Genomic DNA, 123,556 nt, shown 5'->3' on the forward strand with positions numbered 1-123,556 from the left:
AGGGGAAGAAGATAAAGTCCTTCTGTCATGAAGCTTAGGTGGAGATATTCAATAAATACATAGACAAGCAAAGCATAGTCTATCAGATTATGATAAGTGCTCTGGAGAACAACAGAGTAGGGGGGGAAAGAAAGGTTTGAGATAAGGGAAAGGATGTTACTAATTTTTACATGGTGGCTAGGGAAGGCCTCACCAATACAGCAGCATTTGAGCAGAGGACTGAAGACAGTGAAGGAGGCCTGCAGAAAGAAGGGGAGGCCAAGGGAACAGAAAGAAAAGTTCTTGAGATGGGAAAGTGCCATATGCATTAGAAGGACAATGTGGTTGGAGCAGGAGGGAGGGGAAGAGCTCCCATCATTCAGGGCATTTGAGGCTGTGGTAAGGATGTCAGCATATACACTGTGAGATGGAAATCACTAGAGGGCTTTGATTAGAGGAATGACATGACTTGACCTGGGTCTTAAAGGGATCATTTTATCTTCTATTGAGAAGACAAGAAGGGGCAAAGGTAGAAATGCTGTCTCCAAGTAAGAGACTACTTATTCAGGAGAAAGTGATGGTAGCTTGGATTAGGATGGCAGCCGCTGAAGTCATATTCTAGATATATGTTGAAGGTGGAATCAACAAGACTGTCTGATAGACTGGCCATCAGTTGTGGAAGAAAGTAAAATAGTCATGAATGACATCCAAACTGCTGGCCTGAGTAACCAGAAGCATCAAGCTGCATTGACTAGGATGGAGCACTTGTAGGAAGAGCAGGTTTGGGTTAGGTGCTGACACTGGAGCCACTGAATGAATGTGGGGAGAAGTGAAGTTGGAATATGGCCATGGGACTATTAACACAACTATATTCCTTAACTGATTCTAGGAAAATCAGAGACATTGATGAGAGCCTAAGAGATTCATCTTGGTTAGTATCTTGGTTACAGGTACCAGATAAAGCTTTAAAATCTACTGGTTGGCAAAGCCTACACTAGATGACCGCTATCTTAGCGGCCGTCAAGCTCTGTTGCCACATCTTTGTTTCTGGGATTTTGGAAAGCTGAATTTGTTTTCAATAAATTTCACAAGCACTTATTAAGTGTACAAGTGTAACAGGAAAGGCTCATAGTATACTGGTTCCTACTGATGCCATCCGTTGATGGGCAGAGTTAACTGGCTTTTGCTCTGGCACAGGCTTTGGTTATATCTGTCTGATTTTGTAAGGTGGAAATTGGTAAACTGAAGAACTTTTATAATATATCATCTTTGACAGCTGGTGATGGCACCTCTTACTCATCTTCCATGAAAATTACAGTGACCTATCACTATAGGTCACTATATCACCATGTCCAATCATGGACATTTGTAAGATTGCTGGCTACAGTTAGAGTTTCAAGCAGAGAACTTCTGCCATGTGAAATTAAGTGATTTCAGGGCCTACAGTCTAATGTCCTTCTTAACCAGGCAAGATTTTAATAAACACTCAGTAAAAACTCTTTGGAAGAATGTAATTAGAACTCTCTCTGACACTCTATGAAACTATAGATTATTTTCATAATGGTGAAGATTCAGGAGTGCTTTCCCAAGCATAAAAGATCCAAACAGGCAGTGGGTTCTGAGCTGCTAACTACAACCCCGGTCCCTGGCGTGGGCCCTGTACAGGATTCAGAATAACTGTGAGGATGATTGCATTTTCTTTTTTTTTAAGATTTTATTTATATATTCATGAGAGGCACAGAGAGAGAGGCAGAGACACAGGCAAGAGAGAAGCAGGACTCAATCCCTGAACTGGGATCACACCCCGAGCGGAAAGGAGATGCTCAACCATTGAGCCACCCAGGCATCCCAGATGACTGCGCTTTCAATTTTTTTTTAAATTTTTTTAATTATTATTTATTTATGATAGTCACACAGAGAGAGAGAGAGAGAGGCAGAGACACAGGCAGAGGGAGAAGCAGGCTCCATGCACCGGGAGCCCGATGTGGGATTCGATCCCCGGTCTCCAAGATCACGCCCTGGGCCAAAGGCACGCGCCGAACCGCTGCGCCACTCAGGGATCCCTCAGATGACTGCGCTTTCAATGAGAAGACAGAACAGAACTCGCATTGACCAGGCAAACATCTAAGTGTTCAGCTGTGTGCTCATGCCTCCCCCCTGGGCCAGGGCTGGCCCATTCTGCTACAGACCCTGTTACATCTCTATCACAATGTTTTTCACACTTATGCTTACTTCCTCAGACTGTGAAAATGATCTGTCCAGTTCACTGCTGTATTCTCAGAACCATGGCCAGTGCCTGGGACAGAGCAGTCCCCAGTAGATGTTGAATAAATGAACAGAAGTTATAAAAAGACATTAAATAAAACAGTTTGAAAATGCAAGTTATGTCAGGTGAGGTTTTTCAAGGTCTTTCCTTTACAAAGCAAGTATGGCATTTTCTGAAAGGCTTCCTTGATCCCTGACAGCAACCTCTTCTCCACAGAGGCTGGTTCCACTCCTGTGCTTTGACCCTATTACATCTTGAGCATCTGTTATGCTATTTATTACTCTCTACTATATGATTTCTTGAGTTTTCTTGCTTATATTACTCCCCACTAGACATAGTGTACCTTGAGGGCAAGATCCCTGCATCTCTGCATCCTAGAATCAAGAGATAGTGTTTGAATAAATAAGCTTCCATTTGCTGAAGTTACTAAAGCTGAATCCATTTATTAAATATGTGGCAGACAGGATTAACCAGAAGCAAGAGTTTGTAGTATTTGATAAGATTTCCCTCAATGAATATTTGTTGAAAACTATTAAAGATAAATTATTAACCCATTGCAATTAGTGTTCCCAAAGGCATCTAAGAGCTCATTTCCTGTTCTGAGTAAACCTACCATCTTCTAAGATCTAAGCCTTATTTCACAGAAAAATGAGGCAGATTCTCTCTGACAGTGTGTCAGACAGTGGTGGTGAGTCTCACGAAGAGGATCATATTCCTTCTCTTTGGTAGACAAAATGATCAAGATTATAGGATCTCTGAGGTTGACATATACAGCTAACAATCTTTTTTTTTTTTAAGATTTTTATTTATTCATGAAAGACACACAGAGAGAGACAGACACAGGAACAGAGGAGGAACAGACATAGGCAGAGGGAGAAGCAGGCTCCATGCAGGGAGCCTGACATGGGACTCCGATCCAGGGTCTCCAGGATCACACCCTGGGCTGAAGGCGGCACTAAACTGCTGAGCCACCAGGGCTGCCCCACAGCTAACAATCTAGAACTAAAATTAGAAACTGGTAATTACTATGGGGGTAATTATTTAACTAGAAAAATATATGTTTAAGTTACTAAAGAACATACTAAAAAAGGTTGTACCAATGCAGATACAATTTAATGTTAGTGAAATTCAGGGAATAAACACCTAATAATTTTATTCTTTTTTTTTTAAATGAAGACCCCCCCAAATCTGCAGTTATGTTGAATAATCTAACAACAAAATTATAATCTGGGATTAAAACAGAAATCTGAGATTCTGATTGGAATCTGTCTGATTCCACAGTCTATGCTTTCCCCTTCTATAAAAAGAACTCTCAGATATGATAAACATGCTGAAGTGTTGAGATGAAATATACTGATGTCTCTCAATGTATCAAAAATATCAGATGGATTGATAGGTGGACAGAGGGATAGATAGATGGATCATTATGTGAGAAGGCAAATATGGAAAAATGTTAATTGTAGAATCTAGACAGTCATATGGATGTTCACTGCATAAGCCAATTTTTCTGAATAATTTTCATAGCAAATTTAAATAATTTATAATTATTTAATAATGTATAATAAAAATAGCAAAATAAATAAATAGAAATTTAAAGCTAGTAACTAAAACATTTGAAATTTTTCATAATAAAACATTGATGGGGAAAACGTGGCCTTATAGTCCTTCCTAGGCCAATCTGGTCTAGGAAGCTAATGCTCAGAGAGTGTGTCTAATCCTATTATTCCATTGTTTAAGATCCCTGAAGCCTCTCCATTCCCTGTACAATAAAATTCAAGCTCTTTGGGTTGGCACACAAGGCCCTTCATAACCCGTCCTCTGACCCGCTCTCTGATCACATCTTCAATCCTTCAAGCATAAGAGCAGAGCTGAATTGCCACATGTGGGCAACTGAGCTATCTAGTAATTTGATGCCCCTTGACATTTTTAAACTAATTTTTACTTATCAAAGCACTATATGTACATAATTTAAAAGGTCAGTAGTGCCCAAAAGCCTTTAACAAAAAAACAACAGCATTTTCACACAGCTCTGTCACACCGTTACCATCCTATTTTACAGACTCAATCACTTCCAGCTCTTACAGTTGTTTCTTATTTGCCTCCAAGTTTCTTGGCATATGATCCTTTTTGGTGGAGTTAGATATTATCCGTTGATTTTCTTTCATTGCAGGCAAGGCAATTAGCACTCTTCCTCTTCTCTGCCCCATCCCTCTTCCCCCAGCATCACACTTTTTGGCTAAATCCATATTCAGTGTTAATTAATAGGACTGTAAGTACTGTTTGCTGAGGACTCAAGAATGGTGATTGCATTTTCTTTCTTGGCTATCTTTTAGTTTGTCCTGAAGTTGATATCTGCCTCTGTTTTGTCATTTGTCCAGATTTCATTGAACAAACTGTGGTTCCACACCCACTAACAGTTCTATAAAATGCTTCTCACTAAAAATTCTCATATGACCAGCCTGTTGGATAATCAAGTAGCTCCATTTTGTTTCCCCTGACAGCATCTTTCCTGGAACCTTCCATCCCACTTAAATTAACATGGTTACTTCTGGGCCTACCACATCACCTACTCTGAGTTCTTCTGGGACTTCATTTTGGCATCATCCTGGAGCGGCTCTATGCCTTACTCCTGTGTTGGATCCCCTCTTCCCTGAATCCACTGTGTTCTTTCTTGGTTTATTTCTTCATTTGGTGGAACATATCATCTAGTGACTTTTTGAGAAAGGATATGTGACAGGAATATCTTTTTGAGATTTTGTATGTATGAAAATGTGTCTACCCTATCCTCTTACATAATCAATGGTTGGTTTGGGTGGGTGGGTATAGAATTCTAAGTTGAAAATAACTATCACTCAGGCTTTTTTTTTTTTTAAGAGTTTATTTTTAAGTAACCTCTATACCTAACATGGGGCTTGAACTCACAACCCCAAGATCAAGAGTCACAAACACCACCTACTGAGCCAGCCAAGTGCCCCACAACTTTTACTTAGACTTTTAATGGCATTAATCTCTGAGCTTCTAGTTGTAAATGCTGTTGAGAAGGCTGGTGTTAGGCCTTTTTCCCAATCCAACTGAATAATTTTTTTTTCTCTCTGGAAGGTTTTTTCCCCTCTGAATTGTTGCTGTTGTTATTGTTCTGGTTTCTAACTTCCATACTGGAAGTTTTCCTCAGATCTCCAGTGATCTTTGTCTTTCCATTTATATCTTAAAATAAATTACCTAATAGTTGTTTGGAAGCTGTTTATTTGAGGGTGTTTATCTTCTACTGAAATGTAATATATGCAGGTGGCTAGCTGAGTTTTTCATTTGGTATCCCTAAATTTTAGCATAGGTAGATCTGTTCCCTAGCAGTGTGGGTTTCTCCTATGGGAGGAGCCGGGAGGAAGTGCCATTAGAACTTGTCACTGAAGTCTTTACTTCCTCGTTTCACACTCTAGTACCTCACTGCCAGCTTTCCTCAGTGCCTGATTTTCTGAGACTTTCTAGTTTGGCTTCTCCAGAGGCTCTACTCTCATCTCTGAGGGTGGGGGAAAGTTAGCCCTTTGTAGAGTAGATGGGAACCTACAGGTCTAGCTGTTCCTTACACACTCTTAAGCAGTCCCCAATTCACTCCCTTGCCTCACCTCTGTCTTTCAGGTAGGTGGTGCCACTAATTCCTGAGCCTTTCTGCAGTTGGGCGGAATGAATCAGCTCCTCCTCATTAACATGGCCCCATACAGGGACTTTGCTTTGATCTTCTTCCACTTTGGTCCAGAGTCACAATTGTCTCCTAGTTTTACTAAAGATAAACTCTGTGTTCCTTATTTTTGTTTTTCTTGTTGTTTAAAGGCAACTTTTCAGAGAAAAGGGAGTTGGGGGGAGGGCAGGACCATTTTTATTTGGTCATCTGAAAACTAGAAGTCTTCCAAATGATATTGTATTAAGAAAAAAACCCAAACCCAGTCTTTCCTCCTGTGTTTCTCCTTTACTCTCACACCACGATCACACTCACAACACTTATTTTTTTAAAGATTTTATTTGTAAATAATCTCTACACCCAATGTTGGGCTCAAAACTACAACCCTGAAATCAAGAGATACACACTTTACTGACTGAGCCAGTGAGGCACCCCCGTACTTCTGATGCCAGATGTGTAGGGTTTGTTTTCCCTCACCAAGCAATTCTGTGACACAAGCTGGGTGCCCTACAATTTAACTTAGTTCTCACACTATCTGCCAGGAGATAGCCTCACATCCCACAGGTGAAGGGATGAGTCCCACAAGACTGTCCTCCCCTTCAGGTGCCAATCACAAGTCCATAGCCTGGCCACAACTTCTGTCTGACTTGGCTACAAATTGGAGAATCCCATGGCCTCCTCTCTTTGGATTCAATTATTTGCTAGAGTGGCTCACAGAACTCAGGAAAACACTTACTTAGGTTTACCTGTTTATTAAAAGATATAATAAAGAATACAGATGAATAGCCAGATGACAAGACACATAGGGCAAGGTTTAGGAGATTCCTCAGAGCAGGAGCTGCCATCCCCATGGAATCAGGCCGTGTCACCCTCCCAATACGTGGATGTGTCCACTGACCTGGAAGCTTTCAGAATCTCATACTTCTGGGATTTTTACAGAGGCTTTATCACGTAGGCATTATCAATTATTAACTCCTTTCCAGGGCCTCTCCCTTCTCTAGAGAATGGGAGGTGGGGCTGAAGACTCCAAGCTTCTAATCACAGCTTGGTCTTTCTGGTGGCCAGCCCCTATCCAGAAGCCCACCAAGAGTTACTGCTGTCACCCAGGAAATTTCAAGGGATTTAGGAACTCTTTGTCAAGAATGGGGGTCAAAGATCAAATATTAGAACAAACAGTGCTCCTGCTATTCTTATCACTTAGTAAATTACAAAGGTTTTAGGAATTCTGTGCTGGGAACTGGGGGCAGTGAGCAATATATATTTTTTCTATTATCTCCCAGACATTCATTATTTGTTCAATAAGTTTTTAGAGGAGAGGCTGGGGGAAGAATGGGAAAAGAAGACCAACAGTGGTGGAGAGCTGAGCTCTGCCTACTAATAAGTCTTTATTTTTATTTTATTTTTTACTAGTAAGTCTTTACAACTTTACTGGTCTAGTCCAAAAGGGAATGTATTTGCTTACAAAACCAAATACCGGAAAGGCAGGTATGGCTGGATCTTACTAGAACTAGACACTTGATCCTCTTAGGACTCTCTAGAGATGGCTACATTCTCCAGTAATAAGGAATAACTTGTACTCATACCTTGACATTAGTAACAGCAGAGAGAAAAGAACTGCTTCCTATTGCTCAGCTATCGGAGAAAAAAAAACATAGAATTTTTTTAAGGATTTTATATATTTAAATATTTTTTTAAAAATTTATTTGAGAGAGACAGAGAGAAGGCGAATGTGAAAAAGAGAGCACAAGCAGGGGGGTGGGGTAGAGGGAGAAGCAGACTCTCCCCTGAGTAGGGAGTCTGATGTGGAGCTCCACCCCAGGACCTCAGGATCATGACCCAAGCTGAAGGCAGACACTTAATCAACTGAGCCACCCAGGCACCCTGGATTTTATTTATTTATCTTAGAGAGAGATAGAGAGTTAGAAAGAGGGGAGGGGCAGGGAGAGGGAGAGAGAGAGAATCCCAAGCAGACTCTGAGTGTGAAGCCCAACACAGGGTTCTGTTCCAGAACCTTGAGATCATGATCTGAGCCAAAATCCAGTCAGATGCTTAACTGACTAAGCCATTCAGGCACCTCCCTAGAAAGATTCTTTGTCTTGAGCTACATCATAGACAGTGGTCTGGGAAGCTCCATTTAGGCCATGAGAATGAGGGAGAAAAGTAGTGGGTTTCTAAAGTACAGGGAAACAACACCTATGTTACCTGGGGGCATCACTGATGTTCTGCACCTTCACTGAACTGTGAACCTACAGTTCACCACTGCCCTTCAAAAGATTTCTCCTTTGTTGAGGTGGCCAGAAAACATAGGCTTCACTTATTACCTCAGTTCCCAAATATCTATAAGCATCTACTAATGCCACTGGATACTGAAAATAAAAATAATAATAAAGCCCAGTCACTGGACTTAAGGATCTCACAGTCTGATTGCCAAGAGAGTTATATAAACAAATAATTACAGAACAGTATTGTGAGTAGAGCAATCCAGATGTCTAGAAGATGTACAGAGAAAGGAGGCCATAATTTCCTTTAAAGGAGCAGTATTTTATAGTGGTGATATAAGCTGGGTTTTGGAAAATATAAATATGAGATCATTGGCGAATTGGAACTGGGAAGACATTCCAAGCAGAAAAAAAAAGAAAAAAAAATATGCTAAGGCTTATTGGTTCAAAAATATTTACTGATTGCTACTAAGATACCTTGTACTAGGTAAGCATTGAGATACAATTCTAAAAAAATATAGTCATAGTCCCGGTTCTTGAAATTTGCAGTATGATGAAGTCAGACAATCAAATTTTCAAAAAAATAAATTAATTACAAACTGTGTTAACTGCCACAGAAGCAAAGTATACAATACTATGAGAAACCAATAGGGCTGATAACAGTGGATGGTGATGTGGGTGGGTGGGGCAGTCCACAACATGGAGTATCCAGGGAACCACAACCATTTCCATGTTGCTGGATAAGAACAGGAGGTCCAGGGATCCCTGGGTGGCACAGCGGTTTGGCGCCTGCCTTTGGCCCAGGGCGCGATCCTGGAGACCCGGGATCGAGTCCCACATCGGGCTACCGGTGCATGGAGCCTGCTTCTCCCTCTGCCTATGTCTCTGCCTCTCTCTCTCTCTCTGTGTGTGTGACTATCATAAAAAAAAAAAAAAAAAAGAACAGGAGGTCCAGCTGTCTTGGACAGGGCAACAAACTTGTTGCCCCCATTTTAACCTTAGGGCTGTTCCACTCTTGTAAACAGTTCTTCAAAACCCATGGGCAGAGAATCATAAATTCTAGAGTCTTTTCCTTTTTTTCAGCAAATTTAGCTTAGCTGAGAATTTCAAAATTCCTCTTGAAAATTATGGATATTCAAGTCAGACCTGATCGGTCATATTACTTCCTGCCTCCATCAATAAGTCCAAATCTATCTGGAGTTTCTCAAAATTCTTCAGTGGGGTTTTTTCAAGATCTTATTTTTAAGTAATCTCTCAAACAAAACAGGGCTTGAACCCACAGCCCCAAGATCAACAATTGCACGCTCTACCAAGCCAGCCAGGCACCTCTGGGTTTTCTTTTCTTGACCTGTTTTTCTTTTTTTCCAACTTCTCCAAACCATTGTGTCATTAGCTGCCTTCACCAATATAGAATTTTTTTATTTCTCAAATTTAAGATCAATTTTTAAGCATACATAGATATAGAAATTTTATTCATAAAATAAAATTTTAAGGATACATAATTACTTATGTATAATGCTTCCAATTAGTTTATCTATTATTATAGATAATAGCCTGCCTTTGTTTCCTCTCCTTAGGCTGGATGTAGAATGTAACTGCCCCCATGGAGAGGGGCAAGAAATCAAGGAAAGTAAGGAGACCAGCCTCAGTTATCATTGATGATGCCAAGAGACACTCAGCACTAGGACCATGTTATTTAAACATAAGTGAGAAATTAAGCTATGGAGTGACCTTTAAGAGGTTTGTCACATAAAGTGTACTTCGTATCACTAAAGACTTAACTACTAACAAGCTATACCTAAGTGAGTTACCTAACTACTTCTGAGTGCTTTGAAATGACATCAATATTCAGCTTCCAATTTCTAATCTTTGTTGAACTTTTCGTTGTTGAATGCATTAAGTACACCAAGAGTTGGGGACATTTTTAAATGTTGACTTTGGATGTACTCTCCCTTCCACTATAAAAAAATGACTAGTATTTTTGATGCCCATTTAGTAAACTAAGGCTACCAAGTTTTGTTCTTGTGTGTGATATTATCAAGCTGTGGTGGGTAACTGTTTTATCCCATAAACCGGTTATGCCAGGTTGGGTTCCTCTGATTCATACGGTTTAAAATTTGCAGTGTCTACATTCAGTTATAGAGAACATCCATCTAGAGCAGTCTATTAAATGCTTTACCTAGAGATGATGGCCAGAAGCACTCGGACCAGCTATCAAGGGCCTCAGCAAAATGACAAAGTATGATGAATCTTCAGTGCCTTCCCAAAATCTATAGCTTTGCCACTCCCCGTGTCTTTTCTTTTCAACTGCAATTTTTATGCTTTTAGCTCCTGAGGTAGTATGAGGAAGGCATTGAGAGAAATGTCTTGGAGGGACTCTGACAGTAAATTATTCTCTGGGTCTGGGAGTACATGTCTACACCTAAACTGTACTTACACATCTTGAAAGAGAGGCCACCAGGGAAGGAGGAAGGGCTCTGTGGGAACAAGATAAGGGAGGGAAGAGGTGCAGAAAGGAGGAGCTCTGATGAGAGTTCCACCCTCAGGGGCAGAAAAAGAGCCATCTACCCATCTGGGTACCAGATAAGGATAAAGTTAAATGTTGTGTAGGGTGTTTGGAGACTTCATAACTTCTTCATGTTTTAATTTTTTTTAATCCCCTTCTGTTTTCCCATGGTGCTCCCAACAAAGCTCTTAAAATTGAAAGGGCCTATGTACTGATTCTGGTGCACAGTAAGACAGGGATACATCCCAATCCATAACTTCTCTTAGAGGAAAAGGAGAACCAAGAAGTATAGTTGGTACTAACAGGTCAAAAAGGAAAAGAAAGAAAGCTAAATTTTTCAGAACTGTGGAAAGGAGAAAAGAGGTTCAAGGAGTCAGGTCACAGAGAATCTAACTGGGAAGAGTTCCCTAACAATCCCTAGGGCAATACAACCTTCCTTCGCCTTGTATCTGTCCTCCCCAGTGTTCCATGTTTTCAAATGACTAACTCTTCCTTCTTCGCACTTAATCCAAACTCTCATATGGGCAAGAGAGGTATAGGGAATACCAGGACCCCCATGGCAAAACTAAAGAAGGCTTCACAGAAGAAGAAGACACATATGAACTTCTTAATTTGGTATCACCTCTAACAGAATTCTTGTATGACTGTACTCTTCTGAGTCAGCACCCCAGAGATCTCTAGGGCAAAAACCATTTTTCAAGAGGAATAGCTACTTTCTATTTAGTTTTTTGGAAGGAGAGGGTAGTAGGGCAGAGCCAATCCCATGAGAAATATTCATTAAAGGAATTTCTCAGAGTCTCCTACCTATACTTCAGAGCCCTTGATTTCCTTGCATTTATTTCTGAATGTGATTATATTAGCCAGGCAAAAATGGCCAACAGTTCATATTAATGGCTGTAATTTGTGTTCCTTTTACCTTGCCAAGGCAAGTGTTTCTATCCTTTCCTTTTATTGGGTTAATTTTTGAGCATTAATGAAAAACTTCCTTGAATACTTTGTACCAATATCAGATTTCTTTTCTTTTTTTAAAAAAATTATTTATTTATTTATTCATGACACACACACACACACACACACACCTATCTGGTGTCCTGGTGTTCTTCTGATCTAACCATTTATTTACCTCCCAGTTTTCTAAGATGCCCTACCATATATATCCTCAAGGGAATCTTGAGTAACACTCAGGCTATATCCCATTTCCTGCCCTAGTACCCCTCCCCTTTTTTCTTGGTTTTGGACTGGTGGCTGGAAGGAACTATGAGAGCATGGCCAGCCCTTTGAGTGTAGGGCCCTATAGAGTTCTGGTTGTGAGAATGATCTCTGCAATCTGACAGCATGCATCAGAATCCTCTCTCCTCTACTAAGAGCAAATGTCTAAGTTCCCAACACCTATAAAATGAGAATCAAAAAACCTTGACATGGCCAGGCTGAGGCAGCCATGTGAGGAGACTGATGATGCAAGGAATTGAGGTCTTCTGCCAACAGTCAGTAAGGAACTGAGGCCTCTGTCAAGAGCCACGTATGTCAGCCGTCTTGGAAGCAGATCCAATAGTCCCAGTCAGGCCTTCAGATGACTACATCCCTGGCTGACACCTGGACTGCAAACTCATGAGACCCTGAGCCAGAACCATTCAGCTAAGTTGTTCCCAGGTTCCTGGCCCTCAGAAACTATGAGATAGTAGCAGTTTGTTGTTTTAAGCTGTTAAATTTGGGGTAACTTTTGGGAGTACATAGCAATACATAACCAATATAAAATGTTTTCTCTCTCTTGAATCTCAGCCCCCAGAACCAAAACTCTGTGTTGCGTTCCTGTCCAGCACTAAAAGAAGTGTTCATTCAGAGCTTACTGTGTGGTAATAACAGTGCCTATCTCATTGGGTTGAGAAGATTGAGCATGATAATGTATGTAAAGTACTTAACGTGAGTCTAGCTCACAGTAAGCACTCAACCAATGCTAGTTACCACAATCATACAGAAACATAGGTCTGTGGGTAGTTGCTCTAGATCTTGGAACCTGGGAGTCAGGCTTAGGGCATAGCATAGTGAATGAAGATTCAGAGTTGAGGGGGTAGGGAAGGAAATCCTAAGGTACTTCCTTCCACTCCTAGTAGTTCTTAGGGATCAGGCCTCTAGGTGCTGCAGCCAGCACTCCCTTCACGAGAGTAGGAGGGATAGGTCAGAGGAGAGACATACCTTTTTAGTGGCCTCTAAAATGACTAAAGCCATATGTAAAAAGGTAGAAAACATTTACTAAATGCAAAGAGGGAAAGAAAACAAGAGATTAGAGTGGCAGAAGTCATCTTGAACTGCTTCTTACTTTTGCTTTGTTTATTTTTAACTTCCACTGGGCCAAGCAGAAGCTATCCTCAAAATACTCCTTATGGTACACAATCATACACTCTGCAGCTTATAACAAAGCACGGGTCTATTGTTTGTTATCTGTTCCCGATCCAGGCCATCTCTGATATGAGTTATATAGAAATGTGGTAGGTTCTGGGAGCTGCAAGTCAACAGGCTAGTCCTCAAGTCGTTTTTTTTTTCTCAGGGGAGACACACACTAAGGGAAAGAAGGGAAAGAAGGTTTTGGAATACTAAGAACAAAGTGAAGAATGTGAAGAATAAAGTGAAATTTTGTCCAGCAATGTGCCAAACTAAAGTGTTCTTCAGAAAAGAAAGTGAAGAACATTTAAGAGCCAAGAGTAGACAGGCTAAAATAAAATGGGTCAGTTAGAGCAATCTTGGAATTAATTTGGTGAATGTGGCTCATACACTGAATCATTATTCTTAAATACACTGGGGTGTAAGCCTCACAATTTTTTATCTGTTTCAATCACTATCATGTCTCCATTGCCTCTCAGAGCCTAGCACATAGTAGGAACTTCATAAATATTTGTTAAATGAATGAAGATGTGGCTCAACATAGATCAAGAAGTAGGGGTAAATAGAGATCTATTATTTAAAGATACATATAGACTTATTTCTTAAGTTATACACTTTTGATTCACGCTGGTGTTTTTTTTACTGATCTCCAATATATTTCAGTAGTCAATGTGTAGTATGTATCCCATCTGGAGACTTGGTCAGGTTTCAAATTCCCCCTGTCCTCTACTCACTTGTTAGACAAGTTAGAAAGAAGACTATAGCTTTGCTTTGTGGATAGTGGAAATAGGCAAGCTAGCTGTTTCAAATATGTTATATGAGAAAATTATAGCTTGAATTCACGGGTCAGTAGTAACACATTAGCAAAGAATTAATTTTCCTATACTTACTTTGAGGGTTGTAACTATCATATCTTTAAGGGTTAGAAATACTCAACTGCTTGTCTAACATATGCCCTAAGTCCCCAGTCCTCCCACCCAAATGATCCACTCTTAGAGAAACTGCTTTGGTAAGTAAGACCAGCTGCTTAATTCAATGTAGACTCTACAAGGGTACTGCATTACTGTTGTTCTCTTTGTATGAATAAAGAGGAAATCTAAGGAATTTCAGTATTTTCTCTGTCATTTCTGGTATGGAAAAGAGACATGAACTGTATTTGTTTGACTAGAACCCTTTAGTCCTATAGGACTACGTATCATTTCAAAAGTCTCCTGTAAGGTAAACAAATCTATATAAGGAGATCCTATAGCATAAAGTTCAGGTCAGAGTACACACAGGAAACACTCCAGAGTTACCTACGAGTTTCACCAATAGTCTGTCTACAGACAGCTTACTGTGAGCTTCCTCAGAGCTTAACTTGGGAACAGTACAATCATCTGGAGCCATTCTGTGCCAAATGACGGCCATCTGCTTTCCACGTGCCCTTTCTACTTGGACAAATAAAAACGATCACCCCACATGAAAACCCATAAATTTATATTACCTCAAAGACACTCACACTCAGCCCCACCTCAGAGCAGTAATATCTCAACAGCAACTCTTTGGATATTAAGAATGGATCATCTAGAATAAACCTTGGAAGTACTTGGAATGTGTATTTCCACAAGAAAAAAGATTCCTATTCCTTTCTGGGAAACATTTATCTTCCTACCTTGTCTATAATCAGATTAGTCAAATGATGTACAAAAAGCAGGTGAACAATTTTTTACAAACCCTCACTTAAAGCACTAAATTCTGACCATGGTGATACTATTTTTAAATGATGCATGATTTATTATAATCCTTTATTTATATTAATCATACATTTCCTTATCTTCATAGATAATCCACTCTTTAGGTATTAGGAATCTGGGAGCAGTGGATAAAAGAAGAATTTAATTTATTCATTCAGCAAGTATTGTGCTTACTAGATGTTATTGGCCTGGTAGCAGCAGTGGGATGCAAGAGTGATACTGTTTACTGAGAGCAAACCCTGTGGCTTTTTCACTCTTTTCCTCATTCAGAAGATCACTATAGCTATATATATATATATATATATATATGTATATATATAAATAAATTAATTGATTTTTTTAAAGATTCTATTTTTAAATAATCTCTACACCCAACATAGAGCTCGATCCACAACCCTAAAATCAAGAGTCACATACTCTACTGGCATCTCTAATTGATTTTTAATATTATCTGCAGCATTGCACCAAATTGCACTGTAATTTTTTAAGAACAGAGTTTTTTCATTTTTATACTATATGTATTATAAATCTGGGGCAGTTTGACAGGGGACAAAAGTATTTAGTTTACCTAAATTAGAAAGATTATTTTGTCAAAACAAACAAAATCAGGAAAACAGTTACTTTGAGAGTCAATGTTGTCATGGTACCATAAAATTTGCCACTTTGACACTATTGATGAAATAAATAACAGTGATTAAGAAGTAGCCAAATTCTCAGGCTTGTGGAAGCTTGGGAATTGCTTAGATAAAAAGAGCAGGTGGTGAGAGAGCTCCAACATCAAAAAGAGAAACACAAAGGCAGAGGTTTACAGCTTTGGCACCACCCTGCCTTTGAGAAATCTCTTTAGAAGGCAAAGGGCACTAAGGTGACTACTGATTTAAAAATAAAAATCTCCCCTAAAGACACTTTATATAAAGGGGTGAAGAGAGTCAAACATTATTTATACACACATGTGCAAATATAGACATAGGTCAATTTATGTACACATACATATACATGTGTATGTCTACATATAGACAGATACAGATATACACATATACAATAGTATATGTCTGAGGGGAAGTAATGGAGAGAAGTACAAGAGTCAAAGGGAAACTGTATGGATCCCCCGCCCCCAGGATTTTGAAAGGTTTTGCTTGACTTTTTGAAGAATGCACCCCACTGAAAGGGAGAGCAATCAGAAAGAATTCATACCTGCTGAACCCGTTTTGTTTTTTCTTTTCTTTTAATTTGCCTGCAACTAAGCAGCAGAACCGGTTGGGAATTCTTTTTGGACAGAGGGTGGTTTAGGACCTGATACTATGGGGAACTTAGTCATTTTAGAGTCCATAGTTTTAGGGGAAAAGATGGCTGGAGTTTTTCCCTTATTCCAACTTATTCCAACAATTAAAATGGAAGTTTCACAAGAGCACACACTCGCTTATAGCTATATAACCCCAGCATATAATTCGCCCTCAGTAAATATTGTTGATTGAATATATGGACAGATTAAAGGATTTTTTAAAAAATATTTATTTATTTATTTATTTATGATAGACATAGAGAGAGAGAGAGGCAGAGACACAGGAGGAGGGAGAAGCAGGCTCCATGCCGGGAGCCCAACATGGGACTTGATCCCGGGACTCCAGGATCGTGCCCTGGGCCAAAGGCAGGCGCTAAACCGCTGCGCCACAGGGGCTGCCCCAGATTAAAGGATTAATCAATGAGATCAGTGAGTATGGATTGTTTGCTATATGCAATGGAGAATGCAAGGAAGTCTAAGACATAACTGCTACCTTCCGGAAGCTTTGTAGCCAGATAAGAACAGAAAGTTAATAATCATAAAGTAGTTGGAGAATAATAGACACATAATAGCAATAATAAAAGCTACGTTATGTGGTTCACTCTACAAAGCTTTCAAAAGGGCTTGGAGAACAAAAAAAGATGATACTGAGCTTGCCTTAAATAACTGACCAGATTTAAATAACTGCCTGCTTACTAATCCACTTCTCCAAGTGGCATCTTGGTGGTTCTGGCCATATCCTTATAACCTCCTGGGCCAGTTCTAATAATTTAAAATTTTAAGAATAAGTTAAATCCATCTGTCATCTACCCACAAGTGCAGCACTGTTTTCATTAAGAGAGGAAGAAACAGAGAAGGAATTATTTTATTTTTGTTTTTTAAAGATTTTATTTATTCATGAAAGACACAGAGAGAGGCAGAGACATAGGCAGAGGGAGAAGCAGGCTCCATGCAGGAAGCCCAATGTGGCACTAGATCCCAGGACTCCCGGGATCATGCCCCAAGCCAAAGGCAGACACTCAACCACTGAGCCACCCAGGCATCCCTATTTTATTTAAGATTTTATTTATTTATTTGAGAGACAGAGAGAGAGAGAGAGAGCATGAGCAGAGGAAGAGGCAGAGTGAGAGAAGAAGAAGGGAGAAGTAGACTCTCCGCTGAGCAGGGAGCCTGATACAGGGCTTGATCCCAGAACCCTGGGATCATGACATAAGCCAAAGGCAGACACTTAATGGACTAAGCCATCCAGGCACCCCATGAATGATTTTATAAAATAGGTATGGTGACCATATATTTGGGGATCCAACTACATATTTGAAATTGAGACTTTATAGAAAATCCATCCTCAGGCAGCCTGGGTGGCTCAGCGGTTGGTTTAGTGCCGCCTTCAGTCCAGGGCGTGATCCTGGAGACCTGGGATCAAGTCCCATGTCGGGATCCCTGCATGGAGCCTGCTTCTCCCTCTGCCTGTGTCTCTGCCTCTCTCTCTCTCTCTGTGTGTGACTATCATAAATAAAATAAATAAATAAATAAATAAATAAATAAATAAATAAATAAATATCTTAAAAAAAAAAAAAAAAAAGGAAAGAAAAATCCATGCTCAATAAATACTTGCAGATTGTCTGATCCAGATCTCCCGGCCCTCTCTCCACTCATTGCAGAGAATGTGTTATTGCTCATACAGTGGACTCTATAGTTCTTTCCTTTAATGAATACTTCAGGAAAGTCAGCTTTCAGAGAAAGCTTGCTGATAACCTAAAGATTGATTTGGGTTGAAAACTGATCTCCAGGTAGCCCTTTGCAGCTTAAAAAAAAAAGATGAATGGATAAAATGGATGAAAGCCACTTTATCTAATTTGAATGAAGTGAAAGCTATAAACCTCAACAGACAGGGAGGGATTCTGCAGGCTTCTCAGAGAGATTTTACAATACTACTGTACTAATGCTGCTGCACCTATACCTATGGTTTCCCAGTTTTGCCTAATATTTTTTTTTTTTGCAGCATTATGCTTGGATGACAAAATGTTTTTCTTTTCTACTATGCTGGTCTCTCACTTGCTCTCTACCTACCCTCTCCTTTAGTCAGTTTGTAGAGAGAAATGAGTTTGCCTATTATCCTAAGAACAAGCTTTGCTGAATTTAATGGTAAATGGGGTCCCAGTAGCACTTTTGGAAGACACTGACAAGTATCCTGGAATGCAAGCAGCATATGGCATGAATCTCTTCTAAAGTTCTTTGTTTTGCATAGCTCTTGAAACAAAACAAACAAAAGACAAACTTTTTACGGAGAAACAAAACAGGTAGAGAAAAACATACAAAACAAACATAGAGCTTAATGAGTCATTATAAGGCCAACACCTTTATAACCACAATCCAGGCCAGGAAACAGAACTCTACCACCCCAGGCCCCATCCAGGAGCCCCTCCATATCCCCAGTCCAACCATAGCTTCTTATCTTGATAAAAGTAACCACTACGCTGAGGATTAAAGCAAACCTTGCTTTATGTTTGTATTACCCATGTGTGGTAAGACATCAAGTGTGCAACTCTAGACTACTGCTTAGTGTTGTCTACAGTAAGTCTCTTAATGTATAGGTTTCTTCTTCAATGTCTCACTAGTCATTTTGGTTATCTAAAGCCTGACCTCTAGTTGACTCCACAGAGAGAAAAATGACAGTGCTATTCCCTGAGTTCTTGCATGTTGATAAACATTTTTTTGTGCTTTTGACACCTGATGGGTCAGTTTTGCTAATATACCTCTGCTTCACATTTGGTTTGAGTACTTAACTATGTTACTCCGTTTATGTCTGGCATTAAAGTGTTGACAAGACTGATGATAATATAATTGTTTCTGTCATATAAAGCACACATTCCTTTTCCCTAGATGCCTAAAAGACTTATCCCTTTTTCTCTAAAGTCTAACGATTTGGGGCACCTAGGTGGCTCAGTCAGTTAAGCATCCGACTCTTGGTTTTAGTTTAGGTCACCATCTCGGGGTCATGAGAATGAGCCCTGCATCAGGCTCCACACTCAGCAGGGAGTCTTTTTGGGATTCTCTCTCTCCTTTTCCCTGTCCCTCTCCCTGTTCCTCACTCTCAAATAAAACCTGGCTTGCAGTTGCATTAATTCATTGGGAACAAACTGTTTTAGTGCCTTCCATCCTTACTGAAGACCTCTTGCACTCATCTGCCATTTAAGTGGGGTACCTACCTCCCAATTTCAGCTGCTATTCTCAAATAAGTCTTCTGCCTTTCCAGTAGGTATCTGTTGGCCATTTTTCTCTGCTCTGTTTTCAGGTTTACTTAGAGGCCGTATTATTTTCCTCTGCTTTCTACCATACAAATGACAGGACTTGCGGATTTTGGTACCTTGTTTTCATTTGCTTGTGTTTTGGGTTTTCTAGAGTTACTCCTTCACCTAATTTTTTTTTTTTTCCTTCACCTAATTTTATCGTAAATGTTTTTGGTCTTGCTATCTAGTGGTTCCATGTTTTGTTATGCAGGGATGTTGAGAGATTAAAAAACTATGTGGCTGCGGCCATCATTCCAGAATCTTTTCAATCCTAAAACATTTTTTTTAAAATGTATATTGTCAACACAACAATACTGCCCAGCACACAGCCCACAGAAAGATGGCTTCCTGACCAGGCAGGTTGCATCAGGGATCTTAAAGCTAGATAGAGCTTCAAGAAATCATCTGGACCAGTTCATGTTTTCAGGCAAGAAAAGCATCATCCTAAATTCAGAAGAGATAGCAGTGGCACTTCAGAATTAAGTAGGATGTGGAACCTATTGTTTAGTCATTTTACATTTTGTGGTTTTCTTATAGTGTTCATACAATAGAACCTAAATACATAAATACATACCACAAAATATTGCTCACTCAAGTTAAAATAAACTTGAATATTCAAACAGTTCAGAAGTACAAACGGCAGGTTATGTAACATCTGCGTATGGGTAAGAGTTAAAATTTCTGTATTAGTTACAGTCATGAAAGAAATATTAACTGAAAGTAGCTACTTTTTAAGACAAATCTGAAAATCAGCTAAGAGTAACATCCAATTCAATCAGTTGTGAATAGCTTTTTGAGTGAGCCAGAATATTTTAATGCAAATTCTTATGAATTAACTAGGGAATAAAATTTCTGGTGATGATAAAATATTGAATTAACAAATGATAGAAGGATTTTTTTTAAAGGAAAGACAGCTATCTATAATAACAAAAAGAAATAACTATAATACAAGATGAAAATAACCTAAAAGCAAACAGAACATGTCATTAATAGAGTCCTTCATTATCTAGCATGGGCTGTAATGGAGAACACGGCAAGTGTAATTCTGTTATCTCACCCTAGGCAGTACGCACACACTGTAAAATCCATCTCTTCATTTTCTGGTTGAAAAGATCATTGTAAAAAAGGACTGCCAGGGAGTGGAGGTCATGCTGATTTATTGGCAATTAAACCTGCAGGATTTCTGCACTCCCTTCAAAACAAAGTATCCAAGGCTATTCAGCCAGGATGATTACATAGTGGGCTATCTACTAAAGCCCAGGAGTCTTTCTGTTAGTGCACAACGGATACAATTGACTTGGCTGTATTTAGAAGATTACTGCTATTTTCTGTGCAAATTCTTGTTGTATCTTCTGCAACCGCCTAGGCCCAAAGAATTACCTTGTTAGTCAATTTAATAAGTAGAATCTTACCAAATGATATATAATTCTGCTTCGGTGTATAAAAACTGTGGTATAAATACAAATATGGACTCATATAAAGCAAGTGAATGTATTACTGAATCTATTTAATTGGTCTATGATGCCTGATGCCTGAGCCCTAGCTTTCTGAAATGGTTGAGATATTTTTAGGTTTGATACTTATTATGAACTGAATGCTTGTATCTCCCCAAATTCATATGTTGAAATATTAACCCCTAGTGTGATGGTATTAGGAGGTGGGGCCCTCAGGAGATAATTAGGTCATAAGGGTAGTGCCCTTACGAATGGGTTTAGTGCCCCTATAAAAGGAACTCCAGAGAGATCTTCCACCCTCTCTTTGCAATATGAGGACACAAGGAGAAGTCAGCAGTCTGCAACCCAGAAGTGGGCTCTCACCAGAATCCAACCATGCAGAAACCCTGATCTTGAGAGTTCCTGCTTCCAGAATTGTGAGAAATAAATTTCTTTTGTTTATAAGCCATCTGGTCTATGGTACTTTGTTATAACAGCCTGAACTAACACAATACCAGAGCATATAAGTAGCTTTTATCTATTCCATGTCTAGATACAACCCAGGTTACTTAGGCTAGCTCTTTAGGTCAGAGTGCTATATACATTTCTGATGCCCTACAGATGGTGATGGGTAGGTAGGCTTAGGTGGTAAGAATGATAGAATCTTAGCAACACATGTAGGTGGAAAAGAGAAGGAAGGGAATACATTAGCTGAGGGTGGAGAATAGTAATCAGGTTAACATTTCTGCCTCTGCCCAACCCTACCTGCCAAAATGAATCTGATTATACTTGAGTTGTCCTACTCCTTAGAAATAGGAATGTGGTCACTGTATACTGTACCATATTGGATTATCTGCCTCAGGCACTAGCCTGTCTGTACCAATCCTAGCTTTCTTCTCTTGGGTTTGTATGCCCAAGGTCTCATTTATTCATCCATCTATCCATCCATTCAGTAAACATTTATTGAGATTTTAATATATGCCAGTTACTGTTCTAGGCCCTCATAATATAGCATGTCTCTGTACTCTGCTTTATAATTTTTAAAAAAGATTAATTTATTTTTTTGAGAGAGAGCGAGCGCACACACATGGCAGAGAGGAACAGAGGGAGAGGGACAAGCAGACTCTGTGCCCAGTGTAGAGCCCGACAGAGTGCTTCATCCCACAACCCCAAGACCACAACCTGAGCCAAAAACCAAGAGTCAGAGGCTTAACAGACAGTGCCACCCAGGCACCCTTGGGGTTTCTTTTATAAAATCATTAATCCCATGAACCCTTGTGACCCAAACCCTTCCCAAGGCTCCACCTATAAAATACTATCCCGTTGGGGATTAGGTTTCAGCATATGAATTTGGAGGGAACACAAACGGTCTACAGCACATTCAGAAAACAATGGCGTTATTGTAACAGAAACATCCTGCCTCTCTACAGTGAGTGTGCTTTTTACTACAGGCCTTCTCAAATATTTTCAGAATATTTTAGAATAACATGTTAGTATTTAAAATATTTGGTTGCATTTTTTAATAATAAAAATCTCAATTACCAGTAAGATTTCCATCAATACAGCCTCGTATTAATTTCTTTCCCATGGGTACCCACATCAAAAAGTTTTGCATTGGTGGCTAGCAAAGAGCTGTGTCATTCTGAACTAGTTATCTGAAAAAGCTATTAGAAAGTCTCAGCCACACTTTCTCTTTTCAAAATAGAGCTACTCTAGATCACCACAGGACCTAGGTAACTCGAGATGAAGAAAAAAAAAGAATCATTCATTAGGAAGTGTGAGAAATGTCTTAGGGTTGATTTTGTTTAAATGCCAATGTGAATTGATCATTAGCATTTGCGAGAGCTGTGCAAATAACACCACCTAAGGGGCTGAACCAACATGGGATTGTTTCAAAGCAATTAATTCACTTCCAAGTTTCTTGTATTAACACCACCTTATTTCCCTAGTGTAGATATACAATTTGTCTTAAAAATCAACCCAAAACTGTGATATTCCACCAACAAGATTACAGGGGTGAAAGCACAACCCCCTAGTCAAAGGCAAATTGTAGTCATATTAGTATGCTAATGAGCTAAGTGATAAACTGTGGGTCAAATTTCCCCTTCTTCAGCCTAAAGAGCACTTGAAAAGGCTTATTTCTAAATGTTTGGGAAACCTAGAAGCAGCAACCATTAAGATTTATAACATGAACGTTATTTGTTCAGCAATATGAAAATTTAGTTAGACTAAACTAAAATAAAACAGGATTCTTCCTAATGATTTTCAAGTTAATGGGAAACACGGCTTCAAGGAAACATAATGAATTATTCAAAATCTGGAGTGAAGTCTTTTCAAAAATCCTTATTTTACAATTTTTAAAAATTAGGTCTGTTTTGTCTAGTCAAGGAAATTTAAGGGAAGCCAAGGAAGAAAATAGTGGAGAAAGAAAAGTTGAAAGGAGATAATGTTTTCATGAGAAATAAAGTTTACAGATGTCAATTTCTCTTTCCTGACCACCTATCAAAGACGACTTTCTTGATTGAAACTACTCTCAGGACCTGATTTCACCAGGTCACAAAACACGTATGTGCTTTTATACAGTTTTTCTACAAATATCCATTATCCTTTATATGTACGTGTTCATTTTATTCATTCCTTAAAACCCAAAGCAAGTCTGACTGTATTTTGCAGCATCCAGCTCAGCTTCTTGCCTGTGGAGCAGGCTGGGGAAGGCAGAGCAGAGGCAGGACCCCAGATGGCCAGGAAATGTGGTAGAGAGAACCTGAAAATGGATGTGGATCCATTTTCTGTGCATCCACATTCAGCTCTATCCTCTGCCACTTCCACAGGCTGTGAAGCCACAGGCAAGTTATCCCATTTCCCTAGGCCTCAACTTTGACAATTATAAAAGGGACATAATAAAGCTTTAGGTCCAAGGCAGTGGTCCCAACCTTGGCTGCACAGTCGAATCACCTGAAGAACTTTAGATACACTGCTGACTGGGTCCCACTCCCAGAGTTTCTAAATTTATCTGTGTGGCTGTTGCAACGGCATAGGGAATTTTAAAACTCCCTAAGGGATTGTAATGGGCAGATGAAGTGAAGAACCAGTGCTCTAAGGGTGTTCCGAAAATTAGTTGAAACAAAGCTAAACAGTACGTACCTGACAAGTAGTAGGTCAAAAATTATTTATTTCGTTTTTTCTACAGTTGGTTTTTCTCTTTGTGTTCATAGTCATGTGTGATCTTAGCTGGAAGCTATGAGAGAGAATTCATTCAAAGATTTGTTTTATTTTTTTATACTTTTTTTATTTTGAAATAATTTTATTTTTTTATTTTTTATAATAAATTTATTTTTTATTTGTGTTTATTGAAATAATTTTAAACTTAAGAGTTGTGAGAGCAATACAAAGAATGCCTATACACCCTTCACCCAGATTCATCAATTAACAATGAACTACACTTACTCTATCACTCCTCCATATTCTCTATACACATATAATTTTTTTTTAAAGATTTTTTATTTATTTATTCATGATAGTCACAGAGAGAGAGAGAGGCAGCGACACAGGCAGAGGGAGAAGCAGGCTCCATGCACCGGGAGCCCGACGTGGGATTTGATTCCGGGTCTCCAGGATTGCACCCTGGGCCAAAGGCAGGCACCAAACCGCTGCGCCACCCAGGAATCCCTATACACATATAATTAATATAATTTTTTTCCTGAACTACTTGAAAGGTAGTTGCAGAAAACATGCAACTTAATCATTAAAGAGCATGTATTTATAAAGAACAAAGACTTTCTCCTACATACCTACAGGACAATTATTTGGGAAATTTAATATTGTACAATACTATTATCTAAACTACAGTCCATATGTAATTTCTCCAATTTCCCAATAATATCCTTAAGGCATCCCACCATGCCCTCGTCCCAACATTCAGGTTCCAGTGCAGGATGGTGCACTGCAGTTGGTGTCATGCCTTTTTCATTTCTTTTAATCTGACATAATTCTGCTGTCTTTCATGACACTGACAGTTTTTGAAAAATACAAGCCAGTTGTTTTGTATCCCATGCCATCTTTTTTGTAAGTGTACAGTTTAATGATTTCTAGTAAATATATAGAGTTGTGCGGCTATCACTATAATCCAGTTTTAGAACATGTTCATCATCCTCCCCAAATTCTGCTTTCCCACTCAAACCCCTAGCCCTAGTAACAACTGATTTTCTTGATAGTTTGGCATCTCCAGAATGTCAAGCAATAGAATTATACAGTATTGTATCTGGTCTTTTGTATCTGACTTCTTTGACTTAGTCTAATGTTATTGAGATTCACCCATTTGCAGCATATCTCAGTAGTTTTTTTCCAGTTTTTTTCTTTTCCGGTTTTAATGCTGAATAGTACTGTTGTATGGATATACCACATTGGTGGGCAGCTTCTAAAATAGCCTTCAACGACCCCTGCCTTCTGGTATTCATGGCCTTGTGTGGTTGCTTCCTATTGAGAATGGGGTGGACTTAGCGACTTGCTTCTAAGAGATACCCCACTAAGCAAGGTCCAGATTCCTGACCCATAGGAACAGTGAGAAAATAAACACTTATTGTTTTAAGTTACTACATTTTGGAGGGGTGATCTGGGCATAACAACAGATAACTAATATACTATATTTTGTTTATTCATTTACTAGCTGATGAACATTTGGGTTGTTTCTGGGTTTGGACTCTTATATATAATATTGCTATAAATATTCACATTCATGTTTAAAGGACTTTTCTTATGGCACCAAGCTCACTTGGCTTGTACTATTCCTATAGTTCCAATTGCCACCTTGGTTTTTTAACTGTTTCCCTGCTTAAAGTACTTTCTTATCTTATCAAATAAAATTGTGCACTCTACCACCTAGGCCCTACAGTAATATTTTAAATCAGGACACAATATGTTAAAGAAGTAAATAGACTTAATTTAAAAAATCAATAGGTTCCAAACTATACAGAGCATCAACTACTTCTTGATAGAATATTAATATTTCAGGATATTAAAAGCCAATTTGGGGACAGCAGTGATTATTTGTTTAATTTTTGCTAGATATGTGTATAGTGTAAAGGGTAGTTTTGTGCCCTGGGAGAATTAAGGCCATATTTTCTTTTTCCACTTCCCTGCTTAGAAAAACAAAAACAAAAACAAAATTTAAATCTACTATGCCTGCACAGTGGTTACTGCATTCCTTTAATCTGAACTAAGAATACAGTCACCATGACCATGTTTTCAAGATTTTCTTTGCATAGCCAATATATGGATCAATTTCTAATAGTTAGTGTCTAATGAACCCTTAGTATGTGCCAGGTATTATTCTATACTCTTCATATGCATTACACTTAATTTAATTCTTACAATGATCTTAACTGTCACAAATCCCTCAGGTAGGTACTCATAACAGGATGGTCTCTTCACACAATTCTAGGAGATGCCATTCATGTTGTAGTTTATATGAATGCCTGCAATTATATAGTGCTAGGCTGCTTGTTGGTATTGTCTATTAAATTTTCTACTCAACAGATGAAGATGCACAGAAATGTTAAGAATCTTGTTCAAGCTCACCTACTTTGTAAGTGGCTGAGCTAGGATCTGTAACTAGGCTATCTAGCTTCAACCAGGGCATGAACTCTTAGACACTGTATTCTTCTGAAGAATCCTAATTTGAAGTTTAAAAAAAAGTCATGTTAGATATGGCCATTTTACTTTTATTTTTTATTTTTTGATATGGTCATCGTAGATAATTATTTCTAGGGCATTGTTTCTCAAGGAATGATCCCACACCAGAAAGATCAGCATTCACCAGCAAGCTTGTTAGAAATGTGAAATGTAATGTCCTAGTCCCATCCCAGATATACTGAATCAGAAAGTCTGGGATGGGACCCAGCAATCTGCACTTTACAAGACTCTAGTTGATTCTGATGCACGCTCAATTTTGAGAACTACTAAGTTTAAGGAAATATAAGTTTCAAAAAAAAAAAGGAAAAAATACTTAATGGTAATTTAGATTTCTTTTGCTATTTGCTTTAGGGTAAGTTTTATTTCAAGTAATCTACCCACGTTAGCCCTGTATTTATTGTACTCTTGATCTATATTATAAGAATGAATGATCTTACAGAATTCAAGGAACAGACAAGGGTGAGAATAGGACAATCACTCTTTCTGGCTCCCCTATAAAAGTGATGTAGCTACTCCCTTGTTTTCTGTGTCTCCCCTTTCAAATGTTCGAAAAGGAAAATCTGATTGATTTAGCTGTGTGATGGGGGGCATCCTCTTGAGCCAGCCAAGTACCACGGCTTACTTGCCTGAGTCTAGGAGAAGGATGAGGTCACATAGTACAAATAGGCCAGAAGGGCTCTGTTGTAATGGCAGCAAGTCAGAGTCTTTTAGAGGTGAGGATGGATGGAATCGATGATCTGCATCTCTGATACACACTTTATGTTTAAAATAATGTGGTAAACATACGTTAGGCTCCCTGCATGGAGCCTGCTTCTCCCTCTGCCTGTGTCTCTGCCTCTCTCTCTCTCTCTCCTGTGTATTCTCATGAATAAATCAATAAAATCTTAAAAAAAATGTGATAAGCATAAAAAGAATGCATTTGTTCTATCATATTTGATATTGAACATGTGGCATTTGAGCTCTTTAACTGGTTTGGGAAAAGATTCTATGGACCTGGCCAGTGGAGAAGCCCAGTGCAGAGCTGCAACCAGTGAGGTTCAATACACTTCTCTCTCAAGTAGCAACACAGACACTGAAGTAAATAAAAGGGGAAAATTCATTTGCTAGATTAACTGAAGGCTGGCATTTTTTTCCTCATAAAGATCTGAAGATATTTTTCAAAAGAATATGAAATGCAGTATCTGCTTATGAGAAATTAAATCCAATGGTAGTTCAGACTTGTTCAAAATGACACTACCATTAGGTGAATTATACATTGTATCTAGCTATTACCTGAACAGCCTGTAACCTTTGAACAAATTCTGATGGGGTAGTCTGGCTACCTTGTTTCTATCATATAAGTATCCTCCTGAGGCGCAGTTGATTGGATCAAAGGTAGACATCTGACCAAGGAAAAACAAGCCATTTTAGCGAAATAGGTTTTCTATCTCTCTCTCTCTCTCTTTTTTTTTTTATTTATGATAGTCACACAGAGAGAGAGAGAGGCAGAGACATAGGCAGAGGGAGAAGCAGGCTCCATGTACCGAGAGCCCAACGTGGGATTCGATGCCGGGTCTCCAGGATCGCGCCCTGGGCCAAAGGCAGGCGCTAAACCACTGCGCCACCCAGGGATCCCTAGGTTTTCTATCTCAACACTCGTGATAGCTGAGGCACATTAATGGTGGAGCAGCAGAGCAAAGATCAATAAAATCTTGATACTGAGAGTCCTGAAATGTATTGATTTCCTGTTTTTCCTTAGTCATTTCTCTGTTCTTTTGTGGACTACAAAAGTATTTTTATAATGCAACTCCTTTTAAAATAATATATTAGGGGCACCAGGGTGGCTCAGTCAGTAAAGCATCCTACTCTTGATTTCAGCTCAAGTCACAAATTCAGGGTGGTGAGATCAAGCCTTGCATCCAGCTCCATGATCAGCTTGGTATCTGATTGAGATTCTTTCTCTCCCTCTACCCTTCCCCCTCCTCACATATGTGTGCTCTCTCCCTTTCAATAAATAAACAAGTAAATAAAATCTTCTTAAAAAATAAAACTATTTAATGATACCCATATATATGGCAAAATCTATAAAGAATAACAAGAAAATGATATTTCTTTTTTTTAAGATTTTATTTATTTATTCATGACAGACATAGAGAGAGAGAGAGAGAGGCAGAGACACAGGCAGAGGGAGAAGCAGGCTCCATGCGGGGAGCCTGATGTGGGACTCGATTCCAGGTCTCCAGGATCACACTCCAGGCTGAAGGCGGCGCTAAATCGCTGGGCCACTGGGGCTGCCTAAGAAAATGATATTTCAAAAAAGCGGTGTAATAGTTACCTCTGAAGGTGAATGAGGGACATATTTTCAGAGAAGGGAAAACAATGGTCTTCTACTGCATGGCAGTAATCTCTTTCTTACACTGGCTGGTGGTTACTTTATAGTTCATATTCACATATATGTATTTTATATATTCTTGCTCGACATGATACAATTTCTCAAAAGGAAAAAGAATTTTTACCCGAGCAAATTCAGTAGGTTTCTACTACTTCCATGCAAACATGTCCTAAGACCCATAGTTATTAAAGACAGTTTAAGAGTAGTAGTATTCATTTAAAAAACAGAATATGGGTATATGTGTTTAAAGCATGATTCAAATATCACTAAACTCCAGGGTTGGAAGAAACAGAGATTTTCTACTTATTTGAAGGTCTTTATTTAATAAAGATAAAATTGGGAGCTAGAAAGATTAAATAATTTGCACATTTTCTTCTTTTGATCCAGAATTCTGGGTCTTTCTACCAAGCAATACCACTTTCCTAATATGAGAAGAGATAGCAATCGTATCAGTAAGAAATGCATATTTCAAAGTTTCAATTATTTTTAATGCTTATTTTATTCTTAGAAGACTTGACTGCCTCAGAGCTGAAAATAAATTCTCCTATGTAATATAATATCTATACATAAGCAACGTTTTATATCATGATTGCTGGATATCAAGAACATTCAGAAAAGAAATTACTGCAATTTAAAATGGAATTTTACTGACAAGTACTAAATTTTCTTCCCTGCTTATTCATTTTAAATCATATAATAAAGTGAATTTAATGATAGAGTGATTCTTATGGGTACAGGAAAAAATTGCTTCCCCTTTGCTAAGCCCATCAAAGGTAATCGAAGATTAATAATACTATGTGTTGTAAAAATTGGCTTATTTTCACTAATGGAAGACACATCACCACTCAGATGTTATAGTGTTACTTGGAAAGGAAAAAGAAGTAGAATGCCTAGGTAGGACTGACCACATTATTTGTAGGACCCAGTGAAATAAATATGAAAACATGGCACCTTGTTCAAAAAGCAGAAAAAGTGCCAATACACTGCAATGCTAAAGATACTAAAATACAAAACACTTTTCTTTCTTCTCTCTTATTTCATCTTGGTGTTTTAATTTGTTTACTTGCACAGGGATACTTTCAGGATGATGGCAGCTGCTCATAGGTCCCATTCCATGACTATCACCATCCACCAGCTGCCAGGTTCACATCTCTCTAGCTGCAGGACATACATGCTGTGCCCTGGTAGGGGCAGCAAATCAACCTCCCTTTGCATGGCCCATCACCCTAACCCATGGCAGACAGGCAACTCCCAGAAGGCTGCAATCTCCATACCTAAAATTTTTCTTGTGTAGCCCTCCCATGGAAAGCTTCCACTTTTTGTCCTGTGTCAATCTTGAAGTAGGAACCAGAACATATTCAGGAATCCCTTCAAAAGAAAATCCATCCATCAAATATTTAGAGGCAATGCAGATTCTGCTGAAGATTTTGTAAAGGAGCCACGGGAGGGTTTCATAAACCAGAGTGAATAGCATACAACTTTATCAATGCCCTCTTTCAATTTGTCTTCTTTTTCTAGTCTCATGAAGATGTGTGTGTGTGTGTGTGTGTGTGTGTGTGTAATAAAAGATTCATCATTTTCCCCTAAATGAACCAACTTCTAAATCTTCCTCTGTGCACCACTACTATTCTCTCCCTTTATTACTGCATTAGAACCAATCTGAACTATCGTCCTGAGAATGAGTGCCTCTTAGCCAATATGTAAGACCAGGCAGTCCCAGAAATAATGGCTATTTAGACATGAAAATTGTGTTCTGTGAACAGATGGAGTATGGCTGAGGTCTAGAAGGAGAACAGGGGAGGGCAACATGGGCACGACTGGTTCTTAGGTGAGGAAACACGGACATCAGCTTAGAGCTGTATTTAGGACACTTGAGGGTTTCAGTGTAGCACGAAGGAGAAACTGAAAACAAAGAGAAGTTGAAAGAAAATGGAAAACTCCAACTCATGTAATCATTGGCTTTGTTAAATTATTGTCCATTTGCTTCATCTTTGTCCAAATAAGACAGTACAACAAACACACACACACCAACTAGTAACCACAAAATTTATCAGTTAATTCAACAAATATTTTTTGAGCATGTACTACTTGCCAAGCAGTGTTCTACATAACTAGGATATGTCAGAGAGGCACCTGGGTGGCTCAGTCGGTTGAGTGTCTGCCTTCAGCTTGGGTCATGATCTCAGGGTCCTGGGATCGAATTCCATGTTGGGCTCCCTGCTCGGTGGGGAGGCTGCTTCTTTCTCTCCCCCCCTTGTTGTTGTTGTTGTTGTTTTTTAAAGATTTATTTTATTTATTTATGATAGTCACAGAGAGAGAGAGAGAGAGAGGCAGAGACACAGGCAGAGGGAGAAGCAGGCTCCATGCACCGGGAGCCTGACGTGGGATTCGATCCCGGGTCTCCAGGATCGCGCCCCAGGCCAAAGGCAGGCGCCAAACTGCTGTGCCACCCAGGGATCCCTCTCCCCCCTTGTTGTGTTTCTCTCTCTCTCTCTCTCTCTCTCTCTCTCTCACACAAATAAATAAAGTCTTTAAAAAAAAAAAGTAAAAAAAAAAAAAAAGTATATGTCAGAGATCAAAAGAAAGACTGCTGTCCCTGTGAAACCTACATTGTTGTCAGGGCGCCAGACTTAACCAAAACATAATAAATAGGCTATCTAAGTGTGTGAGAAAATAATGTTGCTCTGGGAAAGATAAAGTATAATAGGGAGGGAAAGGGTATTAAGATTCTTGAGACATGGTTGGGGGTAATTGCAGTATCAAATTCGGAGGTCAAGGCAAGCCTCATTGTGAAAGTAAAATTTCAGCACGGACTTAAAGGAAGTGAGAGAGTTAGCTAAGCAGATATCTGGAAGAATCCAGGCAGAAAGCAAAGGTCACAGGGCTGGGTGTGCCTGGCACAGTCAAGAAAGAGCAGGGAGGCCAATGGTGGCAGTGCTACACAGGGTTAGATCATGTAAAACGTGGTGGGATATTATAAGGACTTTGGCATTATTTTGAGTGAAATGAGGAAGCCACAGTAGTTTTGATATGAGGTTACCCAAACGGGCAGATTTTGAATGGACAGATTTTAAGAGGATCATTCTGGCTGCTGTGGTAAGGAAATACTGCTTAGGGGCAAGAAGAGAAGTGTGTGTGTGTGTGTGGAATATTAGGAAGAATTAAAGCCATTCAGGTGAGAGAGGACTGTAGCTTTGAGCAGGGTGGTAGTGGTAAAGGTGAGGAGAAGAGATCAGATTCTCTCTCTCTTTTTTTTTTTTTAAGATTTATTTATTTATTTATTCATGAGAGACACACACACAGAGAGAGGCAGAGACATAGGCAGAGGCAGAAGCAGGCTCCTGCGGGGAGCCTGATGTGGGACTCGATCCCCAGACCTGGGATCACACCCTGAGCCACCCAGGCATCTGATGAGGTCAGATTCTAGACACATTTTAAAGGTATAAGAGAAAGAAAGGAGTCAAAGGTGACTTCAACGTTTGGGGTTGCACAATCAAAGAGACAGAGTGAAGCAGCAACTGACCATAGTTAACTAAAAATGCCTAAGTCTACATGCAAACTACTGTGGAACAAAAATTTATATTTGCTATAATATAACTTGGAATCTCTTTAATGCTGCTTTCCCTGAGCAATTACCTAATTTATCAAAAGTCAGTTTTACAACTGCAGTATTTAATTTTAAATAAACTCTATTTACTGGATACCCAACTGCTATAGATATAATTTGTTTTATTCTTCTAGCAGCGGAGAAGGAAACACACTTCTCTAGCTTCTCTTGCACAATCCTTTTGGGCAATTCCTAAAAGTGAACTAGGTTGACTTTTTAGTTGTTGTTCATTTAAAAATAACAATAGAAGCTAGCATTTACTGAGCACTTATTATTCACCAGGCCATGTGTTCAATTGTTTCACATACATTGGCCTCATAGCACCCTTCTGAGGCTGGAATTGTACCATTCCACATGTCTTCATTTTAGACATGAAGACGCTGAGAAAATGTGGAAAAATTTTGCCTGGGCTAGTAAGTAGCAGAGCCAGAATTCTAACCCAAGTCTAAGCTTATAGCTTTTAAAAACTGTACAAACTGTCTCTCTACTCGACTGCTAAGGAGGGAAGGACTAGAAGGGATATGGAATTTATTCTATCCCTAAGAATTATTGAAGCTTTAGGCTTCCCTCTGTGTTGGTATATTCGGGCTGACGTAACACCATACCAAAGACTGGGTGGCTTACAAAAAACAAGTATCTCATTCTAACAATTCTAGATGCTGGGAAGTCCCACCATTTGGTGTCTGGTGAGAACCCAATTCCCAGTTCATGGCTGGTCATCTTCTCACTGTAACCTCCCATGATGGAAGGGGCATATAAGTTCTGTGGGGTCTCTTCCATGAAGACACTCATCCCATTCTGTACAACTCCCCTCTCATCACCTAATCACATATGAACTTGGGTGGCGGTGGTTGTGGGGGCAGACACAACATTCAATCTATAGCAGCCTCTTTGGTGTGTTTTTTTTTTAGTCTTTTTAAAAAAATTTTTATTTATTTATTCATGAGAGACACACAGATTGAGAGAGGCAGAGACACAGACAGACTCCATGCAGGGAGCCCGACATGGGACTCAATCCCGGGTCTCCAGGATCACGCCCTGGGCTGAAGGTGGCACTAAACTGCTGAGCCACCCGGGCTGCCCGAGAAGCCTCTTTTGTGAGTGATTAGTATAATTTTAAATATACATATGTGGGGTTTTAAAATTTTTTTTAAAAAAATCTATTTACATTTTCATGAGAGATACAGAGAGAGAGGAAGAGACATAGGCAGAGGGAGAAGCAGGCTCCCTGCAGGGAGCCCAATTTCGGACTCAATCCCAGGACTCTGGGATCACGACCTGAGCCAAAGGCAGATAGATGCTCAACCACTGAGACACCCAGGTGTTCCTGTACCTATGTTTTTACTGAGTTTCATTGGTCACATTCTATAGCCTTAGTTTCCCCATCTTTGAGAAAAGGCACCTAGATCAGTGATTTCTAGGTCTTTAAAAATTTCAACTCTCACAAGGCAGAACAAATCCTATCACTATTAGGGATTCATTGTAGAAGTTCTCAGTGAGGTAGAAGTAAAAAAGAGCCTGGGAGGGGTGCCTGGGTGGCTTGGTTGGTTAAGTGTCTGACTGTTGGTTCCAGCTCAGGTCATGATCTCAAGGCCATGAAATGGAGCCCAGCGATGAGCTCTGCACCTAGCCAGGAGTCTGCCTGAGATTCTCAAGATTCTATTTCCCTCCTCTCACCTCCTACACTCACTCACTCTCTCTCAAATAAATAAATAAATCTTTAAAAAAGAGAGAGAGAGCTTAGGAATTTGACAGAGCCTGGCCCTAAAGATTCTGATAGTACTTCTGCTCAAGCCATTAGATCAGTGGTTTTCAAACTGTGTTCCTGGAGGAACACTGTATGAAAATGCCTGGGTGTTCCCAGCCTTTAGCTGCCTTATAGCATCAGCCCATTTTCAACCACAGCAGGTCCACTGTGATCTGTTTTATAGAGTTGGGTTTCATATAAGATTTCATGGAAATCTTTCATGGATTTCTATTTTGAGTAGTCTGAAAACTGCCATTCCAATTAAGTGCTCCTTATACTTTAATGTGTGTATGAATCACTTGTGAGAGTTAAAAATGCAGATGCTTATTTAGTGAGTTTGGAGTAGGGCCTGGGCTTCTGCATTTCTAATAAACTCCTGCTGATACTAATGCTGCTGAGTGTTTGACTATACTTTGAATATAGCAAGGATTAGAATGATCTCTAGAGGGGCACCTGTGTGGCTCAGTGGTTGAGTGTGTACCTTCGGCTCAAGTCGTGATCCGGGAGTCCTGAGATCAAGTCTCACACCAGGATCCCCACAGGGAGCCTGCTTCTCCCTCTGCCTATGTTTCTGCCTCTCTCTCTCTTTGTGTCTCTCATGAATAAGTAAATAAAATCTTTAAAAACAAAAAAGAATGATCTCTAGAGCTTTAAAAACTCTAATGTTAGTTTTTCTACTCAACCAAAAAGATTGTGTATTTTCCTAAGAATGATCTTAAGTTTACCAAAATGATAAGTTCTAGATTTCATCTCCATCTATTCCCCAGGTCTTAGTCTGTCTGCCTTTGTCTTTTCAAGTTCAACTGTGTTTCATTCTCTCAATGCCTCTCTTCTTTGTCTTTTGAAAGGTAAACACTGAACCTTTCGGACATGCATTTAACAATCTACACACAGTAAATATTGTGCCTCAGCCAGTTCATCTCAGCAAGAGCTAACTATGGAGGGTCTGGGAAATTTGCCACAAGTGAGTTATTTAAAGGTAGTTACGGTGACACTCTCTTCTAAATTTAGCATCTTAATGAACTTCTCCAGATTAAGGAGTAACTGTCTTGGACTCTTCCACCCTTTGTGTGAAAAACTTAGCACATACTTGAGACTGATTATTTTCTTTCCTGTGTTAGAGCCTTCAAACATTTCCTTTCTCAAAATACTTCCTCAGCTGCTTTTTCTCCACATTATCCTTTTTCTGCAAAGAGGAGGAAGGGGTTATCAACTTTTCAAAGCTTCAATTACTGGAGCTGTCTCTCTCTGAGCCTCTACACAGCCCTATGTCTCCACATCCAACTACCCAACACATGATCAGCAGTCCTTTTCTGTGAAGGTCTAGAGAGTAAATATTTTCAGCTCTGTGGTCCATAGGTTCTCTGTTGCAACTACTCAACTCTTGCTTGTGACATCAAAGCAGCCAAAGACAACATGTAAATGAATGTGTGTGGCTGTGTTCCATTAAAACTTTATTTACAAAAGCAGAAGGCAGGCCAGATTTGCCAACCCCCGTCCGACTCCCAAGGCCATAAGTTTGCTGACCCCTGATCTACATGCATGTTGAAACTGGACCAGTCAGATTATGGCTCCTGGGAATTTGGAGGTGGGACTGGGAAACTGAGTTAAGTAATAACTGTGGGTTGCTAAGCAAGAAAGTTGGGCAAACTGGGTGGAGGCCAGAGGCGCAGTGTGGGGGCCACTATGTGGGACTGCCATAGTATCACGCAGGCAGACAAGTAAGCAGAGAAGCCCGTTTGCAGAGGAAAGGAAGCAGACATACAAAGAAAAGCTCAGATCAGAGATCAGAAGATGAGGGAGGGAAAGCGGGGAAGGAGGGCTCTTGTAATGCTGGCTATGCTTCCCACAGTTCTGTCTCACATAATCCTTGCCTATTTTTATATTCGTTCCTCCTTTACTTTAGCCAGCTGGCATGAGTTTCTGTTTCTTGCAACCAGATAACCCCTAACTCGAGCAACCTTTTATACTCCAGACATTCCAAATGACTGATAGTACTCTGACTTGAACAGTCATGCTCTCACCTAGCTGAGGCTTTGCTAGGTATGGTTCCATTCCCCACCCCCACATTGCCACTTCTACTCCATATTCTTTTCTTTCTGCAAACTTTGCTCAGACATTACCTCCTGTGGCTGAATTAGGACTTGGTTCCCACTACGGCTTATGTAAAGCTCTATCATTGCACTTATAATGCCACATTATACTTTCTGATTTGCTTGTCTGTAGTTATAACTGTAACTTTTTTCTCGGTGCTATGTACAGGGTTTGGTATATGGTAAGAACTTAACATAGAGGTAAAGTTACACAGTGGTAAATATATCTGTAACATAGGATAGGTTCTAACCACCTTGAAGGCTCAGGATCCTCAGATGTCCCTTCCAGCTTCATGAGCCAAAACAGAAATAATCCAAATTGATAAATTTATTCATATGTAAAAGACTATAGAAATGTATTCAATATGCCTTTATAATCAACTTTGCTAATAGTGTTGTTCAAACCTATGTTCTCACTGAATATTTTGTCTGCCTATTTTATCAGTAGCAGAATATGTAACATCTCCCGCTAAAATTGTTGATCTTTCTATTCCTCCTCACATTTCTGTAATTTTTGCTCTATGTGCTATGAGGTTATGTTATTAGGGGAATACAACTTAGATTTTTTTTTTAATCTGGCAAACTAGGGACACCTGGGTGGCTCAGTGGTTGAGCATCTGCCCTTGGCTCAGGTTGTGATCCCGGGGTCCTGGAATCAAGTTCCACATTGGGTTCCCCGCGAGAAGCCTGCTTCTCCCTCTGCCTGTGTCTCTGCCTCTCTCTCTGGGTCTCTCATGAATAAATAAATAAAATCTTTAAAAAAAAATCTGGCAAACTAAACCTTTATCATTATGAAGAGTTTCTCTTCGTCTCTAGCAGTGCTTTTTGTGTTAGAATTTACTTACTCCAATATTAATATATTGCATGGTTTAGTTTTTTCCATCTCTTTTATTTCAACCTTCCTGCATTTTAATGTTCTAGATATATCCCTTGTAAACAGCATGTAGTTGGGTTTGGATTTTTTGTCCAGTATGACAATCTATGCTAGCTGGTTATATGAATTGGTGGTCCCAGATTTATCATACCTACTAATATTTACAACCTTCTGTATTTCCCTCTCCTTGACTCCGGAATGGGCCTGTAATTTGTTTTATCCAACAGAATGTAGCAGAAGTAACCATATGCTAGTTTCAGTCCTAATCCTTCTGAAAGCCTTGAACTTGTGTGTAAGACGTCTGCCTATTCCCCTAGAGATTATGTGGAGGGGTCAAGTGGCGAGGAAGAAGTCATGGAACTATTTACAAAAAAACCAAAGAACTCAATCAACAGTGAGAACCAAGGCCACATACATATGATCTCAGTGAAGCTGGTCCAGCTAACCTCTAGCCATTAGAGCTATCCTATAGCTGAGGTGCCAGACATGAAAAGTGAAGCAGCCATCTGGGATGTTTCAGCCCTAGCAGACATCACCCAGAGATGAGATGAATGGTTCATCTATCCAATTTTGTGTCCTATCCAAATTCCTGACCCATAGAATCATGAAATACAATAAAATGGTTGTAGTTTAAAGTTACTAATGAGGGTAGACTGTTAAATAGCAATAGATAACCAAAACAATCTTTTTCATTAAATTAGGATCTGTTTTCACTTAATGTAATTAGTGATATATTTGGGTTTAAATCTATCATTTGATGAAGTAATTTCTATTTGTCTTACCTGTTGTATGTCCTCATATTTTTCCTACTTTGCATTTAGACTGATTACTTTTTTTTTAAAAGATTTTATTATTTGAGGGAGAGCGAGAGGAAGAGTGAGCTCATGTGGGGAGAAGGGCAAGGGGAGAGAATCTCAAGCAAATTCTGTGCGGAGCATGGAAACTGACACAGGGTTCCATCTCAGGAATCTGAGATCAGGATCTGAGCCAAAATCAAGTTGGATACTTAACCAACTGAGCCACCCAGGCACCTCTAGATTGATTACTTTTGATTACTCCATTCCTTTTTTCCCCCCTTATAGATTGGAAATTGCATAGTGTGATGGTTAATTTTATGTGTCCACCTGGCTATACCACAGTGTCCAGATATTTGTTAAAACATTATTCTAGACATTTCTGTGGAGGTGCTTTTGGATGAAATCTATAGTTTAATTGGTGGACTTTGTGTAAAGCAGATGACCCTCCACAATGTGAGTGGACCTAATTCAATCAGTTGAAGGTCTTAATAGAAGAAAGACTTCCTGAGCAAGAAATAATTCTACCAGCAGACGGCCTTTGATCTTGAATTACAACTCTTCCCTGGGTAAACCTGCCAGCCTATCCTACAGATTTTGAACTTACCACACCTTCACAATCACTTGAGCCAATTCCTTAAAAAAAATCTGTGTGTGTGTGTGTGTGTGTGTGTGTGTGTATCCCTGTTAATTCTGTTCCTCTGGAAAACCTTAACTAATAACCATAGCCTTGGGGCAACTGGGTGGCTCAGTCAGTTAAGCATCTGACTAGCAGTTTCAGCTTAGGTCATGATCTCAGGGTTGTGAGAACAAGCCCTGTGTCTGGCTCCCTGCTCAGCTCAGAATCTGCTTGAGATTCTCTCCCTCTCCTGCTGCCTCTTCCTCCACTTGCTCTCTATCTCTCTCTCTCAGAAAAAAAACCAAAAAACAAAAACCAAAAAACAAAACCATAGTCTTTTACTATTCTCATAGTGATTTTTTTTTTAAAAGATTTTATTTATCTGAGAGAGTGAATGAGAGAAAGCATGAGCAGGAGGAGAGGCAGAGGCAGAGGGAGAGGGAGAAGCAGACTCCCCACTGACTTCCCAGCAGGGAACTGGATGCTGGGCTGGATCCCAGGACCACAGGATCATGACCTGAGCTGAAGGCAGATGCTAAACTGACTGAGCCACCCAGGCACACCTCTCTTAGTGATTATTTTAGAGATTATAAGATGCATTCTTGACTTATCAGAGTGTACTATTAATTGTAACTTTTTTTCCACTCTCTTAGACAATAAATAGATTTTAGAACACTTGATTCCATTTACTTTCTCCTAACTTATATACCATTGTTGTATATTTTTAAATATGAAAGACATTGCTATTATTGGGTTATATACTCACTACCAATATTCATTTATATTTACCCACAATTTTATCATTTTAACTGATCTTAATTGCCTCAAGTTTCTTTGACATTATTACAACTGGGATCATTTTCCTTCTGCCTAAAGAATGCTAGTGTGAATCTGCTGGTGACAAACACTGCATTTAATTTTTTTGAAAATTTCTTAATTTCTCTTTCATTCTTAAACATTTGCTTTCAGTCTTTTAAAGTTATTATGCCATCATTTTCTGGCTTCAGACTATTCTATTAAAAAGTCAGTTCTAAGTCGAACTATTGTTTCTTTAAAGATCAAATTCTATTTTTTTCTAACTCTTCTACTACTATTTTTCTCTTTGTCTTTGGGTTTTAGCATTTTTTTCATGATCTAGCTATGTGTCAACTGTATGAATTAAAAAAATATGTATGTATATATCCTGCTGGGGATTTGTTAATTCAAATATTATTTCTGTCCAATGTGTCCAGAATTCCAACTATGTGCATATTAAACTTTATCACTATATCTTTATGTGCTTTCCCTGTGCTCTGTATTTTCCACCCTTTTTCCTATGCTTCATTCTGGACAGTTTCTTCTCACTTATCCTCTAGTTCACAAATTCTATCTTCATCTGTGTCTAATATGCTGTTACACCCAACACTGAGTCATTTTCATTACTGAATTCTTTGGTCCTAAAATTTTCATCTGATTTTTTTCAAATTTCTAGTTATCTGCCTAAATTTTTAACCTCATGTTTTCTTTATTTACACATAGAAAGCATTGTTATTTTCAAATCTGTGTCTGATAATTTCACAATCTGAATCCCTTTTGCTGTTTTTGTTCTTTGTAGTTTTGGTTGGTTCTTTTGCTTGTTTCTTTGGGTGACTGATTATTTTTCACTGCGTACTATGTCTTAGTTTTTGCAAAACTGTACAAATGATTTGAGGCCTAGAATATTACTTTACTTCAGAGAAAACTTCCCTTTGCTTCTGCCAAGGGCTTGGGGGCATTAGGCTAAAGGAATTCCCCTAATCCAATCTCAGAGTTGAGATGATATGAAACTGAGATGTCACTCCTTTACTTCTAGGATATAACCATTCGGATTTCTTGTCCAAAGCAAGGGGGCTTCAACCAAGTCATCCTCCTTCTCCCTTTGCACATCCTGCGCTCTAATCACTAGCCCCTATTCCTGTTCAGCAACCTTCTATGGAATGGATAAGTGGATTCCCTGGGTTTCCATCAACCCTCAGATTATGGACTGTAATTTCTTATCTTGTTAGCTCTCTAATACCTGATTTTTTTTTAATACCTGATATTTAAAATATTTTGTTAAGGTTTTTTAGTATCCTTAGTAGGAGAATTGGTCTAAATTACTGCCAATAACAGGGCCTATGGAAATACAGGTATTATGAAGTATAGGTAGTTACTCTTAGGAAAGACACTGAAAAAGATCCTCAAAGGCAAAAAAATTTAGACTCTCATTCACAATTCTAACTTATTAGCCCAACTGGCATACCAGTACTTTGGATCGTTATATCTTAGTCTTGGTATCTTGTAATTTGAGAAAAGTTACTTCTTTTATCAACATATATTATTCACCATCACCTTTGTCCTGAAAACTGTTCCAAGAAATTAAACTGTAAGAATGAAAAAGATATGGTCATTGACCTCAAGGGGCTTGAAGCCTACATTTCCGTATTGGCAAACTGGTTGTTTTTAGAATCACCAAGCTATGATCAAAGAGTCTTTGTTAAATATATGCAATAGAGTGATAAATACATTGGACTGAAAACATGTATTCCTATCACTTTGCAGCCTAAATACAAAGGCATTTCAAACAATATATTTTCTAATGTATTTGTCTTCCAGTAAAGTTTATTAGTGAATATGTTCCTTTAAAGTATTTTGGAGAATGAAGAATACAAACTTCACAAGAGATCTTAAATGCCAGGATCCTCTTTTTCCTAAAGAGTTTAGCTCTGTTTTCATAGCCTTTTTACTCTTATAAACTCCTGGGGAAAGCTACTCACTCTGAATCATCATTAGTTTTAATCAGAGCTTTTCCTTGATAGGTGTTCAAAGTCCTCTAAAATAGCCTTTAAGTATACAAGTGTCCCTGGACTCTAAACTAAGTGTGACAGATTTCCTAAGAGACGTCAGCCTTATCCACAGAGATTATTTAAATGTTCCCAGCCTCTCTACTCAGTAGAGAGGCCCAGCAGAGAGATCTTAGTGGATGCTAATGCAGTACATTCATTATTTGACCTTGGACAAGTTACATGACTGTTCTGGATTTGCTTTTGCATCCATGATATACTGGGCTCCTAGATGACCTATCTTTAAAGCATATATTCATTCCAGATTTCAAATTCTGGGATTCTTCTAGAGTTGAGGAGGACTGTTTGGTCACCTGAGTTTAAAACTGATTAGAAGGAAAAATAGAAACTAAAGTTCAATATATCAAATAAGATACTATTACAATAACCTGTAGGGAGAGGAAGACCTATATTATACTAGTGATCACCATGGCCACTAGAGATAAAGCAAGACTAAGGTAGGAAGAGGCTGTGGCTCTTCACGAGCCACCTCCTGTCAGTCTTCCTTTCTCTCTAGCGTGTTTGTGGTAAAAAAAAAAAAAAAAAAAAATTAACTACTATATTCTAGTAGTTCTGAAAACTAGTAATTCTACTATATTCTTCCTTTAGGAACGTCCTTCAACTTGTCCACATGAGGGGGTAACAGTGATTGCTCTGAAGGGAGAAAATGAAGCAACTCTTGCTTTAATCGAAGCTTACTGTATCTTTGCCTGGTGGCCTCTTACTCCAAATGCAGTCATGAGGACTTTCAGGACGGTGTAATGAGAAATAAATGGAACTAGTAGCTGATTTTGGACAAATCATATAGACACAACATTTTCCTCCGTGGAATGAGGGTTGAACACTTCCATTTTTGTTTTTATACATTCTGATGCCTAGAATTCTTCTATGTCTCTGTCATCCCCACAGCTTGACTTGTTTTATTGTCAGTAGGCAGCTCGTTTCATAATCAGCTCACTTTATACTCATGGCCTGGCACACAGTAAATATTCAGTTAACATTCATTGTTCGGGAAGAAAGTGAGCCTCCTATGACACCAGCCACTATGCATGTCTCTTTCACATACCTTTTCTCTCCATCCATTCAGCACATTAGTGACAGGGATCATTACTCTAGTTTTTGAAGATGTGGATAATATAGATACTCAGAAATTTAGTGAGCAGAATCATAATTTTTGTAAAATAGAGCCTTAATTCTGCCACTTACCTTGTATTTGTCAGGTTAATTTCCTAAGCCTCGGTTTCCTTATCTGTAAAGTGGGAATTTGTAAGAGTTAGGGTAGGGTTTGCAGATTTAGCAAAAAAAGAAAAAAAAAAACAGGAAGCGTATCTCCAAATGGAACATTCTTATATTAAAAAAAAATTCTACGTTTACCTGAAAAAAAATTTTTTTTTACCTGAAATTCTGATATAATTGGACACTCCTGTGTTTTATCTGGCAACGCTATCTTAGCATCATGGTTATTACAATGCACGTAAAGAATTTAGCTCGGTCCCTAGCACTTAGTGAGGCCTCAGGAAATGCGATGCTTATTAAATTTTGGGTCTGATTCCAAAGTCTTTTTTTTTTTTTTTTTTACCACAAACACGCTAAGCTCAGTTTCCACTTAAAATTCCAGTCAAGCGAGTGCAATATGAAGTTCACATTCACGCTTTACCGTGTCGACAGCGCTTTCAAAGCCTGGGCGATGGCGGAAAGCTCCCGGGGAGCCCCACAGGAGCTCGGGCTGTCGAGGGGCCCCGCCGCAGTGCCCGCGCCGGGACGCGCCGGCCGCGCCGCCGGGGAGGCCGCCCTAGCCCCGCCCCCGGGCCTCCCCGGCCACTCAGCGGCCGCGCCGCGCCCCGCCGCGCTCCTATAGGCCCTTCCGGGACAGGCGAGGCCTTTCCATTTTTCCCGCCTTCCCGGCCTCTCCTCAGCCCGACCCCGGCCCGGGCCCACACAGCGCCTCCGCCCTGCCTTCCGCGCGAACCCCGCCCTTCCGGACGCCGCATCTCCCTTCCTTCCTCACCAGCCGTCCAGAGCCGCCTGCGAGGTCCCGGGCCGGCCCTTAGGTAGGAGGTGGGCGGGGACGCCGAGGGGCGGGCCGAGCCCCCTCCCGAGGGGCCGCGGGGGGCGGGGGCCGCGGGGGAGGGGCGGGGCTAATCTCCTCGGCGCCGCGTTGCCATGGCAGCGGGGGAGGGTGCCGGGAGGGGGAGGAAGCGAGCGGGAGGGGGATGTGGTGCTGCCGCGGCCGCCACCGCAGCTGCCGCTGCCTGCTCTTTGCCGCGTCTTCCCGGAGGCGGCTGCTGGAAGCCGCCGGGAGCAGCTGCGGGGCTCTGCCATATTGTGTCCTCCCCTGCCCGTCCCTCGCCTCCCCGCCGCGGCGGCCGAGCAGACGGTGAGTCCCGTGCGGAGTGGCGCCCTGCTGGGCCGGCGCCGCCGGGCGTCCGCGCTCCCCGCCCCGGCCCGCGCCGCGGCTCCCGGGGCGGAGGCAGCGCGTGCGGCCGGCGCCCGGCGTGGGGCGCGGAGGCGGCTGTCCCGTGACGCGCCCGGACATTTTTGTCCTGTGAGGAACTGGCGCGGGCACGGGGCGGGGAGGGGGGCGCGCTGGCCCCTGCGCGCGGCTTGGGTCCCGTGTGGGCTCCGGGGCGTGGGGGGCGGCGCCGTGAGGAGTTAGGAGTTGTTGGTGAGCGGCAGGGACTGCCCGGAGCGGGAGCGGGAGCCGGCGGCCCGGCGAGGCTGCGCTCGGGGCCAGGCTGCTGTGGGAGGAAGTGCCCCGAGCCCCTCGGGAGCGTGTGCGGCGCCCGCGCCCCCGCCCCCGCCCCCACCGCCGAGTGGAGCGCGACGTGCCGGGCGTGGAGGGCGGCCCGGCTGGGCCCCGCCGAGGCGCGCCCGGGGAGGCGCCGGACGCACGCTGCGCGCAGGCAACTTGCAGCCCCCGGGCTGCCGGGCTCGGGGCACAGGGGCGGGTCCCGGATGTGGGGGGGCGCCGCGGCCCCTGGCCCCTCCCCCCGCGGGCGGCCGTCGGGGGGGCGGGGGGAGTTCGGGTTTTCTGCGCTGCGGTACGGCCGCTTCCTGTCCGCCGCCGCTGGGGCCCGTGGCCGCCTCTGCCCTTCGGTCTTCTGTCTGGGGCGAGGTGAGAGGGCGTGGGGGCGTGTGCGAGGCCCCCCGCCCGCGGAGTTGGCCTCGCCGCAGCCGCAGCCGCGAGTCTGAAACCCCGGCGGCCGGCGGGAGGCAGGGGAAAGCCGCCCGTGTGCGCGCCCCGCCACCCTGCACCCTCCACCCTGCACCCTCCACGCCCCACGCCCCACGCTCCGGCAGCTCCACCGTTGCAAAATGCCTCTGTTCCCACCTCCGGTCGCTGGAGTGAGCGCAGCGACTTCAGTGGGGGCGCACTCTCGGGTCTTCTTGGACCCGATTTCCGCTCGAAAGTGTCTTTAAAGCAGCCTCTGTACTTTACCTTACAGGAAAGGGGGGGAAAAGTCTTAGCGTGCAGAGAAGCGGCGCTGTGCCTCTCCGCCGCGACTCCGGGGTGGAGGGGGAGAGGGGAGGGCGGTTCCTGGTGTCCAGGTTAGTTAGTGCGGTTTCTCCTCCTTCCTTCTGATTGTGACAGCCACGTGGCCGGCCGAGCGTGAGAGTTGCCCTAGCGCCCCTCGGTCTGCGGCTTCCTGGGTACCAGGGGCCTTGTGATCGTGCCGTAGACCTGCATCCACACTTGTTTCGGTGTTTTCTGAGAGGAGGAAGTGGAAAAAACTGAACTTGTTCATGTCTGTCTCTGTTCCCTCCGCATTTTAAGACTTTGTTTCCTTGCTGTCCTTGTATATATATATGGACGTTTTTTGCCTTCCTCCGCTGTTTTGATGATTCATCCCTAAAATCTCAGCAGTGTTAGGTATCATTAAAGAGTGGTGGGGGAAGAGAGTAGTACATTATGAAGTTCCTCCACTCTGGGAAAAAAAAAAAGCCGTTTGTATTTCAGAAGCATCAGTGAGAGGTTCTAACGCAAGAAGAAATCATCACGTTCTGGAGTATTTCTTTTTTTTGAGTTTTATAGAAGTCTTATTTTTTTTCTTCTTCCATAAAAAATTGTGACCTGAGAAGCTATGACTGAAAATACTTGTTTAGGGATGAAATAAATACTTGTTTGGTTAAAATAAAATAAAAAGTTTGGTTTGTGTGCACTTTCTTAAACTCAGTTTTGGGAAAGTATTCATGTTTAATGTGACTGTTAACATGAACAGATTTTATTTTAAGGAATGAAATTTAATTTTGAGAATACATGAAAGCAAAGAGTCAAAGGGTTGAAGATTATTTAAAAACCCAAGCTTTTGGAGAGTTTGGAAAATTTTAGAATTTAGGTGTAATCTCTGCATACTAATGCATGTTTCATTTTGTAAATGCTTTGGTGGATTTGAATTATTTCTGTAACATGTTTTTTTTTTTTTTTTAATCAGTTTTACTTGGAGGGTGCTAAACCACAGGAAACATTTACAATGTTTGAAACAATTATGTAGAGAAGTTATAGCAGCACCGTTTATTAGAATTTAGTTATTGCCATAACAACAGTTCTCAATCAATGAAGTTAATAGATAAAAAGATTTGGAGAAGCTTCAGTACAGAAAAGATAATGGGATTGAGAAATGAGTGTATGTGCTGGCCACTAAGAGCAATGCTTAGTTGAGAAAGAAAAGTAAATAAGGTGATGAAATACTTATATAAAGCAGGAAGCACTGAAAACATATGCTGTAAGATAACGGCATTATTAGTTATGGGATCCAACTATCAAATGAAACTTTAAAAAGTGCCATCCAAACAGGACTTACTCTTGTTTTTATGGTAGTTTAGCTACTCAGAGGATGTATTGTGTGTTGCTTTTTAGATTGTTGTCATTTTGGTAACTGGGTTTTGCGCAAATGCAAGAAGTCCTCCAAAAATAAAGTTTTGAGGGTCCAATCTTTGCTGATTTCTTAGGGAAGAAACAGAGGTCTACGATTTGAATCCCTGTTCTTTGATTGAAAAGACTAGATTAACATCCATGAAAATAGGAATTTGTACTGTGAGAGGATACGGTTAGGAGTTAGGAGTTAAATTGTATAATTCAGGGGGTTGCTGTAAGGCTTAAAAGAAGGAACCTAGAGTTTTGATTAGATAGGGGAGGCTTCATTCTTTCTCAAGTCTTAACCATGCTACTCCTATTAGATTAATCTTCCTGAAAATTATATCACTCTTATGTCAAACATGAATTGTATCATCCTTTATGTCAAGCATGAATACCAAATTTTTTCTCAGGACTTTTCAAACTTTGGTCCCTGCCTTCTCCCGTTTTACCATCCACTAACCTTCAGGAACTGTTCTTTATTTACTACTTCGATGTTGTATAACTATTTACTTCTTACCTTTGCTGGTGTAGTATTTTTCTGTTGGAAATGCACCTGCTCACGTCCTCTTAACCCCTGAAGAAATACTCGGGCTTGAGTCTTGGCTGCCCTGAGAGCCTTAAAATCATAGAGTTTTAGACCTGCCTTCACCTGTCCAACTGAAAATTCTTTACCTTCTCAAATATCATGTGATTCTTTTGGCTGTAGCATTCTGTACTGCCATGTTTTCACTTAATAAATACTTTCTGAGCACTTCTATGAGGCAGGCACTGTTACAGGAACTGAGGATACAGCTTTGAATGAAACAAATGCCTGTGTTCTTCATTAGTCATCTTTTTAGGTTTGATCACCCCAAGAAGATTATAAAGTATTTGACCACCCAGAAGAATCTTATTTTCTTGTGTATATGTGATGTGCTTAGTGAGTATTTAATTTTTTTCTGAATAAAAGAAAGGCAGGACTTACGAGGCAGAAAGATGGGTGGAAGGATCTTTGCAAGTGAAGAGTACAAAAGCATAACCAATTATGGATGGTCTTGAAAGTATCACTTCTGAATTTAAATATGGTTTAGCACCCAAAAAAAGATGTCATTTGAGCCTGGGAATATGAAAATCCTTATTTGAAGAAGGCTCTTTTTTTTTTTTTTTTTTTTTTTCCGATGAAGAAGGCTCTTTGATAGCAGTATGTAGTACTAGTTATAAACTGTGGGGACGGAGAGGCATGGGATGGGGAGAAATCTATCGAAGAAAAAATTAGTAACTATGAAAGGGAGGTTTGGAGGAGGAACATCATCAAGAAGATGGTGAATTTAGTTAGTTGAATGTAAGGTGAGCTGGAGGTAGTAAGGGGAATATAGCTTTTAAGTGACTAAAGATTAGACATGTGGGATGGTCCATTCAATATAGAAGTGACAGCTAACGTTACGAATTTATGTTGTAGTGTGAAATGAAATGTTGAGGACTAAGAATGATACTTTAGAGAAACTAAAATTGAGAGGGCGTTTGCTTTGGCCATATGTAATTTCATAATTAATACTATAGACTAATACATGCCTACAGTATTGTTTTTATTAATAATTTTATTTCCACTATCCACTATAGAAGTATGCTATCTTTGTCTTATCACCAAACATAGACCAAAAGAATGTTTATCAACATTTGCTTCCAGAGGATTTTGATTCATTCCTTATTTTCCTTACTCTGTTTTTTTTATTTAAATAAGTTTTTTTAGATTAGTTTTACATTTACAGAAAAGTTGCAAGATAGTATACCTTACTCAGTTTTCATTTCATTTTCGTTGTTAACTTCGTATTTTACTATGGTACATTTGTCATAACTAAGGGAACAAAATTGCTATCTACGATAGTGACACACAGAGAGAGAGAGAGAGAGAGAGAGAGAGAGAGGCAGAGACACAGGCAGAGGGAGAAGCAGGCTCCATGCACTGGGAGCCTGACGTGGGACTCGATCCCGGGTCTCCAGGATCAGGCCCTGGGCTGAAGGCAGGCGCCAAACCGCTGCGCCACCCAGGGATCCCATAATTTAATATTTAAGTTAAAATTTTGACACAGAGCTAATATAGTACTTCAGAGTTTTATTCATAACCGTGGAGGTAGAGAATTGAGAAAATTGATGAACTTATTCTTCTGGTTTATCTTAAAAGAGGAAATACAGAAAAAGAAATGATTTCTTGTACATTAAGGTTTTCCTGTTCCTTTTGTTTGCCCCATGCCTTTGTCTAGCTCCTCCATCCTTAAAAGTTCAGTTTGAATGCTACCTCTTCTATGCTTATTGAAGATTTATTAATAATCATAGCAATCAATACGTTTTATTGAGTACCTAACTGTATTCTGACATGGAATTATACTAGACACATAGTATATAAGATGTAGAGTATATTTTCCTCATAACAACCCTACAGGAAGTATTTTTTTTATTGATAAAGAAAGATAATGAGAAATTGTAAATGTAGTGCCGCGTCTTTGAACCCAGGTTTGTTAGACTTAAAAAAAAAAAAAAAAGCATATTCCTGGGCACCTGGGTGGCTCAGTTCTTTGAGCTTCAGGCTCGTGATTTTGACTCAAGTCATGATCTTATAAGTCCTGAGATCTAGCGGCAAGGGCCCCGTGGGGAGTCTGGTTAAAGATGCTCTCCTGCCTCTTCCCCCACCCTTCTCTCTCTGTCTCTGTCTAAAATAAATAAATCTTTGAAAAAAATGCATATTGTATGTACTGTGACCTGAAGTTTTTAAAAAATGGGTATTTGCCAGGATGAGACACTTGCATCTTGATCTGCCTCCCGGAAGGAGTAGGGAAAAATACAAGATAGGGACCAGAAACTAATATTTACAGGCCGTTTTCTCTCATTTGATGCCTAATTTATAGAATGCCTATTCTAGCATTGCTACTACTTTATTGTTGTAATGAGTTAAGTAAGTGGTGTTAACTCCTTGAGACTCAAGGAGGTTAAGTCATTTCTCAGAGATTATATAAGATTGCTGGCTGATGGGTCTGCTTGATCTCAAAGCCTTGCTCTGACTTTTCTAGTATAGGATGTTGCTATATTTATTCATTTATTTAAACATTTGCTTACTAAATGGTCTGTACTAGAGCATAAAAATGAGTATATTGAGTTCTGCCTGCAAGGATTTGTAGTGCAGTATTTCTTAGGTGGATGATAGAACCAATGTAGTAAACCGTAATCAGCATTTCTATTTAAAAAAAAAAAAGGAATAGAAAATTTCAGTGTATTGTGTGTGGTAAGTGAAAGTGTAATTTCATTTTGTTTCAGTTATATGTGTATATCATGGATCTTTATAAAAATGTAATTGCTTCTCAGCCTTTTGGCTAGGATCAAGTGTAAAAATGTCATAAATAGGAAGTAAGTTCTATAATAGGGTTCTTTTTCTTTCTTTGTTTTTTTTTTTTTTTAATTTGTTTGAGAGAGAGCAGAAGAGAGCACACATAGAAGGAGGAACAGAGGGAGAAGCAGACACTCTGGCTGAGCAGGGAGCCCGACAGGGCTCCATCCCAGGACCCTGGGATCAGGGCCTGAGCCGAAGGCAGACACTTAGCTGACTGAGGCACCCAGGGTCCCTTATAATAGGGTTCTATATAGGGTGCTAAGGAAGCATGATGGAAAAAGATGATTCAAGGAAGGCTGGAGAGATGATGTTAAGCAATTCTAGCAAATGGGAATAGTGAGAGCCTTAAATACATCTAAAATCCTGAAGAGGGGAAGCCTGGGTGGCTCAGTGGTTGAATGCCTGCCTTTGTTTGGCCCAGGGCATGATCCTGGAGTCCCGGGAACGAGTCCCACATCAGGCTCCCTGTAATGGAGCCTGCTTTTCTCTCTCTCTCTCTCTCTCTCTCTCTCTCTCTCTCTCTCATATGAATAAATAAAGTCTGAAGAAAAAAAAAAAAACAAACCTGAAGAAATGAAAGAGCATACTATATGCAGGAAATTAGAAGTGGTGTGAAATAGTGGCAAACAGGAGCCAGATTTTTCCTGGGAGCTTATAGGCTACTGTACCAAAGATTTTAGATTTTATTAGGCTCATGGTTTTCTGGAGTCTCATGGTATCCCTTTGTTAAAGAACAAATACGTATATATTGTTGATTATATCATATGATCTAGAAACATCTTTAGCAATAGAAAATTTGACCATATAACATGTATGCAGTATAAAATGGTGCCCATAAACATGACTGTTGATAAAACAATAACAGCCAAAAACTGGTTAAGTAATTTTGAGGTGGCTATCAAATAAATGTTCCTTTTCTCCTTTTTCTTAATGTTTTGTCATCTGCTAGCTCTTGCTAGCAAACTAATGGTAGCAGGTGCTAATGTTTTAAGAGAGAAACTTTTTAAGAGAGTTGTTTACTTTTCCTTTGAAATTGGAAGACAATCATTTTTGCGGTTTTGAAGACATTCGGGAGCCAGCTATTGGAATATTAATGTCAGGCCCATTTCTGAAGGCAGAGTTCGCAGACTTTGCCTGCAGCAGTGTTTTGTTTGAGTTGTATTTTTTTCTCCCAATTTTGCATTTTTTGCCAATATTTAAATATTGGTATGTTTCACATTAAGTGACTAGAGTTCTGTCATCTTCTGGAAAATTGAACCTTGTAGCAACATTGGTTTTTCATGTTCCTAAACAGTGGTAATTAGCTAAAACTTAGAAGGAGCTATCTTCTTTTTGGCAGTTTCCATCATTCTTTTTTTGTCTTACACTGGACCAATTTCACTCATTTGTTGCCTATTTTGTCCTTGTAAGGCTTTTGAATTGCCTGTATATTGTACTTTGTGAAGAGTTTTTATTTTATTTTATTATTTATTGTGAAGAGGATTTTTTTTTTTTTTTTTTTTTTTTTTGTGAAGAGTTTTTAAAAGGACATTTGGTGTTTGGAAGATCATTCTGCCATTATTGGGGAGGATAGACTGGAGGAATATGAGAAAGGTCTGGTTAGAATTTTAATGCAGTACGGCAGGCAAAATGCCTTTTTTCTTCTGAACCCCACAGTACCTTGTAACTTTCTCACAGTGCATACTATATATAGCTTTCTATTGTAGGTGTTACTTATCTCTTCAACTAGAGTGTAAATACCTCAGAGATAATATATTCTGGATAAATGTTTGTTGAATTTAATTATATTTATTTTAAAGACTACCATATTTATCACAAAGGTGAGGTTTCTTAGGAGTTTTAGAGTATCTCTTAACTGAAAAAAATCTTTTATACATTTTAACTATTAGTTGCAGTTTGTTCTAAGAATCAATGTGAGATACTTTTTAAAGTATGTGTTACATGTGCGAAACAGAACAGGTAGGTACTATATAATAAGACAATAGACTTTTGATTCATCATCCTGTTTGCCAAACATAAGGACAAAACATTGTGGGAATATTTGTCTCTTGGTTTGCCATGTCATTTTATGAAGTTGGTTTGGAGATTACTCCCAAGTTTTTTGTTACTGTTGTCTATTGATACCTAAAAGTAGCTTTTGATTTTCCTTAATTCCTTTTTTATCCTTTTTACTATAAAATAAAATTAAATGCAGAAAACATATGTGTAGCTTATTGAATTATTGTAAGACCCTTGCAACCATCTTCCAGGTTAAGGGATAGAATTTTGCCAGCCACCTTAGAAGCACTTCTATATATGCCTCTTCCCAAACATAACTCACTTAACTTCAAAAAATAATTGCTTCCCCTGACTTTTATTTTCAGCCCCAGCACTTTCTTGTAATTTTCTTTTTTGTTTTATTATCAAGTATATATCCCTAGACACTATAATTAAGCTTGCACCCATCTTCTTCATTTCTTTTTGATTGTTTTCTTTTCACCTTCTGTTTTTCTTAAGGCTTTATCTTATAGGTTTATTTTTAAATCAACTTTTAAATACCTTTTATATATTTTTTCTGAAATTATTCTTTCCCTTTTATTTCATACTCTTTCCTGAATGCTGTCACTTTATTTCTGAGCTTTTGTTTTTTTTTTTTTTTTTTTGTTTTTTTTTAATTTTTATTTATTTATGATAGTCACAGAGAGATAGAGAGAGGCAGAGACACAGGCAGAGGGAGAAGCAGGCTCCATGCACCGGGAGCCCGATGTGGGATTCGATCCTGGATCTCCAGGATCGCGCCCTGGGCCAAAGGCAGGCGCCAAACTGCTGCGCCACCCAGGGATCCCATTTTCTGAGCTTTTGATACAGGTTTTTCTTTCATGTCTTGTATAATATTTTTAAGTTCATTTTGAAATATAAACTCATTTTTATCTTTCCTGTGAGCATCCCTTTCTGGCATGCTTTCATTGTAGAATGTTATTTTATTCTCCCTTTTTAAAAAATTTATTACTAAAAAAAATAAATCAAAAAAATAAATAATTTATTACTTTGTGCAGAGGGGTGGGTAAGGATGCATAATATGAGACCTACCCTGTTCAAAATGTTTAAACACAATACAGTATTGTTAACTGTAGGCACTATGTTTTACAGCAGATCTCTAGAACTTACTCAATCTTGCATAATGGAAACTTAATACCTATTGAACAACTCGTTTCCCCCTCTGCCTTGCTTCTGTGAGTTTGACTATTTTCCTGTTTCTTTTTTCTTATTGTAATTTTGTAGATATTCAACGTCAATACTTTGGTTTCTTTATATCAAAATAGTTTTCTTGAACTTCTGGGAGGAGGCTTAGTTCAGATAGCTCTTCCAACTTCACAGATTTCTGTTGTTTTTGTGCATCATTTAAAAAATGATAGATTTCTGAGATTTCCTGGCTCTGTTCTACTCTGACACTTCTATTTGGACCTTCTCTTTCCTTTATCTTGTTTGTCCATAACCTGCTCAATTTTATTTTCAGCCCCAACACTTTCTATTAAGTTTAGGCTCTGTCTTGGAAGATAGCCCCACGTGCCAGTTTCAAGCATCCTAAGGGGACCAGACTGCTTCAGGCTTATAGGCCTTATTGTGAACCCCTTAGCTTCTCACAAATTGTCTCTCACTGCTTTCCACTGAATACCTTTTGGCTATTTTGTGCTTCTGTTCTCAAGTTCTTCATACACATTGTTGCTTCCCCTTGCTTTCTCTCACTTAGACACCAATAGAAAACAGTTTGGGGCAGAGTTGGGGGAAAAAAGGTTGGGGCTGTTGGTGGTTTGTTTCGTCCTTTGTATTATGGGGTTTGTGGTGAGACTGTCAAATAGTTGTTATAAAAGTTACCCATAGGTTTTTTGGTTTGCTCTCTAGTTGCTCTTTGTTTTATGTTAAGATTCACGAGGAATCAAAAATTTGCTGCCACCACAGCTGATGTTTTCTGTAATCTTCCTGAAAATTTTAAAGGAGTGGTTATATCTTTTTTCCCCCAAAAAATCTTGGCAAAAAAACTTACTACTTCTAAAATTATTGCCACTTAATGCTGACCATTAATTTTATATGTCATAGCACTCTGAACCTGTTGTTCTGCCCTAATTGTTTCTTCTTAGTTGAGAGCATTTAAAAGTCTATTAAAGATCCTTTGGGAAATTTGAAGGGGTCATGGGATTATTTTACAGTTGTAAATACACAAGTGTTAGTGCTTTGACATTTAATGCTTTAGCAGTATTTAGAAGCTAATCTACATCATTTACACCTAGGGCTATTCTTAAATTATGGAGGAAGAATTGGTTAGGTTTTGAGAACTTGTTGATTTTTCCTTTCTGTAAGATAGTTATTCAGAAGTATGAAATAATCAGAAAGCTTAATGGGATAGTCAGTCTCTTGATTGATGTTTAGAAGAACAAAAAGTTCAAGGTAAAGATACTTATTTAACATATAACAAATACTTTATGTTAGGAATCAGATACATGTAAATAATTGTAGTATGAGGCATACCGTTCTAGACATAGATTCAAGACTAGTATAGGAACACAGAATGTAGGAACCAGCTTTCCCCAAGGAATGGGTTTAGGTAAGGTGAATTTTTTAATTATAATAGAGGTTTACAAATGGTTTATCATTACCTTTAATAAACTCATTATTTCTTTGTTTTTGTAGACTTTTCCATTAGTAGTGCTTCATACAAATGGTTTTACTCTAGACTTCCTTTAATTACTACTTCCAATTAGCATTTTGCTCAAATGGAATTAAAATGATTAATGCTTAAAAAGTTTCCTGATACTATTTTCCAAATACTTAAGTGGAGAACTAAAATTTAAGAAGTGAAAGGCTCACAGAGCAGAATGGAAAAATGTTATCTAGCATAGTGTTCTGTACTTGAATGTTAATTGCTCAGTAAATATTTTTTAATGAATATAATATTTTACCTTTCAAATTTTTGTTCTTTGGGGGAAAAATCTCCTTTGTTTAGTTGAAAAAAATTAAGAATATGGTATAATTTGGGCTTTGTATGTCTAATCTACTTGGTAGCAACTGAGAGCCAAAGTATACTTTTTTACAGTACTCTACTTAGGGTTGTTGTATCCATTGTTCTGTTCTGTTCTCTTTTGTTCTCTTCTCTCTCTCTCTCTTTCTCTCTCTTTTCATTCTGGATTAATTCTTTTTTTAAGGCATAGAGCTTTAGTGTTTATAAAGTAATTTCATTTCTGTTGTTTGCTTTGAGCTATTGATACAAATAACCACCTTCTTTTTTTGGTGTTTTGTTTTTTTTTTTTAAAGGACATATAAATGCAATTGGAACATAGTAGGAGAAATAAACATCTCTAAAAGAAGTTCTGGTAGTAATTGCATGAAGGATTTGTCATTAGGATTTGGCTGAATGGTTGTAGGGAAGGTAGACAATGCAGATGTTGGAATAGCAGGAGCAAGGATATAAATAGAGAAAGGCACAGGAAGTATTTGGACAGAGGTAGTCTAGTTTGAACTAACTTTAAGTAGAGGAGGATTAGCTTGAGGATACAGATGCTGAATAAGATGTATTTATGATAGTATGTACTTTTTTTCATTCGTGTACTTACGGAATAATAGGCAGGGAGTGTAGCAGGCAGCTAGTGTAGTAGTGTGAAGAATGTGAGTTCTGGAGCCATACTCCCTGAGCCTATATCCCATTTGTTTTATGTTAGAGTTTGTGATAATGAACGTACCATTTAATCTCTCTGTATCTGTTTCCACATATAAAATGGGTACTAATAATGGCTACTGCTTGGTAGAGTTGTTACGAAGATTTTAAAAGAGTTAATACTGGTAAGGCACTTAAAACAGTTCCTGACTATCAATGAGCATTCAGTGAACTTTTTTATATAAGTACTAGCTCTCTCATTTACATAACTCATGTGTACATGATTTATATATACAAATAGCAAATGTACATATGGGTAGGATGTAAAGGTTTTACTATATATATATCTGCAGGAAAGCTGGTAATATTCAAATTTCAGTTTTTGATGGTAGTTAGGTTAGTATAGAATGAAAATCCAACCATCTCATTTTATAGATGTCCAAGTTATGTGGTAGTAGAGCTAGAACCAAGATCTGACAGACAACAAATACTTGAGCAGTAAACAGAACAATCATCTCTGCCATTATGTAGCTTTCATTCGGTTTGGAAAGATACATAGTAAGCCATCTCAGGTGATAAATGTTATCAAAAAGTATAGGATATTATGGAAAGGCAGAATTTAGGACCCTCTCTAGTCTGGGATGTTGAGAAGGTTTCACTTAAGATTTGTAAGCTGTGATGTGAATGATAAATAGCAGTCAGGACTAGGTGAAATGAAGAGTGTGTCAGGCAAAGGATAACATTTCTAAAGGCCCTGGGGGAGGGGAAAGCATGGGCCTCTTCAGACTTCTAACATGAGGAGAACCTGGGAAAGAATGACAAAAGGTGTGGCCAGAGAGGTTAGACAGGGGCTACATTATGCCAGATCTCATATACTGTGTTTGGACCTAAGGGTCCCCTTGATGGATTAAGGAAGAAAGGGACCATGTCAGATTTGCATTTTATGAGATTATATTCTAGAGAATAGATAAATAGAGGATCAGGCATAGATACGAGGAGACTGATATAAAAAATACTGTCAGAGCCACTGTGTATGTTTGTGCAGAACACGATTATAAGGGGTACCATTCATGTAGACTACTATTATAGCAGCCTGGATCAGAAATGGTATTGATCTGGACTATTGTTGTGACTGTGAAAATGGAGAAAAATTGGCAGGTTTCAGATTTAACTGTTTCTCCAAAATCTATCCCCAGACCACACCTGTCTTCTGAACTTTATTTTTTTTAATCTTTTTATTTTATTTTTATTTTTATTTTTATTTTTTTATTCATGAGAAACAGAGAGAGGGAGAGAGAGAGAGAGAGAGAAGCAGAGACACAGGCTCCATGCAGGGAGCCTGACGTGGGGCTTGATCCTGAGTCTCCAGAATCTGGCCCTGGGCCGAAGGCAGCGCTAAACCACTGAGCCACCCGGGCTGCCCTGTCTTCTGAACTTTAAATCACATCTATCCCAAATGATGACTATATTTGAATATCTCACAAGTCAAACTCAAGAGATCAAAACAAAACACAAATACACACATACACAGTCCATCACTACAACCACAAACATTGATCTACCTCCAAGAAAAAAAGCAGCCATTTTGCTGTCAGTATTCTCTGTAATATCAAATAGAACTAACATCCATTCAGTAGCTGATCCTATCTACTAGTAGTGACAGCTAGACCTCTTTACTACATAGAGCTACAGTTGATTGGCTATTTAGAATTTAGTTATGTTCTGAGTAAGTTTATTTAGAAATTTGAATGTTTATTAGGTTAAGTGTTACTTTTTACAATGCCTTGGAGATAGTGTATTTAATAAGATCTTTAATAATTTTTAGCATAAATATATTTTACTTCAGTAATTACAGATAGAGGGTCAGTTGAGTTTTAAGTACTTTAAAAAAATAAAATGTACTTACTTTATATCATACTTTTAATTAATCACACATGTGCTCTTAGAATTACATATAAAATCCGTATATTAAATCAACTGTCAGAGTCCTAAGTTTTACGTTTGCTCTCCAAATTTGATATAGAAGGCTGTTAGTAAGATATCATTTTCTGCATTTATTAAATTTATTTCAAATTTTGAGTGTTCCTTTAAAAGATGCCTATTTTCAGTGGAACAGTTTAATTGACTGTGGGAGATTTACTGCATGACTGATGGCTTATTTCAAAGCATTAAAAGTAATTTCTATATAAATAAATTTTGATGACACAGAATACTTACTGTTTGTATTCAGATGCCAACCAAATTTACTTGTGTACTTTAGGACATTAGATCTGTTGACTTTCAGGTTTCTGTAACTTTGTTCCTTGCAACAAACACTACTTTTCCAATGTGGCTGGTATAGAACTGTCAGAGGACCAAAGGGCTGGTCGGTTAGTGAACTGATTACTGTATAGTTTGTAGCATAGGTGATATGACTTCTAGATGGTATGTATGTTTTCCTCCACTAGTGATTATTTTTATTTTTTTATTTCTGTGCTGTCAGTGTTTTCCAGCCTTTAATGTGTTTTCCTTTGGATGTCACATTGATGGCAGTTCCAATGGTTGAGAAAAGATGGATTTTCTAGGCTGGATTTACTCTGAGAGCTAGTAGTGCTTTTTTCCCCTATCATATTTAATAACATGTAAAGTAAATTAGTGCTATGTTTTAGATAGTATTAGAAGTTTTCAAGTTATTTTATCATCGGTTTGTTTATTTATTTTTTTTTAATGATAGTCACACAGAGAGAGAGAGAGGCAGAGACATAGGCAGAGGGAGAAGCAGGCTCCATGCACCGGAAGCCCGACGTGGGACTCGATCCCGGATCTCCAGGATCGCGCCCTGGGCCAAAGGCAGGCACTAAACCGCTGCGCCACCCAGGGATCCCTGTCATTAGTTTTTTTAAAAACATTTGATATTAGAACTAACCATTTTCCTTATCAGATCTTTGTGGTACTGCTTTTTTAAATCAGGATTTCTGTGTGTGAAAGGCAAGGTTACATGCCAGCATTCGTTTTAAGGAAAAGTGTTTGGTCTTTATACAGAAAATACCTGGTTTGTTTACTGGTTAGAAGCAAATGTATTTCATTTTTTAATTTTTTTATAAAGCTATTGCTTCATTTTAACTTCCCCAAGAAACTGATGAACAACTGAGACACTTTTTTAAAGAGACAAATACTGCAACAATGTGTAGGGGAAGTCCATGTACTGTGTACAAGTAGCACAAAATTATTTAGATAGAGATGGATTTAAATCATGGTTTATACCATGTACCTGGGCAAGTTAGGAGGAGGAGAAAAATGGATCCAGTGGGAGATTACAACAGAATTTGTTCCCTCAGATTTAGTGTTTTCTGCTTTTAGCATTAGTTCAAGAAAGGTCATTTCCTTCACTCAAATTTATTTCTTTTTTTTTTTTTAATCCCTTTTTGAGAAAACAGTTTCCCTATGAAACAAATCTTTGACCCTTTTGTATTCTGCATCCCCCCTCCCCTTTCCCGCCCTTTCTTGACTGGAAAATGCAGCTGCACACATTTTTGTGTAGAGACAATGGATCACATGCTGTGTCACCTAAATCTATGACCAAGAGGCAGTTTTATCCCTAAGAGACCATAATGCTTCAGTTGTCCTGGATACATGACATCATGTAGCATTATAGTCAAACACACATCTTTTTTTGCAGTACATTTGGTATTTGAATCGACCCTCCAATTCTCAGTATTGGATTTTATGGGATGACAGTATTTATAATAGAGAATCTTAATCAAAACAAAGATGTTATTGTTACTCAAAGGGAAAGATTGAGTTCCTTCTTTTTATACATCTAATTTTTTTTCTTTCCTGGGGGTTACCAACATTATCAGATATTTTGAGTTAATGGAATATCATTAAAGTTCTAGTGTGTGTTAGGTTTGTTACACAGTGCCTTGCAAATAGTATGTGCTCAATAAATGTTACATTTTGTTTTTACTCTCAGTGTGGTAAATTAATAGGAGTAAAATTTTCCTTTTTTAAAAATGAGCTCTTAGGATTTAGAAAATAATTATCTGTAAACTGCTAAAATATTTTATGTTGTGCTTAATATAATGAACTTATTATACTATTGGATAAATCCAGGAAATATAATTCTGTGGCTTCCAGGGTTGAGAAAAGGTATTTTATGTTAATTAATTGATGAAAATAGTTTACTCCCAAGGAGATTGGAGGTAAGGAAAGGAGAGAGAAATTGAATGGAAATTTCTTTTATGTGTTTATCTTTATCAGAGAAAGCTTAAATTATGGTAAAGAACTGAGATAATAGCCAGGCCCTGCTAATAAAATCACAAACATTTTGGAATTCTGTACTATGCCATGTCTCTGTGGTAGATTTGCTTTTTTTTTCTTTGGAAAACAGTGTTTAGTGATCTGACTAAAGTGAATGACTATTTCCCTTTGCTAGAGTTGTCTTACTCCAAGTCAAATAGTTTTTTATATTGGTTACTTTAAAGTAGGATAGGAAAGCCACAAATCTAAGATGGGGCCTACTCTTTGGTAGCTCTTTTGACATTTGCAGGATTGTTTGATTTACTTATGACATTAAGTTATTGGTAGGAGGAAAGAAGGTAAGTCAATAAAAATAAAGTTTCCAAATTCTTAAGGCCATGTAAAAAGATAAAGTTAGAAATTGTAAATGCATATAATTAAATATAACCAAAAAATAATATTCATTTGTCACATGCTTGATGAATTCACATGTTTAAAGTATTTATAATGAGACTGATTTTAAGTAGAAAGCTAGACTAGAATAGTGAAAATGATGAGAAATAACTTTCTGAGATGCTATAGGTCAGATGCTGCCATATTGTTCAAGGTTAATCATCCCTTGCTTTTAGCCTAGGACTGACAGCAAGTCTTCTGCAGGGTTTCTCTGTGCAATTGCTCAAGCGTTGGTTTCATCTTCTTCCCAGTTCTGGTAAAACATAACAGATGGCATAGTGCCTTTTCATTCTAGTGTAGTAAAAACTTTTAACAGCAAAATTGATTTTACTCATTACCCTTTTTGGGTTTTCCTTTTTTTAAGAAAATGAGGAACTCTTAAGATTTACAAAATAACTAGTATTTGTAAACTGATAAAATATTTTATGTTGAGCTTATTATGATCTTATGCTGTTGAGTAAATCTAGGAAATACGCTAAGAAAAGAAATATTCAATGATTTGCTGGGGGGCATGCAAGGAAAAAAATTGGAATAAATTTGCTTTGGGATATCAAGAATTGACTAATATTTTATTTTGATCTGAGTATTTTTTGGTGCTTTTTAAAAATTTCCTAATGAGAATTCCTAGGTAATATAACGAATTAAAAATAAATTTTTGTTAGTTTTTTAAAAAGATTTTATTTGTTTGTTCGTGAGAAACACAGAGAGAGAGGCAGAGAAACAGGCAGAGGGAGAAGCAGGCTACCTGCAGGGAGCCTGATGCAGGACTTGATCCCAGGACCCAGGCAGATGCTCAACCACTGAGCCACCCAGGTGCCCCCAAAATAAATTTTTAACAATTAAAAAATTATTTCGCAAATAGTGTCTTACATTAGGACTTGAAGAACTGTAATATAGGTAAGATAAAAACTTAATTAAAATTTAAAAATATAACATCAGGAGACTCAATAGTATTGAAAAGCACTTTTTAGAAGTATTAAACACATCATTAATAGAATTGAGTTAATTGCAGTTATTCCTTATTTATAGCTATGGATCTGTATTACTAAAGTATGCACTTAAAAAGTTTCATATTCATGAGAATTGCTGGACCAAGAGCCTGATTTGGCACGTTTTTAAGTAAATTTTATATTCATTTACCCATTTTTTTGTGAACCCATATTTCTTTTTTTGAACCCATATTTTTCAAGTACTATAGGTATTCTGGAATCACAATACTATAATATCTTCAAAGAAGAGATTATTATCTTGGATATTCTAACCTGATAAGAATCCTGTAAAAGGCTAGTAAATTCAGAATTCTTTGGATACAAAAGAATGTACTGTATATGTAGATCTTTAAATTTTTCTGTTCAGTTTTGGCTATAACATTATATTTGCCACTATATTTTTTCTTTTTGTTACTGAGAACGTCATTACTAGTGAAAATTCAATATTCTTTTTAACTTTAGAGGTAGTGCATTTTCTTTATTTTTTATAAATTCTCTTTTTGTGTATGAGAATGTTAGCATCAAGCAGAGCTGTTAATACATGAACTTAGAGTTTTTGGAGGCCATTAATAACAAAATACTAAAAAAAAGTACTAAAAGTTTATATGATTTAGTTTCTTTTAGTTTATTTAAACTAGAAAGATTTGAAGAAGAGTTCTCTCATGGAGCATGATTGGTAAAATATTGATATAACATAAAGTTGCATGGAAACCAATAGAATAAGGAAGTGAAAGTCAAATCATAAAGAGAATGATGAAACTGTTATTGCAGCACTCTTCTGAGAAGTCCTCATTTCAGGTGGCTGCCTTGCCAGTGTCATTGGTCATAAGGGAAACCCATTCTTAAAGTTAGGGTTTGTTTGTTTTCTTTTAAATTTCAAAGCATAAAGTATTGTTACTGATTTTGTATTTTAATTTTTGTATTTATAAGACGTACCATTTATAAATCTACCTTAGGAAGGAAACTAATAATGATTTTAAAAATTAATAACAGGGGATCCCTAGGTGGTGCAGCGGTTTAGCACCTGCCTTTGGCCCAGGGCGCGATCCTGGAGACCTGGGATCGAATTCCACGTCGGGCTCCAGGTGCATGGAGCCTGCTTCTCCCTCTGCCTATGTCTCTGCCTCTCTCTCTCTCACTTTGTGCCTATCATAAATAAAATAAAATAAAATTTAAAAATTAATAACAGTAATAATAATTATCATCTCTGTACCTAGTATTCATCATGCACTTACTCTCTAGCACTTTTCTAAGTGCTTTATATTCTCATGTAATTTGTATTAACAGTCTTAAGAAAGTCAGTACTATTACAATTCTAAATTGATAGGTCTTATAGCCTATTGAGTGACAGAGCTGGGATTTGAACCCAGGCAGTATCTCTTCACAGCTCATGTTCTTAACTCTCTGCTTTACTGCCACCAGATGTGATATAATATCACTATCAAGAATAGTGATTTAGATTTTACTGTTTTTTATAATATGAAATTGCTTATCCTTCACAATTTTAACTTCAGCTATACTGTCTCCTCAGGTTTCTGTTAAATATCTCCTGGTATTACATGTATTAATTCCTTTCTCAAAGAGGAAGCCTTTGATTTTACAGTTGTGCCATAGTTGTTAGATTCCGTGGTAAAATATGGCCACAGAGGCATGAATATAGTAGGAGTAAAAGGATTGTGGTGTTTTTGTTTTTGTTTTAATCTTCTTTGAAGGAGGACTAAGGTTATTCTGAAGAGTATATATGTTATACTTCTCTTTCTCTACCTTTTCTCCACATTGCAAGATAGTTTAAATATCTGTATACATTTAGGTATTTCTGACATTTTAGAATTCATAATATGTATTTTCTGTTTATCAGGAAGTTACTTATTCTGTATCCTCAACTGTTAAACCACAAATGGACAAAAAGAGATCCCTAAATAGTTGGGAGAAAAATTATCAAAGCTTATGCATTAAATTCATGCACCCTAAGGTGAGCTCTTTGCACTTACTGATCTTACTGTGATCTTATATGAAATTCTAATAAATTTTTTTTTGCTTTCTAGTCTGTAACAGATAATGGTAGTATATAATTCCATGTTAATGATGGAGAAATCCAAAATGCTCTGAATACCAAAGTTTTTTCATAGTGTTATTTAGTAGCAAAATATGATCTAAACTGATGTAAAACTATTGATGATCTTTACCCTTTTCTTAGTGAATCTGCATTTTGCTACGGAAATATTAAAATGTTCATTATGGAGTTCTGCCTCACATCTCACTGACATAACATATTTGCATTGTAGTTCCTTTCTAAACTCCATAATATTCTGAATTCTCAAATATATTTGCCCTCAAGGATTTTAGATAAGGGATCCCACACCTGCATAATCAGGTACAGTGAGTGCAGTACAAATGAAAACTAGGATATAATGAACTTAAGAAGATTAGTCCAGTAACTCAAGCATAGCAAGGTGAAGCCTTTTAGCGTGGAGCAGTATTTCTCACCTTGAATAATACATGGATCTCTTTTAAAGAAAAGAATTACAGATCCCATTTTAAGAATCATTGACTTTAGTTCCTGAAGTAGCTTTTTAAAATAAGTCTTTCTCTTTGAAAATAGTAAAATACATTTTTATACTGTTACTGAAATAAAAGCACAAAATGAAAATTTGCAAAAAACTCTTGGCCCCCAGCGTATATCCATGGGACACCTTGATTTGAGAAATAACTAATAAAGTGGCAAATAGTCCTATATACTCAAATAGCTCCTATAACTTTTTTTTAAAGCTTTATTTATTTATTCAGAGAGAGAGAGAGAGAGACAGAGAGAGAGGCAGAGACACAGGCAGAGGAAGAAGCAGGGTTCATCCAGAGAGCCCGACTTGGGACTCGATCCCAGGACCCCGAGATCACACCCTGGGCTGCAGGCAGCGCCAAACTGCTGTGCCACCAGGGCTGCCCTCCTATAACTTTTCTTTACCAAGTCTGTTTATAATGACAAACCTGAATCATAGTTAAGGGGTTAAGATATCTTTCCTGTCTTTAATGAATATGATTTTTAAAAGGGATGAAACATCCTCTTTAAAACAAGAAAAGTACACAAGTTTTGATAACTACCTTCCACCTCCAGGAAAATGTCCTCTACCTACTTCCAGTTGGGAATTACTGTCATAATGAGCAACTCTTAGACTGATAGAGGAGTGAGTCAAATTCCTTAAGTGTGTTGAGGCTGAAGAAATTTAAGAAACCATGCTCTAAGATACAGGATAACAGATTAGTGATACTGCCATCAGGAACTATATAAACATCTGTTTCCAGCAACATGGAAAACTAAATACCTGGACCAGCCTTTCTGCTGAAAACAACCTTAAATGCTCGATAAAATGCATCAGTGTCCTGGCACAAAAGTAAAGAATATTTAGACCCAACACTAATTGGAAACCCTGCGAGAACCCAGCTCAGTAAGCTGAGTACTGAAGCTGGCTATTGCCTTGAGGGTATTTACCCAATCAAGGGATTTTCTGTTTTCTTAGCCTTATGGAAGTCAGTATCAGGAAGCAAGCCCAGACCCAGCCCAGATAAAACACTGTAGCAGGAAATAGTCTTCCCCATTACAGTGGAGCCCCACAGGACTATAACATCTAGACATAAGAGTGATCTAGATATTCTTTCCCTTCATTTCCTTAGAGATGACAAAATTATCTTTCTAGAATATTGCTCTTAGCAGGAAAAATAAAATCTCTACTGAAGATTTGTTAACCACAAACTAGCCCTCACACAGGTTGCCTAAATTCACACTAACCTCAAACTAAGAATTTAAAATGATCCTGCATTGTTACTATTCCCAGGGACCTGACAGAAGCAAGCAAGTCATCATGATCAAAGAATTGCTTTTAGTAAAGTTCTATTGGAAATGAGTAGCTTAGGGGCAGCCCCAGTGGCTCACCGGTTTAGCACTGCCTTCAGCCTGGGGCGTGATCCTGGGGACTCGGGATCGAGTCCCACATCCGGCTCTCTGCATGGAGCCTGCTTCTCCCTCTGCCTGTCTCTGCCTCTCTTTCTCTCCCTCTCATGAATAAATAAAATCTTTTTAAAAAAATGAGTAGCTTAGGGGCGCCTGGATGGCTCAATTGGTTAAGTACCGTGATCCCGGGGTTCCTGTCAAACCCCACATCAGGCTCCCTAGTCAGCAGAGAATCTGCTTCTCCCTCTGCTCTGACTCCCCCCACCTCCCAACACACACACACACACACAACACTTGTGCTCATGTGTATGCTCTCTCTCTGTCTCTCAAATAAGTAAATAAAATCTTTTTTAAAAATGAGTAGCTTATAATAAAAATTTACAAACTATCCAAGGAAACAAGGCATAATATAAGAGCATCAGCAGAATCAGACTTGCCAGTAGTTCACATCTTGGAAGTATCAGATATAAAATATAAAATTAGTACATTTAATATGTTCAGTGACAACTTGAAATGAGGAAAAGAGCAGATATTTCATAAAGAATCAGGGGTTCTAGAAATAAAAACGTATAGTAATTGAAATTAAAATTCAAAAGATAGATCAGGGCAGCCAGTGTGGCTCAGCGGTTTAGCAGCGCCTTCAGCCCAGGGTATGATCCTGGAAACCTGGATCCCTGCATGGAGCTTGCTTCTCCCTCTGCCCGTGTCTCTGCCTCTCACTCTCTGTGTCTCATGAATAAATAAATAAAATCTTAAAAAAAAAAAAAGATCAAAGTAAATAGGCTCCACCGAAGGAAAAATTGGTATAATGAGAGATGAACATCTGAAGAAATCCAGAATGCAACACAGAAAAGAAAATGGAAAACATAAAAGAAGTAAGTAAAGGAGAAAATTTTAAGAGAAAACAACACTTTTAGAGGACTATCAAGTTTTAATAATGATAGTGAAAGTAGAAGACCATGAAATGATATAATATTCAGTGGAAATAAATCTAACAACTATAACCTATTCTAGTTCAACCTAGAATTCCATAGCTAGCAAAAATGTCTCCTAAACAGAGGGTAAAATAAAGACATGCTCAGGTAAATAAAGTCTGAAAGTTTAATAGCAAACCATGTTTTATGTAGAGGGAAAATGGTCATAACAAGAATGAGATTCAATAATAAATAATCAAAGAAAGTTGTAAGTATATAGATAAATTAATAAAAATTAACTATAATAATATTACTTATTATTAACTATAAATAATAAAAGTTAGAACCAAAATGCCAGTTATTTTAGTTATTTACAAAATACCTGTTATTCTAAACCAGGAGAAGGTGATCGAATATAGTATTCAAAAGATCTTTTTATTACTCAGATTAAAGGTAACTTTGGATTTTGATAAGAATGCATGGTAAAAATTGTAAGGTAACACTTTAGTTTTTTTTTTTTTTTTTTTTTTTTTTAATTTTTATTTATTTATGATAGTCACAGAGAGAGAGAGAGAGGCAGAGACACAGGCAGAGGGAGAAGCAGGCTACATGCACCGGGAGCCCGACGTGGGACTCGATCCCGGGTCTCCAGGATCGCGCCCTGGGCCAAAGGCAGGCGCCAAACCGCTGCGCCACCCAGGGATCCCAGGTAACACTTTAGTAATAGAAATAAAAATATAATTTCCAAACTAATAGATTATAAAAAACAGAACCAGGGTAAAAAATCTTAAGGCAAAAAAAGAGAAGGAAAGAAATGTAGAGTAGAGCACCAAATAAGGCATTAGAAGTAAATATATTTATACCTTATATTTAAAATGTTCAGTTCTGTGGGGTTTATTTTTTTGTAATGTTTGTTGAATTTATTAAGTGATGAATGAATTTACATGGGAGAGTATAGATAGAAATAACTACTTTTATAAGTGAAGTCACCCTGCCTGAGCTTTATGAGGTTTAAAGCAGAGACTGAAAGGAAACAAAAGGAAAAAATGTTGAAAGTAAAATGATGGAAAAAAATATACCAGGCATTTAGTAGAAAGAAAGCTGGCATATCATTTGAAGTAGATGTTAAAACTAGTAGAATTACTAGAGGAAAAGAATTGATCTATTAATGGTAAATGTTTCAGTTTTGCCAGGAATAATAGCTTTAAATTTGTATGCACTTACAACCATAACCACAAAGAAAAGCAAAAATTAACAGAACTACCAGGAAAAATAGACTAACTTCACCAGCATAATGGGAGATTGAAATACATCTTCCTCAGTATTTAATAAAGAAAACAGTGCTGCCCCCCCCCAAATTGGTGAGAATATAGAAAAATTGAACAATGTAATTAACAAGCTTAATTCAGTGGACATCTGTTTCATCCAGTCAGTGCAAACATCAGCTGAATCATGAAAATCAACCACATACTGGGACCAAACAAGTTTTAACACATTTCAAAGGATTAGTATCCTATGGACCATTTAAGTTAGAAATTCGTAAGAAAAAAAAATCACGTGGCAATTAATAAGCATTCTTCTAAATAACTCATGAATGAAAGAAGAAATGTTAATGGAGCTCAAACTGCTTTTTGTCTGGGAGGAAATGTTAGCTCATCTTTCAGGTTTGCTTGCAGCAAACACAATCCTGAGAAATGGTCCAAGTAAAGGCCTTTCATTCTTGGCATGTCTAATGGCGATTGGTTCCCATAACAGGAAGGATAATTTTTTTTAAGATTTAATTTTTTGGTTTTTTTTAAGATTTAATTTATTTTAGAGAAAGCATGAGCTGGAGGAGGGGCAGAAGGAGAGGGAGAGAGAGAATCCCTGAGCAGACTCCTCACTGATTGCAGAGCCCCACGTCGGGCTGGATCCCAAGACCCCGAAATCATGACCTGAGTTGAAATTAAGAGTCAGATGCTTAACCAACTGAGCCACTCAGTCACCTTGGGAAGGAATTCTTTTTTTTTTTTAATTTATTTTATTTTTATTTTTATTATTTTCTGGGAAGGAATTCTTTTTTTTATTGTTTTATTTTTATTTTATTTTATTTTTTTATTTATTTATGATAGTCACAGAGAGAGAGAGAGAGAGGCAGAGACATAGGCAGAGGGAGAAGCAGGCTCCATGCACCGGGAGCCTGATGTGGGATTCGATCCCGGGTCTCCTATTGCGCCCTGGGCCAAAGGCAGGCGCTAAACCGCTGCGCCACCCAGGGATCCCTATGGGAAGGAATTCTTTTTTTTTTTTTTTTTTTTTAATTTTTATTTATTCATGATAGTCACACAGAGAGAGAGAGAGAGAGAGGGGGGGGCAGAGACACAGGCAGAGGGAGAAGCAGGCTCCATGCACCGGGAACACGATGTGGGATTCGATCCAGGGTCTCCCGGATCGTGCCCTGGGCCAAAGGCAGGCGCCAAACCGCTGCGCCACCCAGGGATCCCTGGGAAGGAATTCTTAAATGAGAAATTAACCATAAAGGAAAGAAAGGGTTAATAAATTCCATCATATTAAAGTTAAGAACCTTTTTTTTTAACGATTTTATTTATTTATTCATGAGAGACATAGAGAGGCAGAAACACAGGTAGAGGGAGAAGCAGGCTCCCTGCAAAGAGCCCAATGCAGGACTTGACCCTGGGCCCTGGGATCATGCCCTGAGCCAAAAAGCAGTTTGCTCAACCACTGAGCCACCCAGGCGTCCCAATAACTTTTTCATTCATAGGCAACTAATAGGCTAAAAAGACAAACCATCTACTACAGAAAGATATTTGAATCACATGTAAGGATTAGTATACAAACAAAACAAATGACTGCAATAGACAGTAGAAGAGATTTCTTATATGCAGGTTTCCCCTTTTCCTACAAAACCTTAGGAAGCCAAAATGGAAGTGAAGAAGCAATTACCATTAATTTATATGGAAAATTTTTTGAACATTCCCAAAGGCAACATTCTCATAGGCTTTTCTGATACCTCAGGATGCATCTTGCCAAGGGATGCACAAAATAAATCAAGAAAACCACAGAAGCCCATAGGTACAGTTCAAAGCTATGGCAGGTTGGTGCTGAGGTGCTGAGTATAGATCCCCTGGCGAAGGAGCTTGGCATGCCACCCTCCTTGCTCAAGGTATGCATGTCTCTGTAATGGACACTTCAAAACAGACTCTGTCTACTTCTTGCCTTTTTCTAACAGCGAAAATCCTCTTCTACAAGTACTAATATAGGCCTTTAGTAGAAGCAAAGTGGTGTAATAAAAGCTTTGAAAAGCGGGAGATACCTACGTATTCAACTCCCATTACTAATCTGGGAAATGCAAATTAAAACATAAGGAGATGAAATTTCATAGTCATTAGGTTGGCAAAAAAAAAAAAAGTTTGATGAGTACATGGAGTAAACAGAATGCCCATACATTCCTGGTAGTAATTTGTCATGAGAGAAAATACTGTGACCCAATAATTCCACCCAGTATATTCTGCTTTTAGTTGTGTACCTCAAAAGTTCTTAGCAGGTGTATTCCAGGAGTTATGAACAAATGCTACTTGTAATACCCTCAGACATAAATCATTGTCTTCAAGAGTATAATAAATTTAGTATATTTGTAAAGTAGAATACTAGTCCTCTGTAAAAGTGAATTATTGCTGCTATAATGTTAATGAATTTGGTGGTGGGGGGAACAAGTTTCAGTACAATTCAATTTTATATGATGTTTAAAAATATAAAGGGCTAAAATAATGTTTAGGGATCCTAACATGGTAAAACTATAAAGAAAAAATGTTTTTGTTGCCTAGTCTTTGATACAGTCAATTAAAAACAAGGACATTGGGCAGCCTGGGTGGCTCAGTGGTTTTAGTGCCGCCTTCAGCCCAGGGCCTGATCCTGGAGACCTGGGATCGAGTCGTGCGTCAGGCTCCCTGGATGGAACCTGCTTCTCCCTCTGCCTGTGTCTCTGCCTCTCTCCCTATGTCTCTCACGAATAAATAAATAAAATCTTTAAAAAAATAAAAACATGGACAAATAAAATAAGTAAAAAAATGTGTGTGGTAATAACTAGCATTTTGTGTTTAGAAAATTTCTTAGTTATTTTGGGCAAAAGAGTTATCAATAATAGCTTTTATAATACCTGTAATACCAGGGTAATTTTGAAAATTCTGTACCTTAGTTTCCCTTCTCTAAGCTCAGTCAAGCATTGCCTCTCAGAACATTGTTAATACTGACCTAAGCAAAAGTGCATTCCTCTAACCTTTTGGGAAATGATCCAAGAATTCCAATATGGAATTTTATTTTTCTTGTCCTAGAGTAGAATATCACTGTAATATTGAATATATAGTATCATTGTAATATTGAAATTAGGATGGAAATACACAAATCTCTAGTAGATACATTTGAGAGATGCATGTGCTACACAGATGTGAAAAAATGATACATTTTAATTCTGGACCCTCTTCTCAAGATACTGCCATGGCCTTGCACAATGAAGATGTAGGCAGAGGTTTGCAGAGTGATTTTACTGGGCTTGTTTGAACTCTCAGCTTTTAAATTATTCTTGTCTAAAGAAATTCAGTATTTTTCCTGAAATGTAGAATATTTGGAGGCCTAACACTAATGTGTACTTTGCAAAATTGTCTTGTACATTTACCTCCTTTTTTTGTAGCATTGTCATGGTTTTTAGGAATTGGTTTATTAGTGGATGTATTCATTACTCGGGTTATGCTAATTATATTCCTAAGAAATTCGAGTACTGTTTTCAAACCCCACATCTAGTCTCATGACCCTAATGCTTATATTGAGTGATATTTATTATGTGTAACAATTATGTGTGGTTTGTTGAAGTATTGTTTTTAAAAGATTAATAAAAGGAAATGTTACATCACTAGCCAGATTTCCTTTTATTTCTTTACTTGTTCTGCTTTATGAAACAAACTTCCACACACATTATTAATGACCTGCTACTGAGTGGTTTCAGTTCAAAAGTAAAAGATTGTTTTTTAATATTGTGAAATATACAGGTCTTTCTGTTGTAATATTACATATTATATATTTCTGAAAACAGTAAAATATTATGCCAGCTGATGGGTCAACTCACCTAAAAGCATGAAGCTTTGTAACTAGAACACTAACAAATAGATTTTAATAGGAATATTAGAATATTGGAACGCCTGGGTGGCTCCACAGTTGAACATCAGCCTTTGCTCAGGGTGTGATCCCCAAGTCCTGGGATCGAGTCCCATGTCGGTCTTCCTGCCTGAAGCCTGCTTCTCCTTCTGCCTGTCTCTGCCTCTGTGTGTGTGTGTGTGTGTGTGTGTGTGTGTGATGGATAAATATTTTTTAAAATCTTTTAAATATTTTTAAAAGAATATTAGAATATATTTAAAAATATATTACATTTATTGCAAATTTTAAAATACTACAATTTAGTTTTTTTTTTTTTTTTAAAGATGAAAATAGACTGATGGATATGCAGGGAAAGGTTGATGCTACTGGTTATGGAGGCCAGGGTAAAATGCATAAAGATTTGGAGAGAAGAGCTCATTAACACTTCCAAGAAAATGCATGTGGCCAAGCTGTGCCAAGAGGAAGAACATGGGTTGAATGAGAATTGTGTACAATACTGTATTTTCAGCAGCTTGCAGCTTTCCACTATGTTAGCCTATTTTGGGTTCAGCTGTTATTATTTAGTATTGCAAAAACATAGGCTGGTAAAAATCACTTAGAAACCAATGTGATTTTCACATTGTACTAAAATCTTTCTCCTATTTACTAGTGAGCTAATTTGTGTTACAGAAAAGCTTGGTAGCAGAATAGGCTGTACTGAATTTAAGAGGTGGCTTCTCTTTGGGGTTTTTTTGGTTGGTTTTGTGTTTTGTGTGTTCTGTTTTTCTGTGCTGCCTTTTTTTTTTTTTTTTTTTTTTGTGGCTTCTGTATTTGGCTTAGCTTTTGATAAGTCCATGACCTTTTTGTGATTTGATTCTTTGTGAAGTGGAAATACTATAACTAAAAATAATCTTAACACAACATTTTCCCCCTTGAGTATATTTTAATTTTTTACTATAAAAATAATAAACACTTTAAAGAAAAACTGGTAAAGAAGAAAAAATTACCGAGATGCTAATATAAACCACTGTTAGTGTTTTATGTATTTTTACTTTTTCACCAATTCTTAATAAGCTTTTTTTGTTTATAGTCTTCAAGAAGACCATTTTTAATGACTATTAGATTGAATAGATGCACTTCAGTTTAGTTAGTAATAAAATGTGTAAATTGTACTTTTCTAACAGAGGAGGAGGAAAGAGAATCTATTTTTCCTCTGTAGGATTATTTCACTGAAGTGACTTATAAGTAGAATTATTAGGTCAAAGAATATGATTTTTTAAATTTGAAATACAGTCGACAGAATATTAGTTTCAGGTGTACAAACATAGTGATTCAACAATTATATACATTACAAAATGCTCATCACAATAAGTATATTACAATATTACTATTTTTTAAGATTTATTTTATTTATTTTAGAGGAAGGGGCAGAGGCAGAGGGAGAAGAAATAAATCCTCATGCAGACTCTCCACTGAGCATGGACTCCGAGATCATGACCTGAACTAAAATCAAGAGTCAGATACTTAATTGACTGAGGAAGCCAAGTGCCCCCCAGTGTATTATAATATAAAACTTTTTTTTAGAAAAAATTTATTTATTTGAGAGAACACAAACGGGGAGGGGCAGTGAGGAAGGGAGAAGCAGACTCTTTGCTGAGCTTAGAGCCTCACACAGGGCCTGAATCCAGGCTCTGGGATCATGACCTGAGCCAAAGGTGGACGTTGAACCAACTGAGCCACTCAGGTGCCCCTCAGTACGTTACAATATTATTGACTATATTTCCTGTGCTATAGTTTTCATCTCTATGATAAATTTTATAACTGGAAGTTTGTATTTCTTAATCCCTTTCACTCATTTCACCCATCTCTCTATACACTTCCTCTTAGTAACCCCCAGTTCTTTATGAGCGTATTTCTCTTTTTATTGATGTTATTTGTTTTGTTTTGTTTTTTAGATTTCACATGTAAATGAAATCATAGGGTATTTGTCTTTCCATGTCTGGCTCATTTCACTTAGCATAATATCTCCAAGGTCCATCCGTGTTGTCACAGTGGCAAGATTTCATGCCTTTTTATAGCTGAGTATTAAATATTCCATTGCTTATATATACCATATCTTATTTATCCATTCATCTAACAGTGGACATTTAAGTTGCTTCTGTACCTTGGCTATTGTAAGTAATGTCACATTAAACATAGGGGTGCATATATCTTTCTGAATTAGTGTTTTTGTTTTATTTGTGTAAATACCCAGAAAAAGAATTATAGGATCCTTTGGTACTTCTATTTTTAATTTTTCAAGGAACTTCCAAACTGTTTTCCACAGTGGCTGGACCAATTTGTATGTCACCAGTAGTATATGAGAGTTCCCTTTTCTCCATTTTCTCACCAATACTTGTTATTTCTTGTCTTTCGGATACTAGCCATTCTGACTGGCCTAAGGTGATACCTCATTCTGGTTCTGATTTGCATTTCCCTTGGGCATCTTTTTATAGGTCTCTTGTCCATCCGTATGTCTTTGGGAAAATGTCTATTCAGGTCCTCTGCCCATTTTTATTTGGATTATTTGGGGATTTTCTGATGGTGCTATATGAGTTCTTTATATATTTTGGATATTTAAACCCTTAACATATATATCATTTGCAAATATTTTCTCCCATTCAGTGGGTGGCCTTTTATCATGTTTATGGTTTCCTTTGCTCTGCAAAAACCTATTGTTTGATATAGTCCCGATTGTTTATTTTTGCTTTTGTTTCCCTTGCTTGAGGAGACAGATCCAGAAAAATACTATTATAGTTGATGTCTAAGAGATTACTATTTTCTTTTAGGAATTTTCTGGTTTCAGGTCTTAGCATTTAGGTCCTTAATCTATATTTAGTTTATTTTTGTGTATGGTTTAAGAAAGTAGTCCACACATTTCATTCTTAATGCATGTAGCTGTCCAGTTTTCCCAACACCATTTATTGAAGAAGAGGCTCTCTTTTCCCCATTGTGTAGTCTTGTCTCCTTTGTTGTAGATTAATTGACCATATATGTGTGGGTTTATTTCTGGGTTTTCAATTCTGTTCCATTGATCTATGAATTATTGGGTCAAAGATTATGACATTTTTAAAGATTCTTGGTACATATTCCCAGTTAGCATTCCAAAATGGCACTAGCTCCTTGCCCCAAGTCATGTATTAAGTATTTTTTAAACCATTGCTACTTTGGGCAAAAGTAAGTATTATTATTTTTATTACTAATATTTGTGCTTACTGCATACTAGGCACTGTTCAAATACATTGTCATACTTAACATTTGTGTTTTGCTTTGTGTTTCTTTGATTATCAGTAAATTGGGTATTTTCTAATATGCTTGTTATTTACATACTTCATTTGTGAGAAAAGATCATTTGCCTAATTTTTGTGGTGGAATTAGTATTCTAAGTGGATGGTGCTCTAAAGTATAATTTAAAAAAAGCTCTTTTTCTCTCCTTAAAAATACAGTCACAGTCCAAACCTTACTAAGAGAATGTCAGCCTTTTTGTGTCAGTACTTGACTTTTTAACTTTGGTTGGCTGTACAAGTTGTATAATCTTTGGCATATATGCTGCCATAATACTCCTTTATGTCTTAAGATAATGGGATTTTATTCTAAACCTGTAATTCAGAGGAATAACATTCACAGCCATCTGAATTAATTTCTGAGGAGAATATATGTTATTCTCATATCTGTCAACAGTATCTGTTTTAATTAGGATTGCTAAAAATATAAGTTCCTTAAGAGAGTGAATGTACTCTAGTGAACAAAAAACTTGAATACTGAACTCAGTCCGGTTTATAATTTTGCCTCTACTGTTTATTAGTTTTAGAACCTTAGGCAAATGGCTTACTTCATTTCCATTTCCTTATAATAGCAGTGAATTTCAATTTTCTGATTATTACCAGTTATGATGTTTTCTAGTATTAAGGATTTTCTTTTAAAATAATTCTTAAAGGCAGGTGGTACAGTACTTAGTACAGAGTAATCATATATGTTGATTATAAATTCATTTCGGTTTGAAATAATTATAATTTGAATGTCTACTCATGCCCAACATTTTGTTAAGATTCATTAGGAATACAAAAGTAAAAAACTTACACATTATGGAATTCATGGCTTTGAAGAAAGGACCATACGCAGAACTAAGTAGCAATGCAGATTAAGTAGAGATTTTAAAGCCCATAGATACTATCTAAAATATAGTAATGTCTCAGTAAATGTTAGCTACTCATATTTGGTACTCTCTGATTTCTATATGTGATTGAAGATAAATAAAGATATAGGTAGCAAAAGTAGAACATTGGAAATTAGTCATTCCCTTTGAACACTGAGTGCTAAGAGTGTTTTGTTTTTAAAGAAAGGAAGATAATTCTTCAATGAATTCTCATTGATCACATTTTTGAAATTCTCTATAGGTAGAAAGACTTTGGTGGTAAAGTGAATAATTTGGTTAGCTACATAGGACAGAATGTCATCTCTGAAACGTGCACATATACACACATGTTTATGAATATGTGGTTTTCATAATTGATTTTGAAATAGAAACCAAATTTTTACAGTTTGATCTTTTCCTTTTTAAAATGTCTTGGTATGTCAAGTTATAGATGGCAGGAAAGAAAGATAGGAACTGGATATGGAGAGAACAGTAATAAGATTTAACATGGATAGGATTGGGTCATTGGTACTCACAAGTGATGAGTTTGCATTCTTACCAGGATAATGTAGTAGTTAAGAGTTGTGGTTCTGAAGTCAGTCTGCCCAGATTTAAATTCTGTTGTTTCCAATTACTAAGCGGGTAAGCTAAAACAGAATGCTTAACCTTTGAGTTATTTTCTTCATTTATAAAATTGGGTTAATAATAGTGCCTACTTTATAGGATTTAATTGATGATTAATTGAGATGTAGTTTATGGTGTTTAGCTAGCACAATCTCTGGTCCCAAAAATATTAGCTGATGCTGTTGATTACTAAGTGCTTTGAGACTACATCTATTACGGCTACCAGAATCCAGATAGACTGTTCTACATGTAAAATTGACCAGTTTTCATAACTCTTGGAGTAACCTGCCAGCTTTGTTCTAAGTAAAATAAAACTGTGGGGGTCCTTCTGTAATTTCAGTTGTATAAGCATAAGTAGATAGAATAGGGTAATGGAAGACCTAGAAAGTTTTTCACTGAATTCATAAATGAAGTACCTTCATGAACCATTGAAAATGAATTTAATAGCACTTTACTTCTATTACTTTTCTCTTTGGTCAGTTATTTCCCCATGATAAGTTTTTTGCATTGAAGTATGTTTCAAAAGCAAAACAAAAAGACATATGAGAAAATAGAAATTTAAAAAGGTAGTATAGAAATAGCTTTTCCCCCCTCCTTGAAAATACAGTGACAATTAAAATTTTACTTAGAGAATGCCAACCTTTTAGTGTCAGTACTTGATGAGATGATATAGAATTTAGTTAAGAATATTAAGTATACTAAAGAAATAATAAATTCATAGTAAATAATTATTTGGCTGATAATGAATTTAGTGAATAAGAAATGTTATCTTTTTAATATGACCTATACAAATATTAGAAATGTTTATCTCTTTATAGTGAATATTTCAAATCTGAGGGAAGAGTTTGTTTGAAATTATTGTTTAAGCAACATTTTTAATTTGACTTAAAATTGAATTTAAATCTTCAACATATTTATAAATATATATTTGCATTTAAATTTGTTGAATTTAAATTTGGTTATTTTCTATATTGAATAAGGTCATAGATCCTGAAAATGCGTAGATTTTAAGGTCTTATAATTCAAAGAAAGTCTGCTCATTTTTAATAATAATAGCCATTACTTATTAGGCTGTTACTGTGGGCTGGGGACTTTAGTAAGTATTAAATAAAATACATTATTTACTTTTATTAATATCACTCATACATATGGTGTTATAATGCTGTATTTTATTTATAGCCATTTCAAATAATAGGAAATAAATTCTCTTCCTTATATGATAACCGTTAATGTCTTTGTTGTACAAATATTGTGCTTAAATATTATATAGGATAATTGCAAAATTTCTGATTTGGTGATATTTAAATATATATTTTCTTTTTCCATGAGCTTAAGAATCTTAAGTATTATATTGATTGACAATTGTTTCCTTTATTGCAGAACTGTAGGAGTAAATGGGTCCAGTAATTGGAATGACTCCAGAAAAGAGAGCTGAAACTCCAGGAGCTGAAAAGGTTGCAGGATTAAGCCAGATTTACAAAATGGGAAGCTTGCCTGAAGCTGTTGATGCTGCCAGGCCAAAGGCCACACTAGTGGACAGTGAGTCAGCAGATGATGAACTCACAAACTTGAACTGGCTTCATGAAAGTACTAATCTCCTAACAAACTTCAGCTTTGGAAGTGAGGGTCTTCCAATTGTTAGTCCATTGTATGACATAGAGGGAGATGATGTGCCATCCTTAGGACCATCTTGTTATCAGAACCCAGAAAAAAAATCAGCAACTGCAAAGCCCCCATACTCCTTTAGTCTTCTCATTTACATGGCTATTGAACACTCTCCAAATAAATGTTTGCCTGTCAAAGAAATTTATAGCTGGATTTTGGACCGCTTCCCATATTTTGCTACTGCACCAACAGGCTGGAAGAATTCTGTTCGACATAATCTGTCCCTGAATAAATGTTTTCAGAAAGTGGAAAGAAGCCATGGCAAGGTCAGTGTTTATGAACATTGCTATATTTGGGGAGGTGGGGGAGAATTAACATCGAGACCTTAAAATATGGGGAAACTAAAGGAAGACAAAAAATAGTCAACTCATCATTACTTCAGTTTGAGCTTAATTATATTCATCATTTCCCTTCATTTGAGATGTTTTAAAATTTCTTAAATATTGATACAAATCTAGCAGAATTTCAGTCTACTATAAGTACATAAATTCATTTTCTGATGTTCCAATTTTCTAAGTTTCTGTAGTGTTCCTGTCACTGTATCAATATGTTGCAGTCTCTTCCTTATAATTGGAATGTAGGCCATTTACATTAATGTAATTGATATGGTTGGATTTAAATATATCATCATCTTATTTTCTGTTTGCTCTATTCTTTTCCGCCACTTTTCCTGTCTTTTTAAGAAGTGAGGTTTTTTATGATTAAGTTTTATGTCTGCTACTCGTTTATCAGCTATTCTCTTTTTGGGGGTTGATGTTTACTATATGCTTTTCAGTATATATTTTTAAACAGTCTACTTTCAAATAATACTACCATTCTACTCTTATACCACTTACTATCTGGCGTTTTACAGAAAAAGTTAACTAATTCTGATGCTTTATCTGGATCAATTCCTTCTTCTTGGATAAGTTTATTTAACATTTCTTTTTTTAAATATTTTTTATTTATTTATCCATGACAGACAGAGAGAGAGAGAGGCAGAGACACAGGCAGAGGGAGAGGCAGGCTCCATGCAGGGAGCCCAATGTGGGACTCGATCCTAGGACTTCAGGATCTTGCCCTGGGCCAAAGGCAGGTGCTAAACCACTGAGCTACCCAGGTGTCCCTATTTAACATTTCTTATAGTTCAAATCTTCTAGCAATGAATTTATAAAAATCTTTTTTGTGGAGGTTAAGAGATTTTTTTCCTTTAAGTATTTTAAAGATGGTACTGTCTTGTGTTCTGGCTTGTATAGTTTCTGATAAGTCTGCTGCCATTCTTATCTTTGTTCCTCTGTAATCAATCTATCTTTTTTTCTTTCTTTTCTTTTCTTTTCTTTTCTTTTCTTTTCTTTTCTTTTCTTTTCTTTTCTTCCTTCCTTCCTTCCTTCCTTTCCTTTCTTTCCTTTCTTCCCTCTCTTGCTGTCTGACTTCCATGACTTTTCTCTTTATATCACTACTTTTCAGCAGTTTGACTATGATGCACCTGGGTGTGTTTGTATTTATTTTTATCCTCCTTTGGTTTCTCAGAGATTCTTGGATCTGTGATTTGTTGTCATTTATTAAATTTAAGAAAAATTTCGCTCATTATCTCTTCAAATAATTCCTTACTTCCCTATTCTAGGATTCCAAGTAAAAATGTTAGACCATTTGCTGTGTCTCACCTCTTGGTTGCTCTGCCCAAGTTCCTACTCTTTTCTCTCTGTTTCAGTTTGGATCATTTCTCTTCAACTTTTATAGGTTAAGTCTTCCCTCTTTTATGTTCATTCTGTCAATAACCCTGATAAAGGACTTCTGCATATTTTTCATTTCTAGCATTTTCATTTGCCATTTTAAAAGTAGTCTCCGGCAGCCCCGGTGGTTGCAGCGGTTTGGCGCCGCCTGCAGCCAAGGGTGTGATCCTGGAGACCCCGGATCAAGTCCCGCCTCAGGCTCCCTGCATGGAGCCTGCTTCTCCCTCTGCCTGTATCTCTGCGTCTCTCTCTCTCTCTCTCTGTCGCTCATGAATAAATAAATAAAAACTAAAAAATAAAAAAATAAATAAAAGTAGTCTCCATCTTTTGGCTAAAATTTCCTACCAGATCCATAAACATATTAATTATAGATAGGATGTCTGTCTAATAATTTCAATTTCTGGTCCATCGCTGGGTCTGGTTTTGTTGACTGTTTTATTTCCTGTTTTTGTATATGTTTCATAATTTTGGATTAAATGCCAAACATTATTTGTAAAAGAATAGTAGAGACAAAAAAAAAAAAAAAAGAATAGTAGAGACTGAGGTAGACATACCTCAACTTTTGTCTCATTGTTCGTGTGAAACACGTATTGGTCAATCTAGGTAATTGGGCTGGGTTTCGGTTTTGTGGTTGTCATAGTTACCTTCTGAGAACCACAGGCTTCAAATTCATATAGAGATGGACTACCAATACTTTATGCTTAATGTGTGTCCTGGAGTGGCAAGATGACTTTTTTTTTTAGCATTTCTGCTCTTCCTTCATCTTTCAGGTTGTAATATATTTGGGGACAGGAAAGGAGTTAGATATTTCTCTCTGTGCTCTTGCCCCTCACATAGCAACTGCTTGTTACTTAGTATGAGGCTCTTGGGATGGAAGCATTAGTTTCTTGATTTTTCTGCTCTAGTTTTAGTATTAAATGGGCTTTTTATGCGTAGTCTCAAAAGTAGGACTTGCCTTGCCTCCTCTTGGAGCAGACAATCTCTCCCATCTACTCAAAGTGGAGTCCAGAGCTGCAGTCATCAGTAGCCATCTCTACATGTGGCTGGTGGTTGGCACATTGGACAGTACAGATATTTGATATTTCTGTCATTGTAGAAAGTCCTGTTGGACAGCACTGCTCCATAGCTCAGGCCAGTTTCCTGCTCATTCCCATAATGGTAGATAAACCTTGCCTAGGATCGTTGGGAGGTCTGGGTACAAGTGAGTTACCAATTCCTATCTCAGTGGCAGCAGATCTCTGCTTCGTATCATCTGGGCATGAGCAGATTTCCTACCCATTACCTAATGACACTAGACTATTGCCTAGTGTCAGAAAAGTGAGAGGATAGCTGAGGGTTATATTTTTCTCTCAGTAGCAGCCATCCTTTATCCAGGACTGGGATGAGGAGGGTATTTTGCCTCTCAGTGGCAGGAGGCTTTTGCTTCATAGTGGAGCTTTGTCCAATATGTAGGCAAGTTGTGTGCCTGTCCCACAGTGACATCTGATCTCACGCTCATTTAAAGTCTGGAATATGGATGAGCTTTGCCTGATATCCTTGAGCCAGCCTTAAACCTTAGTATGTTTAGCATATCCTTCACCATCTCCAAGGGTGTCTCTCTTAGGTCTCCTGCCCTGTAGTCTTCTTATGGAGCACTGGATGAATGCCTGCAGAAAAATGCTGGCTAATCGATGCAGATTCTTCTGTCTGAGAATGCCAAGGATGCTAAATTATCTTGCTAGTTCACACTTGGCTTTTAAGAATTTGTTAAAATTTGAGTGTCTTTCTCTCTCTTTTTTTTTATACCTTATTTTTTTGACTGCCACTTTTTCTATACTCTCCCAAAGCTAAAACAGTTCGTATGTTCCATTTCTCCTCACAAGGTCCTGTCACACTTTAGAATTCAGTTATTTCAGTTGTCTTGTGGCCTTAGTTCTTGGATGGACCCATAAGAAAGTATGATTTCACGGATTATTTTGTTTTTTTTTCTTGTTAGGCTGGGAACAATGTTTTCTTATGGCTTCCTATAGCCCTAAGTGGTAACAGAACTCTCCTCTATTTTTTTTTTAAGGTTTTAAAAAATTATTTATTTATTTATTCGAGAAACAGAGAGGCAGAGGCACAGGCAGAGGGAGAAACAGGCTCCATGCAGGAAGCCTGACGCAGGACTCGATCCCAGGTCTCCAGGATCATGCCCTGGGCTGAAGGTGGCGCTAAACCGCTGAGTCACCTGGGCTGCCCCTATTCTTGTTTTGAATAAAAATTAAGAGCAAGTAATTATGTTGTTAAGTGAATGATTTTTCTAGGATAGTGCTGCTCAAATTTAAATATATACACTGATATCTGGGGTTCTTGTTAAAATGCAGATTCTGATTAAGCAAATCTAGGGTGAAGATTGAGGCTTTCTTTTCTGACAGGCTCCCTTTTGATCCTTGTGCCATTAGTCCATGAGTAACAAGACATTAAGATGTATTATCATCTTACAGCTAACTTAAAGGAGATTATAGTAGTTATCTTTTGTAATACATTGCTATCTAACATATTGTCTACTATACATGGAATATTTATGAAGACCAGCTATGTGTTAGGCCATTTAAAAAGCCTCAATAGGGACGCCTGGGTGACTGGTTGAGCGTCTTCCTTTGGCTCAGGATGTGATCCTGGAGTCCTGGGATTGAGTCCCGCATCGGGCTTCCTGCATGGAGCCTGCTTCTCCCTCTGCCTTTGTCTCTGCTTCTCTCTCTGTGTGTCTCTCATGAATAAATAAATAAAATCTTTTTTTAAAAAAAAGAAGCATTGGGATGCCTGGGTGGCTCAGTGGTTGAGCGTCTGCCTTTGGCTCAGGTTGTGACCCTGGGATCGAGTCCCACATCGAGCTCCCTGCATGGAGCCTGCTTCTCCCTCTGCCTGTGTCTCTGTCTCTCTCTCTGTCTCATGAATAAATAAATAAAATCTTAAAAAAAAAAAAGCCTCAATAATTTCAGAGAATCAATCTCTGTCATAGACAACCTTGAAGAGGCCCCCAAATGAGCCCTTCTAGTATTTTTGACCTTATAGATAGAGTTCCCTCTAGTAATGAATAGGGCTGACCAGTGTAACCCAGAGGATTTGGGGAAATGATGGATCATGCCTTTTGATGCTAGGTCATAAAAGGCAATGTAACTTCCATCTTGGGCTCATGGATAGCTAGCTTTAGGGGAAGCCAGTTACCGTATCATAAGGACATTTAAGCAGCCTTATGGAGAGGCCTATGTGTCAAGGAAATGAGGCCTTTTTGCCAATAGTCATGTGAGGAGCCATCTTAGAAGCAGATTCACCCAGCCTCAGTCAAACTTTCATTTCAGGTGGCTACAAATTTTAGGAATGTTGGATATGTTCTTTCCAATGTGTATTGTTAGATTTTATTTTGAATTGTTATCACTTAATTATTTTCTAGTTTTAGACCTATTGTGTTTATATTTATGGTGGGACATAAGATGGGAACTGTCTACTAGATAATTAGACATACGGTGCAGGAATAGTGGTAATTGGGATCAAAGCTCTAAGTTTGGGAGTCATCAGCATTGATTTTTAGTAGAAAAATCTAGGAAAACTATGTTAAAATGGAAGCCACAGAGTTCAAGTGTGAATGAGCAACAGTATCAAATGTTGCAGAAATCTTGAAAATGATTGGTTAAGAAGAAGTGATTGAGACAACCAGCAGTCAATAGGTTAGGATTCAAAATTTGGTGTGCTGATATATGTTGAAGGATTGAGTAGGGGTGGGGGTATATAGCTTTTGTAAATTTTCACAGTATAAATATTTCCATCATGGCCAGTTTCAAGCTACCAACATCATGTCATTAAAAATGAAGTTGATAGGAGATGTTTACAATGAGCAATACTCCACTGTATGTAAAGAATTCATCTAATTCAATAAAAGGAAACTAATTGAAAATTTGATAAGAATATGAACAGTTAACAGAGGAGGAAATATAAATGGCTAATAAGCATGCAGAGATGTTCATCCTCACTAGTAATCAGGGATATACAAACTAAAACAACCCCAGAAAATAGTTTTAGCCATTGGAATGCAAAAATTTTAAATTTTTGATAATATCAAATTAAAAGAGGATGGGGAAATAATATGAATATTTTCACACTACTGATAGGAGTGTAAATTAGTATGACCATTTTTGAGGGCAACTTGGCTACAGTTATTAAAATTAGAAATGTGCACATCTTTTGATCTAGTGGATTAGATTCTGATTTTTCCCCCTACAGTAATATTCATACTTGCATTTGAGGAGGTATATATCCACTGTGGTATTGTTTGTAATAAAAATTGCAGAATAATATGTCCAGTGTGGTTTGATTTATGGTAGTGATCACAAGGACTCTTCTTGTCATAATATTTAAATGTGTGCGTTATTTACATAATTAACCAGAGCATTTTTTGAATGCTCAGAGAAAGAAAAAAGTTAAGGAAATGATAGTGAACAAGAAAGCATATAGTCCAGAGTATGGGGAGAGTGAGATAAAGAAATCATCATGTGAGATAATAAATATGAGGATCAATATAGAAATTATAATATATTGGGATAAAAATTAGTAAGCTATTACAACAGGTCAGGTGAGAGGAAAGGAACTGTCAGGCGATGGTCTTCATAAAAATCAATAGCCACTCTGCTTAAATGTCTGAAGCTTGGACAGAAAGTGATACATTCAGGAAGGATGGAAGTTGCTTGTGGATTTTTTTTTTTTTTTTAATTTATGAAATACTTCTAGAATCAATGTTTCAAAATAACAGTACCTCTCTTGTAATCTGCAGAAGGCAAGTAAGTTCTACTTAACCTCCAATAAATGTTGGAATTGAATTTGGCAATCTTGCCAGGACTTTTCTGATGAGTAGCTCTTGTCTATACATGATAATCTAAAAAAAAAGTGGCAAGATGGCAAGGTCTGGGTCAAACTACAAAGTGATAATTGTACCCAACTAGCTGGATAGCTACTGATTAGATCTTCCTTCCAATCATCCATACCATTGTTAAAACTCTCAATTAGACAGATCTGAAAATCTTGGCATGATATTTAATTCAATATTTTAAAATTATAAAAGTTAGACCTGGTCTTTTTTGTTTGTTTGTTTTGGTTTGGGTTTCATGTTTTAAATATTTAAACATCCAGGTCTTATCTCTACTTTTCTAAATTTGTATAAAGCCAAACTAAAATACTTTAACTGTGAGACTTCAGCTGGGAAACACAAAGTTAGAAATTTTGCCCGGTTTAGTACAGTTTTAGTCTGTACATTTGCATAGTGATGACTTGCTTTAATAGCTGAATCCCAGGAAAAGAAGTCATGCCAACCACTATAAAAGTTCATGCTTTAAGCTATAAGCAGGACTTATGAATGCCCTTTTTAACTAGTTAATTATTTTTAATTCAGTCATTCTAAAAACCACAGAAAAGGTAGTCAGGGGAAAACTATTAAAATGTATAGGGCAAGTACATAAAAACATTTCAGGAATAGTGAACTTTGCTTTTTCTCCCAAACAGTTCTTTACAACTAACATTAAGATCTTTTTAAAGTTCATTTCTTAGAATATTCCTTATTTCTTCAAAACCGTCAGTGGTTCTCTACCAAATAAGTCCAGAAGCCTTATAGTTCCAAAATGCAAAATAGTAAATGAGAGAATGCACATTTCCTGTTTCCATTGCACAGAGGATTTATTTTGTTATAGGCAAATTTAGTTTAAAATAGTACTTAACGTCGAAAACTCTTTATTATTTGTGTTCTGTCATCTAAGCACAGTAATAAAAGGGCAAGGTTTTTAAGTGAGTTAGTTTAAAATAAACTCATCTTTGCTGAAGACTGTAAAACATAATGTTAGCAAATAGATAATTTTATCTCTTGTTACTGATAGTTTGTGAACAGACCCAGTGAAAGGAAATGCTGCCATGGTAACATAAACCAGACTGTTATTTGGAGACCTTACTCAAGATACTTAACTGCCCTGAACAGCAGGTTTTCAGTACCACTTCTTCCAATTTACTTTTTCAAGGAAATAGCAATTCTACTATGGTCAAAACAATTTGTAATTCTCACAATAGTGTTTGAAAAGTAGACTGTTGAACTAAATAGTTTCTAGAAGTGTAATCTCAGGAATATGAAGATAGACCATGGCTAGAAAAGTTAAAATAATTGTCTTAGTATATGAAAAATAATTCATATGTATCTTTTCTATATGAAACTGAAGTAGGTTGGGGCAAAGGATGTTGTGAGTGCTAATGTTTAAAGTTTTATTTCCCTATCATTAAAAAACACATGTATCCTTTGAGCCAACTGACTGAAAATATATCTAATTTAAGTAATTTCATCCAAAAATACATTTATAAAATTTGACTTCCTTTGAAAAACAAATCAAAATTTCAAACACTTAATTAGAGTTCATGTGCTATTTTGCTGCTGAAGGCCAGAACAAAGTTTCACCTAATAGTATGGTATGTTTCTTTCTATATGACAGTATGATATGACAGCCATGATATTTCTCTTTCTATATATTTAGGTTGCTAGGATGTTAAAAACTGCCTTACACTGATAGTATACTTTTTCTAAGACAGGTGCTATTTTTCCTTCTAAATTTAGTTTATTCCTTGTTCTTTACTATCTTTTATTCAGAATTAATTGATTTTGTTGTTGTTGATTTTTTCACAACTTCCTCTTAGAGACAAAGGAGTAGGAATATACTGTTTAACCATATAAAGTTAAGGCACTTGGGTGGCTTAGTCAGTTAAGTAGCCAACTCTTGATTTTGGACAGGTCATGATCTCAGGGTCCTGAGATTGAATCCCACATCCAAGAGGCTCCACACTCATTAGGCAGTCTGCTTCAGGATTCTCTCTCTCTCTCTCCCCTTTTCCCCCTATCCCAACTTGCACGCACACCGTCTCTCTAATAAATCTTAAAAAAAAAAAAAAAAATACCATATGAACTCTAACTTTATGCCAATTTCAGAATAACCCCCAGAAATAAGTATTCATTTATTTTGCAGCTCTATGTCACTTCCACACAAATTACCTTATTTGAATCTCATCACAACTTCGTGAAGTGGACTGTTTTTTTATTTTATGAATAAAATATGAATTATAACACTGACTCAGATTAAAATGTCCAGTGTCACATAGCCAATCAGTAAGCAATGATTAGGTCTCTAGTTTTTATACCTGCAGAAGTGGTCTTATATTATACCATTCTGCTTATAATAATTATGACATGATGTTCAGAAAGTAAAAGAGCCTCAGTAATAGAATAATGTTACCTTAAAGAAGAGTTTGGGGAGTGGAAGCATTCTGGAATTCATCATGTTAGATCTTCAGCAATCATAATAGCTTGTATCATATAGGATTTTATATAAACAAAGGACCAGAGGAATAGAACAACACATAAATTTTATTGTTGTTCAAGTAATTCTTAATGTACTTGTGAAGTGTAATTCAAATTTTAAGAAAGGCTTTTTGAAATAGAAAAGTTGTGATATAAAAACAAAAATTAACAATTTGAATCTTGTTAATCTTAGGAATTCTGAGGAAGTTTTGTATATCACATGGTGTGGGGGGGGAGGTTATATCTTACAGTTGATTTTCAACATTTGTAGAGAAAAATAAAAAAAAAACTTCAAAAGTATTTGTTGAAATGTAATGCCAATATTTGGTGGAATAAAAACAAAAACAAATTTGCATACTATTAGACTGGAGGAAACAGGAACAATTTTTGAAACTACCAAGAAAATGAACATACATCAATAGCAGTAGCCAGTGTTTACTGAGTATTCACTGTCTGGCAGAGTTCTAAGCACTTTATGCGAATTAACTCTTTTAATACAGTAATTCTTAAAGTGAAGTAGATAATTATTTTTTATATAGTTGATTTTGAGTATACTAATACACAGAAAACAGACATTTTTCTGAAGATTACTCAGCTCTTAAAGACAGCCAGGATTCCCAGGGAGGAAGAATGGCTCCAAGGTTCAACACTCTTAACCACTGTACAAGTAGTGTTCAGCCCTGGGGAAGTGGGATGAGATTGAACATGGATCTCCTTCTTGCACGGCTGTGGACTTCTGTGTGTAGGCTATGCGTGGATCTGGTACATGTATAAGGATGTGCTTATGGTCCAGTTTCTGTTCAGAATGTGCAATTGGGGATGGTCAGATAAGGTAGTAGCAAAGATTTATCCTGAAGGAAGAGTTAACAGATGATAGAGATCACAATTCCTAAAGTCCTTGTTACTTCCTTTGACAAGGGTCAAACTAGGTGTGTAGCATATTGACAGTTTTTTAGAATACTCTCTTGATTTATCAGTCTCATTATTTTTTCTAACTTCTAGTTTAATAATTTATCAATTTTCATACATTTACATTATATAACATTATATAATTTTTTCTCCCCATCCCCCAGATAAGGTAAAAGCTTATTTCAAATATTTCATTTGTTGTTTAAGAATGAAAATGAATGGGATACCTGGGTGGCTCAGTTGGTTGAGTGTCTGCCTTTGGCTCAGGTCATGATCCCAGGGTCCTAGGAATCCAGTCCCACATCGGGCTCCTTGCAGGGAGCCTGCTTCTCCCTCTGCCTATGTTCTTTCTGTGACTCTCATGAATAAATAAATAAAATCTTAAAGTACCATATATATTTTTTTTTAAATGAAAGTGCATAGGGGCATCTGGGTGGCTCAGTTGATTAAATGTCTCTTGGTTTTGGCTCATATTGTGGTCTCAGGGTCATAAAATCAGCCCCATGTAGGGCTCCATACCCAGCAATGGAGTCCGCTTGAGATTCTCTCCCCCTCTCCCTCTGCCCTTCCTCCTCATGCCTTCTCCCCCAAAATAAATAAGTCTTCCCCCCAAAAGTGAAAGTGGATATAAATTTGCTTTTGGCCATATACTCTGAGTTTTTATATAACTATGTTTATACCCTTTATTTATTAGATAATCTGTAATTATAGTTTGGATATCTTTTTAATCGATTATAAATTTCCCAGTGGTCAGAGAATTTTGTTTTGGGGATTTTTTTTTTTTTATTATTATTCATGAGAGACACACACAGAGAGAGAGAGGCAGAGACACAGGCAGAGGGAGAAGCAGGCTCCATGCAGGGAGTCTGATGTGGGACTCGATCCGAGGTCTCCAGGATCATGCCCCCGGCTGAAGGCACCGCTAAACCGCTGAGCCACCTGGGCTGCCCGACATAGCATTTTTCAAACCTATTTGTTTTTTTTTTTTTTTTTTTAATTTTTATTTATTTATGATAGTCACAGAGAGAGAGAGAGAGGCAGAGACACAGGCAGAGGGAGAAGCAGGCTCCATGCACCGGGAGCCCGACGTGGGATTCGATCCCGGGTCTCCAGGATCGCGCCCTGGGCCAAAGGCAGGCGCTAAACCGTGGGCGCCACCCAGGGATCCCCTTTCAAACCTATTTGAAGGAATTACCTCATAGCCTGACCTTTTCCCTGCATGTTAGATAATATTAGTGAAGTTTTACAGGTATCTTGTCCACTTAGCTTCCTGTAAGCTTTTCCTTCATATTGGGGGAACTGGATCACACAAGCTCTTCTTTCAGGCACCTTCCATTTGAAGTCCATCAGGCACTTTAGTTAGTTTCTACTAATCATGAAAATTCCGTAATTTTTAGATTCTATTATTTCAGTGGAATCTGGGTTTGTGTGCTTATTGCCATATTATCTAAAAATCCCTCAAATGTTATAACTTAATTATCTTGAGGGAAGGGCTGATGTGTCCTTCCTCTTTGTTATCTTTTACAGAAGTCTTTTCTATACCTCAGTTATTAGTTTACCACTCTTTGAGACTTTTGCTATACTTTTCATGAAATCATTTGCTTTTTTTTTATTTTTAAGATTTTATTCATTTAGAGAGGTTGTGCACATGAGCATGAAGAGGGGCAGAGGGAAAGAGAGAGACTCTCAGGCAGACTGGAGCCTAGTGCATCCCCAACGTTGGACTTGATCTCACGACCCTGAGATCATAACCCAAGCTGAAATCAAATTGGTTGCTTAACCGACTGAGCCACTCAGGAGCCCCTGAAATAATTTGCTTTTTAAATATAAACTTACTTTAGATAAGAACTTAAACATTACTGTTAATGCCATTAAAAAATAATTATTTTTTTATGGATCACCTGATCTCATACTGTTTATCACTTTTGGAGAAGTAATGCTGCATAGAAAGCTTAATTTTTCCTTTTCTTTTTGGTTTTTCTATAACAATAACAATAATGGTTTATATTTATTACATATTAGTATGTGGAGGACCACACTATACAGCCTTCATGCTGTTCAAGGCATATCTTGGGGTTGTACCGTTCTCACAAACTGTTGGCATGTCCTGTGGCCTTATGTGCCAGGCACCGTGCAGTGTACTTTAGGCATAATTTAATCCACATAACAGCCCTAGGAAATTGGTAGCATCATCATCCCTACCTATTCCAAATGAAGGAATTAATGGCCTGAAAAGATAGATAGAGGTTGGTTAACTTTCCTAAGGTCACACAGTAGGTAAGTGACAGAGCTGGAGATAAGAACCCAGGCAGTCTGCCTCCCAGGCTTTTGACCACATGGTGCATTTATAGCAAGCTAACATCAGCCTTTGCATTGTCCTTAAAAGTTGCTGTTAGGGTTGTTTTTTTCCCCATACACACATTTAGTTAAAACATTCAGGTACTGATTGCGTATGTCTTAAAGTTGTATTTTAATAATTCTTGTGTATTTTATTTTAGGTTAATGGAAAAGGTTCCTTATGGTGTGTTGATCCAGAATATAAACCCAACCTTATGCAGGCACTGAAGAAGCAGCCTTTTTCCTCAACATTAACATTTTACACCCCTCCTGCATCTCCACAAAGGTACAGGATCTTCCATTTAAGTGTCAGTGGTGACTTAAAAGATTTCATTGTATGAGATGGAGAACCTTAACAATGTTGTAAAGTTTTTTGGTTTTTTTTATTGTGTAGAGAATACTTTATGGATAAGACATTAGCCTAAGGCACTTATAGTCTAATTAGTGTTATAAGGAAACAGGATATTTGATAGATGAGAACATAAATTCTGGAAAATATAGTCAGTCCTGAGTATATTATAAGTAAACCCAAAAGAAAGTTATAATACTGATTTCAGGTACAAAAGGTTTAAATTGTTTTGATTGCCTGAAAATACTAATGCAGGCTAAAGACATGGGAAATTAAAAGTATAATTAAACTTTTAAAAATAAGATGATTAACATTTTGTCATTGTAACATGTTTATGTGTGTTTTTCTATTTTGAGTTTCGCTTTCTTTCACAGCACGTTTAATACTTAAAAATTATGTTCACAGTTTCATTTTAAAATGTCTGACAAGTAAAATAATGCTTTGAGGCTTTTTGTTTTGTTTCTGCTGGTGAATATAATTTTAATGTGTTTCCTTGGCTTTTGTTTTCAAACTCAGTGACTCCTATTGATCTTACAGCTTTCCCATTTTAAGTCAAAGCTGAAAATGATACTTCAAATCCAATTTTGTTTCCTTTTCCTAAAAAAGTCTTCAGAATCTTTTTTTTAATCTGTTATATACATTCATTTGAATTCAAAAATCCCAGATTTTGTTGAGATACTTTTGAGGGTGGCCTTATAATAGTTAATTTGTTTATTGGAAAATTTTAAAAGTTTTTAATAAAATACTAGATGGAGAATTTCAATCATACACGAAAGGAGGAAGAAAGCTATAATGAACTCTTCAGCTGCAACAATTATCAGTATTTCATACAGCATTTAATTTCTTTAAATAACTTCAAGTGGAGTGGTTGTAGCTGAAATACAGTAAAAAATTAGTAAGGCAAAAGTTGAAATTCGTAATATATATCTACTCATCGAGATTTTAAGCTTCTTTACTAGTAGATTGGAAAGACTATTGTCACAAGAACAATTGAGTGGTTGATCTTCATGAAAAGAAACTAGAGAAGTTATTAGAATTTATATCTTCATTGTTTGAAACTTGGTATCTTCTTTATTAATATTGGTGCTTATAAGGTAGCCTACTTAAAAAATAATTTAGAAGCTAATGGTAAGTTCTGCTTATGCGTTTTATTTGGCTATGCTTTTTTTTAAAGTTTAAATGAGAAAATTGACTCTTGTATATCATCAAATATGCACTTCACTGTGCCTTTCATGTTTATATCTTTTAGCTTTATCATATGTTTAGATGTTAAATAAAAATGATTTTGTGGTTTAAAAGCAGGTAGATAAATGACAGCATAAAGATTTTAATTTTTTACTTTAAAACATTACCTTAATATTTTTAGAAACATTTTCTCTTTTTTTCATTGTATGGCAAAATGATGGTTCCATCTAATAGGCCTTTGTGTAGCCCTATTATGTCATAATTATGTCGATAAATAGAATGAAATATAATATATGTAAAACCATGAATAGGAAATAGACTTATAATTTAGTTAGCAAAACAGATTTTTTACACTATCGCAAATTCCAAATAACAAAAGTAGTGTGTCCCAAAAACGTTTTTATTTTTTGTAATTAAAAAAAAAAAAAAAGCCAAAACTGGGGCACCTGGCTGGCTTAGTGAGAAGAGCATGTGACTCTTGATCTTAGGGTTGTGAGTTCAAGCCCCATGCTGGGTGTAGAGATTGCTTAAAAATAAAATCTTAAAAAAAAAGCCTAAACTGCTGGTCTCTTTACGACTATAGCAGATTTCATTAATATTGATATTTATTGATATTTATTAATAAAATCAGGAACCTATCTGTTTTGTATCATTACCATACATTTCTCTTCACACATTTGTTTAGATAAATGCTTTCATTTCTTTGGTAACACCTATATGAATATCATATCAAACTTGGCATCCAATACAAAACCAAATAGTAACTATTATGTATTGTCTATTGTTACAGGCATTTTAAATGCATTATTATTATTCATCACAGCAACCCTATGTGGGAGGTTTAATTATTCCTATTTTACAGATGAAGAAACTAAGAAATTAATTATTTTGCCTAAGAACGTCCAAATAGTTGTGATTTAATCTTGGATCTAATACTCTTTCTGCTTTGGCAGACTCTTCCTAAACTGAATAGTATTAGCAAAGAAAACAAGGTAAAAATAGCTTGTGTTTTTTATTGTATAAATTAGTTGTATTTGTGACTAAGTTCTATAAAAAGTGAAAAAAGATCTTTATAAGCATATTTGCCTTTATTTTTCAGTGGCTCTTTATCACCTCATTTCTTAAGCTCTGTACTCAAGCAGAACCAGGTGCGAACCCTCAAAGGTATGTGTAAAAACATTATTTTGAATCATAACAACTCAGGTCAAAAATCAGGATTTTTTTATTTAATTTTTTTCTAATTATAAAAGGATTACATGTTCATTGTAAAAGATTTGGAAAATAAAAACATTTATAAAAAAAACTAAATTTTAAGAAACAAAACTGATGAACTCAGGGGAAAGGAAGGAAAAATAAAATGGAATAAAAACAAAGACAAACCCTAAGAGACTCTTAACTATAGAGAACAAACTGAGAGTTGGCTGGAGGGGAGGTTAGGTTGGGGGATGGAGTAATGGGGTGATTAGGGGGGCACTTGATGTGATGAGCACTTGGTGTTTTATGTAAGTGATGAATCACTAAATTCTACCTTGAAATTAATAATGTACTATATGTTCACTAACTTGAATTTAAATAAAACCAAAAGAGAAAGAAACTAAACCCTTTATTTTATCACCAACATTTTGTTTTAATTACTTTGGTTCTTCTTACACCTTATACATGAGTAGATGTGTCTGCTTACATGCATATGCACACACACACTTTTTCTTCAAATGCTAGGCTCATACCATGTATATTGTTATATATCCCCTTTTTTTCTTTTTTTTTTTTTTAATATCCCTTTTTTTCTTCTCCTTTTATGTGTATTTTTCCTTGAAAGTAGGAAAATATTTCTTAGTAATACTATCAGTATAGAGTTCTCTTTTCAGGTCTGATACTAGAATAGCAGTTTGTAAACTATAGTGTTAGGCCATATTTGGCTCACCACCTGTTTTTGTATGCCCTATGAGTGTATATTTGTAAATAGTTTGAAAATAATATTTCAAGGCATGTGAAAATTCATTACAAGAGCAGAGGTAAGTAGTTAAAACAGAGATCTCTATATTGTGTCCTTGTTTTTGCCTCTCTGCTGGCAAAACCTAAAACACATACTTATCCTTTACAGAAGTTTGTCAACCCCAGATTAGAATACAGTTTAGAACATTTCTTTTATAGATTAAGTGTAAAGAACTTTAAGAAAACAACAAGTTAACTTTTAGAATTTTATGGATGACTTTTCTAAAGTATTTCAAAATTCTTCATTAGTAGTGTTTGCCCCCTACTCATAGTTAATATTACAAATGGGTGATGTGTTAACATAAGGTCTTCTAAAATTGTTGCTTTTCAGCCCAGACACATTTCTGTGACCTTTAGAAACAGAAATCCTCAGACCAAAAATCTTTCTGTGTATCAGATACATTCTGACTCTTTAGAATTACACTATGCAAAGCTTAGGAAACAGTGTGATGATGATCTGTAAAAATGAGGGAGGGGAAGGGTAGGAAAAAGCTGAAGAGAATTCTGCAAAGAAGTTAAGTGGATTGAGAGTATGTTGAGCTAATGTTCTGACTTAACATAAGACAAGTATCCATTTTTCTCGTTCCTGCATGGGTAGATGTGGTTTCTTTTTACATTTTGGCATTATGGAAACTGCATATTTTTATTATCTCAGTAAGTCTGACCTTTAGTCTTTCAAACTCAGTTCGTATACAGATTTTTTTAGTCCATTCTATCCTAATTCTTCTTCCTTTGGGGAACCAACACTTCCACCATTTCCTCTTGCTAGTTTAGCCACAGTTTTCATAACTAGAGCATAGGCACTTTTCCTTCATCTAATGACTTACACATACGGTGCATTGTCCCTCCAGTGTTGCTAACAGCTTCACTCCATCTCTGTACTCGTGGGTCTTAGGCCTAGTAGTAATTAACTAGGTGGCGAGGGTACTTGGTGTTCCACGTTAAAACAAATGCAGGCCTGTCTTGGTATAGATATACAGTTCTCATGAGTTATAAGAGGAAAGCATAAGACCACACAAAAACTTAAGAAAATTTATATTTACATCAGGTTGCCTTAGGGAGTATTGATAGACTTATAAGGAAATTTGCTTCTCTCTTGATATTATTTCTCAGGAAAAGTTTGAAAAAACGCAACACTGAATGGACTAAACATTCAGCTGTTTATTCTACAAGTAATTGTTGAATTCCCACATAGTGCCAAGCAATATATGGGTGCTTTGGCATATGCAGAGATGAAAGAGACCCAAGCCCTGCTCTCAAAAACTGTACAGTTTAATTGAAGAAGGTTGACAAATTTATACAGAATATGATGGGGTAAAAGGAAGTAAGTGGCAAAGTAAGCTTAGAGGTAGATCAGGAAAGGCCTCTTAGAAAAAAAAGTGTGGTGCTTGAGCTGAACCTCAAAAATTGGGGAAATACTTGACCTTGTTGAAGGGTATCTGCTGGGAACTGCATGCCACTAAGTATGGCTGAAGCCTAGGAGTATATAGAAGAGGATTCAGTAGCCTTGGTCCAATAGCTATAGATATGATCATTTAGCAGGGGCATGGCAAATGAAGAGTTTAAGCATGCATTAGCCCATTCCAAGAGAACTTACTTAGCGTAATGATTTTTAACTCCTTTCTATAATTACAACATTAGTTAGCATTGAGTTCTTTTTTTTTTTTTTTTTGCATTGAGTTCCTTACTATGGTGCTCTGAGTGCATCATCTCATTTCATTCTTACTACTCTTTGAGGTATTATTACCTCCTTTTACAAATAAGGAAACTTAAGTGTGGAGAGATTAAGTAACTTTCTTAAGGCCACACCACTAGTAAATGACATACAAGAAACTCAGAAACTCTTGATTTAAAACCTGCACTCTACCAGGTATGAGGCATTGGGGGAGGTGCTGAAGGGCTTTAAAGAATAAGGCCATATTGTCTGTCAGTTTTGTGTTTTCTGAAGGTCACTTATGTGTCATTAAGTTCCAGTATTAGAATCCAGCATTAGATTCATCTGTCACTTCATAGAATCATCTTTACTAATCATTATATTAGAGCTACCTTTAAACACCTAAGAGCAGGGGCACCTGGGTGGCTCAGTTGGTTAAACATCTACCTTCATCTCAGGTTATGATATCAGGTTATGTAGGGTCCTGGGATCCAGCCCCACATCAGGCTTCCTGTTCAACAGGGAGTCTGCTTCTCCCTCTCCCTCAGCTGTTCCCCTGCTTATTCGTTTTCTCTCTCCCCGCCACTTCTGTCAAATAAATAAAATCTTAAACCACACACACACGAGCAATGGGAAAACTTATTTAGGCATAGAAACTCCAGAAATAGTCACTATCACCCAGAGTAGGTGCAGCAGTTTGTTTAAAGTATAGTTGTCTCTCTTACCTTACCTTACAATGACTAATTCTATTTTCCAATATATATGTTACAGTATTATTTAACAGGGGGCAAGAGGCACAGGAATCTCACTCCCCCTGAGATACCAAAACAAAACCTTTTCTGTCTGTATTTTGGTTTGGTGTGGATTTAGAATAAATTGATCTACTTAAGAAATATCTATTGAACACACTTTTGTGCTAGGCACCAAGGATACATCAGTGAACAAAGATGACAAAAATGGAACTGACATTCTAATTAATAAATTGTAGTATTTATATTAAGTGCTAATATACTACAACCAAATACAAACTTTAGACAGTTAAGGATGATGTTAGGGGCTAAGTGCAAATTTAAGTTCAGATTTAAGGTTCCAAATTAGCATAATTTGTATCTTAATAGAAATGAAGCTAAATCAGTGGTCCAAGCACTTTATCCAATTGATAAAGTATTGGCAATTTATCAAAATTGTTCTCCTCTATTAAAGAATCACAAGAGGTACTCGCTTTTCTGTTTGGATGCTCTGTAAATGTATATGTTAGCTTTGATAGATAATAGTAAGTCCTTACAGTTATTACTGAGTTTATAACCATTTAAATTCTGCCTATATGGCTCTCATATCATTTCTTAAGCTTAATGGATTGAGAATCAGATAACAGAAATGTGTAATTTTATGTTATAGCCCTCACTTTCACATGGCTGAACCAAGTGTCTTTGAATTTTTTTCTCAGTTATTGTTAGTAATTTCCCAGCATCAAGGCTAAGAAAATATAAACCAGGACATACAAATTAACACTTATGACAGGAATTTATTTGACTTAATTATTAAATCAATAGCATGTTTTGAACTCCAGTATTTTCAACTGTGACAGTAAACAATTAAATCTTCAGTTTAAATTTAATACCAAAACAGATTGGGTATTCTATTTTTTTTTTAATTAATTTTTATTGGTGTTCAATTTACCAACATACAGAAAAACACCCAGTGCTCATCCCGTCAAGTGTCCACCTCAGTGCCCGTCACCCATTCCCCTCCAACACCCGCCCTCCTCCCCCCTTCCACCACCCCTAGTTCGTTTCCCCGAGTTAGGAGTCTTTATGTTCTGTCTCCCTTCCTGATATTTCCCACACATTTCTTCTCCCTTCCCTTATATTCCCTTTCACTATTATTTATATTCCCCAAATGAATGAGAACGTACACTGCTTGTCCTTCTCCGATTGACTTATTTCACTCAGCATAATACCCTCCAGTTCCATCCACGTTGAAGCAAATGGTGGGTATTTGTCGTTTCTAATTGCTGAGTAATATTCCATTGTATACATAAACCACATCTTCTTTATCCATTCATCTTCCGATGGACACCGAGGCTCCTTCCACAGTTTGGCTATTGTGGCCATTGCTGATAGAAACATCGGGGTGCAGGTGTCCCGACGTTTCATTGCATCTGAATCTTTGGGGTAAATCCCCAGCAGTCAATTGCTGGGTCGTAGGGCAGGTCTATTTTTAACTCTTTGAGGAACCTCCACACAGTTTTCCAGAGTGGCTGCACCAATTCACATTCCCACCAGCAGTGTAAGAGGGTTCCCTTTTCTCCGCATCCTCTCCAACATTTGTTGTTTCCTGCCTTGTTAATTTTCCCCATTCTCACTGGTGTGAGGTGGTATCTCATTGTGGTTTTGATTTGTATTTCCCTGATGGCAAGTGATGCAGAGCATTTTCTCATGTGCATGTTGGCCATGTCCATGTCTTCCTCTGTGAGATTTCTCTTCATGTCTTTTGCCCATTTCATGATTGGATTGTTTGTTTCTTTGGTGTTGAGTTGAATAAGTTCTTTATAGATTTTGGAAACTAGCCCTTTATCTGATATGTCATTTGCAAATATCTTCTCCCATTCTGTAGGTTGTCTTTTAGTTTTGTTGACTGTATCCTTTGCTGTGCAAAAGCTTCTTATCTTGATGAAGTCCCAATAGTTCATTTTTGCTTTTGTTTCTTTTGCCTTCGTGGATGTATCTTGCAAGAAGTTACTGTGGCCAAGTTCAAAAAGGGTGTTGCCTGTGTTCTCCTCTAGGATTTTGATGGACTCTTGTCTCACATTTAGATCTCTCATCCATTTTGAGTTTATCTTTGTGTATGGTGAAAGAGAGTGGTCCAGTTTCATTCTTCTGCATGTGGATGTCCAATTTTCCCAACACCATTTATGGTACTGGTACAACTGTGCTACAGTCCTGACCTTGAAAAACTGAAGCCCCGGTACTTGGAACAGCTACCTGGACAACTGAAACAGTTCTCCTTGTTCCTGGGGAAATTCTCCTGGTTTGCAGGAGAAAAGCTCACCTTTGTGGATTTCCTCACTTATGATGTCTTAGATCAGAACCGTATGTTTGAGCCCAAGTGCCTGGATGAATTTCCAAATCTGAAGGCTTTCATGTGCCGTTTTGAGGCTTTGGAGAAGATAGCTAACTACGTGCAATCTGACCGCTTCCTGAAGATGCCCATCAACAACAAGATGGCCTTGTGGGGCAACAAGAGAATATGCTGAGCAGGAGGTGGACTTGATCTGCTTGTTTTTATTCCATCCTGTGCCTAGGGAGCCTGTACTCTCTCTTCTCTGCTCTTTTCAATAAATAGCATTAGGCTAAAAAAAAAAAAAAAAAAAAAGTCTCTGAAGAGACTGTCTTTCTTCCAATGGATAGTCTTTCCTCCTTTATCCAATATTAGATGACCATACATTTCAGGGTCCACTTCTGGGTTCTCTATTCTGTTCCATTGATCTATGTGTCTGTTTTTGTGCCAGGACCACACTGTCTTGATGACCACAGCTTTGTAGTACAACCTGAAATCTGGCATTGTGATGCCCCCAGCTATGGTTTTCTTTTTTAAAATTCCCCTGGCTCTTCGGGGTCTTTTCTGATTCCACACAAATCTTAAAATAATTTGTTCTAACTCTCTGAAGAAAGTCCATGGTATTTTGATAGGGATTGCATTAAACGTGTAAATTGCCCTGGGTAACATTGACATTTTCACAATATTAATTCTGCCAATCCATGAGCATGGAATATTTTTCCATCTCTTTGTGTCTTCCTCAATTTCTTTCAGAAGTGTTCTATAGTTTTTAGGGTATAGATCCTTCACCTCTTTGGTTAGGTTTATTCCTAGGTATCTTATGCTTTGGGGTGCAATTGTAAATGGGATTGACTCCTTAATTTCTCTTTCTTCAGTCTCATTGTTAGTGTATAGAAATGCCATTGATTTCTGGGCATTGATTTTGTATCCTGCCACGCTACCAAATTGCTGTATGAGTTCTAGCAATCTTGGGGTGGAGGCTTTTGGGTTTTCTATGTAGAGTATCATGTCATCGGCGAAGAGGGAGAGTTTGACTTCTTCTTTGCCAATTTGAATGCCTTTAATGTCTTTTTGTTGTCTGATTGCTGAGGCGAGGACTTCCAGAACGATGTTGAACAGCAGTGGTGAGAGTGGACATCCCTGTCTTGTTCCTGATCTTAGGGGAAAGGCTCCCAGTGCTTCCCCATTGAGAATGATATTTGCTGTGGGCTTTTTGTAAATGGCTTTTAAGATGTCGAGGAAAGTTCCCTCTATCCCAACACTCTGAAGTGTTTTGATCAGGAATGGATGCTGTATTTTGTCAAATGCTTTCTCTGCATCCAATGAGAGGATCATATGGTTCTTGGTTTTTCTCTTGCTGATATGATGAATCACATTGATTGTTTTACGAGTATTGAACCAGCCTTGTGTCCCGGGGATAAATCCTACTTGGTCATGGTGAATAATTTTCTTAATGTGTTGTTGGATCCTATTGGCTAGTATCTTGTTGAGAATTTTTGCATCCATGTTCATCAGGGATATTGGTCTGTAATTCTCCTTTTTGGTGGGGTCTTTGTCTGGTTTCGGAATTAAGGTGATGCTGGCCTCATAGAACGAATTTGGAAGTACTCCATCTCTTTCTATCTTTCCAAACAGCTTTAGTAGAATAGGTATGATTTCTTCTTTAAACGTTTGATAGAATTCCCCTGGGAAGCCATCTGGCCCTGGACTCTTGTGTCTCGGGAGGTTTTTGATGACTGCTTCAATTTCCTCCCTGGTTATTGGCCTGTTCAGGTTTTCTATTTCTTCCTGCTCCAGTTTTGGTAGTTTGTGGCTTTCCAGGAATGCATCCATTTCTTCTAGATTTCCTAATTTATTGGCATACAGCTGTTCATAATATGTTTTTAGAATCGTTTGTATTTCCTTGGTGTTGGTAGTGATCTCTCCTTTCTCATTCATGATTTTATTAATTTGAGTCTTCTCTCTCTTCTTTTTAATAAGGTTCGCTAATGGTTTATCTATCTCATTAATTCTTTCAAAGAACCAACTCCTGGTTCTGTTGATCTGTTCCACAGTTCTTTTGGTCTCGATATCATTTAGTTCTGCTCGAATTTTAATTAACTGTCTTCTTCTGCTGGGGGTGGGGTCCATTTGTTGCTTTTTCTCTAGTTCCTTTATGTGTAAGGTGAGCTTTTGAATTTGAGTTCTTTCCAGTTTTTGAATGGATGCTTGTATTGCGATGTATTTCCCCCTCAGGACTGCTTTTGCTATATCCCAAAGATTTTGAACGGTTGTATCTTCATTCTCATTAGTTTCCATGAATCTTCTCAATTCTTCCTTAATTTCCTGGTTGACCTTTTCATCTTTTAGCAGGATGGTCCTTAACCTCCATGTGTTTGTGGTCCTTCCAAACTTCTTGTTGTGATTAAGTTCTAATTTCAAGGCATTATGGTCTGAGAATATACAGGGGACTATCCCGATCTTTTGGTATTGGTTCAGACCCGATTTGTGACCCAGTATGTGGTCTATTCTGGAGAAAGTTCCATGTGCACTTGAGAAGAATGTGTATTCAGTTGAGTTTGGATGTAAAGTTCTGTAGATATCTGTGAAATCCATCTGGTCCAGTGTATCATTTAAAGCTCTCGTTTCTTTGGATATGTTGTGCTTAGAAGACCTATCTAGTATAGAAAGAGCTAGATTGAAGTCACCAAGTATAAGTGTATTATTATCAAAGTATTTCTTGAGTTTGGTTATTAATTGGTTTAAATATTTGGCAGCTCCCACATTCGGGGCATATATATTGAGGATTGTTAAGTCCTCTTGTTGGATAGATCCTTTGAGTATGAGATAGTGTCCCTCTTCATCTCTCACTATAGTCTTCAGGGTAAATTTTAATTTATCTGATATAAGGATGGCTACCCCTGCTTTCTTTTGAGGACCATTTGAATGGTAAATGGTTCTCCAACCTTTTATTTTCAGGCTGTAGGTGTCCTTCTGTCTAAAATGAGTCTCTTGTAGACAGCAAATAGATGGGTCCTGCTTTTTTATCCAGTCTGAAACCCTGCGCCTTTTGATGGGGTCATTAAGCCCGTTCACGTTCAGAGTTACTATTGATAGATATGAGTTTAGTGTCATCATATCTATTCAGTCCTTGTTTTTGTGGATTGTTCCACTGAACTTCTTCTTAAAGGGGAATTTTAAGAGTCCCCCTTAAAATTTCTTGCAGAGCTGGTTTGGAGGTTACATATTCTTTCAGTTCCTGCCTGTCTTGGAAGCTCTTTATCTCTCCTTCCATTTTGAATGAGAGCCTTGCTGGATAGAGTATTCTTGGTTGCATGTTCTTCTCATTTAGGACCCTGAATATATCCTGCCAGCCCTTTCTGGCCTGCCAGGTCTCTGTGGAGAGGTCTGCTGTTACCCTAATATTCCTCCCCATAAAAGTCAGGGACTTTTTTTCTCTTGCTGCTTTAAGGATCTTCTCCTTATCTTTGGAATTTGCAAGCTTCACTATTAAATGTCGAGGTGTTGATCGGGTTTTGTTGATTTTAGGGGGGGATCTCTCTATTTCCTGGATCTGAATGCCTGTTTCCCTTCCCAGATTTGGAAAGTTTTCAGCTAGGATTTGTTCAAATACATATTCTGGCCCTCTGTCCCTTTCGGCGCCCTCGGGAACCCCAATTAAACGTAGGTTTTTCTTCGTCAGGCTGTCATTTATTTCCCTTAATCTATCCTCATGGTCTTTTAATTGCCTGTCTCTTTTTTCCTCAGTTTCCCTCTTTGCCATCAACTTGTCTTCTATGTCACTCACTCGTTCTTCCACCTCGTCAAGCCTCGTCGTTAGGACTTCTAGCTTGGATTGTATCTCATTTAATTGATTTTTAATTTCTGCCTGATTGGATCTAAATTCTGCAGTCATGAAGTCTCTTGAGTCCTTTATGGTTTTTTCTAGAGCCACCAGTAGCTGTATAATAGTGCTTCTGAATTGGCTTTCTGACATTGAATTGTAATCCATATTTTGTGACTCTGTGGGAGAGAGGGCTGTTTCTGATTCTTTTTTTTGAGGTGAGGTTTTCCTTCTAGTCATTTTGCTCAGTGCAGAGTGGCCAAAAACAAGTTGTATTGGGAAAAGGAGAAAAAGAGAGAGAAGGAAAGAAAAGAGAAAAAGAAAAAAGAGAAGAAAAAAGGGAAAAAGAGAAGAAAAAGAAAGAAAGGAGAAAAAAAAGGGTGGGGTGGGGTGGGGTGGGGGAAGCAATCCGAAATCAAGAAGAAAGAAAGAAAAAAAAGCACAAAACAAAACAAAAACAAAAACAAAAAACAAACAAAAAACAAACAAACAAACAAAAAAACACGGGGGAGTATCTTCCGATTCTGTATACTTTAAGTCCCTTGACTTCCCCTGGAACTGGTCCGTCTCGCTGGTCTTCTGGGGGAGGGGCCTGCTGTGCTGATTCTCAGGTGTTAGCACTTGGGGGAGCTGCTCTGCTCTGCCCCTGCCTGGTGCAGGGCTTGGTGGGGGTTGTTCACCCCGTGAGGCCCCGGGAGGAAGCCACAGTGGCGGGGGCAGCTCTGGGACCCTGGAGTCAGCTGCCGCAGTAGCTCCGGGGCTCTCCGTCTGCAGGGCCTGGGGGCTCCCGGGCGGGGCCGCTGATCTGCTCAGCTCGGGGCAGGAGCGTCCTCGCTGTCCTGGGCCCTCCTGGCCTCTGCCTGTCCCGGGGGGAGGCCGGATCCTGGGCTGTGTCCCGGCGCCCTGTGCTCCGCAGCCTGTGCTGTTGGATTCGCGCTCCCGCCCCGCAGCCCCCTCCGTGGAGCCGCCGCCCGAGCTCCTCCGAGCTGTTCCCGGATCCGCGCTGCCCCCTCCGCACGGAGCTTCTTCCTCCGCCCGAGCCGCCGCCGAGCTGCCCCCAGAGCCGCGCAGCCCCCTCCGCGGAGCCGCCGCCCGAGCCCCTCCGAGCTGTTCCCGGAGCCGCGCAGCCCCCTCCGCGGAGCCGCCGCCCGAGCCCCTCCGAGCTGCTCCGGGTCCCGCCGAGCGCTGCAGCCCTTAGGGAGCTCGGCGCATCTCCGGGGCGCAGTTCCTCTGTTACTGTCCCAGGGAGCCCGAGGGCATCCCCGCCTTCCTGGGGATCCTGCTCCAATTCCCCGGGAGGCCTTTCCGCGGGGAAGGTCGGTGCAGCTCCTGCTCCTCCGGGCCGGGGCTCTCCTGTCCTGGGGACGCTCGCCCCGGCCTCAGCCCGGCTCCTCGCGGGCCCCTCCCCCTCGGAGGCCTTTTGTGTCTTTATTTCTTTCTCCCCGTCTTCCTACCTTGATAGAAGCGCGAACTCTTCTCACTGCAGCGTTCCAGCTGGTCTCTCTTTAAATCTCAGGCCGAATTCGTAGATTTTCAGGATGATTGGAATGTTTTCTAGGTAATTTGTTGAGGACAAGTGACTTGGAGACCCTGCTCTGCCGCCATCTTGCCCCTCCCCCCCAGATTGGGTATTCTAAATAAAAATTGTAAAGTCTACACAGAGAGTTTTTGTTGTATTTGTTCTAAGAAATTCAAGATAGTACGTTGGATAAATCATTGGTAATCAGGTATTCTTGATTGCTCAGAGGTTGGGGTCATTTATCTTGCTGTTAGTCATTTTTCTAGAGTTAACTGGCAAGACATTAAGAGAAGCATACTTATAAATGTTCAACCAAACAGATCACATATAGATAAAATCCTTTTTCAGGGAAGTTTTTGGTTTCATAAAGTTACTTTCATGTGGGAGAGTTCAAATTAACTTGGCTATAATAAATCTATATAAGAAACAAATGTGTTTAAGTAACACTTTTCCTGTCCTTCTACTATTACAAAAATAGTACCTAATTTTGTTATCATTTTAAGTATGTAGAAACTAGGAAAAGAAGTGGTGTTCATGCAGCTTTCTTAGGGAGTCAGGGTAAGCTTCACCAATGTTCTTTAGTTTTAGGTATTTCAGAAATATGACTCCTTGAATTCTCACAGAAGTTTACTATAGGAAGTTAAGCTAGAGGTATATTAATTTTTTTGATAAGACTTTATAGGTACTTCATTTATAAGACTATAAATTTTCTGAAATTGTTTCCTCATTTATAGTACTTTCCAGTGTTAGATTCTGCCTCACAACTTCCTCCCCCCCCCCCTTTTTTTAAATGAAATTGGAAACAACAAGATATACCTTTTTTATATTAAAAGAAAAATTGTTTCATGGAGCAGAAAACTCTATTAGGGCTTTTGCATAATGCCATGCAAGATGTGCCCCGCACAAGGACACTTGGCTGAGGCAATGAGTGAGGTCTGAAATTCAGCCCACACTCTTCAAGCTGTGTGCCTTCATACAGTGAAGCATTCACCTGGAGACAGACTTGCTTTTTCCCCAGTTCACACAGAGATACAATATGGGCTGGAGTCTACCTTTTTTTCATCAAAGACATGTTAGAATATGAACACTATCAAATTGTAGTCTGGCCTCATTCTAAAAGACCAGAATTGGAGAGATCTTCCTTGGCTATCATGGGAATCACTGATTCAAATTCTTTTAACTTACTGTTCTTTCTGCCTTGAAATTCTTTTCCTTCAGATACCTACGTGGCTTCTTTTTCTCATCTCCCTGAATCTTTGCTCAACCATTCATTGCCTCTTCTTGAAGGCTTCTCTAACCTCTGTGTTTAAAGTATAACCACCCTTCCCAACACTCTCTATCCCCCTTCCATTTATCTATAATATATATATATATTATATACAATATATATACCCTTGTGTTTGTCACGCTCTGACATACTATGTTTTAATTCTTCCTTTGTGTTATGAGAGGGTAGGGATTTTCCTGTTTTGTTTTTTGCTATATTTCCATAGCCTGGAAAGATGTCTGGCTCATAAGAGGACACTCAGTTTGTTGAGTGAATAATAGAATGGAGAATTTCTTGTATATTCTGTAAATTTCTGCAGAATTTCCTACTCTATTCGTGGATACTTAGTAGGTATTAATGAGTGATAATTGATAGAGTACAAATTGAAGGCCTGGGTTCTGGAAGTAGACTATTGAAAGGTTCAATCTTCATTATTTCTAGAGACCTGTCTGTTTTTCATTTTTAAGATGGAAACACTATTAGTATCCACATTATAAAGTTGTGAGGATTAGATGAGTTAATAATACTCAGAACATGCAAGCCCATTGATATGCAGCATTAGTTAGTAATTTGGTGATGATCAGCTTAATTTAAGGAAAGGAAGGCAAAGAAGTTCTATACTTCATTATTTGCACATTTATCAATGACCTACTACTGTTCTAGGCATTGTAGAACATAGTGGATAAGACAGGTTCCGACCTTAATTGGGGAAGCATTTGTAGAGACTCTTATTTCACAAGGTTACAGTTTATTGAAAGGGAAAGAGCTGTAGTTTTATGTGCTCCTTTGTAACAACCATCTCCTGATTTACTTAAGCCTGTTTGGTAAAGCCAATAACAAAAATAAGTCCATATCTTTATGGCTTTGTTATCTAAAATAACTTTACAAATAGGTATTACAAATAAAATGGAAAACTTTGGGGTAATAAAGATTTTTAGCATTGCGATAGAAATGGGAAGTTTCGTATCCAAATCTTATTTTAAACATCCTTTATAATTTAAATTTTTTAATATTGGGATGCCTGGGTGGTTCAGTGGTTGAACATTTGCCATTGTCTCAAGTCGTGATCCCAGGGCCCTGGGATTGGATCCTGCATTGGGCTCCTGGTAGGGAGCCTACCTCTCCCTCTGCCTATGTCTCTGCCTCTCTCTCTCTCTCTCATGAATAGATAAATAAACTCTTTAAAAATAATAAAATAATAAAAAATAAAATTTCTAAATATTTTTTAGCTTTTCCTTCATGTTAGATTATACCATTTCATTTTTATTTAATTACAGTTATTCAGGATAATGAATCGCCAAGATGGAGAACTTTTGGCAGAAAAGTAGTTATGAGAACATAATGACTTTATCTGGATTAAAACCTGTTGATTCGGGAACCCTGGGTGGCACAGCGGTTTGGCGCCTGCCTTTGGCCCAGGGCGCGATCCCGGAGACCCGGGATCTAGTCCCACATCGGGCTCCCGGTGCATGGAGCCTGCTTCTCCCTCTGCCTGTGTCTCTGCCTCTCTCTCTCTCTCTCTGTGACTATCATAAATAAATAAAAATTTTAAAAAACCTACTGATTTTACCGGCCTTTTGAAACTCATTTTCCTTATGGAATATCCATAATTATATTTGACCTCTTATGAAGTTTATAGTACTTGTAGCCTTATATAAAATTATGATTAAAAACATTACTAATACTTTTGTGCCAGCAGTAGTTATTCATTTAGTGTTTTTAGTAACTCCTGTAGCTAGTATGTAATTAATGCAGTACTTCATAACTCTAGATATGCCCAAGTAAAGATATTTTTTAAATGCTAAAAAGGTAGGGGCGCCTGGATGACTGTCAGTTGGGCATCTGACTCTTGGTTTTGGCTCAGGTCCTGATCTCATGGATGGTAGGATTGAGCCCTGCACTGGGCTCTGCACCAGTGGGAGTATGCTTGGATATTCTTTCCCTCTGGCCCTCCCCCAGCTCACACTCTCCCCCTCTTCCTCCACCAAAATAAATAAATCTTAAAAAAAAAAAAAAAAGAAGAATGCCTTAATATACATTTTTAGTTACAGTTGGCCCTTGAATAATATAGGGATTAGAGGTGCTGATTCCTGCTCCCTTCCCCAATGCAGTTGAAAATCCACGTATAACTTGATTCCCCAAAAACTTATCTACTTACAGCCTTACTGATGACATAAAGTTGATGAACACATATTTTGTATGTTTTGTGAATAACATACTGTCTTCTTACAGTAGAGTAAGCTAGAGAAAAGAAAATGTTATTAAGAAAATAATAAGAAGGGGATCCCTGGGTGGCGCAGCGGTTTGGCGCCTGCCTTTGGCCCAGGGCACGATCCTGGAGACCCGGGATCAAATCCCACGTCGGGCTCCCGGTGCATGGAGCCTGCTTCTCCCTCCTCCTGTGTCTCTGCCTCTCTCTCTCTCTCTCTCTCTCTGTGACTATCATAAATTAAAAAAAATAATAATAATAAATAAAAACCTTAAAAAAAAAAAAAGAAAATAATAAGAAGTTTTATTATCTCCAGTACTACTCCATTCCCCTTTACTCAATACTGTTCACAAAACTGTTCATAATTTTAAGTGAACAAAAATAGATTGCAGAATAATATGTGTCCCATTTTGTTTAACGTGTGGGTGCCTTTGTGTTTTTAAGTAAAAGAATATACACCAAATCTTAATGTTAGTTACCTTTGCAAATACTTATAATAGCCTCTTTTATAATTAATTAATACTGTTATTCTTTTCCTTTTTCAGAATCTGATATTGATGCTGCCACTGCAATGATGCTCTTAAATACTTCTATCGAACAAGGAATTTTAGAATGTAAGCAATCATGCCTTTCTTCCTATAACAGATTTTTGCGAGTGCTTTTTTAAATGTAATTTAGAATGCAAAATATTTAAATGTTGTAAGCAAAATTGTTTTTTTCCAACTAAATTTGTGTTTTCATTGGAATTACTTAGTTTCTATTTTATTCTATTTCCATTAATATATCTGAGCAATTATGAAATTGAAGTTAATACTGTGATAAATATTTTTACATAGACCAAGAAACAAATAAATTAAGGTTAAAGATTTAAAAGTAAAAAACCATAAATAAGAAAATATAGGAAAGTATATTAAAACCTTGAAATTAGAAAACCCTTCAGATACAAAATGCAAAATCCATAAAAGAAAATATGGGTAAATTTAATTAAATTAAACATCAGAATGTTGGAGTTCTGACAACAAAAGATATCTGTAAGGAAAGTCACACAAGACAAACCCTAAAAGAACATTTTTTTTACTATGTGTATAACAAATGGTTAATACTGAGTATATGTATATAAAAGGATTCTACAAGTAAGAAGGAAAATGTTCAACAGAGAAGCCAAGAGAATATATATTAGATGGGTCTCAGAGAAGGAAATAAAGTATTCGATACACATTTGAAAAGATGTGCACCTTCTCTAGAAGACAGGGAAATACAAAATGAAATAATATTGAGATACTGCTTTTTTTGTCCATGAGATTATGAAGAATTAAAATGAATGATAATATTAGGTGTTAATTGTGGGAACTGGATATTGTCATACACTGTAGGATGTAAATTAGTACAACCATTTTGCTCAATTGGAGGACAATTTGAAAATACCAACTACAAATACAAATCAAAACCACAGTAAGATCCCATACTAGTCAGAATGCCTAGTATCAAAAAGATAAGAAATAACAAGTGTTGATGAGAATGTAGAGAAAAAGGAACTTCTTGTTGGTAGAAATACAAATTGGTCCAGCCACTATGAAAAACAGTATTGGGGTTCCTCAAAAACTAAAAATAGAAGAACCATACTGTCTTCTAAATACCCCTTCTGGGTATTTACCCAAAGGGAAAAAAAACCCCACTTAATTTGAAAAGATATGTGTACTCCTGTGTTTATTACATAGCTAACATATGGAAGCAAACAGCCTGTATCCATCAGTAGATGACTGGATAAAGAGGAGATACACACACACACACACACACACACACACACACACACACACAGGAATATTACTCCACCATAAAAAAGAATGAAATCTTGCCATTCTTGACAATATAAATGGACCTAGAGAGTTTTATGCTAAGTGAAATAAGCCAGAGAAAGACAAATTCCATATGGTTTCACTTTTATGTAGAATCTGAAAATCAAATGAACAAACAAAAAACAAACTCAGGCGCCTGGATGGCTCAGTCCATTAAGCATCTGACTCCTGGTTTGGGGTCAGGTAATGATCTCAGGGTCATGAGATTAGGCCCCGCATGGGGCTCCATGCTCAGTGTAGGGTTTGCTTGTCCCTCTCACTCATACTCTGTCCCTCTCCTCACTCATTCTCTCTCTCAAATAAATAAATAAAATCTTCAAAAAGACAAAACCCCACAAAAAACAGAAACAAACTATAGAGAAAAAATCTGATGGTTGCCTGGGGGGAGGAGAATGGGTAGATGGGTGAAATAAGTGAAGGCAATTAGGAGATTACAAATTTCCAATGATAAAATAAATAAATCACAGGGGGATGAAAAGTACAAATAAGGAATATAGTCAATAATATTGTAATAACTTTATATGGTGACTACAACTTAGGGTGAGCATTTTGTAATGTATAGAATTGTCAAATCACTATGTTGTACTCCTAAAACTAACATAAGATTGTATGTCAACTCTACTTAGGTTTAAAAAAAAAAAAAGTGATAATTTGAAATGTGTATATTCTTTTACTTAATAATTCTATTTCTTGGTATTCTAGAAAAATATTTACATATGTGTAAGAAAAGGCATCTAGAAGGATTTTCATTGCAGTTTTTTTTTTTTTTTAAGATTGTATTTATTCACAATAGAGAGAGGCAGAGACCTAGGCAGAGGAAGAAGCAGGTTCTATGCAGGGAGCCCAATGTGGGACTTGATCCCAGAACTCCAGGATCACACCCCAAGCCGAAGACAGACACTCAACCACTGAGCCACGTGTCCCCGAAAGCCAGAAGATAATGGAATGATATCTTCATTCCTGAAAGGAAATAGCTGCACCCAAGGGACTCTAGGCCCTGAAAAGATACTGTTTAAGAATAATGAAGAAATAATGGGACGCCTGGGTGGTGCGCTTGCATGCTCTCTCTCTCTTTCTCTGTTTCTCATGAATAAATAAATAAAATCTTAAAAAACTAAAAAAGAATAATGAAGAAATAAATAGAAATATTTTCAGACAAACAGTGAAAGAAAGGACAGATGAGATTATTAAAAAGTGAAATCATCAGAAGGGTCTTTTAGTAAAGTCTAAGGGGCATATTTCAGAGGGAAGGAAAGAGATCCTTTCTTCCATGTAGAGAGAGACCCCAAATAGAGATGCCTGAAGTGGGCATGAAATGCAAGAAGAATGAAAACCAATGCAAGTAAGAAACATGCAGGTAGAGATAAACAAGCGTTAACTGCATAAAATAACACTAATGACATGTTAGAGGATTAAAAACAAGAAGACAACAAACAAACAAGATATCTTCCCTTGCCTAAGTTCATGAAGGCATACTCCCTATATCATCTCCTCAAACTTTTATTGTTCTTGCTTTCATATTTACGTGCTGAGGCGTCCCTCATTACAGTATTATTCTTAGTAGTGAAAAATTGGGAAAACCTAAATATCAACAAGGAAATGGTTGGCTAAAAAAAAAAAAAAGGGAAATGGTTGGCTAAACAGTGGTACATTCTTATTGAGGCATTCTGTACAAGCAGCTCGAAATAATTATGTTTTTCATGGAAAAATCAAGACATAAGATTAAGTGATTTTAAAATGTTTCAAATTAATACCTACAGGATATGGTCTAAGTAAAAAAAAAAAAAAGTGAACAAAAACCTATAGAACATTACTAAACGAAAGCACTACTCTGTATTGATATAGTAGTTTCAGTGGCCTGTTCTTGCAATCACATGCTTTGACCTATTGATGGAAGTTTTCTTTTCTACAGGTGAGAAGCCTCTTCCTCTTAAAACAGCAATGCAGAAAAAGAGGAGTTATGGCAATGCGTTTAATCATCCCAGTACTATGCGATTGCAAGAGAGTGATTCTTTGGCCACGAGCATTGATCCAAAAGAAGACCATAATTACAGTGCAAGTAGCATGGCAGCACAGCGCTGCGCGTCCAGGTCTAGCGTGTCTTCTCTGTCCTCTGTCGATGAGGCATATGAATTTATCCCAAAGAGTAGCCATGTGGGAAGTGATGGCAGTGAAGGATTTCACAGTGAAGAAGACACAGATGTTGATTACGAAGATGATCCTCTTGGAGACAGTGGCTATGCATCACAGGCTTGTGCAGATACCTCTGAAAAAGGGCAGCCAGGCAAAAAGATGCGCAAACAGTTATGTCAAGAAATTGATGAGGAGCTCAAAGAGGCAGCTGGATCTCTGCTCCACCTTGCTGGAATCCGTACATGTTTGGGTTCCCTAATAAGTACTGCAAAGACTCAAAATCAAAAGCAGCGGAAAAAATAGAAATACTTATTTGTGTGAAATTATTTTAAAGTGTGGCAATACTATTCTACTTAATTCTTTACAAGGGATATCAAAGCCATAATGGACTTCTTTTGTTTTAGGGTGGGGGAGGGGTGCTAATTACTTGTTTATTACAGAACATTTGTTTTAATTTTTATTAAGTAATTGCTGTTAGGATCATGCCCAACCATAGATATGATGCCAAGTCCTAAAAACATAATTTTTGTGATAAATGTCTCTCAGATTTGGAAATTTTTATATAAGAAAATTCACAGCCTCTGTCTTAAAACTTGTAGCAAAAATCTTCTAATCTGTTTATGTTAAAGTGTAAGGATTGGCAACTATAGCTTTCTTTTCATTTTCTTTTCCCATCTGTGTTAACTATAGCTGATGATCCAGCTAAAAATTTTGCTGATGTCTTTCTCATATACTTCTCTCTGGACACATGCAATCCAGTAGAATGAGATTTGGGTTTTTTATTTTGTCTTAATTTTTGTTTTTAATTATTTTTTTGTTGAACCATGGACAAAGTTGAATATAAATTGGAAAAGGTCCTAGTGGTCTAGGAAGCTCCTTTTGGTTGCATAGGCAGAAAGTACAGCAAAGAGTTCTGAGATTTAGAAAAGGCAGTTTTGTGGTATAGTTTCATCTAAGAACACTCCCAATTCCTATTACAATATTATCTTTGAATGTTTTTTACTTCCCAGATGTTACATAAAATTTATCGGAGGCTTTTTGTTTGTTCCCAAAGTGCTTTGCAGCCATTGTTTGAATTTTAGCCACTAGTTGTCTTTGTTGAGAAGAAACAATCTAATGAGAGGATATAGCCATAAAGTGTGTTATGGGGTTAACACTCATTTTGACACACTTTTTGCAATAAGAGAATTTCGTTTGCTTGTAAAGTGGACTGCATTCTGGGAATTTTGTAGTAGGAATGGAGTGTAATCTAAAATAAACATTTTGAATAATTAATAATTATGTCCTCATAATTATTCAGGTAGATCATTTAGGAAAAAACTTGTCTAAGGTTTATATGAATTAAATTTGTGTGTATTCCTAATTAAATTTAAAAGGACTTAACAAAACTGTAGAGACAAAGTACCTGTCAAGGGTTTAAAATTCATATAAAATTAAATCTTCTACAGTACACCCTTCAGGGGAGACAGTATAATACATAATATGTGCTGTTTATTCCATGCTAAAAGATTTTATATTGCTGTTCTAAACATGCATTGACTAAGGCATTTTAAGTATTGGAACAAATCTGCTTCAATGAGACATTTTTCCATATCATTTTTATAGTTTGACTATATTAAGAACACAGGATACTAATAATACTAAAATTACTCATTATGTATATTTTTTTACAGTTGGTGGAAGCAACTTCCCTAAAGTTCAGTCTTATCTCATGGTACATTCTGTTTTATAACAATGACCTTGTTATCATTTTTCTGATAATTTCATATATACATACATACATACATACATACACTCATAGGCTTATGATTTTGCTTGGTTACTTTCAGCTATTCCTATGACTAAAGCATTTTCTTGGCTTTTTTTTTTCTCTTAAAGAGACAAATATTTTTGTTTTAACTTGTAAATCTTATTTGGGCAAAACTGTCAATTGAGAGGCATAACGAAAACATCGTTTTCAATTGGCAAAACTTTAAGCCAGGGATAAAAACAATATTATCTGTCCCATTTCCATGTTAATTGTAATTGAACTTGGGTGGCCACATCAATAGAATCGGTGCTGTTGATATACAGTAATTTTTAAATTTGTTGATAATGAAAAATAGTTAACTATGCAGGATGAGGCATTTGGGGGTTTTTCCTGCATATACATCTCATCTACAGAAAATGGCTAATCCAAGTCAATACATTTTACTGAAGACAGTGACTATAATAAAAAAAATGCTTTACCACAGTATAAATAGTACACAGATGATAAAAATCATTTTAATAACAGTATCTTAAAGCTATTTACTGTAGCCCACTGTGGATAGACTTTAGTAACAATGTTTCAGTGATCTGGTTCCAGTTTATTTTGTTCTACTGAAATTCTGTACCACACATGTTCTTTCTGGTTCCTGTCCATTAGATAATTGCTCTTCATAAGCAGAGGGAAATGATCTTGGGTACGGAGGGGGAGAGTTGTTCTCCTTTGAGAGGGATCTTCAAAATTATTTTAGCTTAATGTAAATAACAATAATTCTTTAAACTTGATATTCTCTCCCTCTTCATGTACTCTTCCCACAAATTTAAAAATTTGTATGCTTCACTAGCAAGGACAATGAACACTTTCATACTAAAGATTAACGAGAAAAAGTCACAGGATATTTTACACTTAATTCTTATACAGAATTCAGTGCACCACTTTTCATTTGCTGATTTACCAAGGCAGTTATTTTTGAGAGGAAGTATCTTTTTTAATTATGATTCCCCCATCGTTACTTTCATAGGTATTATAATCCCATTCCTCAGGTGTGTTGAGATAAAAACATGGCTAATAACTACCCAATTAAGGAAAGTCATTTCAAGTCCTATGGACTGGAAATTGTATTTCTAATAATATAGTAATAAGAAATTATACTGTAATAGGAACAGTTTGGCAATCCCAGAGAGTTTATATGTTCAGCATATTTTAAGACTGTGATTTAAGCTAACATAATTTGCCTTACATCTATATAAATTGTTATAACTGATTCCAGTTTATAATAGATTTCTAGTAAAAGTTTTGAGTCAGCACAGTTAATCTTCATCTTTCACATCCCAGAAGAATCAGTGTTTCTTGAATATAGATCTTTGAAATTTGTTTGTGCAATATATTACTAAATTCATTAATAATTTTATGTTTCAAATTCAGAGAAAAAAACATATACTTGTATTCATGGAAAGGCTAATTATTGGTGGATTGCCTCCTTTTTTCCACCTTTAAGTCTTTCCTTTCCTCCCTATAGCCAGCATGACTTCTCTTAACTTAGATTCCCTTGTATATAGTAAGGCTTAGAATATATATTTTTTCTTTTGCTACTTTTCTGAGGCATTATGTAAAGGGTTCATACTAGGTGGTCAGTTAAATATATGTTAAGCACGAATTCAAGGTAGAGAAAGTGTTGAGGGAATGTGTGTGTCTTTGTAGACCAGGAGGCCTTTTCTAGCAATTTAATCAACAGATGTGAATACTTCACAAAGCTGTAAAGACTTTTGTCTTAAATACTACAGTAACTTAACAACCATTTGTGAAGATCGTAGCATTTGATTAAACTTTGAGGCCTTCTGGTTTACATGTACTTTACAGGTTTTTTGTTGTTGTTGTTAGTTTGAAATATGTAAGCTTTGATTGAAACAAAGTTTACTTCACTATGTTAATGATGTACTCAAAATATTTATTGAAAGACAAAGTAGAGTATTTTAATGTTATACCTGCCATTTTTTCTTAAAGCACATTTTTTTGTGTCTAACTGCCAGTGCCATTGTCAAAACTTGTTTTTAAAATTGTTGTACATTCTTATTAAACTAAGTGCTTAATTTTAAAGTATTATGTTGCCATCATATAGTGTATAAAATGTATAATTGCCAATTCACTGTAACTATTATTTATTTTTAAATGAAAGTATAAGAATGCTTTCTGATTCAAGAAATTTGAGTTATTAAACTGGTTTCCTTATCCTCTTTTCTAATGTAGCATAAAAATTGCCCTGAGTTTGAGTTATAACTGCCAGTAGATGACCAGTCACAAGTGAACCACTTCTCAGTTGCCAGTCTTTGCTCATATTAAAAGCAACTTAACAGATGTTTAGTTTTTGTATCTAATCTCTGATTATTAAAATGTTTATAAAGTTTATTTTTACCAAAGAGATGCAATTCATTATGATAAAGTATTACAGAATAAACCTTGTTTTATAACATTGTTGTACTTTCTCTATTATTTTGGGTTGGGTAGTGTAGATTTGAGTGGCTCATACTTCTACATACACCCTTTCCACTTGGGTGTTAAAAAATTGAAGTCATACAAATGAAAAAGTTTCAATTTCAGAATTTTAAGTCTTTTAAGTATTATTTTTCCTGGTTTTTACAGGCCAACCTAAATCATTTTGAAAACTAAAATAGTGTTAACTAAATTATTCACTTCCTGAAGTTGAACTTCTTTTCCCATGCATAGGTATATATAAGATATTTTGAAATATAAGAAAAATTGAGTAGAATATGAAATTAAGATTATTTCTAAATGTAGTAGTGTTACTTCAACACTACCCAATAATACCATGTGTAGCTATGTAGAGTTATTTAAAATGAGTCAAGTGAGACAGCCATATTGATTTTAAACTACAATGGTCTCTAAGCCCTCCTTCCTTCCAAAGCATCTTCTTGATATACAAAATCATTTACCAAACAACCATTTGTGAGAGTCGTGTTTGTTCCTTAGGAGTTTTATTCTTAACTATTGCATTCATCTAGCTCATGTTAGTTCTGAAGGGGGAAGAAATATATACCATTTTAGAAAAATAACATTAAAATATGGGTTAAAACACTTAGAATTTCAGAACATACTAATTTGATAATTTTTTTAAACTGGAAATAAGCTTGCAAAAATTGTGCAGAAACTTAGATGTGAAACTTGAAAATCTTTAAGAATGAAAGCAATTATTAATCTTAGTAACTGTTATTATGTTTCATGAAATTTTAAATAGAGAACTGTTAGAAGCTGGCAACTGAAAATTGAAATAGCCATGTGCTACTGGTACTGGTACCAAACGTGCTTATGTTTGATAGTTTGTGTTCCAAAAGTTTGTTTACAAATATGTTCCTGGAGGAGGCATTTTTCAGCGAACTTCAAGCAAGTTATGAAACCTTATTTACTTCATAATATAGTGGATAAACTTTTATTTTTATTTTTTTTTTAAAGATTTTATTTATTAATTATTCATGAGAGACACAGAGAAGGAGGGAGAGGCAGAGACACAGGCAGAGGGAGAAACAGGCTCCATGCAGGGAGCCCGATGTGGGACTCGATCCCAGGACTCCAGGATCATGCCCAGGTCCAAAGGCAGGCACTAAACTGCCGAGCCAACCAGGGATCCCTAAACTTTTAAACTAAAAGTGATTCTTACACGAAATTTTTGTATAAGTGGATTTACTTCCATTTTAGATTTTCCTCAACCTTGAGATTTTGGTTCAAGTAAACACTTAAAAGTCAATCTAGGGAAAATTTAATAGAAGTGGAAACTAGGAATTGGACCACAAGGAGACAATGTACAGAATATTAACTTAGGGGAGATTTTAGAACCTGAAACAAAATTGCTGTCTAATCATTGAGAATTCTTTCTTTTTTAAGATTTTATTTCTTTATTTTAGAAAGGGGAAGGGGCAGGAAGCTCAGGCAGGGCTTGATCCCATGACCCCAAGACCACGGACCTGGGCCAAAAACAAGGCTCGGTAGGCTCAACCAATTGAGCCACCCAGGTGCTCCTAATGGTTGAGAATTCTTTTAAGTTTTTTTTCTTTTTTCTTTTTTAAGGTTTTATTTATTAGAGAGAGAGTGCAAATGAGGGTTGGAGGTGGGCAGACAGGCAGAGGGAGTGAATCTCCAGCAGACTGCACACTGAGAATGGAACCCACTGCAAGGCTCCATCCCAGGACCCTGAAATCATGACCTGAGCCAAAACCAAGAGTCCAATGCTTAAGCAACTAAGCCCCCCAGGTGCCCCAATGATTGATAATTCTTAAGTGGAGACTACAGCCAGTGTAACTAAGTTTATATGATAATCTTGTATATCAGAAAAGGAATTGAGAAAAAAATTCCACACCCTTGGTGAACTGAGCATTTTTTCAGTCAGGTATTTCAGTGCCTAATGCCAAGCATTGAGTTTAAGTGTTGGATATATAATATGCACTAAGAGGTAAAAATAGATAATCCCTCTCCAAAAAATGTAAATGCAATTGTGAATTGTGATGATTGCCATTGAAAGAAAGAATAGGGAGCTCTGAAAATATAAATCTAGGGTTTTAGGGGAGGCTACCATGAAGAAAGTGATTTAAGCTAAGATGAAAGAAACAGGTATTGGAACTGATAGCATAGCATATTGTTCTGGGCAGGGGCAACAGCAATTACTAAGATCCTGGGATAGGAGAAAACAGATTTTTGGTGAACTAAAAGGCTAGTAGTTTGGGTACAAAGCAAAAGAGCTGGCTCCAGATTTTGCAAAGCCATGTGAGTCAAAAATTTGGGCTTTTAAATACCTTAGAGAAGCCATTGAGGGTATAGACAGTTTAAGAAATTACCCTGATACTTTGACTTGCAGCCATGATTAAGTGACGGGACCAGACTTAAGCTTCTCTGTAAACAACCGGAAAACTGAACAATATATGAAAAAAAATATACGAAACATTATTTGACAAGATCAGTAAGGGTGATGTCCCTCTAGCCACATTGATTAATGGGAAAAAATGATGGCCCAAAATAACAAAATCAGAAATGAAATGAAATGTAAGGACAGATCCTATAGATATTAAAAGGACCACAAAGGAACATGATTAGGAACTTTATGCCAATAAATTCAACAACTTAGAGGAAATTAACAAGTTTCATAAAAGATGTAAATCACCAAACTTAAGAAATAGAAATCTGAATAATATTGTACCTATTTGTAATTGAATTAATACTTAGTAATTAAAATCTTACAAGATGCAACACCCCAAAACACAACTCATGAAAGAAAAAATGGTAAGTTTGGACTTCACTAAAATTAAAAACTTAGGCTCTGTGAAAGTTATTGTTAAGAAAATGGAAAGACAAGCCACAGCCTGGGAGAAAATGTCTGCAAAACATATATAATATAATAAAGAACGGGTATCAAAAAACCACAAAAAGCTCTTAAAAATCAATGATAAGAAAACAAGACAATTTAAAAATGAGCAAAATATCTGGACAGTTCATCAAAGAAGATAAACAATGGCAAACACATTCAATGATGGTTCAACATTGTGTTATTAGGGAAATGAAATTAAAACTATTAAGATATCACTACACACCGATTAAATGGCTAAAATGTAAAACTGACAACACCAAATGCTGACAAAAATGTGGAGCAACAGGAACTCTTATTCACTGCTTCTGGGAATGCAAGGTACTGCCACTTTGGAAAAAGTCATGGTTTCCTACAAATTAAACATATTATATGATCCAGCAATCGTGCTCTTTGGCATTTACCCAAATGAATTGAAAATGTGTCCACGCAGAAACCTGCACGCCATTCTTACAGAAGCTTTAGGGGCACCTGAGTGGCTTAGTTGGTTAAACATCCAACTCTTGATTTCTGCTCAGATCATGACCTCAGGGTCATGAGATTGAGCCCCACATCAGGCTCCATTCTCTTTGGGGAGTCTTGCTTCTCTCCCTTTCTCCTTCTGCCCCTCCCCCAACTCACATGTGTTCTCTCTCTCTAAAATAAGTAAATCTTTTTAAATTTTTTTTAAGACTTTATTTATTCATGAGAGACACAGAGAGAGGCAGAGACATAGGCAGGGGGGAAAAGCAGCTTCCGAGCGGGACTCGATCCCGGGACTCCAGAATCATTTCCTGGGCTGAAGGCATATGCTCAACCACTGAGCCACCCAGGTGTCCCAGTAAATCTTTTTTTAAAAAAAGAAGCTTTACTCATAGTTATCAAAACTTAGAAGCAACCAAGATGTCCTTCAATATGTGAATGGATACCCAAACTGTTGTATATATCCACATATCTACATAAACTATGGTAATATCCAATACAATGGAAATATTATTCAGCCGTAAAAAGAAATTACATTCTCCAAAGAGATAACATCTCTCCAAGGAAGATATACAAATGATCAATAAGCACATGAAAGGATTCTAAACATCTCTAATTATTAGGTAAATGCAAATCAAAGCTACGAGATACCATCTCACGCTCCTTAGGATGGTTCTAGTTAAAACAATACAAACAGGGCAGGCCGGGTGGCTCAGTGGCTTAGCGCCACCTTCAGTCCCGGGTGTGGTCCTGGAGACCTGGGATCGGGTCCCACATCAGGCTCCCTGCATGGAATGGAGCCTGCTTCTCCCTCTGCCTGTGTCTCTGCCTCTCTGCCTCTCTGTCTCTCTCTTTTTTTTTTTTTGGAAGAAAAGGGAGGGGTTTTATTCTCAAGCATCTAAGGATTTACAAACGAGGGCATTTCGTTTTAAAAAGGGCTGGAAGGGGGGGAATACTGGTGACCAGAGAAGGGGTTGCGGGCCGGTGGCCTGTGCCAGGCCACCCCAGGCCCCTGCCTGCCCGCTCCACCCTCTGCCTGGTCAAGAAGGATGGCTGGTGACTGGCGACGGAGGGAGAGGACAGGAAAGAGGCAGAGGGGAAGAAGAGGTTCCCCCCCAGAACCCCCACTTCGTGCTCTCTCTCTCTCTGTGTGTTTCTCATGAATAAATGAATAAAATCTTTAAAATAAATAAATAAAATAAAACAATAGAAACAGAGTAACAAGTGTGGGCAAGGATGTGAAAGAATCAGAACGCTTGTACCCTGGCGGAGGAAATGTGAAATGGTACAGCTCCAAAGGAAAGTATATGGGAGTTTCTAAAGAAATTAATAATATGATTACCATATAATCCAGAAATCATACTTCTGGGCATATACCCAAAAGAAGTAAAAGCAAGGTCTCAAAGAAGTATTTGTACGTGTCCATCACAGCATTATTCACAAAAGCAAAAAGGGAAGCAACTCAGGTGTCCACTGACACCTGATAACCATGATGAATGGATAACCAAAATGTGGTATTATACACACGATGAAATATTATTCAGCCTTAAAAAGGAAGAAGATTTTGACACATAACACAGAAGAACCTTGAGGGTATTATGTGAAATGAAATAAGCAAGTCAAAAAAAGATACACATTGTATGATTCCACTCTGGTCAGGTACCTGGTGACATTCAGTTGATACAAAGTGAAAGGGTGATTGCTGTGGAAAGAGGGGAACGGGGACTTGTTTTTTAATGAGCATGGAGCTTGAGTTTTGCAAGATGAAAAGACTTCTAGAGATGAGTTGCACAATTGGTTGTGCTTAACTAGAAACAAAAAAGAAAAAAAATGAGCTATCGAGCCACAAAAAGACATGAAAGAATAGTAAATGCATGTTGCGGAGTAAAAGACACCAATCTGAAAAAGCTACATCCTGTGATTCCAACTATACGACATTCTGTAAAAAGCAAAATTATGGAGACAGGAAAAAGATCAGTGGTTGCCAGGGATTTCAGAGGGAGGGGGAGAGGAATAGGAGTAGCACAGAGGATTTTTAGGGTAGTGAAACTACTTTGCGTGTTACTGTAATGGTGGATCCATGTCATTTTACATGTGGCAAAACCCATAGAAGGTACGAGATAAAGAGTGACCCCCTAGGGGCGCCTCGGTGGCTCAGTTGGTTAAGTGTCTGTCTTCAGCTCAAGTCATAATCTCAAAGTCCTGGGATGGAGCCCTGCTCAGCAGGGAGCCTGCTTCTCCCTCTCCCTCTGCAGTCCCCCCTGCTTGTGCTCTCTCTCTCTGTCAAATAAATAAATAAAAATCTTTTTTAAAAAAGTGGCCCCCGTGTGAATTATGGATTTTAGTTAATAATAACATTAAAATTGACATTTGTCATAAGTGTACCACACTAATGTTAGAGGTTCATAAAAGAAAGACTTAGTGTAGGGAAAAGAGGGCTGAAGGCAGGTATAGCAGAACTCTGCTTTCTGCTCGATTTCTCTGTAACTTAAAACTGCTCTAAAAGGTTAAGTCTATGAATTAAAAACAAAGCAAAAGAAAAACAAAACCAAAAAACCCCTGTCAACTGCCAATTGCAAGAGCTCCCAATGGCCAAAGCTGGAACCATTTAAGCAACAAAATAAACAAGAGTATTGGCTTGTAACCCAAAGTATAAAATAAATATCCATGAGTACACATTGTTACCAATTATGACTGAATAAATTAATAAGTGAGGGAAAAGAGACAAATCTCCCATACAGAAAGATTCCCAATAAATGGTGCAGATACTCCAACCCTAAAGGAAGAGGAGCTTAACTTTCCTTTTCCTGAACTGGGGCTGCACATAATGACTTCCTTCCAAAGAGCAGAGTATGGACTGGGGGCGGGGAAGGAGGTGGAGAAGACTGACAAATGCTGCTTTAGCCCAGTGACCTTGGTCAACATTGACAGTCATAAATCAGTCTCCAAGAGTTTGTTTCCTCTAGGTGCCTCATAAAAGTGGAATCATACAATACTTCTCTTCTTGTATCTGGCTTATTTTAACTTAGAGAAATGTTTTCTTTTCTTTTTTAAAAGATTTTATTTATTTATTCATGAGAGACACACAGAGAGAGGCAGAGACACAGGCAGAAGGAGAAGCAGGCTCCATGCGGGGAGCCCGACATGGGCCTCGATCCCAGGTCTCCAGGATCACACCCTGAGCTGAAGGCGGCACTAAACTGCTGAGCCACCTGGGCTGCCCTAGAGAAATGTTTTCAAGGTTCTCCCATGTGGTAGCATGTATCAGAATTTCTTTTTTTTTTTTAGTTTGAATAATGCATATTGTATATATATGTATATATACATGCAATGATTTACATACCATATTTTGTTTACTCGTTTATCTGTTGATGAGTTTTTGGGTTTTTCCACCTTTTGGCTCTTGTGAATAATACTGTTATGAACATTGGTGTACAATTATCTGTTTAAATCCCTGCCATCAGTTCTTTGGGGTATATATGTAGAAGTAGAATTGCTCAATCAGATGGTAACTATAGCTTTAATTTAATTTTTTTGACGAACCAACATACTGTTTTCTACAGTGGCTACACATTTTACATTCCCACCAGCAATGCACAAATGTTCCAATTTTTCCACATCCTCTCCAACACTTATTCTTTTCTTCCCTTTAAAAATAATAATCCTAATGCAGTTGAAGAGGGTGTCTCACATTTTCATGTCTTACAAACAGACACCGACAGTCTTTTCTTCTAGATTATATTTTTAGGGATGTTTGTATAGTGAACAGCCATGGATAAACTGATAGCATCTCTCTCCAGAGCAGAGAACTGGTTTGGTTGCTGTCCAGTACAATAAAGAAAATGGCTCACCTTGGGGCAAAGGTCAGACACATTTGCTTACACCCTTTATAAAATATTTGGATCTCACCTGTGCTGCTCAGCATAGGTCATGGGCTTAATAAGAACCAATGCGACCGTGAAGCTCTTATTGCATGCTGTGCTATAAGCAATAAATTTCTTTGTCTCTGACCCACGAGTCTTGTTTTTTGCAAGCATCCATGAAGCTGTAGCAGGTTAGCTTATTAGCCTGAAAGTAGTATAAAAGCTCACATCCTTCACAGTTCTTGACATTCTTCTGTCTGATAAAAGCCATCTATGAAAAAACCTACAGCTAACATCATATTGTATGATGAGGGGCTGACTGCTTCCCCCCACCCCATTATAAATAAGCTAATGGTGTCCCCTCTCACCACTTCTTTTTTTTTTTAAAGACTTTATTTATTCATCACACACACACACACACACACACACACACACAGAGGCAGAGACATAGGCAGAGGGAGAAGCAGGCTCCATGCAGGGAGCCCGACATGGGACTTGATCCCAGGTCTCCAGGATCAGGCCCTGGGCTGAAGGCGGCACTAAACTGCTGAGCCACCCGGGCTGTCCCCTCTCTCACCACTTCTATTCAATGTTAGTGTGGGCATCCTACCCAGTTCAGTAAGGCCAAAAAAATAAAATAGAAGGAGGACAAGGAAAAGAAGGGGAATAACTAAAGGGCATACTTCTTGGGAAAGAAGAAACCACCTTTATTTACAGACAACATGATTGTGTAGGTAAAAAAATTCTAAGGAATCTACAAAAGGCTACTAGAACTAATAAATAAATGTATCAAGACCATGGGGGTACTAGGTCAATATTCTCAAAATCAATTGTACTTCAATATATTACCAACAAACTTGGAAAATGAAATCTTAAAAGAAATATTATACTATTTACAGTAGTATACAAAAGATGAAATACAAAGGAGCAAATTTAAATATCCAATTGTTGCAAAATATATGCAAGACCTGTGCAATGAAAACTATAAAACATTGCTAACAGAGCATAAGAAGATCTAAATAAATGAACAGATATCTACTGTGTTTGTGGATTCAAAGACTTAACTGTTGTTAAGATGTCACTTCTCTCCAGATTGATCCATACATTCAATTCAATCCCAACCAAAGTGTAAAAGACTTCTTTCAGAAAATTGGCAAGCTGATTCTAAAATTTATATGGAAATGCAAATGGCGGGATCCCTGGGTGGCGCAGCGGTTTGGCACCTGCCTTTGACCCAGGGCGCGATCCTGGAGACCCGGAATCGAATCCCACGTCGGGCTCCCGGTGCATGGAGCCTGCTTCTCCCTCTGCCTGTGTCTCTGCCTCTCTCTCTCTCTCTGTGTGACTATCATAAATAAAAAAAAAAAAAAAAAAAAAGGAAATGCAAATGGCTTAGAATAGCCTAAATA

General features: G+C 37.6%; 2 protein-coding genes across 6 annotated transcripts; one reads left to right on the forward strand and one right to left on the reverse strand.

Annotated features, from left to right (window-relative positions):
• Window positions 1–28,550: 28,550 nt before the first annotated feature.
• LOC112915233 (uncharacterized) lies at window positions 28,551–45,145 on the reverse strand. The gene is made up of 5 exons (XM_072741607.1): window positions 44,961–45,145; window positions 43,408–44,813; window positions 42,606–42,648; window positions 30,100–30,193; window positions 28,551–28,728 (listed from the first exon to the last, which is right to left on the reverse strand). Exons 1-2 carry the CDS (start codon window positions 45,143–45,145, stop codon window positions 43,538–43,540), a joined length of 1,461 nt encoding a protein of 486 aa, XP_072597708.1. The 3' UTR covers window positions 28,551–28,728; window positions 30,100–30,193; window positions 42,606–42,648; window positions 43,408–43,537.
• Window positions 43,246–114,922, forward strand: FOXN2 (forkhead box N2). 5 transcript variants are annotated; one of them, XM_072742313.1, is made up of 7 exons: window positions 43,563–43,776; window positions 62,766–62,879; window positions 77,073–77,623; window positions 89,819–89,943; window positions 92,291–92,355; window positions 107,264–107,332; window positions 110,487–114,922. In XM_072742313.1, exons 3-7 carry the CDS (start codon window positions 77,087–77,089, stop codon window positions 111,008–111,010), a joined length of 1,320 nt encoding a protein of 439 aa, XP_072598414.1. In that variant the 5' UTR covers window positions 43,563–43,776; window positions 62,766–62,879; window positions 77,073–77,086; the 3' UTR covers window positions 111,011–114,922. The 5 variants fall into 5 exon arrangements, with proteins under 5 accessions (XP_025848392.1, XP_072598413.1, XP_072598414.1 ...); XM_025992607.2 differs by lacking the exons at window positions 43,563–43,776; window positions 62,766–62,879 and adding an exon at window positions 43,246–43,450; XM_072742312.1 differs by lacking the exon at window positions 62,766–62,879 and having other exon boundaries at window positions 43,530–43,776.
• Window positions 114,923–123,556: the final 8,634 nt, after the last annotated feature.

The sequence above is a fragment of the Vulpes vulpes genome, chromosome 16 (assembly GCF_048418805.1).
Source record: "Vulpes vulpes isolate BD-2025 chromosome 16, VulVul3, whole genome shotgun sequence".
Lineage (NCBI taxonomy): Eukaryota > Metazoa > Chordata > Mammalia > Carnivora > Canidae > Vulpes > Vulpes vulpes.

Coding starts and splice junctions, on each gene's coding strand:
- LOC112915233 (XM_072741607.1), bottom strand. CDS start 45,145: ATGAACAAGTTCAGTTTTTTCCACTTCCTCCTCTCAGAAAACACCGAA. Junction 44,814..44,960: donor AGAAGGAAGGAGGAGAAACC/GCACTAACTAAC, acceptor GCTGCTTTAAAG/ACACTTTCGAGCGGAAATCG.
- FOXN2 (XM_025992607.2), top strand. CDS start 77,087: ATGGGTCCAGTAATTGGAATGACTCCAGAAAAGAGAGCTGAAACTCCA. Junction 77,624..89,818: donor TGGAAAGAAGCCATGGCAAG/GTCAGTGTTTAT, acceptor ATTTTATTTTAG/GTTAATGGAAAAGGTTCCTT. Junction 92,356..107,263: donor CCAGGTGCGAACCCTCAAAG/GTATGTGTAAAA, acceptor TTCCTTTTTCAG/AATCTGATATTGATGCTGCC.